The sequence below is a fragment of the Ascaphus truei genome, chromosome 14 (assembly GCF_040206685.1).
Source record: "Ascaphus truei isolate aAscTru1 chromosome 14, aAscTru1.hap1, whole genome shotgun sequence".
NCBI classification, from domain to species: Eukaryota; Metazoa; Chordata; class Amphibia; order Anura; family Ascaphidae; genus Ascaphus; species Ascaphus truei.
Window position 1 is genome coordinate 17,659,943 of NC_134496.1, and position 139,935 is coordinate 17,799,877.

Here is a 139,935-nt window from a genome sequence, read left to right on the forward strand (position 1 = left end):
GAGTACACTATGCTGTATAATGATGCCTAGTATCTCTATACACTGATAAGTAACACGCAGTGCAGAAGAGTACACTATGCTGTATAATGATGCCTAGTATCTCTATACACTGATAATTAACACGCAGTGCAGAAGAGTACACTATGCTGTATAATGATGCCTAGTATCTCTATACACCGATAATTAACACGCAGTGCAGAAGAGTACACTATGCTGTATAATGATGCCTAGTATCTCTATACACTGATAATTACCATGCAGTGCAGAAGAGTACACTATGCTGTATAATGATGCCTAGTATCACTATACACTGATAATTAACACGCAGTGCAGAAGAGTACACTATGCTGTATAATGATGCCTAGTATCTCTATACACTGATAAGTAACACGCAGTGCAGAAGAGTACACTATGCTGTATAATGATGCCTAGTATCTCTATACACTGATAATTACCATGCAGTGCAGAAGAGTACACTATGCTGTATAATGATGCCTAGTATCGCTATACACTGATAATTAACACGCAGTGCAGAAGAGTACACTATGCTGTATAATGATGCCTAGTATCTCTATACACTGATAAGTAACACGCAGTGCAGAAGAGTACACTATGCTGTATAATGATGCCTAGTATCTCTATACACTGATAATTACCATGCAGTGCAGAAGAGTACACTATGCTGTATAATGATGCCTAGTATCGCTATACACTGATAAGTAACACGCAGTGCAGAAGAGTACACTATGCTGTATAATGATGCCTAGTATCTCTATACACTGATAAGTAACACGCAGTGCAGAAGAGTACACTATGCTGTATAATGATGCCTAGTATCTCTATACACTGATAAGTAACACGCAGTGCAGAAGAGTACACTATGCTGTATAATGATGCCTAGTATCTCTATACACTGATAATTACCACGCAGTGCAGAAGAGTACACTATGCTGTATAATGATGCCTAGTATCTCTATACACTGATAATTACCACGCAATGCAGAAGAGTACACTATGCTGTATAATGATGCCTAGTATCTCTATACACTGATAATTACCACGCAATGCAGAAGAGTACACTATGCTGTATAATGATGCCTAGTATCTCTATACACTGATAATTAACAGGTAATGCAGAAGAGTACACTATGCTGTATAATGATGCCTAATATCTCTATACAGTGATAATTAACAGGTAATGCAGAAGAGTACACTATGCTGTATAATGATGCCTAGTATCTCTATACACTGATAATTAACAGGTAATGCAGAAGAGTACACTATGCTGTATAATGATGCCTAATATCTCTATACACTGATAATTAACAGGTAATGCAGAAGAGTACACTATGCTGTATAATGATGCCTAATATCTCTATACAGTGATAATTAACACGCGGTGCAGAAGAGTACACTATGCTGTATAATGATGCCTAGTATCTCTATACAGTGATAATTAACACGTAATGCAGAAGAGTACACTATGCTGTATAATGATGCCTAGTATCGCTATACACTGATAAGTAACACGCAGTGCAGAAGAGTACACTATGCTGTATAATGATGCCTAGTATCTCTATACACTGATAATTAACACGCAGTGCAGAAGAGTACACTATGCTGTATAATGATGCCTAGTATCTCTATACACTGATAAGTAACACGCAGTGCAGAAGAGTACACTATGCTGTATAATGATGCCTAGTATCTCTATACACTGATAAGTAACACGCAGTGCAGAAGAGTACACTATGCTGTATAATGATGCCTAGTATCTCTATACAGTGATAATTAACACGTAATGCAGAAGAGTACACTATGCTGTATAATGATGCCTAGTATCGCTATACACTGATAAGTAACACGCAGTGCAGAAGAGTACACTATGCTGTATAATGATGCCTAGTATCTCTATACACTGATAATTACCACGCAGTGCAGAAGAGTACACTATGCTGTATAATGATGCCTAGTATCTCTATACACTGATAAGTAACACGCAGTGCAGAAGAGTACACTATGCTGTATAATGATGCCTAGTATCTCTATACACTGATAAGTAACACGCAGTGCAGAAGAGTACACTATGCTGTATAATGATGCCTTGTATCTCTATACACCGATAATTAACACGCAGTGCAGAAGAGTACACTATGCTGTATAATGATGCCTAGTATCTCTATACACTGATAATTACCATGCAGTGCAGAAGAGTACACTATGCTGTATAATGATGCCTAGTATCACTATACACTGATAATTAACACGCAGTGCAGAAGAGTACACTATGCTGTATAATGATGCCTAGTATCTCTATACACTGATAAGTAACACGCAGTGCAGAAGAGTACACTATGCTGTATAATGATGCCTAGTATCTCTATACACTGATAATTACCATGCAGTGCAGAAGAGTACACTATGCTGTATAATGATGCCTAGTATCGCTATACACTGATAATTAACACGCAGTGCAGAAGAGTACACTATGCTGTATAATGATGCCTAGTATCTCTATACACTGATAAGTAACACGCAGTGCAGAAGAGTACACTATGCTGTATAATGATGCCTAGTATCTCTATACACTGATAATTACCATGCAGTGCAGAAGAGTACACTATGCTGTATAATGATGCCTAGTATCGCTATACACTGATAAGTAACACGCAGTGCAGAAGAGTACACTATGCTGTATAATGATGCCTAGTATCTCTATACACTGATAAGTAACACGCAGTGCAGAAGAGTACACTATGCTGTATAATGATGCCTAGTATCTCTATACACTGATAAGTAACACGCAGTGCAGAAGAGTACACTATGCTGTATAATGATGCCTAGTATCTCTATACACTGATAATTACCACGCAGTGCAGAAGAGTACACTATGCTGTATAATGATGCCTAGTATCTCTATACACTGATAATTACCACGCAATGCAGAAGAGTACACTATGCTGTATAATGATGCCTAGTATCTCTATACACTGATAATTACCACGCAATGCAGAAGAGTACACTATGCTGTATAATGATGCCTAGTATCTCTATACACTGATAAGTAACACGCAGTGCAGAAGAGTACACTATGCTGTATAATGATGCCTAGTATCTCTATACACTGATAATTAACACGCAGTGCAGAAGAGTACACTATGCTGTATAATGATGCCTAGTATCTCTATACACTGATAAGTAACACGCAGTGCAGAAGAGTACACTATGCTGTATAATGATGCCTAGTATCTCTATACACTGATAATTACCACGCAATGCAGAAGAGTACACTATGCTGTATAATGATGCCTAGTATCTCTATACACTGATAAGTAACACGCAGTGCAGAAGAGTACACTATGCTGTATAATGATGCCTAGTATCTCTATACACTGATAAGTAACACGCAGTGCAGAAGAGTACACTATGCTGTATAATGATGCCTAGTATCTCTATACACTGATAATTAACACGCAGTGCAGAAGAGTACACTGCTGTATAATGATGCCTAGTATCTCTATACACTGATAAGTAACACGCGGTGCAGAAGAGTACACTATGCTGTATAATGATGCCTAGTATCGCTATACACTGATAAGTAACACGCAGTGCAGAAGAGTACACTATGCTGTATAATGATGCCTAGTATCTCTATACACTGATAAGTAACACGCGGTGCAGAAGAGTACACTATGCTGTATAATGATGCCTAGTATCTCTATACACTGATAATTACCACGCAGTGCAGAAGAGTACACTATGCTGTATAATGATGCCTAGTATCTCTATACACTGATAAGTAACACGCAGTGCAGAAGAGTACACTATGCTGTATAATGATGCCTAGTATCTCTATACACTGATAAGTAACACGCAGTGCAGAAGAGTACACTATGCTGTATAATGATGCCTAGTATCTCTATACACTGATAAGTAACACGCAGTGCAGAAGAGTACACTATGCTGTATAATGATGCCTAGTATCTCTATAGACTGATAATTACCACGCAGTGCAGAAGAGTACACTATGCTGTATAATGATGCCTAGTATCTCTATACACTGATAATTACCACGCAATGCAGAAGAGTACACTATGCTGTATAATGATGCCTAGTATCTCTATACACTGATAATTACCACGCAATGCAGAAGAGTACACTATGCTGTATAATGATGCCTAGTATCTCTATACACTGATAAGTAACACGCAGTGCAGAAGAGTACACTATGCTGTATAATGATGCCTAGTATCTCTATACACTGATAATTAACACGCAGTGCAGAAGAGTACACTATGCTGTATAATGATGCCTAGTATCTCTATACACTGATAATTACCACGCAGTGCAGAAGAGTACACTATGCTGTATAATGATGCCTAGTATCTCTATACACTGATAATTAACACGCAGTGCAGAAGAGTACACTATGCTGTATAATGATGCCTAGTATCTCTATACACTGATAATTACCACGCAGTGCAGAAGAGTACACTATGCTGTATAATGATGCCTAGTATCGCTATACACTGATAAGTAACACGCAGTGCAGAAGAGTACACTATGCTGTATAATGATGCCTAGTATCTCTATACACTGATAATTAACAGGTAATGCAGAAGAGTACACTATGCTGTATAATGATGCCTAATATCTCTATACAGTGATAATTAACACGTAATGCAGAAGAGTACACTATGCTGTATAATGATGCCTAGTATCGCTATACAGTGATAAGTACACGCAGTGCAGAAGAGTACACTATGCTGTATAATGATGCCTAGTATCTCTATACACTGATAAGTAACACGCAGTGCAGAAGAGTACACTATGCTGTATAATGATGCCTAGTATCTCTATACACTGATAATTACCACGCAGTGCAGAAGAGTACACTATGCTGTATAATGATGCCTAGTATCTCTATACACTGATAAGTAACACGCAGTGCAGAAGAGTACACTATGCTGTATAATGATGCCTAGTATCTCTATACACTGATAATTACCACGCAATGCAGAAGAGTACACTATGCTGTATAATGATGCCTAGTATCTCTATACACTGATAATTACCACGCAATGCAGAAGAGTACACTATGCTGTATAATGATGCCTAGTATCTCTATACACTGATAAGTAACACGCAGTGCAGAAGAGTACACTATGCTGTATAATGATGCCTAGTATCTCTATACACTGATAATTAACACGCAGTGCAGAAGAGTACACTATGCTGTATAATGATGCCTAGTATCTCTATACACTGATAAGTAACACGCAGTGCAGAAGAGTACACTATGCTGTATAATGATGCCTAGTATCTCTATACACTGATAATTACCACGCAATGCAGAAGAGTACACTATGCTGTATAATGATGCCTAGTATCTCTATACACTGATAAGTAACACGCAGTGCAGAAGAGTACACTATGCTGTATAATGATGCCTAGTATCTCTATACACTGATAATTAACACGCAGTGCAGAAGAGTACACTGCTGTATAATGATGCCTAGTATCTCTATACACTGATAAGTAACACGCGGTGCAGAAGAGTACACTATGCTGTATAATGATGCCTAGTATCGCTATACACTGATAAGTAACACGCAGTGCAGAAGAGTACACTATGCTGTATAATGATGCCTAGTATCTCTATACACTGATAAGTAACACGCGGTGCAGAAGAGTACACTATGCTGTATAATGATGCCTAGTATCTCTATACACTGATAATTACCACGCAGTGCAGAAGAGTACACTATGCTGTATAATGATGCCTAGTATCTCTATACACTGATAAGTAACACGCAGTGCAGAAGAGTACACTATGCTGTATAATGATGCCTAGTATCTCTATACACTGATAAGTAACACGCAGTGCAGAAGAGTACACTATGCTGTATAATGATGCCTAGTATCTCTATACACTGATAAGTAACACGCAGTGCAGAAGAGTACACTATGCTGTATAATGATGCCTAGTATCTCTATACACTGATAATTACCACGCAGTGCAGAAGAGTACACTATGCTGTATAATGATGCCTAGTATCTCTATACACTGATAATTACCACGCAATGCAGAAGAGTACACTATGCTGTATAATGATGCCTAGTATCGCTATACACTGATAAGTAACACGCAGTGCAGAAGAGTACACTATGCTGTATAATGATGCCTAGTATCTCTATACACTGATAAGTAACACGCGGTGCAGAAGAGTACACTATGCTGTATAATGATGCCTAGTATCTCTATACACTGATAATTACCACGCAGTGCAGAAGAGTACACTATGCTGTATAATGATGCCTAGTATCTCTATACACTGATAAGTAACACGCAGTGCAGAAGAGTACACTATGCTGTATAATGATGCCTAGTATCTCTATACACTGATAAGTAACACGCAGTGCAGAAGAGTACACTATGCTGTATAATGATGCCTAGTATCTCTATACACTGATAAGTAACACGCAGTGCAGAAGAGTACACTATGCTGTATAATGATGCCTAGTATCTCTATACACTGATAATTACCACGCAGTGCAGAAGAGTACACTATGCTGTATAATGATGCCTAGTATCTCTATACACTGATAATTACCACGCAATGCAGAAGAGTACACTATGCTGTATAATGATGCCTAGTATCTCTATACACTGATAATTACCACACAATGCAGAAGAGTACACTATGCTGTATAATGATGCCTAGTATCTCTATACACTGATAAGTAACACGCAGTGCAGAAGAGTACACTATGCTGTATAATGATGCCTAGTATCTCTATACACTGATAATTAACACGCAGTGCAGAAGAGTACACTATGCTGTATAATGATGCCTAGTATCGCTATACACTGATAAGTAACACGCAGTGCAGAAGAGTACACTATGCTGTATAATGATGCCTAGTATCTCTATACACTGATAATTAACAGGTAATGCAGAAGAGTACACTATGCTGTATAATGATGCCTAATATCTCTATACAGTGATAATTAACACGTAATGCAGAAGAGTACACTATGCTGTATAATGATGCCTAGTATCGCTATACAGTGATAAGTACACGCAGTGCAGAAGAGTACACTATGCTGTATAATGATGCCTAGTATCTCTATACACTGATAAGTAACACGCAGTGCAGAAGAGTACACTATGCTGTATAATGATGCCTAGTATCTCTATACACTGATAAGTAACACGCAGTTCAGAAGAGTACACTATGCTGTATAATGATGCCTAGTATCTCTATACACTGATAAGTAACACGCAGTGCAGAAGAGTACACTATGCTGTATAATGATGCCTAGTATCTCTATACACTGATAAGTAACACGCAGTGCAGAAGAGTACACTATGCTGTATAATGATGCCTAGTATCTCTATACACTGATAATTACCACGCAGTGCAGAAGAGTACACTATGCTGTATAATGATGCCTAGTATCTCTATACACTGATAATTAACACGCAGTGCAGAAGAGTACACTATGCTGTATAATGATGCCTAGTATCGCTACACACTGATAAGTAACACGCAGTGCAGAAGAGTACACTATGCTGTATAATGATGCCTAATATCTCTATACACTGATAATTAACAGGTAATGCAGAAGAGTACACTATGCTGTATAATGATGCCTAGTATCGCTATACACTGATAAGTAACACGCAGTGCAGAAGAGTACACTATGCTGTATAATGATGCCTAGTATCGCTATACACTGATAAGTAACACGCAGTGCAGAAGAGTACACTATGCTGTATAATGATGCCTAGTATCGCTATACACTGATAAGTAACACGCAGTGCAGAAGAGTACACTATGCTGTATAATGATGCCTAATATCTCTATACACTGATAATTAACACGCAGTGCAGAAGAGTACACTATGCTGTATAATGATGCCTAGTATCTCTATACACTGATAAGTAACACGCAGTGCAGAAGAGTACACTATGCTGTATAATGATGCCTAGTATCTCTATACACTGATAAGTAACACGCAGTGCAGAAGAGTACACTATGCTGTATAATGATGCCTAATATCTCTATACAGTGATAATTAACACGTAATGCAGAAGAGTACACTATGCTGTATAATGATGCCTAATATCTCTATACACTGATAATTAACACGCAGTGCAGAAGAGTACACTATGCTGTATAATGATGCCTAATATCTCTATACAGTGATAATTAACACGTAATGCAGAAGAGTACACTATACTGTATAATGATGCCTAATATCTCTATACAGTGATAATTACCACGCAGTGCAGAAGAGTACACTATGCTGTATAATGATGCCTAATATCTCTATACACTGATAATTAACACGCAGTGCAGAAGAGTACACTATGCTGTATAATGATGCCTAGTATCGCTACACACTGATAAGTAACACGCAGTGCAGAAGAGTACACTATGCTGTATAATGATGCCTAATATCTCTATACACTGATAATTAACAGGTAATGCAGAAGAGTACACTATGCTGTATAATGATGCCTAGTATCGCTATACACTGATAAGTAACACGCAGTGCAGAAGAGTACACTATGCTGTATAATGATGCCTAGTATCGCTATACACTGATAAGTAACACGCAGTGCAGAAGAGTACACTATGCTGTATAATGATGCCTAGTATCGCTATACACTGATAAGTAACACGCAGTGCAGAAGAGTACACTATGCTGTATAATGATGCCTAATATCTCTATACACTGATAATTAACACGCAGTGCAGAAGAGTACACTATGCTGTATAATGATGCCTAGTATCTCTATACACTGATAAGTAACACGCAGTGCAGAAGAGTACACTATGCTGTATAATGATGCCTAGTATCTCTATACACTGATAAGTAACACGCAGTGCAGAAGAGTACACTATGCTGTATAATGATGCCTAGTATCTCTATACACTGATAAGTAACACGCAGTGCAGAAGAGTACACTATGCTGTATAATGATGCCTACTATCTCTATACACTGATAAGTAACACGCAATGCAGAAGAGTACACTATGCTGTATAATGATGCCTAGTATCGCTATACACTGATAAGTAACACGCAGTGCAGAAGAGTACACTGCTGTATAATGATGCCTAGTATCTCTATACACTGATAAGTAACACGCAATGCAGAAGAGTACACTATGCTGTATAATGATGCCTAGTATCTCTATACACTGATAAGTAACACGCAGTGCAGAAGAGTACACTATGCTGTATAATGATGCCTAGTATCTCTATACACTGATAAGTAACACGCAATGCAGAAGAGTACACTATGCTGTATAATGATGCCTAGTATCTCTATACACTGATAAGTAACACGCAGTGCAGAAGAGTACACTATGCTGTATAATGATGCCTAGTATCTCTATACACTGATAAGTAACACGCAATGCAGAAGAGTACACTATGCTGTATAATGATGCCTAGTATCTCTATACACTGATAAGTAACACGCAATGCAGAAGAGTACACTATGCTGTATAATGATGCCTAGTATCGCTATACACTGATAAGTAACACGCAGTGCAGAAGAGTACACTGCTGTATAATGATGCCTAGTATCTCTATACACTGATAATTACCACGTAATGCAGAAGAGTACACTATGCTGTATAATGATGCCTAGTATCTCTATACACTGATAATTAACACGCAGTGCAGAAGAGTACACTATGCTGTATAATGATGCCTAGTATCTCTATACACTGATAATTACCACGCGGTGCAGAAGAGTACACTATGCTGTATAATGATGCCTAGTATCTCTATACACTGATAAGTAACACGCAGTGCAGAAGAGTACACTATGCTGTATAATGATGCCTAGTATCTCTATACACTGATAATTAACACGCAGTGCAGAAGAGTACACTATGCTGTATAATGATGCCTAGTATCTCTATACACTGATAATTACCACGCGGTGCAGAAGAGTACACTATGCTGTATAATGATGCCTAGTATCTCTATACACTGATAATTACCACGCAGTGCAGAAGAGTACACTATGCTGTATAATGATGCCTAGTATCTCTATACACTGATAATTAACACGCAGTGCAGAAGAGTACACTATGCTGTATAATGATGCCTAGTATCTCTATACACTGATAATTAACACGCAGTGCAGAAGAGTACACTATGCTGTATAATGATGCCTAGTATCGCTATACACTGATAAGTAACACGCAGTGCAGAAGAGTACACTATGCTGTATAATGATGCCTAATATCTCTATAGACTGATAAGTAACACGCAGTGCAGAAGAGTACACTATGCTGTATAATGATGCCTAGTATCTCTATACACTGATAATTAACACGCGGTGCAGAAGAGTACACTATGCTGTATAATGATGCCTAGTATCTCTATACACTGATAAGTAACACGCGGTGCAGAAGAGTACACTATGCTGTATATTGATGCCTAATATCTCTATACACTGATAATTAACACGCAGTGCAGAAGAGTACACTATGCTGTATAATGATGCCTAGTATCTCTATACACTGATAATTACCACGCAGTGCAGAAGCGTACACTGCTGTATAATGATGCCTAGTATCGCTATACACTGATAATTAACACGCAGTGCAGAAGAGTACACTATGCTGTATAATGATGCCTAGTATCTCTATACACTGATAATTAACACGCAGTGCAGAAGAGTACACTATGCTGTATAATGATGCCTAATATCTCTATACGGTGATAATTAAGACGTTGTGCTGAATATCTATATGCTTATAATGAACATGCCACGCTCGATGGTAGTGCAGAGTACACTATGCTGTATAATGGTGCCGAGTATCTGAACTGATAATGAGCACACGCCACTGTATAAATACGCTGATAGGAAGCACACAACTCTGTACACTGATGCTGAGTATCTCTATACACTGTTAATGAACACGCCACGCTGTATAATGGTGATCAGTATCTCTATACACTGATAATGATCATAGTGCAGTATGGTGATGATGAATATTTCAATGCACTGATAACATGCTGCACTGTATAATGATGCTGAGTATCTCTATACATCTACAGTGAACACACCACAATGTAACAATGCCAGGCATTATATAAATGTACCTTGTTCTGCACACAACTCAATAACCTGGATTATTTTATACATATTTACATTCACTCTGTGTGGGGAATTGATTAAATGCCACATTGGTTATTCACAGCCCACAGCATCTCCTGCCTCTTGTGTCAGCACAATGGATTTCTAGCTTGGCTTTGCTGCGCCTGGAGGTCTATAATCTGAGCCAGTCAATAGTCTTCAATATGTGTTGGGGCAGATTTTCCACCCGTGTGTCCTGAGCTTTACTGAGCTCCGTTCTCTACGTCAGTGGGTTTTACTTCCCTCGTTGGTTCATAACCAGCTTCTCTAGAGGAGGGACAGTTCTGATCTCTGCTAGGTGCACAGTCGAAAAGAGAGAAGTCTGAGGTGTCCTTCCGAGATGAATGGTCAGAGAGAGGCTAGGAGAAACCGACTGTCGGAAGCAAGAGCCTCCTGGGAGGATCAGGGCGGTGAGGTGGCAGCTGGAAAATTGAAGGTCTTGGAGAAGTTCTTTACACCGTTGCCCCGTTCTGCCATCTGCGGATCTGTAAAGAGCAGAGGAAAGGAGGGAGGGAGTAGGGATGGAGCACGAGATCCATATTACACAGAGTCTTTCTCTTCTTCTTCCTCACCCTGGTCTTCGGAATCCAACTTCGGAGACCGGGCGGGTTCTTCAGAGTTCCACTCTCAGGTGCTTCACTCCCGCTCCTGCAACGACCTCTCGGCAGGGAGAGGGCGGGACGGTGAGAGAATGAGAGGGCTCGCGGGCAAGGAATGGGGGGCTCCGGGACCGAGGAGAGTGGAGTGCCGGAGCACGGAGAGAATCAATTTGGGGCGTTGTGGGGTCGGATCGGCCAAGCTGAAGAAGGACCCGGGACATGGCAAAGTCATGGGGCTCAAGGAGGGCAGTGGAAGAGTAAGAATGGGGATTAAAATGGATGGAGGCCGTAGAGCCAAGTCCATGGAGGCGCTGGCGGAAAAGGGAATGAGGAAGGGTCGGGAGGTGCCCAAGGGGAAGGTCTTAGAGGAAAAGCAGAGGTTCTCACAGTTCCTGAATGAAATAACCGTCCAGGTAATGAGCCCCTCCAACCTCAGCTCTCTGGGAGTGAAGGAGGGACAGTCTGTGGGCTCACGGGAACCAAGGAAAAACTCCAGCACGGATAGCTCAAGCTCCAGAGGGAAAAGGAGCCAGGGGGTCTCTGTTGTGGAACGTCAAGAGCTGAGGAGGAAGGGGAAGGGCAAGATTGAGCCCGGGCCGAAGTCGGAGCTGGATGCAAGGACGGGGAGTCCTGGGTCATGGAGAAGCAGGGAGATGAGTACCAGTCCTGACTCTGGCTCCTCATCGGCCCGGCAGAGGGGAGGACGAGTAGTCCCGAGATCTGGCTCTACCACAGGCAACAACCAAGCAACGAAGCCCAAAGCTTGCAGCCCACACGGAACATTGAAGGGGAGGGAGATGGCCAAAGGTGGAAGTCAGTTTGTGAAGATAGGAAGAGACAGGGAGGACGAGAGCGGGCGCAGGGGAAGAATTCTGCAAGGGAAGGTGAGGGAGGCCCAGCTCAAGTGCCTGTTCTTTCTCCTTCACACACACACAGTTACACATGACATGTATACACAGCACAGGTACAGTGCGGGCAGTGGCAGTGCCAGCCTCCCCACACACTACTACACCATGACATGTATAGACAGCACAGGTACAGCGCGGGCAGCAGCAGTGCCAGCCTCCCCCTCACACACACTACTACACCACGACATGTATACACAGCACAGGTACAGCACGGGCAGCACCAGCATCCCCCTCACACACAGTACTACACCATGACATGTATACACAGCACGGGCAGCACCAGCATCCCCCTCACACACACTACTACACCATAACATGTATAGACAGCACAGGTACAGCGCGGGCAGCAGCAGTTCCAGCCTCCCCCTCACACACACTACTACACCACGACATGTATACACAGCACAGGTACAGCGCGGGCAGCGGCAGTGCCAGCCTCCCCCTCACACACACTACTACACCACGACATGTATACACAGCGCATGTACAGTGGCAGTCTCCATTTCGATCTAGAATGAATGTGTTATATTCTAATAATCTATTTACTGAGATGTTGCTGTATTTTTCAGACTCAACATGTTGACAACATCCAAAACAGGTCAGTCAGTCAGTATGTATGTATATAGATATATATAGATATAGATATATATCTCTGTCTGTCTATATGTTTATCTATCTGACCCCGGATGACACAACCTTATATGCACACAGCCCTAGCCTCTCTGAGAAGTATTTCAATCTTATTTTTTGAGACTTTAAAAATGGATTTCCCAAAACAACTATTTTTAAACACTGACAAGACTGTAATAATGGTATTTGGGACCAAGGCTACATTTCTAAAGCTTCCAATGACTGAGCTCCAGATCAGAACCAACGCTAATACTGTCCTAGCCCCTTTTACTAGTTTACAATATCTGGGCATATGGTTTGACCCCATTTAACATTTGGGTTGCACATTGATACCCTGACATCCAAAACCTATGCCAAACTAGGTGTACTATATAGGAACAAACCCTCCCTAAGTCTCATGGTCAGGAAATGCATATGTATGTATATCTTTATTTATATAGCGCCATTAATGTACATCACGCTTCACAGCAGTAATACTCGTGACAATCATAGAAATACCAAATAATACAAATTACACATAATGGGAAGAGGTGCTACAGACATAAAAGTGAAATTTCGGAAAAGGAGTCCCTGCTCCGAGGAGCTTACAATCTAATTGGTAAGTAGGAGGAACATACAGAGACAATAGGAGGGCATTTTGGTAAGTGCATCTGCAAGGGGCCAAGCTTTATGTATGAGGTGTATATTATTAGCCACGGAGCTTCCCATATGCTTCTTTAAGGAGGTGAGTTTTAAGATGGGTCTTAAAGGTGGATAGAGAGGGTGCCAGTTGGATATTGAGGGAAAGGGCATTCCAGAGGTGCGGGGCAGTCAGTGAGAAAGGTTTAAGGCGGGAGAGGGCATTAGATACAAAAGGGGGTAGAGAGAAGACATCTTTGAGCGGAACGCAAGAGTCGGGACGGTGCAGAGAGAGAAATTAGGGCTGAGATGTAGGGAGGGGCAGAAGAGTGTAAAGCTTTAAAAGTGAGGCGGAGAATTGAGTGTGTGATGCGGGATTTGATAGGAACTCAGGAGAGGGATTTCAGCAGGGGAGATGCTGAGACAGATTTAGGTAAGAGTAGAGTGATTCTGGCAGCAGCGTTTAGGATAGATTGTAGGGGAGACAGGTGAGAGGCAGGAAGGCCGGACAGCAGGAGGTTACAGTAATCAAGACGGGAGAGAATGAGGGCCTGAGTCAGAGTTTTAGCAGCCAAGCAACAGAGGAAAGGGCGTATCTTTGTTATATTGAGGTTTTAGCTACATTTTGAATGTTAGATAAGAATGTGAGAGAGGACTCTGACTCCTAGGCAGCGTGCTTGTGCTACTGGGTGTATGATAGTACTTCCAACAGTAACGTGGAAGGAGGTAGTAGGGCCAGGATTGGGAGGAAATATGAGGAGAAGCAAAAAACCCGTCTATGAACTCTAAAGGGCCCACTGGCAACAAACGGCAAACACTGCCAGATCCACGATAATATAGGTTAAAAGCGGAACATATATGGGGTTGTAGTGTGCCTAGTAAGGAGGTAGGTGTGGGGGTGGAATGGGTGCAGACCCGCACTGTCCGACAATCCAGCCAGAGGAGAGACAATCATCCCCGGCAAATCCGCTGCAATTAGTACCCTATTCCTGAGGCTAACCGGTATGGAGTGTATCCTGTACTCACGATTGCTACCGTCCCCCTTCACTCCTGGCTTTGCGGTGCACCTGGCTAGGTGTTCAGTGTCCCTCCTTGGCGTCTCTCCGATCGATAAAGCACAGCAAAAATAGAATGATCAGAAGACCTGCCGCTCCTGACAAAAACTAAAACGCACCAGCAAAAATAGATAAAAAAAAACCTTTATTGAACTATATAAAACAGATACTATCCTCAAACAAAAAAGAGACATCCTCCCACGCGTTTCAACTAAAGAGCAGTTGTTGCTTGAAACGCGTGGGAGGATGTTTCTTTTTTGTTTGAGGATAGTATCTGGTTTATGTAGTTCAATAAAGGTTTTTTTTATCTATTTTTGCTGGTGCGTTTTAGTTTTTGTCAGGAGCGGCAGGTCTTCTGATCATTCTAATTTTGCTGGAAGTATGAGGAGCTCTGTTTTTGACATGTTACGTTTAAGTCGGCGGAGGGCCATCCAGGATGATATAGCAGAGAGACATTCAGAAACTTTGGTCTGTACAGCAGGTGTAAGGTCAAGGGTTGAAAAGTACATTTGTGTGTCATCAGCATAGAGGTGATATTTGAACCCAAGAGATGTGATTAGGTCACCTAAAGAGTGTGTGTAAAGAGATAAGAGAGGAGGTCCTAGGACAGAGCCCTGGGGTACCCCCACAGAGAGATCGATAGAGGAGGTGTTAGCAAAAGAGTCACTGAAAGTACGATGGGAGAGGTAAGAGGAGATACAGGATAGCATTTTGTTACGAATTCCAAGAGTATGGAGAATGCGAAGGAGAAGAGTAGCAAATGCTGCAGAGAGGTTGAGTAATATGAAGAGAGTGTAATGACCTTTATCTTTGGCAGCATGAAGGTCATTAGTTATTTTAGTGAGGGCTGTTTCAGTGGAGTGAGCAGTGCAGAAGCCAGATTGTAGAGGGTCTTGGAGAGAATAGGTGGTGAGAAAATGGAGCAAGCGAGAGAATACAAGACGTTCTAGTAGTTTAGAGGCAAAAGGCAGGAGGGAGACAGGACGATAGTTAGAAAGACAGGTAGGGTCAAGCTTGCTGTTTTTTAGTAATGGTATAACTTGCATGTTTGAAAGCGGAGGGAATTGTACCAGAGTAGAGGGAGGAGTTAAAAATGTGTGTGAGCATAGGGATTATAGTAGGAGCCAGAGGTTTAGGAGATGGGAAGGAATGGGGTCAAGAGGGCAAGTGGTAGAGGAAGAAAAGAAGATCAGCAACAATATATCCACCTCTGTGACAGCGGAAAAAGAGTCGATGAAGGCAGGAGGAGAGTTAGGAAGAGGTGTAGGATGGGAGGAGGATACAGAGGGGATGTGTTGCTGTGTGGATTCCACCTTTTCCTTTAAATAGTCAGCAAAGTCCTGAGGTGAGATGGGGAAGAAAAACAGGCCGCAGAGGGTGGTCTGAGTAGGGAGTCAAAGAGAGAGAAGAGTCAGCGTGGGTTAGACTTGTGCATGTTGATTAGTGAAGAAAAGTAGGTTTGTTTAGCTTGAGAGAGGGCAGAATTGAAACAGGATAGCATAAATTTGTAGTACAGGAAGTCTCCAGAGGCTTTCAGAGGAATGAGTGCAGGAACACAGCATGCGCATGTGGGAATTTAGCAGGGTCTGGGGTTAGAAGGGCAAGAACAGCAGAGAGAAAGCGGGACATGTAGATCAAGAGAGGAGGACAGGGCAAAGTTGTAGTTCCTGACCAGGTTGTCAGGGTCTGGAGCAGAGCAGAGAGAGGAGAGGGAGGAGCGTAAAGTGGAATCAAAAGCTGGTAGGTCAATAGAGCACAGGTCTCTGAAGAAATGAGGGGTAGATGGAGGTGGAGAAGGGGAGAAGTGAGAGAGAGAAAATAAGATGAGATAATGGTCAGAGAGAGGAAAGGGGAAAAGGAGAAATCGGAGAGAGAAGTTTTTAGTGAAAACCAGGTCTAGGTAGTGGCCATCCTTGTGGGTGCTGGCTGTAGTCCACTGTTGAATGCCAAAGAAGAGGTTTGAGAGCGAGAGCGTGAAGCCCAAGGGAGAGAGGGGTCATCAATATGGCAATATGGTCATCAATTGGCATATGCTAATTATATACTATGGGGACATAGTATATGGCACAGCATCCCAAATTCACCTTGGCAAACTAGACACCCTCTACAACCCAATATGCCACTTTGTCCTCCAATGTAACTACAACACACATCACTGCGAAATTCTCTAGGAATTAGATTGGCCGTCACTTGACTCAAGGAGCAAAGTCCATTTTTCCTCTCTTAACTTCAAATACTTTGTGGGCAAGTTTCCTGCCTATCTGAACAAGCTCCTCACCCCTACCACACGCAGCACTGATCGTCTCAGATCTGACTCCAAAAGACTGTTCACGGTCTCAAAGTTCAACAAAGTATCTGGCCGCTCCTCCTTCTCTTACCGTGCAGCCCACAGCTGGAAAAATCTACCGGAGACTCTCACAGCCGCCACCAGTCTAAGTTCTTTCAAAACTCAAGCGGTCTCTCGTTTTAATCTGGTCTGTAACTGTTACATACGCCAATAACTTTTTCTAACTGTTCATGAAATGTCTGTAAATATGGCGTGTAACACATAATGGGAAGAAGTTGTCATTATGTCTGTGCCCAGGACATACTTGAAAATGAGAGGTAACTCTCAATGAATTAATTCCTGGTAAAACATTTTAATATATAAAATAAAAACACACCTATTCTCTCTCCTCTCCCGTTCCACTGTTATCTATTAGACTTATTAGTAAGCACTCCCAAGACACGGCAGTCCCGGTACCCATCATACCTCCTCCTGACTGGTGGGGGGACCCTGAGTTCTCTCAGCCCTCAGAAAACAATATGGAGACCCTCACAGGCACATTCAGCAGGTAAGAAACCTGCAGAACTAGTGACGTGTTTAATGGGTTAAAGGGTCAGTCCCACGTAGGAGCAAAGTGACCCAATGACAGGGACGTGTTTAATGGGTTAAAGGGTCAGTCCCACGTAGGAGCAAAGTGAACCAATGACAGGGACGTGTTTAATGGGTTAAAAAAGGGTCAGTCCCACATAGGAGCAAAGTGACCTAATGACAGGGACGTGTTTAATGGGTTAAAAAAGGGTCAGTCCCACATAGGAGCAAAGTGACCTAATGACAGGGACGTGTTTAATGGGTTAAAGGGACAGTCCCATGTAGGAGCAGTGACCTAATGACAGGGACATGTGTAATGGGTTAAAGGGTCAGTCCCACGGAGGGGCAAACTGACCTAATAACAGAGACGTGTTTAATGGGTTTAACTGTCAGTCCTACGTAGGAGCAAAGTGACCTAATTACAGGGTTGTGTTTGATGGGATAAAGGGTCAGTCCCACGTAGGAGTAAAGTGACCTAATGACAGGGACGTGTTTAATGGGTTAAAGGGTCAGTCCCACGTAGGAGCGAAGCGACCTAATTACAGGGTTGTGTTTGATGGGATAAAGGGTCAGTCCCACGTAGGAGCGAAGCGACCTAATTACAGGGTTGTGTTTGATGGGATAAAGGGTCAGTCCCACGTAGGAGCAAAGCGACCTAATTACAGGGTTGTGTTTGATGGGATAAAGGGTCAGTGCTTCTCTGTCACTTTCTTCTTCTCAGGATTAAGGACAGTTTCCCTCAAACTCAAGCAACCAACGAGCTCCAAGAGAAGAATCTTCACTCCTGTGTATGTTTCTAACTTGTGGTGACCGTGACCCTCACTTTGTTGTAACTTCATGGGGGGCTGTCATTGTTTAAGACAGTACAAGATCACTTCCTGCTGTCGGCTATGTTAGTATTAGATCACTTCCTGCTATCAGCTATGTTAGTATTAGATCACTTCCTGCTGTCAGCTATGTTAGTATTAGATCACTTCCTGCTATCGGCTATGTTAGTATTAGATCACTTCCTGCTATTGGCTATGTTAGTATTAGATCACTTCCTGCTGTCGGCTATGTTAGTATTAGATCACTTCCTGCTATCGGCTATGTTAGTATTAGATCACTTCCTGCTATCGGCTATGTTAGTATTAGATCACTTCCTGCTATCGGCTATGTTAGTATTAGATCACTTCCTGCTATCGGCTATGTTAGTATTAGATCACTTCCTGCTGTCAGCTATGTTAGTATTAGAATACTTCCTGCTATCGGCTATGTTAGTATTAGATCACTTTCTGCTATCGGCTATGTTAGTATTAGATCACTTCCTGCTATTGGCTATGTTAGTATTAGATCACTTCCTGCTGTCAGATATGTTAGTATTATATCACTTCCTGCTGTCAGCTATGTTAGTATAGATCACTTCCTGATGTCAGCTATGTTAGTATTAGATCACTTCCTGCTGTCAGCTATGTTAGTATTAGATCACTTCCTGCTATCGGCTATGTTAGTATTAGATCACTTCCTGCTATCGGCTATGTTAGTATTAGATCACTTCCTGCTATCGGCTATGTTAGTATTAGATCACTTCCTGCTGTCAGCTATGTTAGTATTAGAATACTTCCTGCTATCGGCTATGTTAGTATTAGATCACTTTCTGCTATCGGCTATGTTAGTATTAGATCACTTCCTGCTATTGGCTATGTTAGTATTAGATCACTTCCTGCTGTCAGATATGTTAGTATTATATCACTTCCTGCTGTCAGCTATGTTAGTATAGATCACTTCCTGATGTCAGCTATGTTAGTATTAGATCACTTCCTGCTGTCAGCTATGTTAGTATTAGATCACTTCCTGTTGTCAGCAAAGTTAGTATTAGATCACTTCCTGCTGTCAGCTAGGTTAGTATTAGGTTACATTATGTCATCAGTTACCATATAAGGTCACTTCCTGTAATTGAACATGATAGTATTGGATCACTTCCTGTTATCAGTTATGTTTGTATTACGTCCCCTGTCATCAGTGACGATAGTTTGATATACCTGCCAACTACCTCCAGGGTTACAGTGTGATAATGATCCAGTCCTGGCTTTGGCTCCCCATTTGTTCTTGTGTCCGAATCATTAGTATAACGGAGTAAGCGTTAACGAATGTCTGGATTGGATCATTATGACAGGGAACCTGGACGTAATTGACAGGTATAGTATAAGGCCACTTCCTGTTATTGTTCATGATATTAGATAACTTCCTGGCATCATTTGATAGTATTAAGTCAGTTTCTGTAATTAATTATGATGGTATTAGGTCACTTCCTTTCCTGTGTATTTTTTTAAGTATTATGTCACTTTCTACCATTGTTTAACATGATGTCACTTCCTACCATTGTTTAACATGATGTCACTTCCTGCCATTGTTTAACATTATGTCACTTCCTACCATTGTTTAACATGATGTCACTTCCAGCCATTGTTTAACATTATGTCACTTCCTGCCATTGTTTAACATTATGTCACTTCCTGCCATTGTTTAAGATGATGCCACTTCTTGCCGTATGTATATCTTTATTACAACAAGACAAAGTGCCTGCAACAGACTAAGCAAATAATGACTACTTAAATTAGTAATATAATAACCACTAACGGTGCTAGGGACTAGAAGTAATATAACAACGAAAAGAAAAAGAAAAGTGTCCCAACTAAGTGTCCCAACTAAGCACTCAAGTATACTCCATGTATATCTTTATTTATATAGTGCTATCCATGTACGTAGCGCTTTACAGCAGTAACACACGTGGCATAATAGGAATAACAGCTTTAGACATTAAAGTAACATTAGGAAAAGGAGTCCCTGCTCCGAAGAGCTTATGAAGGCAGAAGATCGGGTGCGCCCTACATCCAGGTAGGTATATGTATTAGAAACAGAAAAAACACACAATAGTGCCATGGAGTACAAAAAGGGGGGAAAGTTCCACAATGATACAAGGAGTCAATCCTGGGTGGGCAATCCTCACACAACACCAATGCTCAGCACACCTCCTACATGTTTGGTGAGCCGCCCTACGAATTTCGTTCGTGAGAACTTCTTCAAGGGGTATATGTCTGTAGTCCCCCATCTCTCTCTCTCCTATTTGACGTCGCCCTGAGTCTTGGAAAAGTGCGAAAACTAAAGTACAAATAGGAGAGAGAGATGGAGGACTACAGACATATACCCAATTGAAGAAGTTCTCACGAACGAAACGCGTCGGGCGGCTCTCCACACATGTAGGAGGTGTGCTGAGCATTGGTGTTCCGTGAGGGATTGCCCACCCAGGATTGACTCCTTGTATCGGGGAACTGCTGTGGACGGCCGCCACAAGGTTTTCCTGAGAGAAAAGGAGCGTTGGACGTCCCCTCACTGTCTGACCCAGGGTGGTCCCACGGCTTAAAACCCATCTATGTTTGTGCGTGCTACAGATTTGTTAAATATTTATATTATTATAAAGCAATCTGCACTATATCTTGTGTCCTCTCTTCCATATTTTGGATATCTCCTCTACATCGTCTTGGCGAACTGTGACCTGAGTTGGTTGCTCCTAATAACCGCAAGGCTCTTACTACTCATAATAAATGTGAGTAGGATACTTCTGTGTATCATTGTGGAACTTCCCCCCTTCTTGTACTCCATGGCACTATTGTGTGGTTTTTCTGTTTCTAGTACATATACCTACCTGGATGTGAGTGCACACCCGATCTTCTGCCTTCACTGTCTCTATGGATCTCGATTGCATCCATCTCAGGAGCAGCACCCATTACAGGGCAGTATTTATCCTCATTTATTTGATATCTTCTTTAAATACGGTATTTGCGCTCGATCTTGGTTCACATATCCGAAGAGCTTACACTCTAAATGTATTTTAACATTGGCTCTTTTTAAAGGCGCAATCCCACCTGGTCTGCCAGTTAAATTTCTTCGGGGCTGCTGAATGCAGAAGTGTTTGTCAGTCAAGAGTTTTCTTTACCCTTATGTCACTGTCCTTATCAGAGACACAATAAAGATGTGGGGAGGGGGGGCTCTGGCTGTACGAGCGCTCGCTGATCACACAGTGACATCTAGGGCTGCCAGGTGGCATCTGCAAAAATACTGGACACAATGGTGAAAGGTGCGATGCGCTCGACACACACACACTCTCTCGGCTCCATGCTGTTTCCTCCTCTCCTTGGCCCCACCCCCTGGCTCCTAACACCGCCCCCCTGATTGGCTGCACTACCCAGCAGCAACCAATCAGGATGGAGGAAGCTGCCCAGCCCCCTAGCAACAGCCCTGCTCTCTCCCTGCTCAGAGAAATATATACCGGTATACACATACACACCCAGGGAGGTAATACTGGTATACACATATACACCGAGAGAGGTAATACCGGTATACACATATACACCGAGAGAGGTAATACCGGTATGCACATACACGCCCAGGGAGGTAATACCGGTATACACATACACTCCCAGAGAGGTAATACCAGTATACACATACACACCCAGAGAGGTAATACCGGTATACACATACATGTCCAAAGGGGTAATACCAGTTGTGACAAACGGCTTACTCCGGGGCTCCGTCGTTTGTCCGGGACTGTTTAGAACACGGTCTTTTAGGGTAGGTTAAATGATGAGGCGTCACGTACTGTTCCTTTAAACAGGCTATGCCTGGTTTATTCAGTCCCAGGCACTGAGACTGCCACAGTGCATACAACAGAAAACAGATCAAAACAAAAGCTGCTCACCTGAGCGATAACTTAACTTAGATATCCCTGACTCAGGGTTGGAAGTGGCTTTTCCACTTCCAACAACAAAACATGGTACTTTTGCAGTCTTACACAAATGAACAGAAAGATTGAACCTGTTTGGGGAAGAGGCTTCTCCCCTCTGTAGTTCAGCAGCCTTCCAGCCTCCTGGCTCTTGTGGGGAGACCAGAGCAAACAGGAAATCAGTCTTTCATACCTGATTCCTAATTAACATGACAGGTGACAGAAATCAGGCAGCAGACAAACTCTGGTCTGGATCTCTCATCCCTCAGTTCCAGCGCTTGCCAAACTGTGGGATGGAGTGTATGTATTATAAGGCTGCACTCCCAGGCCAAACAGGATAGAAACTGTCTAGTATCCTGGGAGCCCTATATACGGAATTTATTACCATCCCCTGGTTTCTGTCACATATCCTCCCCCCCAGCTCAGACCTCGAGGGATGAGCGACCATGGATATTAGGGAGTGCATCCTTGACAACCCGTCAGCATTGCCATGTTTGTGCCCTGACCTGTGTTCCACAGAAAATTTAAAGGGTTGTAGGCTTAGGAACCACCTGGTCACTCTAGCATTCTTTTCCCTGTTTTGACACATCCAGGTAAGGGGTGCATGATCTGTGACCAACCGGAATTTTCTCCCCAACAGGTAGTATTTGAGCGTCTCTACAGCCCACTTTATTGCGAGACACTCTTTCTCTACTATGGAGTAATTTTTCTCCTGGGGATTTAGTTTCCTACTTAAATAAAGGATGGGGTGCTCCTCACCTTGAGACTCCTGGGAGAGTACCGCCCCCAGCCCTACCTCAGATGCGTCGGTTTGGACTACGAACTCTTTGGAGAAGTCAGGTGTGACCAACACTGGTTGGGCACAGAGAGCTTCTTTCAGGCTTCTAAAGGCCTGTTCGGTTTCGGGGGACCACTTTACCATTAGCGGTCCTCTTGCTTTTGTGAGGTCAGTTAGTGGGGTTGCCTTAGTTGCAAAATTGGGAATAAACCTTCTATAGTACCCAATTAACCCCAAAAAGGTCCTTACTTGTTTTTTTGTAACTGGCCTTGGCCAATTTTGTATCGCCTCCACTTTGAGTGTTTGGGGTTTGAGTAAACCTCTGCCAATAGAATATCCCAGATACTTGGCCTCCTCCAGACCAATAGTGCATTTAGCGGGGTTAGCAGTTAGTCCAGCAGACCGGACTGCGTCAAGCACAGCTTGGACCTTTGGAAGGTGGGATTGCCAATCTTCACTATGGATTACCACATCATCCAGGTAGGCGGCAGCATACCGAGCATGTGGTTTTAAAATTTTATCCATCATTCTTTGGAATGTGGCGGGAGCTCCATGTAAGCCAAAAGGCAACACCTTATACTGAAAGAGGCCATCTGGGATTGAGAAGGCTGTCTTTTCTTTTGCCCTTTCTGTGAGGGGAACCTGCCAGTACCCTTTTGTTAGGTCTAGGGTTGTGAGATATCGGGCTTTGCCCAGTCTCTCTACAAGTTCATCTACCCTGGGCATAGGATAAGTATCAAATTTTGACACCGCGTTTAGTTTCCGGTAGTCATTACAAAACCTTGTTGTACCATCTGGCTTTGGGACTAAGACTATAGGGCTGTTCCACCCACTTTGGGATTCCTCAATTACACCTAGTTTTAGCATTTTTTTAACCTCTAAACTTATAGCCTTTCTTTTGGCCTCTGGGATTCGGTACGGTTTAAGGTTAACTCGAACCCCCGGTTCAGAGACTAGGTCATGTTCAATTACGCTAGTTCTACCTGGCCGTATAGAGAAGATTTCTTTGTTTCTTCTCACTAAATTCTGAACCTCTCGTTTCTGATGAACAGACAGGGTTTCAGCTATGCTAACCTCTGGGTCAGTTTCTTGATTCTCTGACGGACCTGGGGGTACTAGGGTTAACAAGACTTCTCTATCTTTCCAGGGCTTGTGTAGGTTTATATGGTAAATTTGCTCAGGTTTCCTCCTACCTGGCTGTCTTACCTTATAATTTACTTCTCCCACTCTTTCCAAGACCTCATATGGCCCATGCCATTTAGCAAGGAATTTACTCTCCACGGTGGGAACCAGAACTAGTACCCTATCACCTGGAAAAAAAATTCTGACCCTAGCACCCTTATTATACGTATTCCTCTGTGCTTCTTGAGCTTTCTCCATGTGTTCCCTCACTATGGGTAGGACTGCAGCAATGCGGTCCTGCATCTGGGCAACATGCTCTATTACACTTCTGTAAGGGGTAACCTCGTGTTCCCAAGTCTCTTTGGCTATATCCAGTAAGCCCCTTGGGTGTCGGCCATACAATAGTTCAAACGGGGAGAAGCCTGTGGATGATTGGGGAACTTCCCTAATGGCAAATAACAGGTACGGTAACAAACAATCCCAGTTTTTCCCATCTTTATCAACCGCCCGCCGTAACATGCTCTTTAAGGTTTTATTGAACCTTTCCACTAAACCATCTGTTTGTGGATGATAGACTGAGGTTCTGAGATGCTTGATTTTTAGGAGTTTACATAGCTCTTTTGTTACTTGGGACATAAATGGTGTTCCCTGGTCAGATAGAATCTCTTTAGGAATCCCGACCCGGGAAAACAGAACTACTAACTCTTTTGCTATGTTTTTAGCAGAGGTGCTACGTAGGGGAACTGCCTCCGGATATCGGGTGGCATAATCTAATATTACCAATATATGCTGATGTCCCCTAGCAGACTTTATTAGGGGTCCTACTAGATCCATAGCAATCCGGTCAAATGGTACCTCTATTATGGGAAGGGGTACCAATGGACTGCGGTACGCCTTGAACGGGGCGGTGATCTGACATTCTGGGCATGAGGAACAATAATTCGTAATTTCTGCCAGAACCCCAGGCCAATAGAAGCTTTGGAGAACCTTTTCTTTTGTCTTTTCCACCCCTAGGTGTCCCCCCAATGGATGACTATGTGCGAGGTGTAATACTACGTTACGGAATGTCCGTGGTACCAACAATTGTTTAGTTGTAACTGATTTCCTTTTATCAACCCGATATACTAGGTCGTTCTCTACCTCGAAGTAGGGGTAAGCAAGTGACCTATCTGGTTGGCCAGGAGTACTATTCTGGTCCCGTATATTTCCCCTTGCTACCGCTAATGTGGGGTCCTCCCACTGGGCCTTCTTAAAACTCCCAGGACTGACCTCTAGGTCAGCGAGGGTCTTATCCGGTTCTGGGGTGGTAAGTGTCTGCTCAACATCTTGATTTGGGGTATTCCCTACCAAAGTAGTGATGGGGAAGGGAATTTTACAGCACTCCTCCTTTTCCCCCTTCTTCTTTGGGCCCTCGTCAACCTCCATTTCTGAAAAAGGGAAAGGATTTGTTTCTTCTAATACTTCGTTATGGTCCGCTATTGAACTCTGGGCGCTATTCTGAGCGGGGGACCACATTTTTAGAAAATGGGGAAAGTCGGTCCCTATTAACACATCATGTGCCAGTTTGGGTACAATACCCACCTTGAAATCTAAAGAACCAAACTCTGTTTCAAAAAAAACATCAACAGTGGAATATTCATGATTATCCCCATGTATACAACAAATTGCCACTCTTTGTGAACTGTTTCCCTGTTTCTTCTTAATGGGCAAGAGGTATTCGGACACTAGTGTGACCATGCTCCCAGAGTCAAGAAGTGCCCGAACCCTCTTACCATTAACCTTTACAAATGCCCACAGATGGTTATTCAAGGGGTCCTCTGGGCTAGGGCCCATACATTGGGACAACAGCGAATAATGTTCCACGCTGTTGCATTGCATGGGCTCATCATTTAGTGGGCAGATTTTTGCTGTGTGGCCCCTCTCATGACAATTTACACATTTAGGTACATAGTCTGTGTCCCACTTAGAGCCTTTTCCCGGCTCCCCATGTTGGCTATTGCCCTTAGTGTGCGAACCACTGTTGCTGGTGCTGCGTGAAGGTGGTCGCCGCTCTTCAGCGCCCCTTAACCCCGGTACCCTTTTACCGTCTCTGGAAGAGTCCTGGAACCTCGGGTAGTGGGGTTGCTCCACGACTGTGGGTTGCGGGTGCTCTTCTGCTGCATTGTACCTTTCTACGAGGGCCACAAGCTCATCCGCATTGTGGGGGTCACTCCGACTGACCCAACGGCGTAAGGCAGAGGGAAGTTTCCTCAAGAACTGGTCCATGACCAACCGTTCCACGATGTGGCTGGCTGAGTTGATCTCGGGTTGTAGCCACTTCCGGGCGAGGTGGATGAGGTCATACATCTGGCTTCGGGTGGCTTTATCCATCGTGAAGGACCATGCGTGAAACCTTTGGGCGCGAACAGCCGTGGTTACGCCGAGGCGGGCGAGGATCTCGAACTTCAATTTTGCATAGACGTTAGCTTCGGCTGGCTCTAGATCAAAGTAAGCCTTCTGGGGTTCGCCGCTTAGGAAGGGTGCGATTAGACCAGCCCACTCAGCTTCTGGCCATCCCTCTCTCTGTGCCGTGCGTTCAAACGTGAGAAGATAGGCTTCCACATCATCCGAGGGTCCCATCTTCTGAAGGTAGTGGCTTGCCCTGGTCATTTTCGGAACTGGGGCTGCCGCTGCCAGTGGAAGGTTACTGATAGTCCCCCTCAGGATCTCGAGTTCCTGCTGTAAGCCCTGAGCGAACCGCTGTTGCTCCTCTCTCAGCAAGCGGTTTGTCTCTTGCTGGTTTGCATTCGCGTTTTGCAGGGCTTCATTCGTCTGTTGCTGGTTTGCATTCGCCTGTTGCTGGTTTGCATTCGCCTGTTGCTGGTTTGCATTAATCTCTTGCTGGGCTATTAGCAGCTGTTGCTGGGCTGCATTCGTCTGCTGCTGGTTTGCATTAGTTTCTTGCTGGGCTATTAACAGCTGTTGCTGGATTTCATTCGCGTCTTTCTGGGCAGCGACATTGCGCACCACGTCTTCCATCTTGTTTGCAGAGGATGAAAAAAACTTTTTTTTTTTTTTTTTTTTTTTCTTTCAAAGTTCTTCAACCCGCAGACCCCCTAGTGCTCTGCCCGCATTCTCCACCATATGTGACAAACGGCTTACTCCGGGGCTCCGTCGTTTGTCCGGGACTGTTTAGAACACGGTCTTTTAGGGTAGGTTAAATGATGAGGCGTCACGTACTGTTCCTTTAAACAGGCTATGCCTGGTTTATTCAGTCCCAGGCACTGAGACTGCCACAGTGCATACAACAGAAAACAGATCAAAACAAAAGCTGCTCACCTGAGCGATAACTTAACTTAGATATCCCTGACTCAGGGTTGGAAGTGGCTTTTCCACTTCCAACAACAAAACATGGTACTTTTGCAGTCTTACACAAATGAACAGAAAGATTGAACCTGTTTGGGGAAGAGGCTTCTCCCCTCTGTAGTTCAGCAGCCTTCCAGCCTCCTGGCTCTTGTGGGGAGACCAGAGCAAACAGGAAATCAGTCTTTCATACCTGATTCCTAATTAACATGACAGGTGACAGAAATCAGGCAGCAGACAAACTCTGGTCTGGATCTCTCATCCCTCAGTTCCAGCGCTTGCCAAACTGTGGGATGGAGTGTATGTATTATAAGGCTGCACTCCCAGGCCAAACAGGATAGAAACTGTCTAGTATCCTGGGAGCCCTATATACGGAATTTATTACCATCCCCTGGTTTCTGTCACACAGTATACACATACACGCCCAGAGAGGTAATACTGGTATACACATATACACCCAGGGAGGTAATACTGGTATACACATATACACCGAGAGAGGTAATACCGGTATGCACATACACGCCCAGGGAGGTAATACCGGTATACACATACACACCCAGAGAGGTAATACCGGTATACACATACACGCCCAGGGAGGTAATACCGGTATACACATACACGCCCAGAGAGGTAATACCGGTATACACATACACGCCCAGAGAGGTAATACCGGTATACACGTACACACCCAGGGAGGTAATACTGGTATACACATATACACCCAGAGAGGTAATACCGGTATACACATACATGCCCAGAGAGGTAATACCGGTATACACATACACGCCCAAAGGGGTAATACCGGTATACACATACACGCCCAGAGAGGTAATACCAGTATACACATACACGCCCAGAGAGGTAATACCGGTATACACGTACACACCCAGGGAGGTAATACTGGTATACACATATACACCCAGAGAGGTAATACCGGTATACACAGACACACCCAGAGAGGTAATACCGGTATACACATACATGCCCAGAGAGGTAATACCGGTATACACACACACGCCCAGAGAGGTAACACCGGTATACACATACACGCCCAGAGAGGTAATACCGGTATACACATACACGCCCAAAGGGGTAATACCGATATACACATAGATGGCCAGTATTACCTCTAATTTTTTTACTGGACAGAGTGTCCAAATACAGGACAGTCCGGTTCAATACTGGACACCTGGCAACCCTATGACATCACACAGTGACATCACACGAAGGGAGGAGGCAGAGGAAACTAAACCCCTCCCAAGTCGAACTTCAAAAAATAAATAAAAAATACTTATGGAACCAATCACCCAGATGACACCCTTTAAAATATCAATGGAATGAGTTCACTTGGTTCCAAAGAGGGATTTCCCCTTTGAAGCACTTATTCCCATGACCTATTATTTATATTATTTGTTATTTATATGATATGTATTACTACTGTGAAGCGCTATGTACATTTATGGCGCTATATAAATAAAGACATACAATACAATACAATGTATTGTGGCACTTCCTGTTTCCATTTATTTACTAACTAGGTCCCTTCCTGCTACTGAGCCCCCATCTGCCATCAGCTCACACAATGACCGATTTCCTTCCCTTCTCTTCCCTCCTCTTTCTTCCCTCCTCTTTCTTCTCTCTTCCTTCCTCTCTCTTCCTTCCTCTCTCTCTTCCTTCCTCTCTCTCTTCCTTCCTCTCTCTTCCTCTCTCTTCCTGTCTCGTTTCTTCAGGTACAAAACAAGAATTTGGTGCCTGATAGGGATTCTCTGAACCAGAAGATCACTGAACTTCTGGAACATCTTGTACGGGCCCAAAACACCATCTGTGCCCTGGAGAAGCTCAATGTAAGACCCGCTACTAATCTCCATCCCACCCTACCATTAACCTTCAAGGCTTAAAGCCACAGGTCTTCAAAGTGGGATTACCAGCTTGTAAATTCACTTCCATCATGTCCCTGCACCGCGGGTAGCGAAGATTGTAAAGTCTTCATCTTGAAAATAACAAGTTCTGTGTTTGACATTGAGAGATCTGAGGACCACATTTTAATGGGTGTCCTTTGGGGCAGTAAATCATTCCACTTATGGGTTATCCTACCCACACGGCCTTCAACATGTAAGAACAAAGTTGCCATTGTTAGTGATAAACCAGTTCCAGGGTATAAGCAAATCAGAATCCTTTAATGGCGTAGGGGGGGGGGGGTTACCCTCTTGTTTTCCCATGCGGAGACAGGTTACACATGTTTCAACCATGTCCGTAGCTAGTAACTTGCCTTAAATAACCTACCATCCAGTGGGGAAAGCCAGCATGATGTGGAGAGTACAAGAAAAGGCATTAGCAGCAGGAAGAGAGAGGTAGTGAGGTCACTTTATACTGCAGGTCATTGGTAAGACTATAGAGTACCATGTTCAGTTCTATCGACCAATGCCCATATGTACCAAGCAGCCTTCTGCATAAACCACCTTCGGGCGCTGAAAGAAAACGTACATTCTAGTGGTCTGTATGGTGTCTGCCAGTGGTGGAAGACTGCTTGGTAAATATGGCACATTTCTCTTGGACAGGGGCGGCCAACTCCAGTCCTCAAGAGCCACCAACAGGTCAGGTTTTAAGGTTGAAGTTTCCGTGCTTCAGCACGGGTGGCTCAGTCTTCGAATGAGCCACCGATTGCGCCACCTGTGCTGAAGCAGGGATATCTTTAAAACCTGGCTGGAGTTGGAAACCCCGGCTCTAGAAGATCAGCAGTAAATTAGAGATTGTACAAAGAATAACTACTAAAAAGGTGCGTGATCTACATCCTAAGACTTAGCAGGAAAGACTAACATACCTTGCCGTGTACAGTTGGGAAGAGAGAGGGAGGTGTAACTGGAAACCTTTAAATACATTGAGGGTTTCAGAAAAGTGCAGGACGGGCGCATGTTTCCAAGATTTGCTAGAACAAGATCCCAAGTTGGAGGGAGCCAGGTGCAGGGGGGGTGTGAGGAGGTGCTTCTTCACAGAAAGGATGGTGAAATCGTGCAACAACCACCGAGCAGAGGAGGTAGCAACAAAACAGTACATTACAGTACAGCAACTCAACCGGCTTGGGATAGACACAAGGGGGATCCTAAATATGAGAGGATCCCTAAGAACATAATTGTGGCTGAGATTTAAGAGCAGGTAGAAGAATGGGTAGACAGGAATGGGCAAAGTGGTCCTTATCTGCATCAATGTCTGTCGCTCCATTCCAGGTCTCCTCCTTGCTCAGTCACCCGTCACCCGTTGAGGTCTCCCACCCAACTCTCGATGCTGCCAGCCAATCAGAAGGCCCAAAAGACCTCAACATGTCAGCAGATGTCTCTCCAGAGGCCTATTGCAGAGACAGTGGTGTTAACGTAAATTGGACCGCAGAAGAGGTTTTGGTGGAGATTCCTGCAGGACCAAAGCTGACAGCCTTTTCTCCATGGAGTCCAAGACGGGAGAGGACCCTCCCCATTCTACACCAGCTCTACAACTCCACGGAGAGTGAGTGCAGCTTGGAAGGCATCCTTCCCACCTGCAAACTCCTGTCTCCTCGCTTTCCCTACCTGGGGGAGAGTTTCTCTGATGACAGAAAAGATGGAGGGAGTTCAGACGTAAGAATGCGTGGCTGCACAGAACGCTAGTGTTATGGGGACCTGTTTTATGGGGTAATAGGAGGAGTTATGGGGAGCGGTTATATGGGGCAATAGAAGGAATTATAGGGAGAGGTTATTTGGGGTAATAAGAGGAGTTATAGGGAGCAGTTTTATATGGGGTAATAGGAGGAGATATAGGGAGATTATATGGGGTAATAGGAGGAGTTATAGGGAGCGGTTATATGGGGTAATAGGAGGAGATATAGGGTGAGGTTGTATGGGGTAATAGGAGAAGTAATAGGGAGCAGTTATTTGGGGTTATAGGAAGCGGTTATATGGGGTAATAGGAGATTATAGGGAGAGGTTATATGGAGCAATAGGGGGAGTTATGGGGAGAAGTTATATGGGGCAATAGGAGGAGTTATAGGGAGAGGTTATGTGGAGCAATAGGAGGAGTTATAGAGAGTGCTTATATGGTGTTATAGGAGGAGTTATAGGAAGCGGTTATATGGGACAATAGGAGTTATAGGTTATGGTTATATGGGGCAATAGGAGGAGTTATAAGGAGAGGTTATATGGGGTTATAGGTCATGATTAGATGGGGTAATAGGAGGAGTTATATTTTGCAATTGTATGGGGTAATAGGACAGCTTATCCTTTCTCCCACCAGGGTAGTGACACCAGAGCTGAGCAGAGAGTATCCAGGGCCCTAAAGTGTGATCTGCCCCCTGCCAGCCTTCTCCCCGCCCACCGCTTCTTACCTCGTAGTCAGCGGACGAGGCCCAGCAGCTCTGAAAGTTCTGGGGATGACCTCCTCCTGTCCTGGGGCCATGGGCTATCTCAAGGGTCTGGAATGGACTACCTTTCTGCCCAGAAGATACTGGACACCCTACTGGGGTTGACCTCCTCTGGTAGGTCTCCGACTCCCCACCCCGAAAACTCAGACGTGTCTTCCCCTGCCGGTGTCCCACTGATGGGTGGATACCATACAAGAGCCGTCCTCGGACATACAAATCACCCAATGGGCACCGACCTGGTTTCCAGAGTGGATTCCGAGCATGGTTTCCATGCGGGGTACGCCAAAGGCTCCCCAAACCCTTCCGGCGGATCTCCACACCCTGAAAGTCTTCCTCGCGGCTTCCAAATCCCTTTGCGTCCTCCTAAAGATGATCCCGACTGCGGATCCCACCCTAGTGACTCCAAAGAGACACAGCTTCCATCCAGAAAGTCCCCACTTCCTAGAGGTGTTGCAAACACGGTGCCCCCTCCCAGCGGTGTAGACGAAACTGGTTTCCCCTCATTGGGGGTCTGGGAGGTTCCGTCCCGTTCCAGTATCCTCTCAGAGAGCCCACGCCCTCAAGCGTCAGTCTATTCCCCGGGGTGTTCCTTGGACCCTCACGGCCACCCCTCAGAAACCCATCGGGAGGTGGAAAGGTCAAACAGAGGGCGGGGGAAGAGTCCCAGAACCCCCGGCGGGATGGAGGCTAGGGAGTGTCAGGTCACCTCGAGGTCAAAGATCACCTCAAGGTCAAAGGTCACCTCCTCCAAGATGAGGGCTCAGGGGTTGGGTGATGATGCTTTAGTAGATTCGACCCTTCTTTGAAGAGTCCCCCCTCTGAAGGAACATGCTGCTTTGCAAAGCAGTGCCGAGTATAACTGCTCACTTCCCGAGTTCCCTATTGTTGTGGCAACCACGAGTATTATTGGAACCCTCTGATAATATGTGCTGATCTTTCTAAGTTAGTTATAGATTTGTAGAGATACTTAGCATCATTATTTAGCACAGTGTGTTCATTATCAGTGTATAGATACTCAACATCATTATGCTGCGCACCTCGTTCATTATCAGTGTATAGAGATACAGTGCAGTGTGTTCATCATCAATGTATAGATACTCATCATCATTATACAGCGCAGCATGCTCATTATCAGAGATACTCATCATCATTATACAGCGCAGCATGTCCATTATCACTGTTTAGAGATACTCAGTATCATTATATAGCGCAGAGTGTTCATTATCAGTGTGTAGAGATACTCAGCATTACAATGAGAATTATAGGCTGTGTTTATTGGAAGTAATAACTCCATTTACTGACTCTTAGATTGTAATTTCCATGGGGCAGCTGCCTCTCTCCCTCCCCCTCTCTCTCTCACTCTCCCCCTCCCTCTCCGTCTCTCCACCTCTCTCTCTCCACCCACTCCCCCCCTCCTCCCCCTCCCCCTCTCCTTTTCTCTCCCTCCCCCCTCTCTGCCCCTCCCTCTCTCCTTCCCCTCTCTACATCTCTCCCTTCCCCCCTCTTTCTCTCCCCCCACTCTCCCCCCTCCCTCTCTCCTTCCCCTCTCTCCATCTCTCCCGCCCCCTCTCCCCCTCTTTCTCTCCCCCCCACCCTCTCTCTCCCCCTCCCTCTCTCCCCCCTCCCTCTCTCCCCCTATCTCCCCCCCCCTCTTTCTCTCCCCTCTCTCCTTTCCTCCCCCTCCCTCTCCATCCCTCTCTCTCTCCCTCCCTCTCTCCCCCTCCCCCCTCTCTCCTTTCTTCCCTTCTCCCCCCCCCTCTCTCCCCCTCTTTCTCTCCTCCCTCCCTCTCTCTCTCCCTCCCCCCTCTTTCCCTCCCTCCCTCTCTCTGCCCCTGACTCCCTCCCTCTCTCTCCCCCCATCTCCCTCTCTCCCTCCCCTCTCTCCTTTCCTCCCCTTCTCTCCCTCTCCCTCTTTCTCTCCCCCCTCCCTCTCTCTCCCTCACTCCCTCCCTCTCTCTCCCCCTCCCTCTCTCTCTCCCTCCCTCTCTCCTTCCCCTCCCCCTCTCTCCCCCTCTTTCTCCCCCTCTTTCTCTCCCCCCTCCCTCTCTCTCCCCTCCCCTCCTCTCCCCCTCCCTGCTTTATGAATCCATGATATTTCTGTGCGGCTAAAAATAAAATTCACTCGCCAGGCCGTCTCTTTTCCTTCATTGTGGCGATCAGCCTCGGGTCTGCGGCATGATTTATATACTGAGCTCTGTCTCTCAGTCTATGCCTGTGGCTTTTGGTGACCCAGCGCACCCCTCCTCCTTCTCCGGCACTCTGCTCTCTGAAGGATACTGCTTAACTAGGGACCGCCTCTTTTTTCCAGGGTGGAAGATGAGACATTGCTCGCTGTCCTTTTGGGGGGGCTGGGGGAGAGTGGGTTAATAAATACAGCATTTGATTACCTTTAATGAAAACGAATTACCTAAACTGACTATCGATCTGTGAATATATCCTGATCGTGGGGCTAATTAAATGGCTGCCATTGAATCAATCCTTCTGTCAGTGAAATGCAACAGCTACAATATATCCTTCTATTACGAAGGGTAACATTGTCCATTGTTACAGCTTTCACCTCAGATACAGTCTCCTGCTGGGAACACTGCAACTCTTTGCTGTTTGTGACCATTTGTTGCAAAAGCTCTTTCACTGCCGGGGAGAGGGCAGGGCTCAAAAAGAGAGAGCCTGCTACAGGAGGCGCCGTACATTCAAAAACTCATTAAAAATGGCATTGACTTGAAAAAACATTATTATTATTATTATTATTATTTAATACTACAGAACTACATAGGATTTTCAAAATGTTGCTCTGTAACAGGGGAGTTATCCCTGTTCAGGTAATGTGCCTCTAATCCAGCAGTGTGGTGGTTAACTGCTGGTAGTCAATTAACAAACACCACCTGCCTGATTAGATTGCTTACAAAAGCCTGCCTTTTGGGACAGGAAGGAAGACTCCTTAGCTCACGTGTGAGCTGAACTTTGGAGACAGAGCAGAGGTTCTTGAGTCTCCCAGGAGAGACTGACCAAGAGAACACAGATCTCTGGAGCTGACAAATAAGACTTCTAAACCTGGATGCTGACATTTTCTGTGCACACACGGGTGCGGTTCCAGGAGAGCAGAGAAGCTTCCCCTACAGCAGCTAACAGATAAGACTTTTATTAACAAGACTTTTTATATCTGTTCATTTCATGCTATGTGTTTGGGGCTGGGAGACATGCTTAACTAAGGGAGTTGTGAATTGCATAGTATTTCACTAGAACCACTCCCAAGTGAATAGAAGCTTTGTTTCCCCCTTGTTTGGATGGTTTCCTGATGTTAAGGAAAAGGCACAATAAAGCCTCGTTATAATTTCACCTTATAAAAGTCTCCATTGTGTACCTCTGTGCTCCTTTTTTAATCTGTTACTTTTCTTTGCTCTTCGTCTCTGTAACTGTCCCAAACTTTCTCTGTCCCCTCTGCTCTTTCTGTCATTGTCCCGTTTTAACCGTTCTCTCTCTCCTATAATCCCTGCTCCCTGTAACTGTACCTGTTCCCTCCCTCCCCTATAATCCCCGCTCCCTGTAACTGTCCCTGTTCCCTCCCTCCCCTATAATCCCCGCTCCCTGTAACTGTCCCTGTTCCCTCCCTCCCCTATAATCCCCGCTCCCTGTAACTGTCCCTGTTCCCTCCCTCATCTATAATCTCCCCACCCTGTAACTGTCCTTGTTCCCTCCCTCCCCTATAATCCCGCTCCCTGTAACTGTCCCTGTTCTCTCTCCCCTATAATCCCCGCTCCCTGTAACTGTCCCTGTTCTCTCTCTCCCTATAATCCCCGCTCCCTGTAACTGTCCCTGTTCTCTCTCTCCCCTATAATCCCGCTCCCTGTAACTGTCCCTGTTCTCTCTCCCCTATAATCCCCGCTCCCTGTAACTGTCCCTGTTCTCTCTCTCCCCTATAATCCCGCTCCCTGTAACTGTCCCCTCCCTCCCCTATAATCCCCGCTCCCTGTAACTGTCCCTGTTCCCTCCCTCCCCTATAATCCCCGCTCCCTGTAACTGTCCCTGTTCTCTCTCTCCCCTATAATCCCCGCTCCCTGTAACTGTCCCTGTTCTCTCTCTCCCCTATAATCCCGCTCCCTGTAACTGTCCCTGTTCTCTCTCTCCCCTATAATCCCCACTCCCTGTAACTGTCCCTGTTCTCTCTCTCCCCTATAATCCCCGCTCCCTGTAACTGTCCCTGTTCTCTCTCCCCTATAATCCCGCTCCCTGTAACTGTCCCTGTTCCCTCCCTCCCCTATAATCCCCGCTCCCTGTAACTGTCCCTGTTCTCTCTCTCCCCTATAATCCCGCTCCCTGTAACTGTCCCCTCCCTCCCCTATAATCCCCGCTCCCTGTAACTGTCCCTGTTCCCTCCCTCCCCTATAATCCCTGCTCCCTGTAACTGTCCCTGTTCTCTCTCCCCCCTATAATCCCCGCTCCCTGTAACTGTCCCTGTTCTCTCTCTCCCCTATAATCCCCGCTCCCTGTAACTGTCCCTGTTCCCTCCCTCCCCTATAATCCCGCTCCCTGTAACTGTCCCTGTTCTCTCTCTCCCCTATAATCCCCGCTCCTTGTAACTGTCCCTGTTCTCTCTCACCCCTATAATCCCCACTCCCTGTAACTGTCCCTGTTCTCTCTCCCCTATAATCCCGCTCCCTGTAACTGTCCCTGTTCTCTCTCTCCCCTATAATCCCACTCCCTTTAACTGTCCCTGTTCTCTCTCCCCTATAATCCCCGCTCCCTGTAACTGTCCCTGTTCTCTCTCTCCCCTATAATCCCCGCTCCCTGTAACTGTCCCTGTTCCCTCCCTCCCCTATAATCCCGCTCCCTGTAACTGTCCCTGTTCTCTCTCCCCTATAATCCCCGCTCCCTGTAACTGTCCCTGTTCTCTCTCCCCTATAATCCCGCTCCCTGTAACTGTCCCTGTTCTCTCTCCCCTATAATCCCCGCTCCCTGTAACTGTCCCTGTTCTCTCTCCCTATAATCCCCGCTCCCTGTAACTGTCCCTGTTCTCTCTCTCCCCTATAATCCCGCTCCCTGTAACTGTCTCTGTTCTCTCTCCCCTATAATCCCCGCTCCCTGTAACTGTCCCTGTTCTCTCTCTCCCCTATAATCCCGCTCCCTGTAACTGTCCCCTCCCTCCCCTATAATCCCCGCTCCCTGTAACTGTCCCTGTTCCCTCCCTCCCCTATAATCCCCGCTCCCTGTAACTGTCCCTGTTCTCTCTCTCCCCTATAATCCCCGCTCCCTGTAACTGTCCCTGTTCTCTCTCTCCCCTATAATCCCGCTCCCTGTAACTGTCCCTGTTCTCTCTCTCCCCTATAATCCCCACTCCCTGTAACTGTCCCTGTTCTCTCTCTCCCCTATAATCCCCGCTCCCTGTAACTGTCCCTGTTCTCTCTCCCCTATAATCCCGCTCCCTGTAACTGTCCCTGTTCCCTCCCTCCCCTATAATCCCTGCTCCCTGTAACTGTCCCTGTTCCCTCCCTCCCCTATAATCCCTGCTCCCTGTAACTGTCCCTGTTCTCTCTCCCCTATAATCCCGCTCCCTGTAACTGTCCCTGTTCTCTCTCCCCCCTATAATCCCCGCTCCCTGTAACTGTCCCTGTTCTATCTCTCCCCTATAATCCCGCTCCCTGTAACTGTCCCTGTTCTATCTCTCCCCTATAATCCCCACTCCCTGTAACTGTCCTTGTTCTCTCTCCCCTATAATCCCCGCTCCCTGTAACTGTCCCTGTTCTCTCCCTCCCCTATAATCCCGCTCCCTGTAACTGTCTCTGTTCTCTCTCTCCCCTATAATCCCAGCTCCCTGTAACTGTCTCTGTTCTCTCTCCCCTATAATCCCGCTCCCTGTAACTGTCCCTGTTCTCCCTGTCCCCTATAGTCCCGCCTCCCTGTAACTGTCCCTGTTCTCTCTCCCCCCTATAATCCCCGCTCCCTGTAACTGTCCCTGTTCTCTCCCTCCCCTATAATCCCCGCTCCCTGTAACTGTCCCTGTTCTCTCTCTCTCTCCCTATAATCCCGCTCCCTGTAACTGTCCTTGTTCTCTCTCTCCCCTATAATCCCGCTCCCTGTAACTGTCCCTGTTCTCTCTCCCCTATAATCCCGCTCCCTGTAACTGTCCCTGTTCTCTCTCCCCTCTATAATCCCCGCTCCCTGTAACTGTCCCTGTTCTCTCTCCCCTATAATCCCGCTCCCTGTAACTGTCCCTGTTCTCTCTCCCCCCTATAATCCCCACTCCCTGTAACTGTCTCTGTTCTCTCTCTCCCCTATAATCCCGCTCCCTGTAACTGTCCCTGTTCTCTCCGTCCCCTATAATCCCTGCTCCCTGTAACTGTCCCTGTTCTCTCTCCCCCCTATAATCCCCGCACCCTGTAACTGTCCCTGTTCTCTCTCTCCCCTATAATCCCGCTCCCTGTAACTGTCCCTGTTCTCTCTCCCCCCTATAATCCCCGCTCCCTGTAACTGTCCCTGTTCCCTCTCTCCCCTATAATCCCCGCTCCCTGTAACTGTCTCTGTTCTCTCTCTCCCCTATAATCCCGCTCCCTGTAACTGTCCCTCTCCTCTCTCCCCTATAATCCCGCTCCCTGTAACTGTCCCTGTTCTCTCTCCCCCCTATAATCCCCGCTCCCTGTAACTGTCCCTGTTCTCTCTCCCCTATAATCCCGCTCCCTGTAACTGTCCCTGTTCTCTCTCCCCCCTATAATCCCCGCTCCCTGTAACTGTCCCTGTTCTCTCTCTCCCCTATAATCCCGCTCCCTGTAACTGTCCCTGTTCTCTCTCCCATATAATCCCCGCTCCCTGTAACTGTCTCTGTTCTCTCTCTCCCCTATAATCCCCGCTCCCTGTAACTGTCCCTATTCTCTCTCCCCTATAATCCCGCTCCCTGTAACTGTCCCTGTTCTCTCTCCCCCCTATAATCCCCGCTCCCTGTAACGGTCCCTGTTCTCTCTCCCCTATAATCCCGCTCCCTGTAACTGTCCCTGTTCTCTCTCCCCCCTATAATCCCCGCTCCCTGTAACTGTCCCTGTTCTCTCTCTCCCCTATAATCCCCGTTCCCTGTAACTGTCCCTGTTCCCTCCCTCCCCTATAATCCCAGCTCCCTGTAACTGTCTCTGTTCTCTCTCTCCCCTATAATCCCGCTCCCTGTAACTGTCCCTGTTCTCTCTCTCCCCTATAATCCCCACTCCCTGTAACTGTCCCTGTTCTCTTTCCCCTATAATCCCGCTCCCTGTAACTGTCCCTGTTCTCTCTCTCCCCTATAATCCCCGCTCCCTGTAACTGTCCCTGTTCTCTCTCCCCTATAATCCCAGCTCCCTGTAACTGTCCCTGTTCTCTCTCTCCCCTATAATCCCCGCTCCCTGTAACTGTCCCTGTTCCCTCCCTCCCCTATAATCCCGCTCCCTGTAACTGTCCCTGTTCTCTCTCCCCCCTATAATCCCCGCTCCCTGTAACTGTCCCTGTTCCCTCTCTCCCCTATAATCCCCGCTCCCTGTAACTGTCTCTGTTCTCTCTCTCCCCTATAATCCCGCTCCCTGTAACTGTCCCTGTTCTCCCCTATAATCCCGCTCCCTGTAACTGTCCCTGTTCTCTCTCCCCCCTATAATCCCTGCTCCCTGTAACTGTCCCTGTTCCCTCTCTCCCCTATAATCCCCGCTCCCTGTAACTGTCCCTGTTCTCTCTCTCCCCTATAATCCCGCTCCCTGTAACTGTCCCTGTTCTCTTTCCCCTATAATCCCGCTCCCTGTAACTGTCCCTGTTCTCTCTCTCCCCTATAATCCCCGCTCCCTGTAACTGTCCCTGTTCTCTCTCTCCCCTATAATCCCGCTCCCTGTAACTGTCCCTGTTCTCTCTCCCCTATAATCCCGCTCCCTGTAACTGTCCCTGTTCTCTCTCCCCTATAATCCCCGCTCCCTGTAACTGTCCCTGTTCTCTCTCTCCCCTATAATCCCCGCTCCCTGTAACTGTCCCTGTTCTCTCTCTCCCCTATAATCCCCGCTCCCTGTAACTGTCCCTGTTCTCTCTCCCCTATAATCCCAGCTCCCTGTAACTGTCCCTGTTCTCTCTCTCCCCTATAATCCCCGCTCCCTGTATCTGTCTCTGTTCTCTCTCTCCCCTATAATCCCCGCTCCCTGTAACTGTCCCTGTTCCCTCCCTCCCCTATAATCCCGCTCCCTGTAACTGTCCCTGTTCTCTCTCCCCCCTATAATCCCCGCTCCCTGTAACTGTCCCTGTTCCCTCTCTCCCCTATAATCCCCGCTCCCTGTAACTGTCTCTGTTCTCTCTCTCCCCCCTATAATCCCGCTCTCTGTAACTGTCCCTGTTCTCTCTCCCCTATAATCCCTGCTCCCTGTAACTGTCCCTGTTCTCTCTCCCCCCTATAATCCCTGCTCCCTGTAACTGTCCCTGTTCCCTCTCTCCCCTATAATCCCCGCTCCCTGTAACTGTCCCTGTTCTCTCTCTCCCCTATAATCCCGCTCCCTGTAACTGTCCCTGTTCTCTTTCCCCTATAATCCCGCTCCCTGTAACTGTCCCTGTTCTCTCTCTCCCCTATAATCCCCGCTCCCTGTAACTGTCCCTGTTCTCTCTCTCCCCTATAATCCCTCTCCCTGTAACTGTCCCTGTTCTCTCTCCCCTATAATCCCGCTCCCTGTAACTGTCCCTGTTCTCTCTCCCCTATAATCCCCGCTCCCTGTAACTGTCCCTGTTCTCTCCCTCCCCTATAATCCCGCTCCCTGTAACTGTCTCTGTTCTCTCTCTCCCATATAATCCCCGCTCCCTGTAACTGTCTCTGTTCTCTCTCTCCCCTATAATCCCCGCTCCATGTAACTGTCCCTATTCTCTCTCCCCTATAATCCCGCTCTCTGTAACTGTCCCTGTTCTCTCTCCCCTATAATCCCGCTCCCTGTAACTGTCCCGGTTCTCTCTCCCCTATAATCCCTCTCCCTGTAACTGTCCCTGTTCTCTCTCCCCTATAATCCCGCTCCCTGTAACTGTCCCTGTTCTCTCTCCCCTATAATCCCCGCTCCCTGTAACTGTCCCTGTTCTCTCCCTCCCCTATAATCCCGCTCCCTGTAACTGTCTCTGTTCTCTCTCTCCCATATAATCCCCGCTCCCTGTAACTGTCTCTGTTCTCTCTCTCCCCTATAATCCCCGCTCCATGTAACTGTCCCTATTCTCTCTCCCCTATAATCCCGCTCTCTGTAACTGTCCCTGTTCTCTCTCCCCTATAATCCCGATCCCTGTAACTGTCCCGGTTCTCTCTCCCCCCTATAATCCCCGCTCCCTGTAACTGTCCCTGTTCTCTCTCTCCCCTATAATCCCCGCTCCCTGTAACTGTCCCTGTTCCCTCCCTCCCCTATAATCCCCGCTCCCTGTAACTGTCCCTGTTCTCTCTCTCCCCTATAATCCCCGCTCCCTGTAACTGTCCCTGTTCTCTCTCTCCTCTATAATCCCACTCCCTGTAACTGTCCCTGTTCTCTCTCTCCCCTATAATCCCCGCTCCCTGTAACTGTCCCTGTTCTCTCTCTCCCCTATAATCCCCGCTCCCTGTAACTGTCCCTGTTCTCTCTCTCCCCTATAATCCCGCTCCCTGTAACTGTCCCTGTTCTCTCTCCCCCCTATAATCCCTGCTCCCTGTAACTGTCCCTGTTCCCTCTCTCCCCTATAATCCCCGCTCCATGTAACTGTCCCTGTTCTCTCTCTCCCCTATAATCCCGCTCCCTGTAACTGTCCCTGTTCTCTTTCCCCTATAATCCCGCTCCCTGTAACTGTCTCTGTTCTCTCTCTCCCCTATAATCCCGCTCCCTGTAACTGTCCCTGTTCTCTCTCTCCCCTATAATCCCCGCTCCCTGTAACTGTCCCTGTTCTCTTTCCCCTATAATCCCGCTCCCTGTAACTGTCCCTGTTCTCTCTCTCCCCTATAATCCCCGCTCCCTGTAACTGTCCCTGTTCTCTCTCCCCCCTATAATCCCCGCTCCCTGTAACTGTCCCTGTTCTCTCTCTCCCCTATAATCCCCGTTCCCTGTAACTGTCCCTGTTCCCTCCCTCCCCTATAATCCCAGCTCCCTGTAACTGTCTCTGTTCTCTCTCTCCCCTATAATCCCGCTCCCTGTAACTGTCCCTGTTCTCTCTCTCCCCTATAATCCCCGCTCCCTGTAACTGTCCCTGTTCTCTTTCCCCTATAATCCCGCTCCCTGTAACTGTCCCTGTTCTCTCTCTCCCCTATAATCCCCGCTCCCTGTAACTGTCCCTGTTCTCTCTCTCCCCTTTAATCCCCGCTCCCTGTAACTGTCCCTGTTCTCTCTCCCCTATAATCCCAGCTCCCTGTAACTGTCCCTGTTCTCTCTCTCCCCTATAATCCCCGCTCCCTGTATCTGTCCCTGTTCTCTCTCTCCCCTATAATCCCCGCTCCCTGTAACTGTCCCTGTTCCCTCCCTCCCCTATAATCCCGCTCCCTGTAACTGTCCCTGTTCTCTCTCCCCCCTATAATCCCGCTCCCTGTAATTGTCCCTGTTCCCTCTCTCCCCTATAATCCCCGCTCCCTGTAACTGTCTCTGTTCTCTCTCTCCCCTATAATCCTGCTCCCTGTAACTGTCCCTGTTCTCTCTCCCCTATAATCCCGCTCCCTGTAACTGTCCCTGTTCTCTCTCCCCTATAATCCCGCTCCCTGTAACTGTCCCTGTTCCCTCTCTCCCCTATAATCCCCGCTCCCTGTAACTGTCCCTGTTCTCTCTCTCCCCTATAATCCCGCTCCCTGTAACTGTCCCTGTTCTCTTTCCCCTATAATCCCGCTCCCTGTAACTGTCCCTGTTCTCTTTCCCCTATAATCCCGCTCCCTGTAACTGTCCCTGTTCCCTCTCTCCCCTATAATCCCACTCCCTGTAACTGTCCCTGTTCTCTTTCCCCTATAATCCCGCTCCCTGTAACTGTCCCTGTTCTCTCTCTCCCCTATAATCCCGCTCCCTGTAACTGTCCCTGTTCTCTTTCCCCTATAATCCCGCTCCCTGTAACTGTCCCTGTTCTCTTTCCCCTATAATCCCGCTCCCTGTAACTGTCCCTGTTCCCTCTCTCCCATATAATCCCCGCTCCCTGTAACTGTCCCTGTTCTCTCTCTCCCCTATAATCCCGCTCCCTGTAACTGTCCCTGTTCTCTTTCCCCTATAATCCCGCTCCCTGTAACTGTCCCTGTTCTCTCTCTCCCCTATAATCCCCGCTCCCTGTAACTGTCCCTGTTCTCTCTCTCCCCTATAATCCCGCTCCGTGTAACTTTCCCTGTTCTCTCTCCCCTATAATCCCGCTCCCTGTAACTGTCCCTGTTCTCTCTCCCCCCTATAATCCCTGCTCCCTGTAACTGTCCCTGTTCCCTCTCTCCCCTATAATCCCCGCTCCCTGTAACTGTCCCTGTTCTCTCTCTCCCCTATAATCCCGCTCCCTGTAACTGTCCCTGTTCTCTTTCCCCTATAATCCCCGCTCCCTGTAACTGTCCCTGTTCTCTCCCTCCCCTATAATCCCGCTCCCTGTAACTGTCTCTGTTCTCTCTCTCCCATATAATCCCCGCTCCCTGTAACTGTCTCTGTTCTCTCTCTCCCCTATAATCCCCGCTCCCTGTAACTGTCCCTATTCTCTCTCCCCTATAATCCCGCTCTCTGTAACTGTCCCTGTTCTCTCTACCCCCTATAATCCCCGCTCCCTGTAACGGTCCCTGTTCTCTCTCCCCTATAATCCCGCTCCCTGTAACTGTCCCTGTTCTCTCTCCCCCCTATAATCCCCGCTCCCTGTAACTGTCCCTGTTCTCTCTCTCCCCTATAATCCCCGCTCCCTGTAACTGTCCCTGTTCCCTCCCTCCCCTATAATCCCCGCTCCCTGTAACTGTCCCTGTTCTCTCTCTCCCCTATAATCCCCGCTCCCTGTAACTGTCCCTGTTCTCTCTCTCCCCTATAATCCCACTCCCTGTAACTGTCCCTGTTCTCTCTCTCCCCTATAATCCCCGCTCCCTGTAACTGTCCCTGTTCTCTCTCTCCCCTATAATCCCCGCTCCCTGTAACTGTCCCTGTTCTCTCTCTCCCCTATAATCCCGCTCCCTGTAACTGTCTCTGTTCTCTCTCCCCCCTATAATCCCTGCTCCCTGTAACTGTCCCTGTTCCCTCTCTCCCATATAATCCCCGCTCCCTGTAACTGTCCCTGTTCTCTCTCTCCCCTATAATCCCGCTCCCTGTAACTGTCCCTGTTCTCTTTCCCCTATAATCCCGCTCCCTGTAACTGTCTCTGTTCTCTCTCTCCCCTATAATCCCGCTCCCTGTAACTGTCCCTGTTCTCTCTCTCCCCTATAATCCCCGCTCCCTGTAACTGTCCCTGTTCTCTTTCCCCTATAATCCCGCTCCCTGTAACTGTCCCTGTTCTCTCTCTCCCCTATAATCCCCGCTCCCTGTAACTGTCCCTGTTCTCTCCCTCCCCTATAATCCCGCTCCCTGTAACTGTCCCTGTTCTCTCTCTCCCCTATAATCCCCGCTCCCTGTAACTGTCCTTGTTCTCTCTCTCCCCTATAATCCCACTCCCTGTAACTGTCCCTGTTCTCTCTCTCCCCTATAATCCCCGCTCCCTTTAACTGTCCCTGTTCTCTCTCTCCCCTATAATCCCCGCTCCCTGTAACTGTCCCTGTTCTCTCTCTCCCCTATAATCCCTGCTCCCTCTAACTGTCCCTGTTCTCTCTCTCCCCTATAATCCCGCTCCCTGTAACTGTCCCTGTTCTCTCTCTCCCCTATAATCCCGCTCCCTGTAACTGTCCCTGTTCTCTCTCCCCCTATAATCCCTGCTCCCTGTAACTGTCCCTGTTCCCTCTCTCCCCTATAATCCCCGCTCCCTCTAACTCTCCCTGTTCTCTCTCTCCCCTATAATCCCGCTCCCTGTAACTGTCCCTGTTCTCTCTCTCCCCTATAATCTCGCTCCCTGTAACTGTCCCTGTTCTCTTTCCCCTATAATCCCGCTCCCTGTAACTGTCCCTGTTCTCTCTCTCCCCTATAATCCCCGCTCCCTGTAACTGTCCCTGTTCTCTCTCTCCCCTATAACCCTGCTCCCTGTAACTGTCCCTGTTCTCTCTCTCCCCTATAATCCCAGCTCCCTGTAACTGTCCCTGTTCTCTCTCTCCCCTATAATCCCTGCTCCCTGTATCTGTCCCTGTTCTCTCTCTCCCCTATAATCCCTGCTCCCTGTAACTGTCCCTGTTCTCTCTCCCCTATAATCCCCGCTCCCTGTAACTGTCCCTGTTCCCTCCCTCCCCTATAATCCCGCTCCCTGTAACTGTCCCTGTTCTCTCTCTCCCCTATAATCCCGCTCCCTGTAACTGTCCCTGTTTTCTCTCTCCCCTATAATCCCCGCTCCCTGTAACTGTCCCTGTTCTCTCTCTCCCCTATAATCCCACGCCCTGTAACTGTCCCTGTTCTCTCTCTCCCCTATAATCCCCGCTCCCTGTAACTGTCCCTGTTCTCTCTCTCCCCTATAATCCCCGCTCCCTGTAACTGTCCCTGTTCTCTCTCTCCCCTATAATCCCCGCTCCCTGTAACTGTCCCTGTTCTCTCTCTCCCCTATAATCCCCGCTCCCTGTAACTGTCCCTGTTCTCTCTCTCCCCTATAATCCCGCTCCCTGTAACTGTCCCTGTTCTCTCTCTCCCCTATAATCCCCGCTCCCTGTAACTGTCCCTGTTCTCTCTCTCCCCTATAATCCCACTCCCTGTAACTGTCCCTGTTCTCTCTCTCCCCTATAATCCCGCTCCCTGTAACTGTCCCTGTTCTCTCTCCCTATAATCCCCGCTCCCTGTAACTGTCCCTGTTCCCTCCCTCCCCTATAATCCCCGCTCCCTCTAACTGTCCCTGTTCTCTCTCTCCCCTATAATCCCGCTCCCTGTAACTGTCCCTGTTCTCTCTCTCCCCTATAATCCCCGCTCCCTGTAACTGTCCCTATTCTCTCTCCCCTATAATCCCACTCCCTGTAACTGTCCCTGTTCTCTCTCTCCCCTATAATCCCCGCTCCCTGTAACTGTCCCTGTTCTCTCTCCCCTATAATCCCACTCCCTGTAACTGTCCCTGTTCTCTCTCTCCCCTATAATCCCCGCTCCCTGTAACTGTCCCTGTTCCCTCCCTCCCCTATAATCCCTGCTCCCGGTAACTGTCCCTGTTCTGTCTCTCCCCTATAATCCCGCTCCCTGTAACTGTCCCTGTTCTCTCTCTCCCCTATAATCCCGCTCCCTGTAACTGTTCCTGTTCTCTCTCCCCCCTATAATCCCCGCTTCCCTGTAACTGTCCCTGTTCTCTCTCTCCCTATAATCTCCGCTCCCTGTAACTGTCCCTGTTCTCTCTCTCCCTATAATCCCCGCTCCCTGTAACTGTCCCTGTTCTCTCGCCCCTATAATCCCCGCTCCCTGTAACTGTCCCTGTTCCCTCTCTCCCCTATAATCCCCGCTCCCTGTAACTGTCCCTGTTCTCTCTCCCTATAATCCCTGCTCCCTGTAACTGTCCCTGTTCTCTCTCTCCCCTATAATCCCCGCTCCCTGTAACTGTCCCTGTTCTCTCTCCCCTATAATCCCTGCTCCCTGTAACTGTCCCTGTTCTCTCTCCCTATAATCCCCGCTCCCTGTAACTGTCCCTGTTCTCTCTCTCCCCTATAATCCCTGCTCCCTGTAACTGTCCCTGTTCTCTCTCTCCCTATAATCCCCGCTCCCTGTAACTGTCTGTTCCCTCCCTCCCCTATAATCCCCGCTCCCTGTAACTGTCCCTGTTCTCTCTCTCCCCTATAATCCCTGCTCCCTCTAACTGTCCCTGTTCTCTCTCTCCCCTCTAATCCCACTCCCTGCAACTGTCCCTGTTCTCTCTCTCCCCTATAATCCCGCTCCCTGTAACTGTCCCTGTTCTCTCTCCCCCCTATAATCCCTGCTCCCTGTAACTGTCCCTGTTCCCTCTCTCCCCTATAATCCCCGCTCCCTGTAACTGTCCCTGTTGTCTCTCTCCCCTATAATCCCGCTCCCTGTAACTGTCCCTGTTCTCTTTCCCCTATAATCCCGCTCCCTGTAACTGTCCCTGTTCTCTCTCTCCCCTATAATCCCACTCCCTGTAACTGTCCCTGTTCTCTCTCTCCCCTATAATCCCGCTCCCTGTTACTGTCCTATGTTCTCTCTCCCTATAATCCCCGCTCCCTGTAACTGTCCCTGTTCCCTCCCTCCCCTATAATCCCCGCTCCCTCTAACTGTCCCTGTTCTCTCTCTCCCCTATAATCCCCGCTCCCTGTAACTGTCCCTATTCTCTCTCCCCTATAATCCCACTCCCTGTAACTGTCCCTGTTCTCTCTCTCCCCTATAATCCCCGCTCCCTGTAACTGTCCCTGTTCTCTCTCCCCTATAATCCCACTCCCTGTAACTGTCCCTGTTCTCTCTCTCCCCTATAATCCCCGCTCCCTGTAACTGTCCCTGTTCCCTCCCTCCCCTATAATCCCTGCTCCCGGTAACTGTCCCTGTTCTGTCTCTCCCCTATATTCCCGCTCCCTGTAACTGTCCCTGTTCTCTCTCTCCCCTATAATCCCGCTCCCTGTAACTGTCCCTGTTCTCTCTCCCCCCTATAATCCCCGCTCCCTGTAACTGTCCCTGTTCTCTCTCTCCCTATAATCTCCGCTCCCTGTAACTGTCCCTGTTCTCTCTCTCCCTATAATCCCCGCTCCCTGTAACTGTCCCTGTTCTCTCGCCCCTATAATCCCCGCTCCCTGTAACTGTCCCTGTTCCCTCTCTCCCCTATAATCCCCGCTCCCTGTAACTGTCCCTGTTCTCTCTCCCTATAATCCCTGCTCCCTGTAACTGTCCCTGTTCTCTCTCTCCCCTATAATCCCCGCTCCCTGTAACTGTCCCTGTTCTCTCTCCCCTATAATCCCTGCTCCCTGTAACTGTCCCTGTTCTCTCTCCCTATAATCCCCGCTCCCTGTAACTGTCCCTGTTCTCTCTCTCCCCTATAATCCCTGCTCCCTGTAACTGTCCCTGTTCTCTCTCTCCCTATAATCCCCGCTCCCTGTAACTGTCTGTTCCCTCCCTCCCCTATAATCCCCGCTCCCTGTAACTGTCCCTGTTCTCTCTCTCCCCTATAATCCCTGCTCCCTCTAACTGTCCCTGTTCTCTCTCTCCCCTCTAATCCCACTCCCTGCAACTGTCCCTGTTCTCTCTCTCCCCTATAATCCCGCTCCCTGTAACTGTCCCTGTTCTCTCTCCCCCCTATAATCCCTGCTCCCTGTAACTGTCCCTGTTCCCTCTCTCCCCTATAATCCCCGCTCCCTGTAACTGTCCCTGTTGTCTCTCTCCCCTATAATCCCGCTCCCTGTAACTGTCCCTGTTCTCTTTCCCCTATAATCCCGCTCCCTGTAACTGTCCCTGTTCTCTCTCTCCCCTATAATCCCACTCCCTGTAACTGTCCCTGTTCTCTCTCTCCCCTATAATCCCGCTCCCTGTTACTGTCCTATGTTCTCTCTCCCTATAATCCCCGCTCCCTGTAACTGTCCCTGTTCCCTCCCTCCCCTATAATCCCCGCTCCCTCTAACTGTCCCTGTTCTCTCTCTCCCCTATAATCCCCGCTCCCTGTAACTGTCCCTATTCTCTCTCCCCTATAATCCCACTCCCTGTAACTGTCCCTGTTCTCTCTCTCCCCTATAATCCCCGCTCCCTGTAACTGTCCCTGTTCTCTCTCCCCTATAATCCCACTCCCTGTAACTGTCCCTGTTCTCTCTCTCCCCTATAATCCCCGCTCCCTGTAACTGTCCCTGTTCCCTCCCTCCCCTATAATCCCTGCTCCCGGTAACTGTCCCTGTTCTGTCTCTCCCCTATATTCCCGCTCCCTGTAACTGTCCCTGTTCTCTCTCTCCCCTATAATCCCGCTCCCTGTAACTGTCCCTGTTCTCTCTCCCCCCTATAATCCCCGCTCCCTGTAACTGTCCCTGTTCTCTCTCTCCCTATAATCTCTGCTCCCTGTAACTGTCCCTGTTCTCTCTCTCCCTATAATCCCTGCTCCCTGTAACTGTCCCTGTTCTCTCGCCCCTATAATCCCCGCTCCCTGTAACTGTCCCTGTTCCCTCTCTCCCCTATAATCCCCGCTCCCTGTAACTGTCCCTGTTCTCTCTCCCTATAATCCCCGCTCCCTGTAACTGTCCCTGTTCTCTCTCTCCCCTATAATCCCCGCTCCCTGTAACTGTCCCTGTTCTCTCTCCCCTATAATCCCCGCTCCCTGTAACTGTCCCTGTTCTCTCTCCCTATAATCCCCGCTCCCTGTAACTGTCCCTGTTCTCTCTCTCCCCTATAATCCCTGCTCCCTGTAACTGTCCCTGTTCTCTCTCTCCCTATAATCCCCGCTCCCTGTAACTGTCTGTTCCCTCCCTCCCCTATAAGCCCCGCTCCCTGTAACTGTCCCTGTTCTCTCTCTCCCCTATAATCCCTGCTCCCTCTAACTGTCCCTGTTCTCTCTCTCCCCTATAATCCCGCTCCCTGTAACTGTCCCTGTTCTCTCTCTCCCCTATAATCCCGCTCCCTGTAACTGTCCCTGTTCTCTCTCCCCCCTATAATCCCTGCTCCCTGTAACTGTCCCTGTTCCCTCTCTCCCCTATAATCCCCGCTCCCTGTAACTGTCCCTGTTCTCTCTCTTCCCTATAATCCCAGCTCCCTGTAACTGTCCCTGTTCTCTCTCCCCTATAATCCCCGCTCCCTGTATCTGTCCCTGTTCTCTCTCTCCCCTATAATCCCCGCTCCCTGTAACTGTCCCTGTTCCCTCCCTCCCCTATAATCCCCGCTCCCTGTAACTGTCCCTGTTCTGTGTTACTCTCTCCCCTATAATCCCCGCTCCCTGTTCTCTCTCTCTCCTTTTCCCATACAAACAAAGCTTGTGATTATCATCTCTTATCAGTGCAAATAACTATTTATTTCCATTTTTACAGCCTAAAGTTAAAACATGATCGTACGGATCAAAGGTGGGTGATCTCATAAACGATAAACAGGTGATGAACTCCTCGCCCTGCTGAGGGTATCATCCAATTGGCAAACAACACTTAGTGACTCTGGCAGCATCATTATACAGCGCTGTGTGTTCCTTATCAGTGTAGAGATACTCAGTATAATTATACAGTGCAGTGTGTACATTATCAGTGAATAGATACTCACCATCATTATACAGCGCTGCATGTTTATTATTAGTGTATCGATATACTTCATATCATTATACAGCGCAGCGTGTTCATTTTTAGTGAATGGAGATACTCAGGATCATTATACAGGGCGGCGCTGCATGTTCATTGTCAGTGTATGGAGATACTCAATATCATTGTCACGGGAGACCAGGACAATTACACCACGGATCAGTACACGAGACAGAACTGCAGAGTGGGACAAAAGGGAAAAAGTGAATTTATTGGAAAAAGTTTCCAAAAACTTCCAGTACATAAAACTCACCCAACTGGGGGGAACTGGGGGAACAATCTAAAGTCCTAGGTGTGGGGACTTCCGTCCATAAGTAAGCTTACCCCCGATATGCATTCTCAAAATGTGCGGCTGTTCTCTATAGTATGGGCAGCACTGCCTTGCTCTCCGCTGGCTAGCAGTTTTAAATTCCCCGCCATTGCTTCACTCCAAACAGCTCCTGCCAATGCTGTACACAAAGACCGCAGCAAAACCGGATGCTCCAGACCCCTGCACTGGGTCTCCTCAGTTCCCTTCTGCTGACTCCCTGTCAGCTCTTCCATTACAGGGTTTTCTACCCGTCCCCTGTCAGCACACAGCCTTCACAAAGAATATCCAGTCCAGTATTTTGTGATGGGCCGAGGTGGGGATTGTGAAGACACCAACCTCCAGGCGCTAGAGCGCGTCCGGAGTGTAGATTGGTAGTGGGTAGCCGGGTTGGGGTTGGAGAAGTCGGGATTGTCGTAGGTTCTTGCCGTGGTCGGTGTTGGAGAGGTGCGGATCATCGTAGGTAATGCCGGGGTCAGGAGCGGAGAAGTAAGAAGTCCAGATGCTAGCCAAGGTCAGGCGTGGAGAAACACAGGAAATAGGATGCAAGGTACATGACAAGGAGGCAGGGATTGCAGTAAGCACTTCGCACGGAATGAAGTCTCATGGTCAGCCATCTTGCCAAGGGGCTGACTGAGCATATATATCACCAGGAGCCAATAGGAAGCCGGCAGGGAGGAGGTCTCAGCAGTAAGTAGTTCTGTGATAGGTGGGGGAGGAGTCTGCAGCGGCCGTGGTGTGATGCAGAGAAGACAGGTTCTGTTTACATGCGTGTGCACGCCTCCCACGCGCCGTCCATGCGCACAGCGCGCCCCCGAATCATCACAGGGCAGAGACCAGAGGTGGGAACCAGTGGCGCCAGTTTCTCCAGCTGCGCAGCGCCCGCACGTGGGGCAAGACCGCCGGGCGAGATCTGCGACGCCGTGGGACGTGCCAGGGAGCCAGGGCTCGGCGAGGCACTTGATCGCGGGTTGTGGTAGGCTTGCCCTGCGAGGTGTGCGACCCCGACCACATGGATCCTTACATATTTATACCCCTGTCCCAATCAGGGAGATGCCAGCCAGTCTGGGTAGGAACAATAATCCTGGACCTGGCCCCTGCACACGGCCCGAGACCCAGTTGATGAGATTACTGGAGTTGAAGGTGGGCCACGACAATGCTGATACAGGCAAACCATACAGACAGAGCCCCAGGGCATACAGCTTTCCTGAAGAACAAGTCCCCTCAGCAGGTGTTCGACCTCTCCCATGGTCCTCAACAATGGGCCTAATCCCATCACGGTGTGCAGGCCTACAATACCAAACTCTGATGTGATTAGCACTCCGTGTGCAAGAGAGAGTTAACCCGTACCGGTCCCCACTCTTGCACCGAGCCGTACATCACTGTCTCACATACTTTCAGAGGAACATATATAGGATGGCTACAATAAACTGTACATGCATAAATAACGACATCGTATCATGGACAGGTAGGGGTAATGGCGGCGTAACCTTTATTTACAAGCAGCTAAATCTACCCCGACCGTCACAATCATTATACAGCGCAGAGTGTTCATTATCAGTGTATGGAGATACTCGGCATAATTATACGGAGCAGCGTGTTCATTATCAGTGTATAGAGACACTCATTATCACTAGGCGATCCCATATAGATTTCACACTTAATTACCTCCTCGGCCTCTTTCCGGGTTCAATCTCTTGGATAAACATTAATTGCTCCCCCCAATAAATGTGACGCCTGCAGGTTATTTCACCGCCTGCCCCATGGGGTAAAGGGCATCACTCAGAGCAACAAGGAGCAGAGACAGAGCAGAGAGAGAGGTAGAGGGAGAGAGAGAGAGCAGAGAGGGAGAGCATAGAGAGAGCAGCAAGAGAGCAGAGAGAGAGAAGGCAGACAGGGAGGAGAGAGAAGAGAGCAGAGAGAGGGGGAGCAGAGAGAAAGAGAGAGAGGACAGACAGAAAGCAGAGAGAGGGCGAGAGATCAGAGAGACAAGAGGAGTTTGGAGTTTCAGAATTAACCTGGGGCATCATCTGTTGAGTGTCTGAAGACCTCACACATCTGGAAAAAGATCTATGCCCAAGGTCTTTTCTCGGGATAGGACGGGTATATAGACAGAGTACAGATCGAGGGACGTTCTCTCCCGTGTCCTCAGAGCGTTCCGGAAAGGATGAACTGGTGGAAGGTAGTGGGAGCCGTGTTTGGAGGAGTGGTGATACTGGCCATAGGCTTGATCATAGGCCACTTTGGCATCTCCAAAACATCCGAGCCGGCATGGGTGAGGGAAACTTCCAAAGATGTTGACGAAGGTTTCATCCAGGAGTTCATGAAGGAGGTGGACAATAAGAAAATTGAAGAGAATTTGAGGTGAGAGTGAGAGGAGACACAGTGACACAGACAGAAGGGAGCTATGTGTCTGTCCCTCCCCCCGCAGGGTGACACAGTGACACAGACAGAAGGGAGCTATGAGCCTGTCCCTCCCCCCGCAGGGTGACACAGTGACACAGACAGAAGGGAGCTATGGGTCTGTCCCTCCCCCCGAAGGGTGACACAGTGACACAGACAGAAGGGAGCTATGAGTCTGTCCCTCCCCCCGCAGGGTGACACAGTGACACAGACAGAAGGTAGCTATGTGTCTGTCCCTCCCCCCCGCAGGGTGACACAGTGACACAGACAGAAGGGAGCTATGAGTCTGTCCCTCGCCCCGCAGAGTGACACAGTGACACAGACAGAAGGGAGCTATGAGTCTGCCCCCCCCCCCCCCCGCAGGGTGACACAGACAGAAGGGAGCTATGAGTCTGTCCCTCTCCCTGCAGGGTGACACAGACAGAAGGGAGCTATGAGCCTGTCCCTCCCCCTGCAGGGTGATACAGACAGAAGGGAGCTATGAGCCTGTCCCTCCCCCCGCAGGGTGACAGTGACACAGAGAAGGGAGCTATGAGCCTGTCCCTCCCCCTGCAGGGTGACACAGACAGAAGGGAGCTATAAGTCTGTCCCTCCCCCCGCAGGGTGACACAGTGACACAGACAGAAGGGAGCTATGTGTCTGTCCCTCGCCCTGCAGGGTGACACAGTGACACAGACAGAAGGGAGCTATGAGCCTGTCCCTCCCCCTGCAGGGTGACACAGACAGAAGGGAGCTATAAGTCTGTCCCTCCCCCCGCAGGGTGACACAGTGACACAGACAGAAGGGAGCTATGTGTCTGTCCCTCGCTCCGCAGGGTGACACAGTGACACAGACAGAAGGGAGCTATGAGTCTGTCCCCCCCCCCCCCACAGGGTGACACAGACAAAAGGGATCTATGAGTCTGTCCCTCTCCCTGCAGGGTGACACAGACAGAAGGGAGCTATGAGTCTGTCCCTCCCCCCGCAGGGTGACAGTGACACAGAGAAGGGAGCTATGAGCCTGTCCCTCCCCCTGCAGGGTGACACAGTGACACAGACAGAAGGGAGCTATGAGTCTGTGTCCCCCTCTCCCCCCCCCCCCCAGGGTGACACAGTGACACAGACAGATTGGGGATTCTAGACAAAGAAATGGTTTTCAGAGTGTATATTAAGTGGTGAGAAATTTTCGGATGCTGATGTCAACAATAACCAAGATTGACCCCCAATTAGTTGGAGTCAAATTATAACCAATGTACTGTAGAGGGAAACATTATCCTTATGGAGGCAAGTGCACCGTGGGAAATAAATTCATTAACCCCCTTACCTCGGTCTCCCCATCTCTCTGTCTCTCTCCGTCTCCCTTCCTCTCTCTGTCTCCTTGTCCACCATCTCTCTCTGTCTCCCTGTCATCTCCCCATCTCCCTGTCTTCCCCCCCATCTCTCTGTCTCCCCTGTCTCCCCCCCAGCTCCTTCTCTCTGTCCACCTCTCCGCCCCCCCCCCCCTCTCTACGTCTTTCCATCTCCCTGTCGTCTCTCCATCTCCCATCTCTCGGTCTTCCTTTCTCTGTCCGTCTCTTCATCTCCCACTCTTTCTGTCTCTCCATCTCCCCATCTCTCCGTCTCCCTCGTCTCTCTCTTTCCGTCTCCCTATCTCTTCGTCTCCCCCTCTCTTCCCCAACTCTGTCCCTCCATCTCCCCGTATCTTCTCTCCGACTCTTCGTCTCTCCACCGTCTCCCCATCCCCCTTTCTCCGTTTTTACGTCTCTCTCTTTCCATCTCCCCGTCTCCCCCCATCCCCCCTCTCTCCGTCTTTCCATCTCCCGTCTCTCTCTTTCCATCTCCTCGTCTCCCACTCTCTCCCCCATCTCCCCCTCTCTCCCGTCTCTTTCTCTCCTTCTCCTTCCCCCCCTCTCTCCATCTTTCCATCTAACCGTCTCTTTGTCTCTATCTCCCTGTCTCCCCGCAGTCTCACGTCTCCCCATCTCTCCCCATCTCCCTGTCTCTCGCAGGCTGCGTCCATAGAGGGGGGGAGCAGTGCTGAACAGCGCTGACGCTGAGGCACGAGCCAGCGGGCGCGATCGGGAGGCAGGGGGAGGCTGAGGGAGGCGGGGCAGTGACGTCGCTGGGCCAATCGCCCGCGACGCACCGACGTCAACGTCACGGCGCCGTGACGCTGCTTCGCGCTGATTGGATGTTTTCAGCTGATAGCGCGCTGAAAAACAGCTTGGCTGTCGGCTGAAAAATCCAACTCCTCCGCACGCCTGCGTACGCTCGCGTGAGCCCCCTCTCAAGGCATCCTCATTGAGGATGCCGGGGCTCAGCACGGAGCGTCCACACGGCACAGCGCTGCTTGTCCTTCTATGGACGCGGCCTTACCATCTCCCCATTTCTCTATCTCCTCGTCTCTTTCTGTCTCTCCCCCATCTTCCTGTCTCACCCTGTCTCTGTCTCCTAGTCCCCCATCTCCTTCTCTCCATCTCCCGTCGTCTCCCCGTCTCTCTCTGTCTCTCTCCATCTCCCTGTCTCTCCCCTGTCTCCCTCTCTCTGCCCATCTCTTTGCCCGCCCCCTCTCTGTCTTTCCATCTCCTGTCATCTCTCCATCTCCTGTCTTTCCGTCTCCCTCTCTCTGTCCGTCTCTTCGTCTCCCCACTCTCTCCATCTCTGTCTCTTTCTTTCCATCTCCCCCTCTCCAATCGTCTCCCCGCCACCCTCTCTCTGTCTTTCCATCTACCCGCCATCTGTCTGTCTCTTCCCCTCTTCGTCTCCCCCTCTCTCTGTCTCTCCGTCTCCCCAATCACCCTATCTCCGCACTTATAGTCCTTGCTACGGTGACGTGACAGCGTCACCTGTCGCCGTTGTAGTTCACTTATAGTGTTAGAGACAAGAGATGTTGACCGGGGGTCATGGGGGCGTGTGGGGCGTGGCCGCCCTCATTGGCTGAACCGCTCACGTGGCTGCTGACGTCACGCTGCGGTCTCTGAAATTTTCATTGACTTCCAGCGATCGCGACCAAGCCGTTGCTCCATCGCACCATCACGTCGCTCCTACTATAGGCGCACGAAACGGATTCAATACACTTGTTTTGACGCAACATCACGACGCCAGCACTATAAGCGCAGCCTTTTTCTCTCGGTCTCTTCCCCATCCCCCATCTCTCTCCGTCTCTCTCTTTCTGTCTCCCCGTCTCTTCCCCATCCCACCCTCTCTCCATCTTATGGTCTCTCTTTCCGTCTCCCCCTCTTTCCCTCGTCTATCTCTCCTTCTCCCTGCCTCCCTCTCTTCATCTTTCCAGCTACCCGTCATTTGTCCATCTCTCTGTCTCCCAGTCTCCCCATCTCTTCTTCTCTCTCCCCGTCTCCCCGTTACTTCGTCTCTAACCCTAGTCTCTCCGTCGTCTCTCTCTCTGTCTCTCCGTCTCTCTCTCTCTCCGTCTTACTGTCTCTGCCGCGCTTATAGTCCCGGCGACGCTGATGTCACGCTACGGTCACTGAAAAAATCAAATTGAATTGATTCCAGCGATCACGACCAAGCCGTTGTGCCACTCCTATAAGTGCACGCGATGGATTCAATACATTTGTTTTGACGCGATGTCGCGTCGGCGGGACTATAAGCGTGGTGTCAGTCTCTCCGCCTCTGTCTCCCCGCCTCTGTCTCCCCGCCTCTGTCTCCCCGCCTCTGTCTCCCTGTCTCCCTGCCTCTCTGTCTCCCCGCCTCTGTCTCCCTGTCTCCCTGCCTCTCTGTCTCCCCGCCTCTGCCTCTCCGCCTCTGTCTCCCTGTCTCCCTGCCTCTCTGTCTCCCCGCCTCTGTCTCCCTGTCTCCCTGCCTCTCTGTCTCCCCGCCTCTGTCTCCCTGTCTCCCTGCCTCTCTGTCTCCCCGCCTCTGTCTCCCTGTCTCCCTGCCTCTCTGTCTCCCCGCCTCTGTCTCCCTGTCTCCCTGCCTCTCTGTCTCCCCGCCTCTGTCCCTCCGCCTCTGTCTCCCTGTCTCCCTGCCTCTCTGTCTCCCCGCCTCTGCCTCTCCGCCTCTGTCTCCCTGTCTCCCTGCCTCTCTGTCTCCCCGCCTCTGTCCCTCCGCCTCTGTCTCCCTGTCTCCCTGCCTCTCTGTCTCCCCGCCTCTGCCTCTCCGCCTCTGTCTCCCTGTCTCCCTGCCTCTCTGTCTCCCCGCCTCTGTCTCCCTGTCTCCCTGCCTCTCTGTCTCCCCGCCTCTGTCTCCCTGTCTCCCTGCCTCTCTGTCTCCCCGCCTCTGTCCCTCCGCCTCTGTCTCCCTGTCTCCCTGCCTCTCTGTCCCCCCGCCTCTGTCTCTCTGCCTCTGTCTCCCCCCGCCTCTGTCTCCCCGCCTCCGTCTCCCCGCCTCTGTCTCCCCGCCTTTGTCTCTCTGCCTCTGTCTCCCCCCGCCTCTGTCTCTCTGCCTCTGTCTCCCCCCGCCTCTGTCTCCCCCCGCCTCTGTCTCTCTGCCTCCGTCTCCCCGCCTCCGTCTCCCCGCCTCCGTCTCTCCGCCTCCGTCTCTCCGCCTCCGTCTCTCCGCCTCCGTCTCCCCGCCTCCGTCTCCCCGCCTCCGTCTCTCCGCCTCCGTCTCCCCGCCTCCGTCTCCCCGCCTCCGTCTCCCCGTCTCCGTCTCTCCGCCTCCGTCTCTCCGCCTTCGTCTCTCCGCCTCCGTCTCTCCGCCTCTGTCTCTCCGTCTCCGTCTCTTTGCCTCCGTCTCTCCGCCTCCGTCTCCCCGCCTCCGTCTCTCCGCCTCCGTCTCTCCGCCTCTGTCTCTCCGTCTCCGTCTCTTTGCCTCCGTCTCTCCGCCTCCGTCTCCCCGCCTCCGTCTCTCCGCCTCCGTCTCTCCGCCTCCGTCTCCCTGCCTCTCTGTCTCCCCGCCTCCGTCTCCCCGCCTCCGTCTCCCCGTCTCCGCCTCCCCGCCTCCGTCTCCCTGCCTCTCCGTCTCCCCGCCTCCGTCTCTCCGCCTCCGTCTCCCCGCCTCTTTCTCCCCGCCTCCGTCTCCCCGCCTCCGTCTCTCCGCCTCCGTCTCTCCGCCTCCGTCTCCCCGCCTCCGTCTCTCCGCCTCTGTCTCCGTCTCTCCGCCTCTGTCTCCCCGTCTCTCTGTGACGAGTGCTCACCACAAACAAGGCGGGACCGCGAGGCTGAGGTGGGGATGTTGGTAGCCACCGACCTACAACCGAGCAGCCACGTCCGGAGTGCAGAGTGGTAGTCGTGTAGCTGGGTCAGGGTAGGAGAAGTCAGATTGGTCGAGGTACTTGCCGTGGGCTAGGAGTGGAGAGATCGGATTGTTGTTGTGCGGTGCCGGGGTCCAGGGGTATAGAAGGTAGAATAGTTGTGTCCGTAGCCGTGGTCCAGGGGTCCGAAAAGACAGGAATCTGGGTGCAAGCTGAGGTCAAAATACAGGGAGCAAGACAAGGCAAAGGCAGGACTGCAAGAAGCTAGAGGTAAGCACAAGTCACAAGAACAGAGTTTATGCTCAGCCAGTTTGTAGGAGGACTGGCTGAGCATTTAAAGGGCAGGCAGCCAATGGAAAGGCAGCACACAGGTGCAAGGTAACAAATGCTGGACAGCCCACAGCTGCAGGGTAATGAGCAATCAGACATAGGCTGTCCACTGATAGGCAGGGGCAGGGTGCACAGCAGCTGAGGAATAATTGAGGGAATTAACCCCTTGTTTGCCTGTGTCCGCGCGGCGTCTGTGCGTAGCTAGCGTGTGCGGTAGGTTGGCCGTGTCCTCACGGAGGCGGAGCCTGGAGATGGTCCCTGTGGTGTTTTCCTTCCTGGCAGCGCGACGCCTGCGCACAGGTTGCAGCTGACGCGTGTCACTCGTGATGTCTCGAGATGCGTCATGGGGCGGGGCCTAAGCCCGATCCTGACACTCTCTGTCTCGCTGCCTTTGTCTCCCCGTCTCTGTCTCCCCATCTCTGTTTCCCTGTCTCTCTGTCTCTCTGTCTCTCTGTCTCTCTGTCTCTCTGTCTCCCTGTCTCCCTGTCTCTCTGTCTCCCTGTCTCTGTCTCTGTCTCCCTGTCTCTCTGTCTCCCTGTCTCCCTGTCTCTCTGTCTCTCTGTCTCCCTGTCTCTCTGTCTCTCTGTCTCTGTCTCCCTGACTCTCTGTCTCCCCGTTTCTGTCTCCCCGTTTCTGTCTCCACGTCTCTGTCTCCCCATCTCTGTTTCCCTGTCTCTCTGTCTCTCTGTCTCCCTGTCTCTCTGTCTCCCTGTCTCTGTCTCTGTCTCCCCGTTTCTGTCTCCCTGTCTCTCTGTCTCCCTGTCTCTGTCTCCCTGTCTCTGTCTCCCTGTCTCTGTCTCCCCGTCTCTGTCTCCCTGACTCTCTGTCTCCCTGACTCTCTGTCTCCCTGACTCTCTGTCTCTCTGTCTTCCTGTTTCTGTCTCCCTGTCTCTCTGTCTTTGTCTCTCCGTCTCTGTCTCCCTGTCTTCCTGTTTCTGTCTCTGTCTCTCTGTCTCCCTCTCCCTGTCTCACTGTCTCCCTATCTCCCTGCCTCTGTCTCCCTGCCTCTGTCTCCCTGTCTCTGTCTCCCTGTCACTGTCTCCCTGTCTCTGTCTCCCTGTCTCTGTCTCCCTGTCTCACTGTCTCTGTCTCCCTCTCCCTGTCTCACTGTCTCACTGTCTCCCTGTCTCCCTGTCTCCCTGTCTCACTGTCTCCCTGCCTCTGTCTCCCTGCCTCTGTCTCGCTGTCTCTGTCTCCCTGTCTCTGTCTCCCTGTCACTGTCTCCCTGTCTCTGTCTCCCTGTCTCACTGTCTCCCTGTCTCACTGTCTCACTGTCTCTGTCTCCCTGTCTCTGTCTCCCTGTCTCTGTCTCTCTGTCTCCCTGTCTCTGTCTCCCTGTCTCACTGTCTTCCTCTCTCTCCCTCTATAGGGAACTCACCAGGAAGCCTCACATGGCCACAACTTCAGGAGACGAGGCGTTAGTGAGTCTGATCCTCTTACGTTGGAAGGACCCTAAATTCGGTCTTGATGACGCTAAGGAGGAACGATATAACGTTTATCTGTCCTTCCCCGACGACAAGAATCCAAACAATGTCAAAGTGTGTAAGTCTGTCTGTGTCACTGTGTCACCCTGCGGGACGAGGGACAGACTCATAGCTCCCTTCTGTCTGTGTCACCCTGCGGGGGGAGGGACAGACTCATAGCTCCCTTCTGTCTGTGTCACTGTGTCACCCTGCGGGGGGTGGGGGAGGGACAGACTCATAGCTCCCTTCTGTCTGTGTCACTGTGTCACCCTGCGGGAGGAGGGACAGACTCATAGCTCCCTTCTGTCTTTGTCACTGTGTCATCTCTTTCTCCTTCGCAGTGACACCCGAGGGTCACCTGAAATTTACATCCCGTCTCACAGAGAACAATGAGACTACGGACCAAGAAGACCCAGAAATAGTTAAACCATACGCTGCATACGCACCACCCGGGAACCCCCAGGTATATAGCAGGATGGAAGTGGCCATGGGACCAGGTTTAAGTGGAGGAACAGGGATACAGATCCTGGAACCTCTAGGGCTTGTAGATACAACATGTACCCCAAAGGTTAAAACAAGGCCCCTAATTGACTGCACTCTCTAAGGAATGGGGGTAAGATAATATTTTTCATGGGGTATCAATATCCCCTACAAGGCCATCGCAAATGAGGGATACCCTGAAGGTGGATGCTGTGACGTTCCTCGGTGAGGTCGCGCGACCTCGAGCGCCAGGATCCAAACGGCGTATCTCTGTCTTTTCTACCTATCACTCACAACTGAATATTAGTTCTGACTATATGAGTGCATGATATTCCCTGTTACTCTATAGATTTTGATTTATGGAGGAGACAGATATGACGCCTATGGGACTGTATACATATATATCGTAGGGTTGCCAGGTGTCCAGTATTGAACCGGACAGTCCTGTATTCGGACACTCTGTCCAGTAAAAACTTAGAGGTAATACTGGACGTGTATGTGTCCGGTATTTCCTCTCTGACCGGCTTGGGGGGCCGCGGGATTTCCCCGAGCAAGACTACTGCTAGGGGGCTGGGCAGCTTCCTCCATCCTGATTGGCTGCTGCTGCTGGGTAATGCAGCCTATCAGGAGGAGGTGTGATGAGCCTGGGGGTGAGGCCAAGGAGAGGAAACAGCTGGGCGCGGAGAGAGGTGAGAGGGGTGTGTGTGTGTGTATGTGTGTGTATGTGTGTGTATGTGTGTGTCTCTCGAGCGCGTCGCACCTTTCACCATTGTGTCCAGTATTTTTGGATAAGCCGCCTGGCAACCCTACATATATGTGTATTTTTAAAGGGCAAACCTTTTACAGGGGTGCGCACACTGGGGGGCGCAGCGGTTGCAGAGTCCCCCGCGCTCTCCGCCTCTGCAACCTCAACTTACCGGGATTCCGTAGGCTTCTGGACGCGTCGCCATGGCAACGCGGCGTCATTTTCATGCGACGTGCGTGTCGCCATGGTAACGCACGGCAAATGACGCTGCGAGGTCACGTGACGTCAAGTCACATGACCCGCTACGCCGGGTCACAGGAAAGGTGGGGGGGGGGGGCACCAGCTCCGAAACTTAGCGCACCCCTGATCTAGGATGCGCTGTGTGGTCTGTACTAAACTGAGAACATCTGCCCCCGTTATGTGTACATTTGATTTCGTGGCAAGGCCACTTTACTTGGGATTGCCAAAGAATAATGTATATATCCCTGAGAGGGCTCCGGTCCATCTCATGTTAATGGCTAACGATATAACACGTTATGCTATCAGATACCTATCTGAGATATAGCTTAGGAACACCATTATATTGAGACCCTATTCACCTTTATATGCGCGTGATAGATATATTTTGGTCCAGCCTTTATGACAAGGTTTTCATCTCACCTACATATATTGAGATATACATATATCCAGGGGCGCCCAATATACTTAGAATTGGGCGCATATATTCCCCGCCTGTTGGGGTTGCATGCAATATGACTGCGTCCCTAGTCATACGGTGAGAAGGGCATAGGACTATTGTGGTGTCATTTTAAGAACATTTGATACAAGAGTTACGCTCAACTTCTGAGTCGGCACGCTGCCTCACCAGTGGGGATTGTACAACATTGTCACTGTATAGAGATAGTCACTGTATATAGATAGTCATTGTATAGAGATAGTCATTGTATAGAGATAGTCATTGTATATAGATAGTCATTGTATAGAGATAGTCACTGTATAGAGATAGTCATTGTATAGAGATAGTCACTATTGTGTTCTATTGATGTAATAAATACTTTTTATTTTTCATTTTTCAACTGTGACTCAGCAGTATCCGCCTTCGGGGTGTCCCTCATTTGTGATGGCCTTATAGGGGATATTGATACCCCATGACAAATATAGTCTTACCCCCATTCCTAGAGAGTGCAGTCAATTAGGGGCCTTTTTTGACCCTTCAGGGTTTGTTTTGTATCTATGATATATATTTTCCTATATGCACCTCATTACTATCTCTTTACTGTATCTATTGTGAAGTATTAAGGCTGAGCAGTTACACATAATACTCTTCTGGTCTGACTAAGTTTATGGGGCACCTCTAGGGCTGGACACAGGGATACAGAGCCTGGCACCTCTAGGGCTTGCACAGGGATACAGAGCCTGACCTCTAGGGCTGGGCACAGGAATATAGAGCCTGACCTCTAGGGCTGGCACAAGGATACAGAGCCTGGTACCTCTAGGGCTGGGCACAGGGATACAGAGCCTGGTACCTCTAGGGCTGGGTACAGGGATACAGAGCCTGGTACCTCTAGGGCTGACACAGGGATACAGAGCCTGGCACCTCTAGGGCTTGCACAGGGATACAGAGCCTGACCTCTAGGGCTGGGCACAGGGATATAGAGCCTGACCTCTAGGGCTGGCACAAGGATACAGAGCCTGGTACCTCTAGGGCTGGGCACAGGGATACAGAGCCTGGTACCTCTAGGGCTGGGTACAGGGATACAGAGCCTGGTACCTCTAGGGCTGGCACAAGGATACAAACACTGAAACCTCCAGGGCTGTTACACGGATGCATAGCCCGGAACCTCCAGGCTTTCATAGCTTAATGGATGTGTCTGGTAATGGTTAACCCCCCTCTCTCTCCCCCCCCTCTCTCATGCTCATCCCCCCCCTCTCTCCCCCCCCCCTCTCTCTCTCTCTCTCATGCTCATCACCCCCCCTCTCTCTCCCCCCCCCTCTCTCTCTCATGCTCATCACTCCCCTCTATCTCTCCCCCACCCCTCTCTCTCTCTCATGCTCATCACCCCCCTCTATCTCTCCCCCACCCCTCTCTCTCTCCCCCACCCCTCTCTCTCATGCTCATCACCCCCCCCTCTCTCCTCAACTCTCTCTCTCTCATGCTCATCACCCACCCTCTCTCTCCCCCCCCCCTCTCTTTCCCCCCCTCTCTCTCCCCCCTCTCTCTCTCTCTCTCATGCTCACCCCCCCCCCCCCCCCTCTTCTTATATCAGGGAAAGTTGGTTTATGCCAATCAAGGTAAGCTGAGTGATTTCCAATACCTGGTGGATGAATTGGTAAATCTGACTGGTACCATCGCTATCGTGCGCTATGGAGGAGCGGGCAGGTCTGCTAAGGTGCGTCTCTATATCAGGATTGAGTATAACACATGCATCTAACTAGTCCCCTGTGTGCTGGTTAAAACTAACTAGTCCTCTGTATGCTAGAAACTGTAACTAGTTCCTATGTGTGATTGTGACTATAACTAGTCCGCAGTATACTGGTAATTTTAATTTGTTTCCCTGTGTAATTGTAACTGTAACTAGTCCTCTGTGTGTTGGTAACAATACCTAGTTCCCTGTGTGCTGGTAACTATCCCTAGTCCCCTGTGTGCTGTTTAACTATACCGTGTCCCTTGTGTGCTGGTAACTATACCCAGTACCCTGTCTGCTGGTAACTATCCCTAGTCCCCTGTCTGCTGGTAACCTTACATAGTCCCCTGTGTGTCTGTAACTATACCTAGTCCCCTGTATGCTGGTAACTATCTCTAGTTCCCTGTGTGCCGGAAACTATAACTAGTCCCATGTGTGCTGGTAACTATACCTAGTCCCCTGTGTGCTGGTAACTATCCCTAGTCCCCAGTGTGCTGTTTATCTATACCTTGTCCCCTTTGTGCTGATAACTATACTCAGTACCCTGTTTGCTGGTAACTATATACCTAGTCCCCTGTGTGATGGTAACTCTACCTAGTCCCCTGTGTGATGGTAACTCTACCTAGTCCCCTGTGTGCTGGTAACTATAACTAGTCCCCTGTGAGCTGGTAACTATAACTAGTCCCCTGTGAGCTGGTAACTAAAACTTGTGTGTGCATCTTTCAGGCGATTAACGCGGCACGTTTTGGGGTGGCCGGTATAATCGTGTATACAGACCCCAAAGATATCAATGATGGGAATGCACAGCCCAACCAGACATACCCCTACTCGTGGTATCTGCCCCCCTCAGGGGTAGAACGAGGCGGATACTCTGAGGACTTCGGAGACTTGCTCACTCCGTATTATCCGGCTAAAAGTAATGGCCTGCCTCCCCCCGTCTTTTTTATCTCCTTTTCTCTTCCTTCCCCCTTTCTCTCTCTCCCCTCCTTTATTTCCACCTTCCCTCTTTTTCTCACCCCCATTTCTTTCTCTCTCCTCTATTCCCCTTTATGTCCCCCTCTGTCCCACCTTTTACCCTTCACCTTTTCTATCTAGGAAAATGGTGGGTAGAGCGATGCTCAAATACCGTGTGTGCACACATACATCTTTGTAATTGAGAAAGATAATCCAGAAAAAGGAACAATGTATTTAGTCCTTAGGCTCATATATATAGCTTCATCCTATACGGGGAGGCAAAAATAAAGACCTAGCGGTCAGTCTGCAGGACTACCGCAAATATGGTCAATAATGCACATCCCACCTTAATGGCATAAGCATCCCCATAGATATAACAGGTAATAAGATAAGGGCTAATGCCCATTACCTGCCCTGGGGGTATGCTGGAATCCGGGGCGCCAAAGCCGAATGAAGGTTCCTCTGCGTGCAATCCTGAAGTCGTTGCAGTGCATCCTTTGCTTCCCTTCATTACCTTTTCTATCTATCCCTCACCCCTCTCTCCTTCTCTCCCTCCGTTCACCTCCTTCACCCCCTCCTCTCCTCCCCCCCTCTCATTCTAAAATATTCAATTGCAGATTTCACCTATAGAATCAATGAGTCCCAGATTACAGGGCTTCCTCCAATCCCCACACAACCAATTGGATTTGAGGACGCCAAGACCCTAATATGGTGAGACACATACTTTTAAGACCTGTAACCCATTAAACACGTCCCTGTCATTAGGTCACTTTATTCCTACATGGGACTGACCCTTTAACCCATTAAACACGTCGCTGTCATTAGGTCACTTTGCCCCTACGTGGGACTGACCCTTTAACCCATTAAACACGTCCCTGTCATTAGGTCACTTTGCTCCTATGTGGGACGGACCCTTTAACCCATTAAACACGCCCCTGTCATTAGGTCACTTTGCTCCTACGTGGGACTGACCCTTTAACCCATTAAACACGCGCCTGTCATTATGTCACTTTGCTCCTACGTGGGACTGACCCTTTAACCCATTAAACACGCCCCTGTCATTAGGTCACTTTGCTCCTACGTGGGACTGACCCTTTAACCCATTAAACACGCGCCTGTCATTATGTCACTTTGCTCCTACGTGGGACTGACCCTTTAACCCATTAAACACGTCCGTGTCATTAGGTCACTTTGCTCCTACGTGGGACTGACCCTTTAACCCATCAAACACGTCCGTGTCATTAGGTCATTTTGCGCCTAAGTGAGACTGACCCTTTAACCCAGCGGTTCCCAAACTGGGGGGCACTAGATTTTCTGGGGGGGGCGGCAGATATAGAGGTCCCGCGCTCTCCCCCAGGCCTTTAAATTAAATGCCGGAAGACCGCGCGAAGCCTCTATAATACACTTACCTTCCCGCGACGCGTCATCCTGGTAACCCGACGTCAAATGACCTTGCGGGGTCACGTGATGTAACGTTACCCTGGCGACGTGCCATCACATGACCCCACGCGTCATTTGACGCCGGGGTTGAGCAGGGGGGATTAGGGGTGCGAGGCGCCGAGAAGACCAGACAGGGGTGCGCATGGGGAAAAGTTTGCGAACCCCTGCTTTAACCCATTAAACACGTCCCTGTCATTAGGTCACTTTGCCCCTACGTGGGACTGACCCTTTAACCCATTAAACACGTCCCTGTCATTAGGTCACTTTGCTCCTAGGGGTGACTAACCCTTTAACCCATTAAACACATCCCTGTCATTAGGTCACTTTGCTCCTACGTGGGACTGACCCTTTAACCCATTAAACACGTCCCTGTCATTAGGTCACTTTGCTCCTACGTGGGACTGACCCTTTAACCCATTAAACACGTCCCTGTCATTAGGTCACTTTGCTCCTAGGTGTGACTAACCCTTTAACCCATTAAACACATCCCTGTCATTAGGTCACTTTGCTCCTACGTGGGACTGACCCTTTAACCCATTAAACACGTCCCTGTCATTAGGTCACTTTGCCCCTACGTGGGACTGACCCTTTAACCCATTAAACACGTCCCTGTCATTAGGTCACTTGGCTCCTACGTGGGACTGACCCTTTAACCCATTAAACACATCCCTGTCATTAGGTCACTTTGCTCCTACGTGGGACTGACCCTTTAACCCATTAAACACATCCCTGTCATTAGGTCACTTTGCTCCTACGTGGGACTGACCCTTTAACCCATTACACACGTCCCTGTCATTAGGTCACTTTGCTCCTACGTGGGACTGACCCTTTAACCCATTACACACGTCCCTGTCTCTCCGTTCCTTTGCTCCTCTCTCAGTGAGCTGGGAGGTGCTGACGCCCCGGATTCCTGGCAGGGTTCTCTGGAATGTACCTATAGGATCGGACCTGGGTTCCCCCAAAACAGCGACTTCAATGGCAGGTATGACAATGACAGCATCTCGTGAGGTCATTTATATCCACCCTGTGCGTCAGCATAGCGGCTAGATACAGAGAATGGCACAGGTATATAACAGTATATAAACATGTGTAAATCATTCTGCCTGTGCGTGTCAGTGTATTTGCACATGTATCAGTGTGTCTGCGCGTGTATCAGTGTGGCTGTGTCTGTGTGTATCACAGTGTGTCTGTGTGTATCACTGTGTATATCAGTGTGTCCGTGTGTGTATCAGCGGGTTAATAAAGGTCAGGGTGTGTATCACAGTGTATGTGTGTGTGTGTATCACAGTGTGTCTGTGTGTATCACTGTGTATATCAGTGTGTCCGTGTGTGTATCAGCGGGTTAATAAAGGTCAGGGTGTGTATCCGTTTATCTGTACGTGTTGTAAATGCTGTAAAAATGTTACAACAAAGATTCAGTTATCAAATGAGTTTATTCAGAGTGCACACAGTGGAGACAGTTTCAAAACAAAAAGCGCTCCCCCAGATAACACGGTATGCCATATATTTATACCCTAAAACCTAAAGCTCCACCCCTTTATGGGGGGCTTGCACGTCACTAAATATTACCTCATTTTGTAATACATAACAATACTAAAACTGTATGTAAGCTAAAAATCATTATGGGGTAAAATGTGATGTCAGCTCTGCCACTTGGCACATTGTGTGAGAAACTGAGCTTATCTTACAGGCTTCTCATAATTTCTGGCCTGTTTACACCTTCATTTGGAAGCTGATTGGATGAGGAAAGATCAATAAAGTCAGCTAGGAGCGAAAACATTCCATTCTCTGCTTCATACAGATTTCTTCACATAGAAAGATGACATTAAAACTCACAAAGACAAGACGGCGGACTAAAAATAGTTAAACAAAATGGCTGCTTTGACCCTAAATAACACTTGAACAAGTGGCCACCAGGGGTCACTATAAGCCCTAAAAATTGCACTCTGAGTCACCATATACTGATATGTACATAGTATGAAAGGAAAATATGTATAGTAACTAGGACCATAAGTTGGGTTCATATGTTTGAATCAAGTGTCCTCTTCCATCTGTGGACGTAGCTCAGAAGTGGTTCTGGTTTATGTATTATACATTTGTAATAGATTTGCTATGTGTAGATGGTCAGTCTGATACACACCAAGAGTCTCTATTTACACATTATAAATATCTAGCTGATAGGATATGATACCCTTTATCCCACAGTACGATATGTCTGCTCAAACCCATCAGTCACATTGACACAAATAAACTCCCTGTATATAATTGTCCGATCCATCGTGGTTATCCCTGCCTATTGAGAGGCTTGGCCAGTTATTTACTTACTATTGGCCGATATCACGGCTCCTCCCAGGCATCAGACCTTAAAATGCGGCATCCACTACTCTGGTGTGTGACTCCTCCCCCTGAAGAAGCGTGCCAAGCACGTGAAACGTACGTCGGGGTATGGTGACGTCAGACGTATGACGCACACCAGGAGAGACGTCTTGTTTCTGTATGTGATACGAAGAGAAGGTAGTATAGCGGCTGACACAGTGATACTCCTTTGTTTCCCCTGCAAAGGAGTGTATACAGGCGCCGGGAAGCGGTATCTAGCCCTAGTGACGTATGTACCTATTGAAGGATATATTTATACACCTGAGATCTTATCTTTATGCATGTGTGAGCCACGGTAATACTCTTTATTATTTGACTATGAGTTACCAATATTTTGGGCTCATGGAAATTACTCCGATACGTGTCTTATTTTGCCCTATTTTGATGGTAATCACAACTCATCCGGTAACTTTAAGGAATTGTTAGTTGTTGATTAAAGGACACATATTGTCATATCACCATATACCTTCTACCCGTTCTGGACATTGTATACTCCTAATAGCTAAGTATCTGTATACTAGCTTATTCCCATACCCGAGCCGTCTCTCCCACCGAGGATTTTAATATCCTGTGTATTTGTGTTTCCCTACATGTTGATTCGTCCTTGTTTGTCACAGTTAGATTTAATAAAATGTTGTTATTTTGGTTTTAATTACATTTTGGGTTTTTTGCCTGGGGTTTAAGGACCCTCTTATGGTCCTAGTTACTATACATATTTTCCTCTCTTACTATGTACATATTAGTATATGGTGACTCAGAGTGCAATTTTTAGGCCTTATAGTGACCCCTGGTGGCCACTTGTTCAAGTGTTATTTATTGTAATTTTTCCCTATGCACCAAGTTTTTATCCCCACACTACTAGGTGAGCGACCAGTCACTATGTTTATGCTTTGACCCTAATGCTGTTACGTCAGACCTCCTAATGTCTCAACTTTGTCAGTGTGTGCGCACCAGCGGATCTGTACTGTATGTGCCTCACTGTTCCTGTGTGTGTATGTGATTTTCAGGTCACTGTGTGTGACAATCAGTGCCAGTGTGTGTGTGTCAGTGTCAGTGTGTGTGTGTCAATCAGTGTGTGTGTGTGTGTGTGTGTGTGTGTGTGTGTGTGTGTGTGTGTGTGTGTGTGTGTGTGTGTGTGTGTGTGTGTGTGTGTGTGTGTGTGTGTGTGTTAGTCTTTGTGTCAGTGTGTGTGTGTGTGTGTGTGTGTGTGTGTGTGTGTGTGTGTGTGTCAGTGTGTCAGTGTGTGTGTGTGTGTCTCAGTGTGTGTGTGTGTGTCAGTGTCTCAGTGTGTGTGTGTGTGTGTCTCAGTGTGTGTGTGTGTCTCAGTGTGTGTGTGTCAGTGTGTGTGTGTGTCAGTGTGTGTCAGTGTGTGTGTGTGTGTGTGTGTGTGTGTGTGTGTGTGTGTGTGTGTGTGTGTGTGTGTGTGTGTGTGTGTGTGTGTGTGTGTGTGTGTGTGTGTGTGTGTGTGTGTTAGTCTTTGTGTCAGTGTGTGTGTGTGTGTGTGTGTCAGTGTCTCAGTGTGTGTGTGTGTGTGTCAGTGTCTCAGTGTGTGTGTGTCTCAGTGTGTGTGTGTGTCAGTGTGTGTGTGTGTGTGTGTGTGTGTGTGTGTGTGTGTGTGTGTGTGTGTGTGTGTGTGTGTGTGTGTGTGTGTGTGTGTGTGTGTGTGTGTGTGTGTGTGTCAGTGTAACACACAGTATCCTCTGCCTCCCCAGTGATGTTCAAGTCAGTGTGTGTGTGGGTGTGTGTGTGTGTGTGTGTGTGGGGGGGGGTGTGTGTGGGTGTGTGTGTGTATCAGTGTAACACACAGTATCCTCTGCCTCCCCAGTGATGTTCAGGTCAGTGTGTGGGTGGGTGTGTGTGTGTGGGTGTGTGGGTGTGTGGGTGTGTGTGTGTATCATTGTAACACACAGTATCCTCTGCCTCCCCAGTGATGTTCAGGTCAATGTGTATAACTCCGGAAGCATTAAATCCTCTGCGAACGTGATGGGAATTATCCGAGGGAGCGCGGAGCCGGGTGAGAGAAAACAGCATAGGATTCATTCCTGCACCAGGATTAGCATGGCTAAAATCAGCATCAATGTGTTTTATGCCATTATTATAGCGTATACCTTCATTATCACTACTGTTATCATCCTTATTATTCTTACCAGCATTATTAGTACTCTGTTATTAGTATCCGTATTATTTCATTATTAGTATTTAACTATGATTACTAGTATTATTTTTAGCGTGTATTACTAATATTATTAGCAGCACTCAATATACATACTGTTGGTATTATTATTATACATTATTAGTATCATCATTAATTATTATTCCTATCACCATTACATAATAATGAATTATTATTATTATATGATCATTATATACTATTATTATTCAAATATATATTATATAATTAGCATAATTAATTATTATAATTGCCACTAGAAGTTATTATATTATTTTGTTTGGATTTACAATTCTTACTGAAATCAGTGTCGCCCAAGCCTGCCGCTCTGCCCTGATTTCCATGAGAAGATTTCAGTCCCTAGTTATCAAATCAAGATTGAAATCTCCAAATCAGTTAGATGGGATTGACAACCCCTCCTCTTAAATCATCATTTAACCCAGGGGGGGGAGTCAACTCCAGTCCTCAAGCCCCCCTCCCCAACCCCCCCCCCCCCAACTGGTCAATCAGTCCCTGCTTCAGCACAGGTGGCTTAATCAGTCCCTGCTTCAGCACAGGTGACTTAATCAGTCCCTGCTTCAAGCACTGTGACTGGTGGCTCAGTTGATTGAGCCACCTGTGCTGAAGCAGGGATATCCTTAAAACCTAACCTGTTGGGGGGGGGGGGGGTCTTGAGGACTAGAGTTGAGAACTCCTAATGTAACCCCATTCAGAGCCCAAATAAAAAGTGCCAGCCCAGGGTCTCCGAAGAGTGGTCACATGATGTGGAAGGAAGTGCTAGAGGGGACCGTGGCCCCCCCCTCCCTGAGGAGGTCCCCCAGTATTACATCCTGGTTTATAAAGGGGATTTTAAATGGCCGCCCAAAAGGAAGCCACAACCAATGAAGTAGCAGTTTCTTACTTGACCGAAATTTGGCGGCCATTTTCTTTCCCCTGAGATTTTAAACCCGGCCATTTCTCCAGTAAGTATCTCAGGATCTCAATCACTCATTTTAAAATCATGATTTAAATCACCAGTCGTGACTTGGATTACGGATATTAAAATGGGTATTTCAACTGGCCAATCAGAAACCTAGAATTGTAATAAAACAGATTTCAATCCCAGAGATCTTCTAACGAACTGGTAAAATCCCCTTGTATTGACACGGTCCCTATATACAGACAGGTATGTGATGTATGGGAATCACAGAGACAGCTGGGTGCACGGAGCAATAGATCCCAGCAGTGGCACTGCCGTGATGCTGGAGATTACCAGGATACTTGGGACCAAAATCAAACAAGGTAATATCCCTTAATCCAGAGTATCAGGGACAGGATCACACAGTCCTGGGTTTATATGTAATGTAGGATAGTTTTATTATTATTTTTTTTTTTACAAACATATCAATACAAAAGCAACAAACCTAAATTAAAATATAAAAGGTTACATCTTATTTACACTGTATACAGGAAATGTTTACACACTTATATCTGAACCCCCGCCCATCTTCTCTCCCAGGACTTTGTATCCCACCTGTCTCTCTTCCCCTGCTTTATCTGCTCTATATCCTGTCCCACTGCACAGGTTACAGCCACGAGAACCCGCTCTGTGGGGAGAAGACTGCGGGTGATCCACAGCCTGTATTCCACAAGTGCATTGATTAACACCACTGTGCTACCGCTGTAACCCTGCAAGTGATCCCTAAACACACCATATACTATATCACAATAGTTTTGACCCTTTAAATCTGGCATCCGTAATGAGGCGGCCATGCTTTCCCACATCTCCACTGCGAAGGGGCACTCCAGGAGGAGGTGCTCCATCGTCTCCAGGATCCCGGCACAGGAACCTCGGGGTCAGTTCCTGTCCGCTATGTTTTTATATTTTAAATTTGCTCTTACATAAAGACGCCCAGGGAAAGTCAGCCAGACGGTATCCTGAACCCCAAGAGGGATCCTCGGGTCTAATAGATTCTGTAAGGCCTCTTTCTGGTCCTCTATATCACAGTGTTTCAGATCTAATTGTGGGACACATTCTACCCAATACTGCCCAGTACCATTTTGATCCTGGGAACAGAAGTAATTTCCAGAGCAGTTATTTTACATCTATTTAAGAATTTGTACATAATCCTCATATATTCTGGCATGTATACACCTCTTACAATAATTATTTTAACATGTTTTCCATCTAGCCAGTTTGAAGGGGAGACACCCACTTCCTAAAATATATATACGCCCAAACTGGTCGTCTCTGTTGAGAAAATTCTGCAAATTAAAACATACAAAAATAAGAGAAAAAAATAATACCGGGTTCACCATTCCCAAACCGCCTTTCTCTCTCGGCAAATAAGTGATGTCTCGCTTTAACACGTTCAAACGATTTCCCCAGAGTAATTGGAAAAAAAGGCTATATAAAGTAACAGTAATTTCCGCAGGGGAAGGAAATACAAAACTTAAATACACAAACATAGGTAACAAAATAACCTTAATCATTTTAACTTTTTCTCTAAAAGAGAATTTCCACTTCTTCCACCGTTCTACCTTTACCTTACAGATGTTCAGTTTCTCCTTCCAGTTGTGAACACCGGAATTCTCTTTTCCAAAATAAATCCCTAAAACTTTAAAAGAGGCATTGTCTATCTGAATATCCTCAGGTAGACTAAAGGGGGTTTCCTCTTTTCCTAACCAGCAGGCCACAGACTTATCCTGATTCACCAGGGAGTTGGAAACATTTGAGTATTTATTTATTTCCTGGTTAATACCTTCAAATGAGCTTTTTGAGGCAACATAAATACAAACGTCGCCTGCATACGCCTGGCACCTAACATCCCCTTGGTGTTGGGAACCCTCACAGGGTACGGCTTGGATAAGACTATTCTGCTCTAGGTGCCTTAAAAAGGGGTCTATGGAGAAGATTTATAACAGGGGGCTCAGCGGGCAGCCCTGTCTAACACCCGACTTTATGGGAAAAGATTCCCCTACCCAGCCATTAGTGACCGGTCTTCCATAAGCTCCTTCATACAGCAGAGCCAGTTTCTCCACAAATGTATCTGGGAAACCAAATCTTTCCAGAGTTTTAAAAAGATAGACATGATCCACCCTATCGAAGGCTTTGGCCTGGTCAAGATGTAACACACACACCCTGAGCATCTTTTAGGCCACATATAACCTTCTTTTTAGTTCTGGTTTTACCATTTTCAAAGGGATCTGGAGAATAAATCCCACAGCCACCAAAATCTTTCCCGTTTGTTAAAGAGGATAACCGTTCATATTGTAATAACCTCCTACTTTCCTTAACACACCTATACTGCTCAGAATTCACTTCTTGACCATTCTGCATTCTCGTATATAATTGCAGCAATTTAGAACGGAGGGCCAAATATTTCTTATATCTCATCTGGTTTGTTGGACATGAGGTTTTCTTAAAAAAATCTTATGTCTTTTTTAGTGACCTCCCACCAATGCACTATATTGGGATACAGAACTTGTGTGGATACGCAGTCCTTGAAGAACTGAAGGAAATTTTCTCTTACAGTCTCCTCCTGTAACATTGAGGAGTTCAGCTTCCAAACACTGCGGCCTAGAATCCCAGAGGAGTCTAAGTGTAGGGTTATCTGTAGAATAGCATGGTCAGAATATTCTACTGGTGATAATCTGCAGCTGGCAGTATTTACATTGCTCCTAACATATAACCTGTCTATTCTGGTTTTTCTCTCCCCACATACATATGTGTATCCTGGAGTATTTGGGTTGTGAAATCTATAAACATCACTTAAATTAGCCTGTTTACACATATCATTTAGGAAAACAATATCATATTCCAATACTTCTCTACCGCTGCCACGGTCTAGATTCGAGGTCACACAATTAAAATCACCTCCGAGAATGAGACATTTGTATGTAAATAAAAAAGGTTTAACCAAACCAAACAAATCCCTTCTTTGTTTTTTCGTTTGGTAGCCATACACATTAATTAATCTGTGCTTGACATTCTGGAATGACACATCTAGAATAAGACATCGGCCCGGGCTCAACTCAATCACTTTTTCACACTGAAAGTCATATCCCTTGAATAGAAACCCCACCCCATCACTCAGGTCAGGGCCAGAGGACCAAAAAGATGCACCGCTTGTCCATTCCGCGGAAACTGCTGAAATTTCCCTAAGGGACGAGAGTCTGGTTTCCTGCAGGAATAAAATGTCAACGTCCAGGTCCTTGAAAGCGCTATATGCCAGCGGTCTCCTTTTCCTGGTTTTTATGGAGTTAAGATTTAAAGACCCTACTTTAAGAGGGGTGAGGGAGGGATGCGTCATTCTGACTTGATGTTGTTACACTCCACATTCCATTTGTGCTTTTTCCCCTTAGTTCTTCTCCCTTTGCCAGGCGATGACCCTCTTTTGTTTGAAGGTGGCCTCATCCCCACGTCCGGCAAAGCTATAGTTTTTTCACTTTACCATCTGTCTTTGGGGTAATGGTTGTACCTCTGACAGTGGATTCTGTGGGTTGTTCCATTTCCCTCCTGCTGATGTTTTGAGGAGATGGTGCCTTCTGGGAATTCCTCGTTGCTTCTGCATGTGGGCTTCATGGGTACTCAGGTTCCTCAGTTTCCTGCTGTTCCGCTTCTTCTTCTTCCTGATCTTCCACCCTATCAGCCCAGGACTTTTGTAGTGGCTGTTTCGTATCTTTAGGCGGTCAATCACTGCATTAAGGTAACTTTTTAAAAAAAAAAAATCTTGGACAAGCTCAGCTGCACGAGGGTTGTCTTTATTTGCCGACTTTGCAGCTGTGGGAATTTTCTTCCGGAACATTTGAACCTCCCATGTGGATCCTCCTGCTTCCTCACCATCAGCCGCTGCTTCTAGATGTTCTGGAGCAGGGAGAGCCTTCTGGCTTTGTTCTATTGTGCTCTCAAGAGGCAGTTCCATCTCATGCCTCTCCTGTGTACTGGTCCCTCTTGGGAGTCTTTGTTCTGTCGGGTCTGAGAAGGGAAGAGATTATGTGTTGTGTCCTCTCTACTGTGATTGGACTGCAAATTTCCTTTAAAACCTCCTCAATTGGGCGCTAGCCCACGGAGTCCTTCCTCTCCGCAGCTGGCATCTGGGCCTTGGAGTGCAAGTCTCAATCCACCTCTGCTGCAGAGCGCTGCAGAACATACTCTTGTGCTTGATTGTGTTGGGCATGGGGACAGATATTGTATGAATGCTCACTTTTTGAGCACAAGTTACACAAAATGTTGTTCTTACATTCATTTTGGTGGTGCCCCAAATCTTTGCATAGGCTGCATCTGATCTTGTTACATCCTGATGAGAAGTGTGATCTTGATCCGCACTTAAAGCAGCATTTGGGCTGTCCATGGTAGAAACACCTTCCTCATTAATTTCCAATGTATTGGAAGTTTGGTAAGTGTGTCACAGTGTTGTCTGCACACACCAGTTTCACCTCAAACTGAGATCCTCCATTCCAGTATTGTAGAGTTTCCTTGGTCCTTTGAGGATGTCACACTGGCGCTTCAGCCAGAACTCAATGTCAGCCACTGGGATAGATTCGTGGTCAAAGATGATATTCACTATCACAGTCTCAGGCTTAGATATCGCTGTGGCCTCAAAAGACTTCCACTCAGGGCTGCTACTCACTGCTTTGTATCTCTCCCAGAATTTCTCAAGGTGGGTGGAGGTCTTGAAACTGATATCGTAGTATGATGAATAAGGGCCATGCAGGAGGGCGTAAATATCCTCTGGGTCAAAGCGCAAACATTTCTTTATGAGTGTTTTCCCCACATAATCAAAACCTGGATCTTCCTCTCTTGGTCCTAGAAATGTCAGTCTCACCACATTCCTTCTTATGGTTGCCAGGTGTCCAATATTGAACCGGACTGTCCTGTATTTGGACACTCTGTCCAGTAAATAATGAGAGGTAATACCGGACATGTATGTGTATACCAGTATTACCTCTCTGGGCGTGTATGTTGATACCGGTATTACCTATCTGGGCGTGTATGTGGATACCGGTATTACCTCTCTGGGCGTGTATGTGTATACCGGTATTACCTCTCTGGGCGTGTATGTGTATACCGGTATTACCTCTCTGGACGTGTATGTGTATACCGGTATTACCTCTCTGGGTGTGTATGTGTATCCCGGTATTACCTCTCTGGGCGTGTATGTGTATACCGGTATTACCTCTATGGGCATGTATGTGTATACCGGTATTACCTCTCTGGGCATGTATGTGTATACCGGTATTACCTCTATGGGCGTGTATCTGTATACCGGTATTACCTCTCTGGGTGTGTATGTGGATACCAGTATTACCTCTCTGGACGTGTATGTGCATACCGGTATTACCTCTCTGGGCGTGTATGTGTATACCGGTATTACCTCTCTTTGCGTGTATGTGTATACCGGTATTACCTCTCTGGGCGTGTATGTGTATACCGGTATTACCTCTCTGGGTGTGTATGTGTATACCGGTATTACCTCTCTGGGCGTGTATGTGGATACCAGTATTACCTCTCTGGACGTGTATGTGCATACCGGTAATACCTCTCTGGACGTGTATGTGTATACCGGTATTTCCTCTCTGGACGTGTATGTGTATACCGGTATTACCTCTCTGGGTGTGTATGTGTATACCGGTATTACCTCTCTGGGCATGTATGTGTATACCGGTATTACCTCTCTGGGCGTGTGTATACCGGTATTACCTCTCTGGACGTGTATGTGTATACCTGTATTACCTCTCTGGGCGTGTATGTGGATACCGGTATTACCTCTCTGGGCGTGTATGTGTATACCGGTATTACCTCTCAGGGCGTGTATGTGTATACCGGTATTACCTCTCTGGACGTGTATGTGTATACCTGTATTACCTCTCTGGACGTGTATGTGTATACCTGTATTACCTCTCTGAGCGTGTATGTGTATACCTGTATTACCTCTCTGGGCGTGTATGTGGATACCGGTATTACCTCTCTGGGCGTGTATGTGTATACCGGTATTACCCCTCTGGGCGTGTATGTGTATACCGGTATTACCTCTCTGGGCGTGTATGTGTATACCGGTATTACCTCTCTGAGCGTGTATGTGTATACCGGTATTACCTCTCTGGGTGTGTATGTGTATACCGGTATTACCTCTCTGGGCGTGTATGTGTATACCGGTATTACCTCTCTGGACGTGTATGTGTATACCGGTATTACCTCTCTGGGCGTGTATGTGTATAGCGGTATTACCTCTCTGGGCGTGTATGTGTATACCGGTATTACCTCTCTGAGCGTGTATGTGTATACCGGTATTACCTCTCTGGGTGTGTATGTGTATAGCGGTATTACCTCTCTGGGCGTGTATGTGTATACCGGTATTACCTCTCTGAGCGTGTATGTGTATAGCGGTATTACCTCTCTGGGCGTGTATGTGTATACCGGTATTACCTCTCTGAGCGTGTATGTGTATACCGGTATTACCCCTCTGGGCGTGTATGTGGATACCGGTATTTCCTCTCTGGACGTGTATGTGTATACCGGTATTACCTCTCTGGGTGTGTATGTGTATACCGGTATTACCTCTCTGGGCATGTATGTGTATACCGGTATTACCTCTCTTTGCGTGTATGTGTATACCGGTATTACCTCTCTGGGCGTGTATGTGTATACCGGTATTACCTCTCTGGGTGTGTATGTGTATACCGGTATTACCTCTCTGGGCGTGTATGTGGATACCAGTATTACCTCTCTGGACGTGTATGTGCATACCGGTAATACCTCTCTGGACGTGTATGTGTATACCGGTATTTCCTCTCTGGACGTGTATGTGTATACCGGTATTACCTCTCTGGGTGTGTATGTGTATACCGGTATTACCTCTCTGGGCATGTATGTGTATACCGGTATTACCTCTCTGGGCGTGTGTATACCGGTATTACCTCTCTGGACGTGTATGTGTATACCTGTATTACCTCTCTGGGCGTGTATGTGGATACCGGTATTACCTCTCTGGGCGTGTATGTGTATACCGGTATTACCTCTCAGGGCGTGTATGTGTATACCGGTATTACCTCTCTGGACGTGTATGTGTATACCTGTATTACCTCTCTGGACGTGTATGTGTATACCTGTATTACCTCTCTGAGCGTGTATGTGTATACCTGTATTACCTCTCTGGGCGTGTATGTGGATACCGGTATTACCTCTCTGGGCGTGTATGTGTATACCGGTATTACCCCTCTGGGCGTGTATGTGTATACCGGTATTACCTCTCTGGGCGTGTATGTGTATACCGGTATTACCTCTCTGAGCGTGTATGTGTATACCGGTATTACCTCTCTGGGTGTGTATGTGTATACCGGTATTACCTCTCTGGGCGTGTATGTGTATACCGGTATTACCTCTCTGGACGTGTATGTGTATACCGGTATTACCTCTCTGGGCGTGTATGTGTATAGCGGTATTACCTCTCTGGGCGTGTATGTGTATACCGGTATTACCTCTCTGAGCGTGTATGTGTATACCGGTATTACCTCTCTGGGTGTGTATGTGTATAGCGGTATTACCTCTCTGGGCGTGTATGTGTATACCGGTATTACCTCTCTGAGCGTGTATGTGTATAGCGGTATTACCTCTCTGGGCGTGTATGTGGATACCGGTATTTCCTCTCTGGACGTGTATGTGTATACCGGTATTACCTCTCTGGGTGTGTATGTGTATACCGGTATTACCTCTCTGGGCATGTATGTGTATACCGGTATTACCTCTCTGGGCGTGTGTATACCGGTATTACCTCTCTGGACGTGTATGTGTATACCTGTATTACCTCTCTGGGCGTGTATGTGGATACCGGTATTACCTCTCTGGGCGTGTATGTGTATACCGGTATTACCTCTCAGGGCGTGTATGTGTATACCGGTATTACCTCTCTGGACGTGTATGTGTATACCTGTATTACCTCTCTGGACGTGTATGTGTATACCTGTATTACCTCTCTGAGCGTGTATGTGTATACCTGTATTACCTCTCTGGGCGTGTATGTGGATACCGGTATTACCTCTCTGGGCGTGTATGTGTATACCGGTATTACCCCTCTGGGCGTGTATGTGTATACCGGTATTACCTCTCTGGGCGTGTATGTGTATACCGGTATTACCTCTCTGAGCGTGTATGTGTATACCGGTATTACCTCTCTGGGTGTGTATGTGTATACCGGTATTACCTCTCTGGGCGTGTATGTGTATACCGGTATTACCTCTCTGGACGTGTATGTGTATACCGGTATTACCTCTCTGGGCGTGTATGTGTATAGCGGTATTACCTCTCTGGGCGTGTATGTGTATACCGGTATTACCTCTCTGAGCGTGTATGTGTATACCGGTATTACCTCTCTGGGTGTGTATGTGTATAGCGGTATTACCTCTCTGGGCGTGTATGTGTATACCGGTATTACCTCTCTGAGCGTGTATGTGTATAGCGGTATTACCTCTCTGAGCGTGTATGTGTATACCGGTATTACCTCTCTGGGCGTGTATGTGTATACCGGTATTATCTCTCTGGGCGTGTATGTGTATACTGGTGTTACCTCTCTGGGTGTGTATGTGTATACCGGTATTACCTCTCTGGGCGTGTATGTGTATACCGGTATTACCTCTCTGGGCGTGTATGTGGATACCGGTATTACCTCTCTGGGCGTGTATGTGTATACCGGTATTACCTCTCTGGGCGTGTATGTGTATACCGGTATTACCTCTCTGGGCGTGTATGTGTATACCGGCATTACCTCTCTGGACAGTGACCTGACCGGCTTGGGGGCCGCAGGATTTCCCTGAGCAGGGAGAGAGCAGGGCTGTTGCTAGGGGCAGGGCAGCTTCTACCATCCTGATTGGCTGCATTACCCAGCATCAGCCAATCAGGAGGAGGTGTCAGGAGCCTGGGGGTGGGGCCAAGGAGAGGAGGAAACAGCATGGAGCAGAGGTGAGAGGGGTGTGTGTGTGTCCCGAAGCGTTGCACCTTTCACCATTGTGTCCAGTATTTTTGGTGAAGCCACCTGGCAACCCTATTCCATCTTCTTAAAGGGTTTCTTATGGGAATAGTGGGAAAGAATCTCAAACCTTTCAGTGATTTCCATGCGTTTTGCTGTGAATCACTGGGTTTTGCTGGTTCTGTATTTTCCTGGCAATCTGGGCCCCCAGCAGCTGAAACCTGATCCAGACTATCAGTGCTGATTGCAGGCACTTGGTACAGCTGATTTTCCTCTCTCAGTGAGATTTCCCCTCTGGCAATCTGATTCCCCTGCAGCCTCTGTGTGTCTCCCTGCAGCATCTGTGTGTGTCTCCCTGCAGCCTCTGTGTGTGTCTCCCTGCAGCCTCTGTGTGTGTCTGCCTGCAGCCTCTGTGTGTCTCCCTGCAGCCTCTGTGTGTGTCTGCCTGCAGCCTCTGTGTGTCTCCCTGCAGCCTCTGTGTGTGTCTGCCTGCAGCCTCTGTGTGTCTCCCTGCAGCCTCTGTGTGTGTCTCCCTGCAGCCTCTGTGTGTGTCTCCCTGCAGCCTCTGTGTGTGTCTGCCTGCAGCCTCTGTGTGTGTCTCCCTGCAGCCTCTGTGTGTCTCCCTGCAGCCCCTGTGCGTGTCTCCCTGCAGCCTTTGTGTGTCTCCCTGCAGCCTCTGTGTCTCCCTGCTGCCTCTGTGTGTGTCTCCCTGCAGCCTCTGTGTGTGTCTCCCTGCAGCCTCTGTGTGTGTCTCAGCAGCTGAGAGTTGTTCCAGGTTAGCAGTGCTGGTTTCAGGTACCTGTGTAACCTGTGTTTCTCTCAGGGAGTTAACCCTTTCTGGCTCACAGTTTAGCTGCATTGCCTCTTCAGAGTTTATAGCAATGGTCTCTGAGTGAGAAGGAAGTTTCTCAGGGTCTCTTTCCATTGTTTCTGCCTCTGCTGCTGTTTGCAATGTACCTGTGTTTGCCTCCTGACTGACTCCTGCTGCAATCCCCTCATGTAGGCGGCTATCAGCCTCAGTTTCCATGTGCTGAGGACTCTCAGCCTCTCTTCCCTTGGCACATTCAGCCTCTGCATTGGGTTTGGGCACTTTGCTATAAGGCTTGTTTGTCTGCCTGCAATCTCTTGCCGCCGCCTCCTCCTCTTTTCCAGCTCAGCCTCTCTTTTCTCAGTTATAACATTAGGCCAGGGCCATGGTTAAAAAGACCGCGCTGACCCGCGCTGAGGGGAAACATTATCCCTAATGAGCACGGCTTTAGATGGCGCTTCCGCAGGCGTGCGGAGTCGTGTGGAATTGCAGCCGACATAAAATTTTATGTTTTCCCGCTGAGGGAAGCGCAGGGCCGGTCACGTGACCGCCAAAAGCCAATGGCAGTCCGTGACGTCGGCGCCGTGTCATGCTAGCCCCGCCTCCCGCCCAGCGCTCATGCAGGGACACAAAAAATCTCCTGCTTGAGCAGGAGAGTCAGGGCTGCTCAGCGTTGTGAATGTCACCATGTCCGAGGCCTTACTTTGCTGCTGGGATTTACTGCTCTGGGTTTGTATGTTACTTTCCCCGGACAGAACCAGCACCTCCCCCGTTCCCTGTGTCTCTTCCTCCATTCCTTCCTGCTCAGCAATCTCTTTCTCTCTCGGATTTTCTCTCTGAATTCTCCTCAATTCTCTTTCCGTTTGCAAAAGATCCTCAGTGTCAGTAACATCCAGGCCACAGCCCCTGGGGTTCCCAGGTTCACCTGCCCCAGCACCACCACCCCCTCCTGGGCCTGAGGCCACGCTGAGCCCCTAGTGGGAGCTCAAACAGACACAGCCTCTCTCTGCAAGGGTGGCCTCCTGACTGCAGAGTATCAGGGACAGGATCAGCCAGTCCTGGGGTTATATGTAATGTAGACGGACCTCCTGACTGCAGAGTATCAGGGACAGGCCCAGACAGTCCCGGGGTTATATGTAATGTATAGAGACCTCCTGGCTGCAGAGTATCAGGGACAGGCCCAGACAGTCCCGGGGTTATATGTAATGTATAGAGACCTCCTGGCTGCAGAGTATCAGGGACAGGTTAACAGTTCTGAATTTTGGAACTAACATATAGGGGTTTTTTTTAATAGGTAAATGGCGTCCACGAAGATCCATCATTTTCGGTAGCTGGGGAGCAGAAGAATTTGGTCTGATTGGCTCCACGGAGTTTGCCGAGGTAACTTTGGGATGAACCAGAATACTGTAATTGGACCCCCAGGGAAGCGAGTGGGTTATTATATAGGATTTCCCATGGGGCCAAACAAGACGCAGAGAAGATTCAAAAGTAGTTTATGGGCGCTCAAAATAGCAATAGGACTGAGAAAGTCAATAATGAAGAATAACTGAATCAGAAGATAGACGTATTCTTACATGGAATGGAGTGGCATATACACATATTATCCAAGAAGGATATAAAGAATTCCTCTATATGCACTCTCTATGTTATTAAATATATATGTATTTCACATTATAAGGCTTTTAGATCAGTGAAAACTGTTAAAACCAAAAAATAATAAAGTTTTATTGCATCTGATAAATCAAGTGACTCAGTGAAAATAAAATAAAAAGGTTTAAAAAGTCCTATTCACAAAGGGAGTGAGTGGTAGGAGACGCTGTATATTTTTTTCAGACTATAAGTCACATTAATATGTGTGTCTGTATATTTGGAACCACTCTGACATCACAGTGTAATGTATTGATCAGATATAAATATCAAACAGCTCAGTATATTGTGTTTATAAAATATATGATTGCATGCACATCTGTCTCCAATAACATATGTGTCTATATAGTATACTTCTTTATGGCACAGGTAGAATGGTACCCATAAAACACATATAGTTTGGTTCTAATATCAATAGTAGTACTGGTGTTAAACAAGGAGCAGTTAAACCACTAGTATTACAGCGGTCCCAAGCGGTGTGCAATAAATCAATATATTTATAAGTCACGGCGGACCAACGGACATAATAGCCCCCAAACAATTCCCTTAGAATGGTCACGGTGGACCAAGAATCACAGTTTCAAAGGGTTTGCTGTGTCTGCGACATGGTATACAGATTCCCTGGGAAATGCGGTGTCTATGCACCAAAATACTGGCCGTGTATCCTGTACTGAGGTGTCGCCCCTCTGTGACGTCAGGACTCAACGTATGACGCGTTTCGCGTGATTGGACACGCTTCTTCTTCTGACACGGCAAACCCTTTGAAACTGTGATTCTTGGTCCGCCGTGACCATTCTAAGGGAATTGTTTGGAGGCTATTATGTCCGTTGGTCTGCCGTGACCTTATAAATATATTTCAAAAAATTGTGATACTTCTCCAAATCTGGCTCCATTTCGGCTGTGTGCGGCTTTTATCTCTTTATTCATTTTTAAGTGAATAATTCTGTTTACGACAATAAAGTAATATTATTTTCTCCCATATAGGAATATTACAGCAAATTGAGGGATAGAACTGCAGCGTATATCAATGTGGATATCTCGGTGTTTGGTGAGCCCTGCATTAAATCAATCTATTGGGAGGGGTATAAAGGCAGGGAGGGGACAGCCGGGTGTTGGGGTGTATAGGAAGGGGTATTATGGCAGTGAGGAGGGCAGCAGGGTGTTGGGGACTATGGAAAGGGATATAACAAGGCAGTGAGCATGGTGACAGGACATTGGGGTGTATAGCGAGGGGTATTCAGTGAGGATGACAGCAGAATATTGGGGTGTATACGGAGGGGTACTAAGGATTTTAAAGCCATGTAATTCAATACAGCCTTTGAGTTGGTCATGTTGCTTTGGGAGGTCATCTTAGGCCCGGGCCATGGTGCCAACGCCCATGCGGAGGCTGTGGGAAAGCGGGTACTTTCTGGGGGCGTCACGGAGCTGGTTCGCCCTCACTGGGTGACCCGCTCATGTGATCGGCCTGTCGCGCCAAGTTTGAACTGATTTCTTGCGCAACGCGCACCCTCTCCCCCACGCACGCCGCATGGACGCGAACACTGCGCACGGTCTGCGGCAGCATGGCCCCAGTCTTAGCTGACGATAGACACATTAGGATGAGTTGATCGCATCCAAGATGACCATTTGGATTCAGTACATCTGATACGCTGATTTCTAGTCCCCTCTCTCTCTCTCTCTCTCTCTAGCCAATGCCACATTGAGGGCTCAGGGGACGCCTCCCGCACAAGGCGTCATATTCACAGCCTCCAAACAGGTACCTCATGGGGTCCATAAGCCACAATTGCTCAACAGGAGTCAAATACAAAATGGCCGATAAGCTCCGCCTATTACACAGTAGGCCTCAGTTTCTCTTTCATGTGACAAATGACGCAAAGTAACATGAGTACAAAAGAAAAGTCTCTCAGTGGTGGACATTTTATCTCAGGTGGCCATCTTGGTTTGGCTGTTTATCTCTTTATCGGGTATTCATCATGGTTGGAGGCAATCTTGTTTTTTGCTTCGACATAACCATATCAGGTGGCAATTTGTTCCAGACGGCCATGTCTTGTTTGTTCATGCAACACAGGTCGATGTCTTGATTCATGCCTCTCAGAAGCAGCCATTTTGTTTTGATCCGACCATCTTGGTTTCAAGCAGTCATATTATCGTGAACATTTGTGAGGTGGCCATATTGTTCTAGACAGCCATCTTTATATATTAGACTGGTTTCACTAAAAGCCTTGACCTGTCTTTCCCTGAGACACCCAGTTTGTCTCAGATAGCCATCTTAATTTAAGAAGGCTATATTAGTTCAGGTTGACCAACGTGGCAGCCATTTTGTCCCCATCTTTTTCTGTGTTGGTCATATCCATTTAGAGGCCTTGAGCCATTAAACTCGGAGACAGCCATTTTGTATCTGGCAGCCATTTAGGTATGAGAAGTTGACAGTGACTGAACAACGTATGACTTTTCACACCATCTCTTCCCGCAGGTGAAGACCCCCATGAGCTCCTCCCTCACTGTGTACGACAACTGGCTCCGTCACTCCAACCGAACAAGCTCCCTCCATGGAGTCATACCCCAGTGAGAGCCCAAGTTCCTGGATCTCAGTGCACACACACACTCACACACACTCACACACACTCACACACACTCACACACACTCACACACTCACACACTCACACACTCACACACTCACACACTCACACACTCACACACTCACACACTCACACACTCACACACACATAAACACACTCACACACTCACACAAACACACACAAACACACACAAACACACACAAACACACACCAAAACCATTAAACACCCCACATATTTCCATGTCTTGTTGGTAGGTTGGGCACGCTTGGCGCGGGCAGCGATTACGCCCCTTTCCTGCATTACCTGGGCATCACCTGTATGGATATCGCGTATACTTATGACAGGGTAACTACTATAGTAAATAAAATGACATTTCCCTGTGAAATGGCCTATTTATGCCACAGGAAAGTTGGCTGGGTGGTTTGCGTGGCGGGGACGAGGCTGTTGGTGGTTTGCGTGGCGGGGACGAGGCTGTTGGTGGTTTGCGTGGCGGGACGAGGCTGTTGGTGGTTCGCATGGCGGGGACGAGGCTGTTGGTGGTTTGCGTGGTGGGGACGAGGCTGTTGGTGGTTTGGTGGCGGGGACGAGGCTGTTGGTGGTTCGCGTGGCGGGGACGAGGCTGTTGGTGGTTCGCGTGGCGGGGACGAGGCTGTTGGTGGTTCGCGTGGCGAGGACGAGACTGTTGGTGGTTTGCGTGGCGGGGACGAGGCTGTTGGTGGTTTGCGTGGCGGGGACGAGGCTGTTGGTGGTTTGCGTGGCGGGGACGAGGCTGTTGGTTGTTTGTGTGGCGGGACGAGGCTGTTGATGGTTCGCATGGCGGGGACGAGGCTGTTGGTGGTTTGCGTGGCGGGACGAGGCTGTTGGTGGTTCGCATGGCGGGGACGAGGCTGTTGGTGGGTCGCGTGGCGAGGACGAGACTGTTGGTGGTTTGCGTGGCGAGGACGAGACTGTTGGTGGTTTGCGTGGCGAGGACGAGACTGTTGGTGGTTTGCGTGGCGGGGACGAGGCTGTTGGTGGTTTGCGTGGCGGGGACGAGGCTGTTGGTGGTTTGCGTGGCGGGGACGAGGCTGTTGGTGGTTTGCGTGGCGGGGACGAGGCTGTTGGTGGTTTGCGTGGCGGGGACGAGGCTGTTGGTGGTTTGCGTGGCGGGGACGAGGCTGTTGGTGGTTTGCGTGGCGGGGACGAGGCTGTTGGTGGTTTGCGTGGCGGGGACGAGGCTGTTGGTGGTTTGCGTGGCGGGGACGAGGCTGTTGGTGGTTTGCGTGGCGGGGACGAGGCTGTTGGTGGTCCTATTAAAGTCTATAGGGGCAGCTGGTGTGTGTAGGATGGGGACCTTACTCTGTCTCCTTTGTTTACCCTACAGAGCAAAACTTCTGCCCGTATATACCCCGCGTATCACACAGCGTATGACACCTTCGATTACGCAGCTAAGTTTATTGACCCAGGTAACAGCGGCAGTGCCAGCCTCCCCCTCACACACACTGATACACCATGCCATGTATACACGGCACAGGTACAGCGCGGGCAGCGGCAGTGCCATCCTCCCCCTCACACACACTGATACACCATGCCATGTATACACAGAACAGGTACAGCGCGGGCAGCGGCAGTGCCATCCTCCCCCTCACACACACTGATACACCATGCCATGTATACACGGCACAGGTACAGCGCGGGCAGCGGCAGTGCCATCCTCCCCCTCACACACACTGATACACCATGCCATGTATACACGGCACAGGTACAGCGCGGGCAGTGGCAGTGCCAGCCTCTCCCTCATACACTACTACACCATGACATGTATACACAGCACAGGTACAGTGCAGGCAGCGGCAGTGCCAGCCTCCCCCTCACACACACTGATACACCATGCCATGTATACACGGCACAGGTACAGCGCGGGCAGTGGCAGTGCCAGCCTCCCCCTCATACACACACTACTACACCATGACATGTATACACAGCACAGGTACAGTGCAGGCAGCGGCAGTGCCAGCCTCCCCCTCTCACACACTGATACACCATGACATGTATACACAGCACAAGTACAGCATGGACAGTGGCAGCCTCCTCCTCACACACTACTACACCATGTATACACAGCGTGGGCAGCGGCAGTGCCAGTCTCCTCAACACACACACACTACTACATCATGACATGTATACATAGCACAGGTACAGTGCGGGCAGCGGCAGTGCCAACCTCCTCCTCTCACACACACACCACGATGGCATGTATACACAGCACAGGTACAGCGCGGGCAGTGGCAGTGCCAGCCTCCCCCACACACACTACTACACCATGACATGTATGCACAGCACAGGTACAGCGCGGGCAGCGGCAGTGCCAGCCTCCCCCACACACTACTACACCATGCCATTTATACACAGCACAGTTACAGCGCAGGCAGCGGCAGTGCCAGCCTCCCCCTCACACACTACTACACCATGCCATGTATACACAGCAGTTACAGCGCGGGCAGTGCCAGCTTCCCCCACACACTACTACACCATGCCATGTATACACAGCACAGTTACAGCGCGGGCAGTGCCAGCTTCCCCCTTACACACCGATACACCATGCATACACAGCACAAGTACAGCGCGGGCAGCGGCAGTGCCAGCCTCCCCCACACACACACTACACCATAGCATGTATGGAGAGCGGCAGAGCCAGCCAGCTTATAACCCTAGTGTATTCCCTGCAGGTTTCACCAGTCACCAGGCCGTGGCACGCACCGTGGGGAACGTCCTTCTCCGCCTTTCCGACAGCCGGATCCTCCCCCTGGGAGCGAGGGAATATGGAGAGACGCTGGATGAATATTACAACAGGGCCGACATGAACTTCCGGGAAAACCTCATTGCCAGGGGCATCTCTTTGGGTAGGGGGGTGTATGGGGAGGTATGGGGGTGTATGGGGTGGTATGGGGGTGTATGGGGAGGCAGCACGTCTTCTCTTATCTCACCGGGAATCAGGGCGCGGCCAACGGCTGCACAGAGTATATCCCGCACTCTTAAGCAATAAATAGTGTTCCACAGCGTAAATACATAGCAGGACGAATATATACGCAGCAGGCCTGATATATACACAGGAGGGCTATATACGTGGCAGGACTGTTATCCACGCGGCACGAGGGATATATAAGCGGCATGAGGGATATATATATATTGGAGAAACAAACCCGGACGTTGTAATCTCCATACAAAATCATCAACTTTTTTTGTGGAAAACACATATATATTTTTTTTTTAGTTAATTTATTACACGTTTTTTTTTATTTTTTAACATTTTCATTTTTTGGTTAATACATTTCACCTAATCATATTATATTTTTATAATCATATTTTTCAGTGTTTTTTGCAATAATAGTTCATCATTCATCATTTTTTATTCAATTTATTTTTTAACACACAACAATTATACAGATACAATTTTTACATTTTTTTCATATTTTACACACACTCACCATCAATACTTATGACCACCATCTGAGTTCCTATATATATTTTATAATACATTTTTACAATTGTTTTATACGGGTCATCTGTGCTAACATTTGTTGCGGTCTGTTTGTTGTCAGGAGTCTACTGTGGGGCTAGTACACACCCAGGCGCTGTTGAATCTTTCAATTAATATATATATATATATATATATATATATACATATATATATACACACAAATACACACACAGCAGGGCGGACACATTCTCGGCATGACGGATATATACAGGACAGGTGTATACAGTATATAACTGGGCACGACACACACGCGCACACACACACACACACACACACACACACACACTTTCCAGAAGAAGTGTCTTTGTTCGTGACAACCAACGAGCATTCAAAATGGCCACTCTCTCACTAACAGGCCACAAACGGTGAAATTCAAAATGGCCACCAATGGCTTGCACACTCATTTTCGTTTCCTTCTGGGTTTCAGAGCCTTTGAAGAGAGCTGTGGACAGATACAAGATGGCGGCCGAAACCTTGAGCACTGCAATTACAAACCTCAAGGACGAAGTGGAGACGTGAGTTGGATTTGAACCTGCAACCCCAAAGTTGTCTACATAATATGATTTATAGGGTCTATCCCACCTCATCCTTAATTAATAGGGCCACAGAAAAGCCCTCTATCCTAGAATATCTAACTTTTTGAGTAGGCCCCAAAGGCTGAAGGCGTCACCATGGTTACTACCAGGCCCATTCTATGTAAAGAGTTCAAATATAGGTGTGCTGGTGGCATAAATTAAACAAGAGCAGCCATCTTAAATGTGTCCCACAGAAAAAAAGCATGTGTGTTCTCAGAGACTATTTATCGTTAACTTACAAACACGGCACCGTCTACTAATATATTAAGGGTATGATTATTTAATGTATATTGGTTGAAAATGTTGTTTTTAACCCTAAATATAAGTTATTTCATGTATTTGACAGTGAGTCTCTCCACAGGCCACTTAAGGTCCGGATGATTAACGATCAATTAATGCTCCTGGAACGTGCCTTCATAAATCATTACGCTTTCCCGGATAAACGATACTACAGGTATATAAGTACCCCAGTAGCTCATGATTATACAACAGTACTGGGACACTAAAAATGAGGATTATGTGGTTTGTTGGGGTGCGCACTTTTCTATCTCATCTTGGTGGCCATTTTGAATTTTCCCATCAGCTGTGTTCTGTGGCAGCACAAGGAAGTTCAAACAGACCGCTCTCATACCACTAGGGAAAGGCCATTGTCATATTAATATGACAACCATTGAATGGCCAACTCCAGCCTTTGTTTATTATCATGACAACCCTGAAAAATCCAACAGCCGTTCACACTCCAATGGGAGACGCCATGTCTTATTACCATGGCAACCCCAGAACGTTTAAAATGACCAACCCCACTTTGAGACTGCCTTTTATTGCCATGGCAATGCTGGAAAATGTAATCTGGCCGCCACAACAGCAATTGGAAAGACCCCGATTCATTTTCATGGTGGCCTAGAAAAATTCAAAATGGTCACCACACGTAATTGGGAGAGGCCCGCCTCCAGATTGGTCAAAGGTCCCTCACGTTTTAAATTTGCGTGAGATCTTCTCACCTCCGGGGCCAAAGATCCAGCATCTGCCAAGATGGGGTTATGACGCGAGGGGGGGAGGGGGAGGAGATTTAGAACTGTCTCAGGGTCTCCAGTCAGTGACATTGTGAGACGGAGCCCTAATGGGTGATGGGAAATGGACAATGACATAACTGCATTGTCACCAACAGTCAAGGCCCTGTTATATTGCCACAGCAACCCCCGACGTGTGTATAATGGTCACCTCCACGCTGTTACCACCCCCCTCTTGTCCTCTGTTGCAGTCACGTGATCTGGGCCTCGCGCAGCTCCACGGTGGCGACCTTTCCAGGCCTCGCCGACGCCTATGGTAAAGCCAACGCCACAAAACTGGAGGAGGACTGGAACCTCGTGCACCATCAGCTGACCGTGGCTGTGCAGGCCGTGGAGAATGCCGCGTCCACGCTGGAGACCGCGGCGTCCATTTAACACAATAAATAAGAAATATTTTTTATTCTTTTATTTATTGCTCCAGTGACTTATTGCACAGTGACCCGTACAGCGGCAGTGCCAGCCTCCCCCTCACACACACTCCTACACCATGTATACACAGATAGCAGCACAGCTACAGCGGCAGTGCCAGCCTCCCCCTCACACACTACTACACCATGACACAGATAGCAGCACAGGTACAGCGGCAGTGCCAGCCTCCCCCTCACACACACTACTACACCATGTATACACAGATAGCAACACAGATACAGCGGCAGTGCCAGCCTCCCCCTCACACACTACTACACCATGTATACACAGATAGCAGCACAGATACAGCGGCAGTGCCAGCCTCCCCCTCACACACTACTACACCATGTATACACAGATAGCAGCACAGATACAGCGGCAGTGCCAGCCTCCCCCTCACACACTACTACACCATGACACAGATAGCAGCACAGGTACAGCGGCAGTGCCAGCCTCCCCCTCACACACACTACTACACCATGTATACACAGATAGCAGCACAGATACAGCGGCAGTGCCAGCCTCCCCCTCACACACTACTACACCATGACACAGATAGCAGCACAGGTACAGCGGCAGTGCCAGCCTCCCCCTCACACACACTCCTACACCATGTATACACAGATAGCAGCACAGCTACAGCGGCAGTGCCAGCCTCCCCCTCACACACTACTACACCATGACACAGATAGCAGCACAGGTACAGCGGCAGTGCCAGCCTCCCCCTCACACACACTACTACACCATGTATACACAGATAGCAACACAGATACAGCGGCAGTGCCAGCCTCCCCCTCACACACTACTACACCATGTATACACAGATAGCAGCACAGATACAGCGGCAGTGCCAGCCTCCCCCTCACACACTACTACACCATGTATACACAGATAGCAGCACAGATACAGCGGCAGTGCCAGCCTCCCCCTCACACACTACTACACCATGACACAGATAGCAGCACAGGTACAGCGGCAGTGCCAGCCTCCCCCTCACACACACTACTACACCATGTATACACAGATAGCAGCACAGATACAGCGGCAGTGCCAGCCTCCCCCTCACACACTACTACACCATGACACAGATAGCAGCACAGGTACAGCGGCAGTGCCAGCCTCCCCCTCACACACACTACTACACCATGACACAGACAGCAGCACAGGTACAGCGGCAGTGCCAGGCACAGGGGCAGTGCCCCCCCCCCCCTGTAAAAAAGGAGGAACACCATCTATAATACTATGATGTGTATAATACGGGATTTTAAGTTCTATGCAAGTTTCTCACACCTTCAAGGCGGGAGGGGTTAAGAGCAGCTCTGGCTGAAGAGGGGTTAAATCCGGGCACTGGCAGGAGAGGGGGGTTAAGTGACGCTCAGCAGGGCTTTGGTATGGGAGAGGTTAAGCACCAATAGTTATACTAGCCATCATTATGTAATGAACGAATTCCTAACTCATTATAAAAACAGGGGAGGTGCTTGGGAGCCCCAAATAACAGCAAATAAAAAGGAGAGCACTCAGCCATTTAACAAATCATCCACTTTCAGAACATCACTTCTGGAATGGAAGGGGTTAAACACACGAATGATCAAGCATTTCTTACAAAATCTGTGTTTATAGGGCCCTGCAAAAAAAACAAACAAAACAAAAAACACAACCACATTTTATATATTATACATAATATACATACACATAATACTTCAAAGGACATAAAAAATGCAACGACTAATATCCAGTCCTGTTTATCATGGGTGGTCTGTAACCCTTCCAACGATCACCCCACCACCTCCTCCTCCTCTCCCATCATGACCTCGGCCCAGGTCCGGCCTCCTCTTTTTTCCTCAACCAAGAGGACCTCCCTCCCCGGGCGCTCAGGTCCCATGTCCTTAAACGAGGCCCTCAGAAACACCACAGTCTTGTGTTCCCCAGGAGCGAGGGCCAGGCCCCGTGTCCTGCACATCTCGGCGACTCTCCCCGGGTCGTCAGCAGCCACGAGCCTGGCAAGAAGCCCCAGTGGGAAACGGCAGTGTTTGTTGCTGTAGGCGTGGGTCAGAGTGCGCAGCGCCCAGTCACGAGAGGCGGAAAGATGGCGATAGAATGCGCAGGCCTGCAAGCAGTCGAGCCGGCGCAGAAGGCGGAAAAGTCGTACCCAGTTGCCCTCCAGGTGGGCCCGGCTCACAGCCAGTGCCAGGCGCACCTGAGGGGAGTCCCCTACCCGGCAGGGGAGCAGCAGTGTCCGTCTCATGGCATCCAGGTTACCTGGGGGAAATACGAGGCAGCATTGACTAATCACTTCTTTCACTATTGCTCAGGAACCATTTCATCATGCTAAGACAGATGCGAGGTAGGCTGCCAGAGCCTGTCAAAGCCCTTAGAGACCACCATGCTAGTGGTAACAAAACATTCCCCCTTTCCCTTTAGGTCTAAGCCCGACAAGCGGAGCAACTCCCCTGAGGCTCAATCAGCCTGCCAGTGCACAACAAACTGAGGCATAGTGGGCTTTTGAAGCCTAGATAAATTCCCAGTGGCCTGGTCATGCCACTAAGAGCTACTTATTTAATGAAGGCTGAAGGACTAAGTTGAAGTAGCCAGATTAAAGACCCATTTGAAGCCTACCGAATCCTAGTAACCCCACTTGAGGCCTAGCAAGACAGTTTGAAGGTCTAAAGGCATATGGGGGGGGGGGGGGGCAAATCTAGTCCTCAAGGGCCACCAGCAGGTCTGGTTTTAAGGATATCTCTGCTTCAGCACAGGTGGCTCAATCAGTGGCTCAGTCTTCAACCGAGTTACCTTTGCTGAAGCAGGGTTTCCTTAAAACCTGACCTGTTCGTGGCCCTTGAGGACTGGAGTTGGCCACTCCTGGTTCTAGGCCTAGGAACCCTATTTGATGTCTAAGTGGCCCCTCTTGAGACCTAGCCCATCCCTTCTGATACCCAGGCCTCACCCAAATCGTACAGCAGCAGCAGGGCCTGGAACTCTGCCTCCCTGGGGTGTCTCCCACCCAGTTTGTAACACTCCATCAGCTCTGCAAAGCTCTCCCGCACTTGAGTAGCGTGCAGTACCTCGTCATAGCTCCCCGCAGGCAGTTCCCTCGCCATATAAGGGGCGCACAGCAGGAAACCCAGGCTCCCCTCAAGCACACGGGCCCCCGACTGGTCCCGGGCCCTCTGTACCGTCAGGTCCTGTCTCACTGCCCGCAGGCGGTCAAAAGTAAAGGAGTAGACCTCCGCCAGCCCCATGTCATTGGTGTGACCCCACAGTGCCATCAACAGGTAGCGGATGGTATTCAGGAGAACGGCAGGGGGTCGGAGATCCTTGGGGGAGCACAGCTCCTTCCCCGCGGCGGGGCGGCTGTATTCTTTCACAGTCTTGGCGGGGTCAGCAAGGGGGTGGCCTCTCCCTCTCCGCCCCCTGCTTGTCCTCTCCGCATTTAGTGTCTCGTAGCGGTTCAGACGCCCCTGTAGCTCTCGCTCCCTCCTCTCTCGTTCGGGACACATGTCTGGGCAGATGCCAACTGGAGGAGAGAGGTTCATGGTTCTGGCCAGTGGTGTCCCCCTTTGAAAGACAAGAGGGTCAGAGTGACTTGATGAGTGACACATTTAATGGGTTAAAGGGTCTCTCCCACATAGATGCAAAGTGACCGAATGATCGTGACATGTTAATGGGTTAAATCTTAGTGGTCCCCACACCTGGCTTATTAACCCCTTGGTCACACATCCTGTAGCAGTTACAATGCCGGGGAGGATTCTGGGTAGTGACATGCAAATGCGTAACCATGGGGGGTATTACTTTTAGTTGTCACAAACCAAAGAACAGAAGAAACGGTCCCTCAAGGTCTGCACTTACATTCCCTGTGTATAACTAAAACATAACTTGTAAGAAGTCAAACTTAAATCAACACAAACACCAATAAGAACTCTACTGATTTGTATCAGTTATTTATAGTTACAATTATTAAAATATTAATAATGTAATTAAAATAATTATTAAAGTATTTTGAACATTGTGATCTATGTTGTATCAAAACTAATGTTCAGGTATATGTACAAATGCTGCGTCCATCCCTCTTCCCCTAATTCCCCCCCCCCCCACTTGTGCTTTTACCAGATTATATGTATCAATGTACCCTCTCCCCCATCCCTTTTTGTATTTCCCCTGCCCCCCCCCCCTCATAATTTTGAAAAAGGATTGATAAAACCTTTAAGAAATTATTATTAAAATATGAAAAATGACAGTACAGGTATTATTAAATTCATATTTGAATAATTGTAACTAAATAACTGATACAAATCAGTCGAGTTCTTGTTGCTGTTAGAGTTGATTTATGTTTTAGTTATACACAGGGAATGTAAGTGCAGACTTTGCGGGACCATTTCTTCTGTTCTTTGGTCAGTAATAGTTATATTAATGCCCAGGCCTTTATTTTTTGTGTGACGGTATGCGCCAGTACGTTGTACCGGCACCTACCTTCGCATCTCCGGCGGCATCTTCATGTAACGACGCGTCGCCATGACAATGTGACGCCACGCAGTGCTGCATTGCCATGGCAACATAACGCCGCAACGGAAATGAGGAGCAGGCGAAGGTAAGAAGCTCCCAATGCCCTTTCTGGCTCCTATCCCACTAACTGGCAGAGCGGGGGTCATACCTTAATTTGGGAGGCTGATTACTTGTACTTTCCTATTCATTTTAAACATGGATGTTTCCCTCAATACAAAGGCTGCAGAGACACAATGGGAGCAGGGGAGGGGTGACAATGAGAACTCTGCATCCCCCACAAGAGGCGATCCACAGGAGAGGCACCAAGATATACATGCACCAAAGCCACATGAGGTGCCACATATGGCAGCTAAGTACCTCTAGGTAAGCAGCCCCTTAAAAGCACTCACCACTTCTCCTGCCAAATGCAGGCACTACTCTCTCTAGTCAGTAGTTTTTAAATGATCATTTCCGGGTTCTCAGCCTCCCAGCATGCTGTTTTCTGTAGTCACTTCCTGCTTCTTTTCTACCAGCATGCAGTGTTCTGTAGTTTTTAATGGTCCCTTCCAGGTTCTCCTCGTCCCAGCATGCACTGTTCTGTGGTTTTACCTCCCTTCCTGCTTCTCCTCCCAGCATGCAGTTCTGTAGTTTTTGCTCACTTCCTGCTTCTCCTCCTCCCAGCATGCACTGTTCTGTAGTTTTGATAGTTACTTCCTGATTTCCTAAAAACTATCTTTATTCTTTATCATGGCCTCTCTCTCTCTAACTCAAGCTCCCAGAGCCGGCTTGAGATTTAACGGGCAGAGCTCAGGGCCTTTTACCTGCAACGGCATCTCAGCATGTCGCGGTGTCCCGTTGTCATGGCAACGTGATGTCGCAGGGCCGAGAAGCCGGATGGCAGGCAAGAGGCCCCGCGCTATCCCCCAGTATGCAGTTTAGCTGTTGTGGGAAAGAATGCGGGGCCGCTATAGGCACGGGGCTTGGTGCGATGGCACAGGCACCACCGCCACCCAGCCAGCCCCTCCCACCCACCGTTCTGCTCTTTCAATATAAAGATTGTCTGAGACATGTGAATGTGTTCACAAGTGATATTTGTATCTGCTACACAAGATAAAAGATTCGAACGGGACCATAATGTTGCCTTAATTGAATAAATCAAAATGCACTAATGGCAGTGACATGTTTAAGGTTCAGTCCCTCATAGGGGGCAAAGTGCAATTAATGGTAGGGACAGGTTTAACCCTTTAAATGCCCCACGTTTTAGGGGTCTGCATTCTAGAAATGCTCGTTTGCGAGGCAGAGATGGTGACAGGAAAGTAAGGGGGAGAATGGTCACCCTACTGTTGAGGCGGATCTTGAGGACTGGAGTTAAGAACCCCTGGGTTAAGGGATCACTCCCTCCGAGGACCAATGTTTACTAATACCAGTGACATGTTTAACGAATCAGCCCCTCCTAGGAGCAAAGTGATACCCCTGTACTGTGCCCCAATAGGATTCTGGGTAAGAAGAGCGATTGTGTGTCCGAAACCGGGCCAATGTGAACCAGCAAGAGATGGGTTAATATATTTATTTATATAGCGTCCTTATTTTACTCGTAAATGATGCTGTGTTCATAATAAACCATTTTGACTCCGTGTGGCTGTTATGGATATCATTTTAATATAGCAAAGAAAGCGAAGTGGAAATAAGAGGGAAAAAAAAATGTTCGATCGCTTGGTGTAAAAAAATAAAAACCCAGGCGTGGTTTTGCACTGGAAGGAGCTAGTGCTGTGGCTCCTCCCCTTTGGTGACATCACTGCGCATTGAGCAGGGGCTGCTTTCTGGACACAAGGAGAAACCCTCCATGTAGAAACGCAGACCGTTCCCACCATGCGACGCTGCCTTTAACAAAGTGGAAGGTTCCATTTATAAACACGAAACCACAGAACGTGGCTTTATCAAAGCGGAACGTACCATTTCTAGACCCGGAACAATCCACACGCACGGCACAGCCCCTTTCAGCAATGGGGAATGATCCATTTATCAACACAGAATCTTCCATTCCAGAAACCATCCATTTGTAAAAGAGGACCGTTCCATGTCACTCACACGGGGGAGTACCTACATTTTACCATGGAATCCAATCGACTCTTTCCGTAGCCCGGATTAAAATAATTAATATAATTAATATTTACACACGTACGCGCCCCCCCAGCCCCCACGGTTAGCAGTCACGCTGTGCTCCCCGTCACGTGTTCCTGGAATATCCTCTCTGCGTGACGCAGATATTCCGCTGTCCTGCGTGTAACGCCATCACGTCTAACTGCGCAGGGGTCATCTGTGTGAGGGGACATTATACAGTGAGACGGAGCATCGCTAGACACTGAAACGCTGTATGATATAGAGTATCTCTATACAATGATAATGATGAGGCGGAGCACTATACAATAAACATGTTCCTCAGCATAAAAAGAGGCAGAGTATTTCTATACACAGATAATGAACATGCCGCTCTGTATAACAATACTGAGCATCTCCATATGCCGATAATGTTCATGCCACGCTGTATAATGGTGCAGAGTATCCCTCCCACCTTTCACTCCTCTTAATAAGGTATCCACAGCATTGCGGTACAGCCTGAAGGCTTCTGGGTAATCTCCGGCTGTCTCCCTCTCCATTGCTCTCTGGATTTCCTCTGTGGCTAGCTCCAGGTATGCCCCGCCCCCTCCTGTGTCCTGAGGGGGGTCAGAGGTCAGTCCCTCCCCTTCACCCACAAGAGAGAGAAGACCTAAATCTGCTTCCGATTCCACTGGGACGCCGTCTGAAAGAGAAGAACATTAACACGCGGCACTGTATAATGACGCTGGGTACCATTCTATGCGGACAATGACCACACTGAGCTGTATAAATGATGCTGGGTACCTCTATATCAGGGGTAACCAACTGCAGTCCTCAAGGGCTACCAAGAGGTCAGCTTTCCAGGATATCCCTGCTTCAGCACAGGTGGTGCAGTCTTCAACTGAGCAACTGATTGAGCCACCTGTGCTGAAGCAGGGATATCCTGAAAAGCTGACCTGTTGGTGGCCCTTGAAGACTGGGAGTTGGCCCTCCTTGCTCTATACGCGGACACGGACAATGCTATATAATGATACTGAGTAAGTATCTATACACGGACAATGAACATGTCGTGCTATATAATAATGCAGAGTATCCTCACCTTCAGAAAAGCAGGGATCAAACAGCGCGAGGTCGTTGAGTGTCAGAGGCTGGCGGGGAGCACATGGGAGCGGCCTCTGTGCCCCCCCGTCTTCCTCTCCCAGGCCTTGCTCCTCATTCAGGTCGAACAGCAAATCTAATGCAGAGAGGTCTGCAGAGGGAGGAACACGCACAGCTCTGTCACTGCACGCACAGCTCTGTCACTGCACGCACGCACAGCTCTGTCACTGCACGCACGCACAGCTCTATCACTGCACGCACGCACAGCTCTGTCACTGCACGCACGCACAGCTCTGTCACTGCACGCACGCACAGCTGTCACTGCACGCACGCACAGCTCTGTCACTGCACGCACGCACAGCTGTCACTGCACACACACAGCTCTGTCACTACACACGCACAGCTGTCACTGCACGCACGCACAGCTCTGTCACTCACGCACGCACAGCTCTGTCACTGCACGCACGCACAGCTCTGTCACTGCACGCACGCACAGCTCTGTCACTACACACGCACAGCTGTCACTGCACACGCACAGCTGTCACTGCACACACGCACAGATCTGTCACTACATTCGCAGACACGCACCTGTCACTGCACCTCCTCCCACACGCACGTCACTACACCTCCATCCCTCACTACTATTCTTATAGTAACCATTACACACAGGACTGTCCCTCTGCTATTCCTGTACTGACCCTATTACACAGCTGTCACCACCTCCATCCTGCCCTCTTCAGGAGTTGTATAATATTTGAGAGTTCCTTAACGCACCATCCGCTGCTGCAGTGTCCTCAATTAGTCCTATCACCTCCTGTGACTCAGGGACCTCCACTCTGTCAGTGACACCTTCATTGATTTCTAGAGAAGGGCGGCTTGCTGGCTCCGGGGTTAGAGGTGGGGGCAGCACAAGGACATCTGCTGAATCCGGAGTGTTCGATCGTGTGACAACTTCTCCCCCCTGCAGGTGACAGTGACAGACGGGAGCTATGAGCCTGTCCCTCCCACCGCAGGGTGACACAGTGACACAGACAGAAGGGAGCTATGAGCCTGTCCCTCCCCCCGCAGGGTGACACAGTGACACAGAGAAGGGAGCTATGAGTCTGTCCCTCCCCCGCAGGGTGACACAGAGAAGGGAGCTATGAGTCTTTCCCACCCTCGCAGACAGAAAGGAGCTAGAAGTCTCTCTCCCCCCGCAGGATGACACAGACAGAAGGGAGCTATGAGTCTGTCCCTCCCCTCGCAGGGTGACACAGTGACACAGACAGAAGGGAGCTATGAGTCTGTCCCTCCCCCCGCAGGGTGACACAGACGGAAGGGAGCTGAGAGTCTGTCCCTCCCCCCGCAGGGTGACCCAGTGACACAGACAGAAGGGAGCTATGAGTCTGTCCCTCCCCCCGCAGGGTGACACAGGGACACAGACAGAAGGGAGCTATGAGTCTGTCCCTCCCCCCGCAGGGTGACACAGTGACACAGACAGAAGGGAGCTGTGAGTCTGTCCCTCCCCCGCAGGGTGACACAGTGACACAGACAGAAGGGAGCTATGAGTCTGTCCCTCCCCCCGCAGGGTGACACAGGGACACAGACAGAAGGGAGCTATGAGTCTGTCCCTCCCCCCACAGGGTGACACAGTGACACAGACAGAAGGGAGCTATGAGTCTGTCCCTCCCCCCGCAGGGTGACAGTGACACAGACAGAAGGGAGCTATGAGTCTGTCCCTCCCCCCGCAGGGTGACACAGTGACACAGACAGAAGGGAGCTATAAGTCTGTCCCTCCCCCCGCAGGGTGACACACTGACACAGACAGAAGGGAGCTATGAGTCTGTCCCTCCCCCCGCAGGGTGACACAGGGACACAGACAGAAGGGAGCTATGAGTCTGTCCCTCCCCCCGCAGGGTGACAGTCTGTCTCTTACCCTAAAGAATTCCTTTAGCTGGGGGCTGTTACTCAGAGCTGGGATGCTCACAGTGAATCTCAGCATATTCTCCGCAGCATTTCTGCGCTCCTCTATCACAGCGGCTTCAAAACGCCCTGCCGGAGAGAGAGTCACCGGAGAAAAAAAACAAAGGCAGAGACACAGACCCAGGCAGGCTGCTAAATATTCAGCAGCAGGGAATAATATTCAGGTGCAGCTAATCAAAAGTAATGACAATAATAAATCAATTAATTAGGATCTTGCCAATTAATATTCACAATCATGCTTTTTAGTATTAAGGCGCCTCGTAATTAAGATTTACCATTATCCTCATTATTAGACACTTACGAATAAATATGCAGAGTGGGGGGTTATTAATATTAACGAGCCTACTAATCAGTGCTCACAACCACTCATTAGCATTAAAAATAATCAATGTATTTTATAAGGCAATAATCAAGATTAACAAGCGTTCCAATTCCGATTCCTAAGCATGCGCTTTAATATTATGTAACACACCTGTACTTCCCATCTTAATATTAAAAAGAGTCGTCTCTAACCAACTCATTAATATTAGATCTTATAACAATACCGATTACCCAATACAATCTTTTGGCTTTCAGTATCTGTCTTCCGCCCTCTTCAACTGTCTCTCCGTAATCTCCTCCTGGGTGTGCCGATACCCGACGCTTAACATGTCCAAAGCAGAACTAAAACTCTTCCAAACCCGTCCGCTGCCACCCCTACACCCACACTCTCCCTCACTGCCACCCCTACACCCACACTCTCCCTCACTGCCACCCCTACACCCACACTCTCCCTCACTGCCACCCCTACACCCACACTCTCCCTCACTGCCACCCCTACACCCACACTCTCCCTCACTGCCACCCCTACACCCACACTCTCCCTCACTGCCACCCCTACACCCACACTCTCCCTCACTGCCACCCCTACACTCTCCCTCACTGTCACCCCTACACCCACACTCTCCCTCACTGCCACCCCTACACCCACACTCTCCCTTACTGCCACCCCTACACCCACACTCTCCCTCACTGCCACCCCTACACCCACACTCTCCCTCACTGCCACCCCTACACCCACACTCTCCCTCACTGCCACCCCTACACCCACACTCTCCCTCACTGCCACCCCTACACCCACACTCTCCCTCACTGCCACCCCTACACCCACACACTCCCTCACTGCCACCCCTACACCCACTCTCCCTCACTGCCACCCCTACACCCACACTCTCCCTCACTGCCACCCCTACACCCACACTCTCCCTCACTGCCACCCCTACATCCACACTCTCCCTCACTGCCACCCCTACAGCCACACTCTCCCTCACTGTCACCCCTACAGCCACACTCTCCCTCACTGTCACCCCTACACCCACACTCTCCCTCACTGCCACCCCTACACCCACACTCTCCCTCACTGCCACCCCTACACTCTCCCTCACTGTCACCCCTACACCCACACTCTCCCTCACTGCCACCCCTACACCCACTCTCCCTCACTGCCACCCCTACACCCACACTCTCCCTTACTGCCACCCCTACACCCACACTCTCCCTCACTGCCACCCCTACACCCACACTCTCCCTCACTGCCACCCCAACACCCACACTCTCCCTCACTGCCACCCCTACACCCACACTCTCCCTCACTGCCACCCCTACACCAACACTCTCCCTCACTGCCACCCCTACACCCACACTCTCCCTCACTGTCACCCCTACACCCACACACTCTCCCTCACTGCCACCCCTACACCCACACTCTCCCTCACTTCCACCCCTACACCCACACTGTCCCTCACTGCCACCCCTACACCCACACTGTCCCTCACTGCCACCCCTACACCCACACTCTCCCTCACTGCCACCCCTACCCCCACACTCTCCCTCACTGCCACCCCTACACCCACACTCTCCCTTACTGCCACCCCTACACACACACTGTCCCTCACTGCCACCCCTACACCCACACTCTCCCTCACTGCCACCCCTACACCCACTCTCCCTCACTGCCACCCCTACACCCACTCTCCCTCACTGCCACCCCTACACCCACACTCTCCCTTACTGCCATCCCTACACCCACACTCTCCCTCACTGCCACCCCTACAGCCACACTCTCCCTCACTGCCACCCCTACACCCACACTCTCCCTCACTGCCACCCCTACACCCACACTCTCCCTCACTGTCACCCCTACACTGTCCCTCACTGCCACCCCTACACTCTCCCTCACTGCCACCCCTACACCCACACCCTCCCCTCACTGCCACCCCTACACTCTCCCTCACTGCCACCCCTACACTCTCCCTCACTGCCACCCCTACACCCACACTCTCCCTCACTGCCACCCCTACACCCACACTCTCCCTCACTGCCACCCCTACACCCACTCTCCCTCACTGCCACCCCTACACTCTCCCTCACTGTCACCCCTACACCCACACTCTCCCTCACTGCCACCCCTACACCCACACTCTCCCTCACTGCCACCCCTACACCCACACTCTCCCTTACTGCCACCCCTACACCCACTCTCCCTCACTGCCACCCCTACACCCACACTCTCCCTCACTGCCACCCCAACACCCACACTCTCCCTCACTGCCACCCCTACACCCACACTCTCCCTTACTGCCACCCCTACACCCACACTCTCCCTCACTGCCACCCCTACACCCACACTCTCCCTCACTGTCACCCCTACACCCACACTCTCCCTCACTGCCACCTCTACACCCACACTCTCCCTCACTGCCACCCCTACACCCACACCGTCCCTCACTGCCACCCCTACACCCACACTGTCCCTCACTGCCACCCCTACACCCACACTCTCCCTCACTGCCACCCCTACACCCACACTCTCCCTCACTGCCACCCCTACACCCACACTCTCCCTTACTGCCACCCCTACACCCACACTGTCCCTCACTGCCACCCCTACACCCACACTCTCCCTCACTGGCACCCCAACACCCACACTCTCCTTCACTGCCACCACTACACCCACTCTCCCTCACTGCCACCCCTACACCCACACTCTCCCTCACTGCCACCCCTACACCCACACTCCCCCTTACTGCCACCCCTACACCCACACTCTCCCTCACTGCCACCCCTACAGCCACACTCTCCCTCACTGCCACCCCTACACCCACACTCTCCTTTACTGCCACCCCTACACCCACACTCTCCCTCACTGCCACCCCTACACCCACACTCTCCCTCACTGCCACCCCTACACCCACACTCTCCCTCACTGCCACCCCTACACCCACACTCTCCCTCACTGCCACCCCTACACCCACACTCTCCCTCACTGTCACCCCTACACTGTCCCTCACTGCCACCCCTACACTCTCCCTCACTGCCACCCCTACACCCACACTCTCCCTCACTGCCACCCCTACACTCTCCCTCACTGCCACCCCTACACTCTCCCTCACTGCCACCCCTACAGCCACACCCTCCCCTCACGGTCAATAACATCCCAATCTCATTAACACCTCAAGCTCGCTGCCTAGGAGGGGTCATCTTGGACTCTGCCTTCTCCTTCATCCTCACATGGAGTCCCTCACCAAGTCCTGCCGTCTCAACCTCCAAACTTTCGCCAGGATATGCCCTTTTCCCACGCATGATGCAACTAAACTGCCACCTTCTCCTAGTTGACATCCCCCTTGTCCGCCTGTCCCAACTCCAATCCATCCAAAACGCTGCTGCCAGACTCCTCTACCTCACTCACAGCTCCACTGTGCAAATCCCCACACTGGCTTCCCAGATCCTCCAGAATAAAATGTAAACCCCTGAGCTCTGACTTACAAGCGGTCTCAGCGACGCTGCCCCCCTTACATCTCCTTCCTCATCCCAAAATATATCCCTCAATGCCCCTTACGTTCTGCCCACGGTATCCCCCTTTCCTCCTGCCTTATTACCCCCTCTCACTCCCACACATGTATGTATGTCTTTATTTATGTAGCGCCATTAATGTACATAGCGCTTCACAGCAGTAATACACGTGACAATCATATAAATAACAAATAACACAATGAGAAGAAGCGCTTCAAAACATAAAAGTAACATTAAGGAAGAGGAGTCCCTGCTCCGAGGAGCTTACAGTCTAATTGGTAGGTAGGAAGAACGTACAGCGACAGTAGGAGGGCGTTCTGGTAAGTGCGTCTGCAGGGGGCCAAGCTTTATGTATGAGGTTTATAGTATTAGCCGCGGAGCTACTTATATGCTTCTTTAAGAAAGTGTGTTTTAAGATGGAGAGAGAGGGTGCTAGTCGGGTATTGAGGGGAAGGCCATTCCAGAGGTGCGGGGCAGTCAGTGAGAAAGGTTTAAGGCGGGAGAGGGCTTTAGATACAAAGGGGGTAGAAAGAAGACATCCTTGAGCAGAACGCAAGAGTCGGGATGGTGCATAGCGAGAAATTAGGGCTGAGATGTAAGGAGGGGCAGAAGAGTGTAAAGCTTTAAAAGTGAGGAGGGGAATTCTCCCGAGCTGCTCCCTCTCTCTGGGATTCCCCAACACCCAGAATGAAAAACGCCCTGAAAACCTCACATTTTCAATGAAGACCACCTGGCATACCTCGAACATCCAACTTCACCGCACCCCATTGGGACCAGCCGTGTGACTGGACCAATCTCCACCATGCTATATAACACACCCCAACATCCCCACCCTGAAACCTTAAAGGGATCAGCCGTGTGACTGGACCATACTCCATCCTGATGTATACTGTCCCACAATAAGCAGGCGCTTTTTGTTTCAACATTGTCCCTCAGCGTGTAAACTCTCAGGATCAGGGCTCTCGCTACTTTCTGTATCGGGTTTGCCCTCACTTGTATGTTATTCTGTGTATGTAATATACATACCTCTAATGGGTGGTCTTGTGACTATAACAAGCTTGTGGGCATTTGTGAGGAGTGGAGGCGATCCCCGGTCAGCCTTTCCCCTGTCATTATCGCTTGGGAAAGTGGTTTGGCTACGCGCTGTAATTACAGTGAGTGATCGGGGCCTTCAGGGCCCGTGCGCACGCGAGTGACATCACCCGGATGCGACGTGACCAGCGGGTCTGCTAACAGAGCAACAGGCAGGTGTGACGCGGCATCCCAGCCCTGGGAACACATTGTGGAGCCCCCAGACTAGGGTACAGCACGAAGGGGCCCATTATAAGTGGCATGTCTACTGAACAACTGAAGTTTAAAAGGAAGTTCAAAAGAAGTGAGGAAGAAGTGGACACCCCATCTGGCCCTGATTCCTGCATTTGAACTACGCTGGAAAGGAGGATATCATCAATACCAGACTGCATCATTACTGCTGTGATGCTGCCTTTACCATTTATATTTGCTGTGACTTCACTTCTTCTCAAATTATGCACTTCTTTTTACCAGCCTCAGTATGTCTCAAACTCTATTCAAATATCTCCATCTCTCCTTCCTTCCCCACTTCTCAGCTCACATGAACTCCTTTCTTACCTGCGTCCTCTCACACCACACAGCTATATCCCCTACACTAAAAAACACCCTTACAAATCATCCTCACACATCCTCTTTCTTTCCATGCTTCTCCTCCTTGCTTCTGGGGATATCTCTCCCAATCCTGGTCCCTGCCTTATTTCTACATGCGCTCGTCCTCGTCTGCCAATTGCAACCTCTACTCCTTCTGGTGTCAACCCCTCTAACCTCATACCCATCCCGCCACCCTCCCTCCTCTCTCCCTTTCTCATGTGCCCTTTGGAATGCTCGCTCACTCTCTAACAAGTTCCTCTCTGTGCATGACTTCTTTCTCTCTCACTCCCTGCTTCTCTTTGCTATAACTGAGACCTGGCTCACTCAGACTGACTCTGCTCTGGAAGCTGCCCTCTCCTATGGTGGCCTTTCCTTCTCCCACACTCCGCGCCCTGATGGCAGGGGTGGAGGCGTGGGGCTCCTGCTCTCCTCTCTCTGTCGTTACCGAACCCTTCCTATTCCTCCCTCTCTTGCTTTTCCCTCCTTTGAGGCTCACACTGTCCAGATTTTCTCTCCTCTCCCTGTTCATGTGGCGGTCATCTATCGCCCACCTACCTCTACTCATCCCCCTTCTGCCTTTCTCTCTCACTTTGAATCCTGGCTCTCTTTCTTCCTCTCCTCAGACTCCCCTGTTCTTCTCCTTGGGGACTTCAATTGCCACATTGATGACCCCTCTCTCACTTGGGCTTCCCGCTTTCTTTCTCTAACCTCTTCTTTTGGCCTTCAACAGTGGACTGCAGCCAGCACACACAAGGATGGCCACTATTTAGACCTGGTTTTCACTAAGAACTTCACTCTCTCCGATTTCTCCATTTCCCCTTTTCCTCTCTCTGACCATCATCTCATCTCATTCTCTTTATCTCGCTTCTCCCCTTCTCCACATCCATCTACCCCCCGGTTCTGCAGAAACCTGCGCTCTATTCACTTACCTGACTTTGAGTCCACTTTACGCTTCTCCCTCTCCTCTCTCAGCTCTGCTACAGACCCCGACAACCTGGTCAGGAACTACAACTCTGTCTTGTCCTCCTCTCTTGATCTACATGCCCCACTTTCTCTCTGCCGCACTCGCCCTTCTAACCCTAGACCCTGGCTAAATTCCCACACGCGCATGCTGCGTTCCTCCACTCGTTCCTCTGAACGCCTCTGGAGGAAGTCTCACACTCTCGCAGACTTCCTTCACTACAAATTTATGCTATCTTGTTTCAACTCTGCCCTCTCGCAAGCTAAACAAGCCTACTTTTCTGCACTAATCAACATGCACAAGTCTAACCCACACCGAATGTTCTCTGTCTTTGATACTCTACTCAAACCACCCTCTGCTGCCTCTCCTTCCTCCATCTCCGCTCAGGACTTTGCTGACTATTTTAAGGAAAAGGTGGAATCCATACGTCAGAACATCCCCTCTGTTTCTTCTTCCCATCCTACACCTCTTCCTAACTCTCCTTCTGCCTTCCTTGACTCTTTTTCCACTGTCTCAGAGGAGGATGTGTCGCTGTTTATCGCCTCTTCTCCCTCTACCACTTGCCCTCTTGACCCCATTCCCTCCCATCTCCTAAAATCTCTTGCTCCTACTATAATCCCTACGCTCACACACATTTTTAACTCCTCCCTCTGCTCTGGAACCTTTCCATCCTCCTTCAAACATGCAACCGTTATACCATTACTGAAAAACAGCAAGCTTGACCCTACCTGTCTTTCTAACTATCGACCTGTCTCCCTCCTGCCTTTTGCCTCTAAACTCCTTGAACATCTTGTATTCTCTCGCTTGCTCCATTTTCTCAACACCTATTCTCTCCTAGACCCTCTACAATCTGGCTTCCGCACTGCTCACTCCACCGAAACAGCCCTCACTAAAATAACTGACGACCTCCATGCTGCCAAAGACAGAGGTCATTACACTCTGCTCATATTACTCGACCTCTCTGCAGCATTTGATACTGTGGATCACCCTCTTCTCCTTCACATTCCCCACACTCTTGGTATTCGGAACAAAGCTCTATCCTGGATCTCATCCTACCTCTCCCATCGTACTTTCAGTGTCTCTTCTGCTAACACCTCCTCCTCCTCTATTGATCTCTCTGTGGGGGTACCCCAGGGCTCTGTCCTGGGACCTCTTCTCTTTTCTCTGTACACACTCTCTCTAGGTGACCTAATAACATCTTTTGGGTTTAAATATCACCTCTATGCTGACGACACACAAATATACTTTTCAACACCCGACCTTACACCTGCTATACAGACCAAAGTTTCTGAATGTCTCTCTGCTATATCATCCTGGATGGCCCTCCGTCGCCTTAAACTCAACATGGCTAAAACAGAGCTCCTCATACTTCCTCCCAAACCTGGCCCTACTACCTCCTTCTACATTACTGTTGGAACTACGATCATTCACCCAGTAGCCCAAGCACGCTGCCTAGGGGTCACACTCGACTCCTCTCTCACATTCGCCCCTCACATTCAAAACATTTCTAAAAATTGTCGCTTTTTCCTCCGCAATATAACAAAGATACGCCCTTTCCTCTGTTGCTCGACTGCTAAAACTCTGACTCAGGCCCTCATTCTCTCCCGTCTTGATTACTGTAACCTCCTGCTGTCCGGCCTTCCTGCCTCTCACCTGTCTCCCCTACAATCTATCCTAAATGCTGCTGCCAGAATCACTCTACTCTTTCCTAGATCTGTCTCAGCGTCTCCCCTCCTGAAATCCCTCTCCTGGCTTCCGATCAAATCCCGCATCTCACACTCCATTCTTCTCCTCACTTTTAAAGCTTTACACTCTTCTGCCCCTCCTTACATCTCAGCCCTAATTTCTCGCTATGCACCATCCCGACTCTTGCGTTCTGCTCAAGGATGTCTTCTTTCTACCCCCTTTTTATCTAAAGCCCTCTCCCGCCTTAAACCTTTTTCACTGACTGCCCCACACCTCTGGAATGCCCTTCCCCTCAGTACCCGACTAGCACCCTCTCTATCCACCTTTAAGACCCACCTTAAGACACACTTGCTTAAAGAAGCATACGAATAGCACTGTGAACATTCTGAACACATGATACATAAAGCTTGGCCCCCTGCAGACGCACTTACCAGAACTCCCTCCTACTGTCTCTGTACGTTCTCCCTACCTCCCAATTAGATTGTAAGCTCCTCGTGGCAGGGACTCCTCTTCCTTAATGTTATGTTTATGTCTAAAGCACTTATTCCCATGATCTGTTATTTATATTATCTGTTATTTATTCGATTACCACATGTATTACTACTGTGAAGCGCTATGTACATTAATGGCGCTATATAAATAAAGACATACAATACAATACAATAAAGCCATTTGGAGACTGCCCTTTCGCAAGTAGGATTCCAATTTTACACCACTGGATGGAATCTCCACAGTTCATGTTCCTTATGTCCTTTAGGCCTCGTTCAGGGTGCTGGCTTCGGAGGGAGGGCGTGCTGCCGTGCGAGCTGCCGTGGGACACAATGTATTCAAATTGAATACTGGTTGTCAGGGTAGCAGCTGTCCTGTCTCCGAAGTACGGAATTGACGCTGGCTACAGTTTCACTAAACAACCCAAGTCGTTTTTTGAAGCTGCAGCAGCGTCACTGGGACCTCGGCAGCCAATGAAATCATTCTTGAGAATGATTTCAAGACTGCAACATGGATCCCTAACCTCAGGTCTGTAGACCCCTCCCCGCCTCCTCAACTCCTGAAAAAGTCTGCTGCGGAAGATGAACACACATCACCCAGCAGACTGCCGCCCTCCCTCCCGAACGCCCGCCCTCCAACTCCTGCCTCTGGCACCCTGAACGAGGCCTTAGACATCTGATTTGTCTTTGCAATTGTTTTTAGTATTAAATAGTATTAATTTTCAGTCATTCTGTGAATGCGAGTGTGTGGATGTATTTGTTGTGTCATTTTGTTTTATACTAGTGTTGCACTATGATTTTCCTTTTTGTTTATCTCCACATGTCAGGAGATATCTATCAAGAATCATCAGATATTGATTGGACACCAAGGACTGGTTAACCAATTCATTTGGAATCATTCTGGGTGCTGTATGGTAAATCAGGGCGCCAGTGATTTTGTGTTTCTATACATTAGTCTGTACTCCCCCCATTGTACCGCGCTGCAGAATATGTTGGCACTTTCACAAATAAACGTTAATAATAATTAAGGAGCATACCAATTAATATTCATGAGCAAGGATGTGCATGAATATTCAAGGACATACTAATTAATAGACAAAGAATACCATGTCATACAAATTGTGCTTCCCAAACAAGGGGCCATTTTAGGAACCCGTCCCTTCACTTACCGAACACCTGGGCGCGGGGAAAGGGTGGGAATTCGTCGGTGCGCTGGAAGAGATTGCGATGAGTGTAGGAGAGCTCGCCGTGGAGTTTCTTAAAGTCACTGTAACGTTTCCATACAACAACCTGAAATATGAGGGCAGCAGCAGTGTGAGTGAGTGTGAGAGTGAGTGAGTGAAAGTAGGCACTCAAGGACTTGGAAAAAAATTAAAAAACTATCAACGCTTCAGCTCATTGCAGGAGTTTTTTTTCCCTCCGAAGACTCCTGTAGGGAGTCCAAACACGGATTCTTTCCAAGTCCTGGAGAGTCTGCCTCCATCACAGTTTCCAGCGCTTTTTGCACTCAGGCGGGACGCCATTATCAGTGTGTTGCCGCTGTCTGTGATTCTATACATACACACGTCTCTGGGGAGGGGGGGGCTGGCATATTACCTCTTTGACATCCTGAGGGTTCTTCTTAGATATAAACTGAAGGGGAGAGAAAAAGGATATATTTTCACAATTGTATACTTATTGATGGGTGCCGATATTGTGAATGTGTTCACAGGTGGTATTTTTATTTGCTGTATACTAGTGATGTACCGGGTACCCAGAAATTACCCGATACTATTTACAGTACTCGGACCCGGCGGGCTGACTCCCGTTTCCGGATAATTTCCGCTCTGCTCCCTCGTGCCTCCGCTTGGAGAAGGCTGAAGAACGATGCCACCGCCGGAAGGATATCTGCCGTTGCTGCCACCAGGATGGCTGCCGCTGCTCCCACCGCCACCAGGGTGTCACCCTCTGCCACGGTCCGCCGCCGGTAAGTGAAAACTACCCGGCAGGGTACCCAGATACCCGGCCAGGGTCATGTCTATTTTTCCCCCCAGGTACCCGGCACTTTTTAGGATCCGGTAAAACACTACTGTATACTTATTGATACAAAACGTGTGTGGATGTGTTACACACACACACACACACACACACACACACACACACACACACACACACAGTGTATGTGATTGTGTATACACACACGCACACAGTGTACACACACACGCAGTGTGTATGTGTCATTATGTCAGTGTGTATATCTATAATAGATAGCTATACAGTTATTAAACATATAGATAGGAATATTATAGATCTACACACACTGACACATACACACACTGACACATACGTACAGAAGGATCCACACTGACACATACACACACAGGTAGTATACATATACATATCGATATATATATATATATTCATAGACACAAACAAACACACTAACCTCAGCTGTCACCTTGTACTCGGTGAAGCCCTTTGGGTGGGTCCGGTTGCTGGTTACATGGTACCTCCTCTCGTGCTGCTCCCGGAGACCCCTGGACATATTTTCGCTGTGGGGTTGTGCTGCGGCCCCTTTAAGAGAGTGCCCGCCCCGGGTCTGGCATTGCGCATGCACAATAGACACGTGATGCCAGCCAGGCCTGGCAGGGAGAGACAAGGCACGCGTGCGTAGGAAGCACACGGCGTGCCAGCCAAGGGGCGGAGCGTCTGCGCGGAGAAACGCCGCGCTTTGCTAGCCACTGAGCATGCGCGGAGGACGGGAAGCCAAAGCTTTCCGCATGCGCAGTGGAACGGGGACGCCAGTGTGCCAACCAATACGTAAGCAACAGTGCTGCTGTGCCAATCAGCCCATGTCATTAAGATTTCATATATAATTAGACATGTAGGATCCAATTACACCATAAAAAAACCACAGAGGACGTAATGTAGGAGACTTTCATTTTATTGTATCTTCAAAACAGCAGATTGAAAATCTAAGAGTAATCTAGCCCTACAGGTGCTAGGCTCTGTATCTCCTCCTGTGCCCAGGCCTAAAAGCACCAGTCTGTGTATCCCGAGCCCAACCATAGAGGCGCTAGTTTGTGTATCCCCCTGTGCCCAGCCCTAAAGGGCACCAGTCTGCATATCCCCTGTGCCCAGCCCTAAAGGGCACCAGTCTGTATCCCCTGTGCAAAGGCCTAAAGGCGCCACTCTGTATCCCTTGTGCCCAGGCATATATGCGCCAGACTTTTCAAAAAAATAAATAAAAGATGCTCCAAAAAGAGAGGTAGTGCTCCCGCACCGCATGCCCCTCTCCCTGTTTTCCATGCCTCCCTTCCTCTGTCCTCCATCCCTCCCTCGGCCAGTCTTCGTTGCCTTGCTTCCTCCTTGCAGTATTGGTCAGTCGGCCGTAAAGATGCGACTGGAAATATCATCTAATAACCAGTCTATCCCAGTTAGGAGATTCTCCCCAGTTACAGCACTGCAGCCTTGTATACACCAGTGATGAGTCTTAATATTATCCAATTCCAGTGCCTGCAGAGAGAGGGGAAGAAAGAGAGAGCAGTGAGGGCAGTGCCAGCCTCTCCCACACCATGACATGTATACACAGCAGATAGCAGTAGACACACACACACACACACCCCATAACATGACTACACAGCACAGCCAGCAGTGCCAGCCTTCTTCCCCCCACTCCCAACATGCAAGATATATACATAGAACCTGTACACTGCAGGCAACAGCCATGTCAGCGACACACACACACACACACTTCCCCCTCAGGTACAGCACTGGCAGTTCTCACCTCTCGTATGGCATCTTTAGAAAGGGCTCCGGGCAAATCTTGTTTGTTGGCAAATACCAGCAAAGTTGCTCCAGACAATCGCTGTGGAGAAAAAGGGATATGGTCTGATGGCATCATCACAGACATAGGATGATGACTTCATATTAGCAGAAGGCAACATGTGATAACATTAAGGATGAAATATCGTAAGCAGGCAGAGGCCTTTGACATCACAATTGCAGGACCAAAAGGTGCATTGACATCTCAAGCTTTGAAAGCATGAGACATCATACGCAAGGAGGGATCCATTTTTATGGCATCATAAGCAGACAGACAGGGACAAAGCAAAAGCAGGTCTTAATGATGACAGAAGCCGAGGCCAATTATATTATTGTAGGAGGAGCCAGGATGTAATGACATCACAAATACAAAGAGAACACTGACAACACAGACAGACTTTTTGATGACATCATATCACAACAGTAGCAGCTATTCGCATTGCAGGCAGCCAAAATTCCTTGTGACATCAGAGGAAGATGGAACATAATGACCTCCCGCCCAGGAAAGCGTGACATCACAAGCAGAGCCAGGAAGGTGCCCGGAGCAGGTACCCACCTCTTCCAACAGCAGCCCCGCCAGCTCCTGCCCGCAGTCTTGCAGCCGTGTACGGTCAGCGCTGTCCACCACCCAGATGAGACCGTCGGTGCTCTCAAAGTAATTCCTCCAGTATGAGCGCAGGGACTTCTGGCCTCCCACATCCCACATATTCAACTTGAACCTGCAGAGAGGAGGGAGATGTTGGAGAGGGTATTAGGGGGAGAGGGTAATAGGGGGGGTGGGGGGGAGAGGGTAATAGGGGGGGTGGGGGGGAGAGGGTAATAGGGGGGTGGGGGGGAGAGGGTAATAGGGGGGGTGGGGGGGAGAGGGTAATAGGGGGGGTGGGGGGGAGAGGGTAATAGGGGGGGTGGGGGGGAGAGGGTAATAGGGGGGGGTGGGGGGGAGAGGGTAATAGGGGGGGTGGGGGGGAGAGGGTAACAGGAGGGGTGGTGGGGGGGAGAGGGTAACAGGAGGGGTGGTGGGGGGGAGAGGGTAACAGGAGGGGTGGTGGGGAGAGGGCAACAGAAGGGGTGGTGGGGAGAGGGCAACAGGAGGGGTGGTGGGGAGAGGGCAACAGGAGGGGTGGTGGGGAGAGGGCAACAGGAGGGGTGGTGGGGAGAGGGCAATAGGGGGTGGTGCTGGGGAGAGGGCAATAGGGGGTGGTGGTGGGGAGAGGGCAATAGGGGGTGGTGGTGGGGAGAGGGCAATAGGGGGTGGTGGTGGGGAGAGGGCAATAGGGGGTGGGGAGAGGGCAATGGGCGGTGGTGGTAGGGAGAGGGCAATAGGAGGTGGTGGTAGGGAGAGGGCAATAGGGGGTGGTGGTAGGGAGAGGGCAATAGGGGGTGGTGGTAGGGAGAGGGCAATAGGGGTTGGTGGTAGGGAGAGGGCAATAGGGGGTGGTGGTAGGGAGAGGGCAATAGGGGGTGGTGGTAGGGAGAGGGCAATAGGGGGTGGTGGTAGAGAGAGGGCAATAGGGGGTGGTGGTAGGGAGAGGGCAATAGGGGGTGGTGGTAGGGAGAGGGCAATAGGGGGTGGTGGTAGGGAGAGGGCAATAGGGGGTGGTGGTAGGGAGAGGGCAATAGGGGGTGGTGGTAGGGAGAGGGCAATAGGGGGTGGTGGTAGGGAGAGGGCAATAGGGGGTGGTGGTAGGGAGAGGGCAATAGGGGGTGGTGGTAGGGAGAGGGCAATAGGGGGTGGTGGTAGGGAGAGGGCAATAGGGGGTGGTGGTAGGGAGAGGGCAATAGGGGGTGGTGGTAGGGAGAGGGCAATAGGGGGTGGTGGTAGGGAGAGGGCAATAGGGGGTGGTGGTAGGGAGAGGGCAATAGGGGGTGGTGGTAGGGAGAGGGCAATAGGGGGTGGTGGTAGGGAGAGGGCAATAGGGGGTGGTGGTAGGGAGAGGGCAATAGGGGGTGGTGGTAGGGAGAGGGCAATAGGGGGTGGTGGTAGGGAGAGGGCAATAGGGGGGGTGGTAGGGAGAGGGCAATAGGGGGGTGGAAGTGAGAGGGCAATAGGAGGGTAATGATAGAGCTAAAAAAAAAATACAGTGAAATTGAAACATGGGGAGACAGGGAGGGGCTGCTGGAAAGGGGAGTATAGTCACCCCCTGTGCTCCAAGGTCTTGATGTTGAAGCCCAGTGTGGGGGATATGGTGTTGATGTCCTCACCGTTAAATTTCTTCAGGATGGTGGTTTTGCCAGCGTTATCTAAACCTCTGTCACCGAAGGGTTAAGGAAGGGGCGCTATGGGTAATATAGACCACAGCTTCCAGCACCTGGGCACAGCATTTTATATTATAAATATATGGACTACTGGTCCCAGCATGCACCAGAGCCCAAACCCTTGTACTGTAATAGAAAGAACTACTGAGATGTGCGCACACACACACATTATTTCTTTCTTTTTAAAGCCCACAGTTCCCAGCATTCACTGGAAGGAATCTATGACAGTTCCCAGAATGCACAAGAACAGAATCTTTCGACTATATTAGGAGTACTTCAGTTAGGTGATACTATCATTATGAACTACATATCTCAGAATGCACTACAGCATACATTTGATCTCTGTATATTAAGGATTACAACTCCCACCATGCATTAGGACTCCTTATTTTAAAGACTACAGCTCCCAGAATGCACTAGAGCCCCTTAATTACACACTAGTTCCCAGAATGCACGAGAACCCCTTAATTACGCACTACAGCTCCCAGAATGCACGAGGACCCCTTAATTACGCACTACATCTCCCAGAATGCACAAGGACCCCTTAATTACGCACTACAGCTCCCAGAATGGAGGCTTATCGCATTAAAACCTATAATAACAAGAACTACAACTCCCAGCATGCACCAGGGAAGAGACACTCACTTTAACAATAAGCACTACAACCCCCGGAATGCACCGCAGCGTCCTCAGGCCCACTACTACAGGCGTCACGCGTACGGAATGCTGGGAGTTGTAGTGCCCACGATCTTCCCCATTAGGATACAGCATGAGGAGCCGAACTTCCCGCTCCTTCTGTTTCATTTTCTTCAGGATGGTGAGGAGCCCCATGTTACCGCCGAGACCGACTTTCCCAGCGTTCTCTCGGCTGTGCCAGCCAATAACAGCACACTCCTCCGCCACGAAATCCGCCTACACTGTCATCCCGCTGTGCCAACCAATCAAAGCCCTTTTCCGCCTACCCTGTCACCCTGCCTGTGCCAGCCAACCACAGTCCGCCTCCCCTCATCTCCTAACCGCCCTCCGGGGGTGGGGTCTTGAGAACGCATATTTTAGCCAGCCAATAGCGTGCGCGGTAGGGGTGTGTCGCCATGGAGACCGAGGCGTGACCAATCCTGACAAAAAAATGAGCATTATTGTAACAACTTTATTAACATCACGTAAATGTGACATTTAACGCATTTCTTGAGTCTTTAGCAGAGACTAGTCATCTAGGGTTGCCAGGTGTCCAGTATTGAACTGGACTGTTCTGTATTTGGACACTCTGTCCAGTAAAAAATGAGAGTTAATACTGGACGTGTATGTGTCCGGTATTACCTCTCTGGACGTGTATGTGTATACCGGTATTACCTCTCTGGGCGTGTATGTGTATACCGGTATTACCTCTCTGGACGTGTATGTGTATACCGGTATTACCTCTCTGGGCGTGTATGTGTATACCGGTATTACCTCTCTGGGCGTGTATGTGGATACCGGTATTACCTCTCTGGGCGTGTATGTGTATACCGGTATTACCTCTCTGGGCGTGTATGTGTATACCGGTATTACCTCTCTGGGCGTGTATGTGTATACCGGTATTACCTCTCTGGGCGTGTATGTGTATACCGGTATTACCTCTCTGGGCGTGTATGTGTATACCGGTATTACCTCTCTGGGCGTGTATGTGTATACCGGTATTACCTCTCTGGGCGTGTATGTGTATACCGGTATTACCTCTCTGGACGTGTATGTGTATACCGGTATTACCTCTCTGGGCGTGTATGTGTATACCGGTATTACCTCTCTGGGCGTGTATGTGTATACCGGTATTACCTCTCTGGGCGTGTATGTGGATACCGGTATTACCTCTCTGGGCGTGTATGTGGATACCGGTATTACCTCTCTGGGCGTGTATGTGTATACCGGTATTACCTCTCTGGGCGTGTATGTGTATACCGGTATTACCTCTCTGGGCGTGTATGTGTATACCGGTATTACCTCTCTGGGCGTGTATGTGTATACCGGTATTACCTCTCTGGGCGTGTATGTGTATACCGGTATTACCTCTCTGGGCGTGTATGTGTATACCGGTATTACCTCTCTGGGCGTGTATGTGTATACCGGTATTACCTCTCTGGGCGTGTATGTGTATACCGGTATTACCTCTCTGGGCGTGTATGTGGATACCTGTATTACTTCTCTGGGCGTGTATGTGCATACCGGTATTACCTCTCTGGGCGTGTATGTGGATACCGGTATTACCTCTCTGGGCGTGTATGTGGATACCGGTATTACCTCTCTGAGCGTGTATGTGTATACTGGAATTACCTCTCTGGACGTGTATGTGTATACCGGTATTCCCTCTCTGGGCGTGTATGTGTATACTGGAATTACCTCTCTGGACGTGTATGTGTATACCGGTATTACCTCTCTGGGCGTGTATGTGTATACCGGTATTACCTCACTGGGTGTGTACTGTATGTGTATTATATGTGTATACCGGTATTACTCCTCTGGGCGTGTATGTGTATACCGGTATTACCTTACTGGGTGTGTACTGTATGTGTATTATATGTGTATACCGGTATTACCTCTCTGAGCGTGTATGTGTATACCGGTATTACCTCTCTGGGCGTGTATGTGGATACCGGTATTACCTCTCTGGGCGTGTATGTGTATACCGGCATTACCTCTCTGGGCGTGTATGTGTATACTGGCATTACCTCTCTGGGCGTGTATGTGGGTACCGGTATTACCTCTCTGGACATAGTGACCTGACCGGCTTGGGGGGCCGCGGGATTTCCCTGAGCAGGGCTCCTGCTAAGGGGCTGGGCAGCTTCCTCCATCCTGATTGGCTGATACTGGGTAATGCAGCCAATCAGGAGGAGGTGGCAGGAGCCTGAGGGTGGGGTCATGAAGAGGAGGAAACAGCATGGAGTAGAGGTGTGTTTGTGTCTCTCTACCGCCACGCTCACCCCCCCTCACACTCACATACACACCGCACGCGCCCCCCTCACACACACAAATCCAAAGCATGCGCCCTTCTAACCCACCGCACGTGCCCTCTCACACGCACAAACCGACCGCACGTGCCCCCTCACACGCACAAACCCACCGCAAGCGCCCCTCACACACACAAACCCACCGCACTCAACCCCTCACACACACACCGCACTCACCCCCCTCACACACACAAACCCACCGCACTCACCCCCCTCACACGCACAAACCCACCGCACTCACCCCCCTCACACACAAACCCACCGCACTCACCCCTTCTCACACGCACAAACCCACCACACTCACCCCCTCACACACAAACCCACCGCACTCACCCCCTCACACACACAAAACCACCGCACTCAACCCCTCACACACACCGCACTCTCCCCCCTCACACACACAAACCCACCGCACTCACCCCCTCTCACACACCGCACTCTCCCCCCTCACACACCGCACTCTCCCCCCTCACACACACAAACCCACCGCACTCAACCCCTCACTCACACCGCACTCTCCCCCCTCACACACACAAACCCACCGCACTCACCCCCTCACACACCGCACTCTCCCCCCTCACACGCACAAACCCACCGCACTCACCCACTCACACACACAAACCCACCACACTCAACCCCTCACACACACCGCACTCTCCCCCCTCACACACACAAATCCACCGCACTCACCCCCCTCACGCACAAACCCACTGTACTCACCCACTCACACACACCGCACTCTCCCCCCTCACACACACAAATCCACCGCACTCTCCCCCCCTCACACAAACCCACCGCACTCACCCCCCTCACACACAAACCCACCACACTCACCCCCTCACACACAAACTCACCGCACTCACCCATTCACACACACAAACCCTCACACACACCGCACTCTCCCCCTCACACACACAAATCCACCGCACTCTCCCCCCTCACACACACAAATCCACCGCACTCTCCCCCCTCACACACACAAATCCACCGCACTCTCCCCCCTCACACACACAAACCCACCGCACTCACCCCCCTCACGCACAAACCCACCACACTCACCCCATCACACGCACAAACTCACCCCCTCTCACATGTACAAACCCACCGCACTCACCCACTCACCCACTCACATACACAAACCCACCACACTCAACCCCTCACACACACCGCACTCTCCCCCCTCACACACAAATCCACCGCACTCTCCCCCCTCACACACACAAATCCACCGCACTCTCCCCCCTCACACACACAAATCCACCGCACTCTCCCCCCTCACACACACAAACCCACCGCACTCACCCCCCTCACGCACAAACCCACCACACTCACCCCATCACACGCACAAACTCACCCCCTCTCACATGTACAAACCCACCGCACTCACCCACTCACATACACAAACCCACCGCACTCACCCACTCACCCACTCACATACACAAACCCACCACACTCAACCCCTCACACACACACCGCACTCTCCCCTCACACACAAACCCACCACACTCTCCCCCCTCACACAGAAACCCACCACACTCACACGCACAAACCCCCTGCACTCACCCCCCTCTCACATGCCCAAACCCAGCGCACTCACCCCCCTCTCACACGCACACACCCACTGCACTCACCCCCCTCTCGCATGCCCAAACCCAGCGCACTCACCCCCCTCTCACACGCGAAAACCCACCGCACTCACACGCACACACCCAGAGCACTCACCCCGTCACACGCACAAACTCACCCCCCTCTTACACGCACAAACCACCGCACTCACCCCCCTCTCACACGCACACACCTGAAAACCTGACCTGTTGGGGAGTGGGGGAGGAGGGGGGTTTGAGGACTGGAGTTGCGAACCATGGGTTTATAGATTAGGGTTAATAGATTTACCCCTGAAGAAGCTGAAAGCGAAACACATTGGGTGGGACTGCTGACAAAGGAGTGGACCGCTACGATCCAAAGAGAGGCCCGGGAACGAGAGACGCGGTGATCCTCCAAGTCAGCGCGGGGGTGACGCCCAAAGCTTCCACGTCCGTGAGACCCGCGTCTCTGTTTGAACAACCCCTCCAGTGTCACCTCGATTTATCTTTTTTTCATGTTTGATTTCTTTTATGTTTCCTTCGTTACGAGGCTCCCAGTGAGCTGATCTGAATGACGGAGGTATGGGTGTCCATACTGTATGTTATCTCTGACTAGTGTACAAGTTTCTCATTGGGGAGGGCCTCCAATATCATTCTTACCATACCTGATTCATATAAACATATTACACTATATTCGCTTTTCTTTCACACCCCAATTTCGCGCCCGAAGAACGCGATTTCTGAGATTTTGAAGAAGGAAACGGAATGTTTATGTGTATTCATTAAAGAGGCGATGCAAGCGGGCGGTTTTATTTGAATTTTTTTTTAAAGCTAGGATTGAAGCATGGGGACTTTAGAGCTGAACCCCATTCATTTCAGCTCCGGGGACCCCTTGCCTCCCGGAGACACCTCCGTAGGGAGAGCCGATAACTGCACGGCTAGCAGGGATCATGTTTCAAAGTTACTGCGGCCAATAGGAAGCCATGATGTCATGTGGTGCAACATGTGTCAGCGTGTTGATGATGTCAGTCCCCTTCATGGGGTTGTTTTAATACAGTACTTGTCAGCCGTTCATTAGATTAGCCATATATATAAAAATTAGGGCAGTGGCCAGGCAGGATTTGCTGCATTAGGTTGAGACCTGATTAGGAGGCCATACTAATAGCCCCCATGATGTGTACTATCTATCAGGCTCATCAGTGAAGTAGTGGGCTCGTTTGCTCACTCTGGCTGTGTGCACCCTAGCAGCCTCCTATCTTCCAGTTTTAATAATATACTGGAACATTCAAACATTAGAGACTGCTTATCTGCACTAGTTACTTTATTTAATTTATTTTTAAACGTTATCACATTTTCAAATTGGTAATATATGTTTTAAGTAGTAGCTATTAAAGGTTAAATTTTAAATTTAGGTAGTGTGCATTTGAGTGAATTTCTTTTGGAGTACAAACCACTGTACCCCTCACTTTTTCCTATTATTAGAGTACATACATTTATTAGGTATAATAATGTAGCAGAATATTAATTATATTAAAGTGTATACATTTGTTAGGCAAAATAATAGATCAGGATATTAATTTTAATAATATATGAAGCCAGTAGGGTACAGCATTAAGCCTACACTAGATCCCTATCAAGCTGCACTCTGGATGTAGAAATATTATCTGACTTTCATAGTCATAGAATCCCAATATTCATAATGTAGCAATATTATGCCAGTAATTGTTAGCCAAATATTGATCGGAAAAACTTACACAGTGATTAGAGTACTAGGATCATCCGTTACATAATATGAAAAACAATAAAATTTTATTAATGATACTAATGGACAATGACGCATGTGATTTTATATATATATATATATATATATATATATATATATATATATATATATATATATATAATCACTTGCTTTTAGGAACCTTTTGACACCTCCAGCCATAAAAGACATCCACACCGTGGGAAGGACCAGCACAGATAACATTCCAATAGACATTGTTTATAGTATAGCTTTTGCTTGCTTCATTCATTGTAACATCGCCGGAAGAAGAGATCAGTGTATCTCGAAAGCTCGCACAAATAAAAGCATTTCGTTAGCCACAGAACGGTATCATCTATTTATTTTTTGATTTTATATATATATATATATATATATATATTGATTGATTGATTGATTAAAAATCCCTAAGGTAAGGTGACTCAGATATATACAGTATTGGATAACCCCCGGGAAGGTAATTATAATTCCAATAGGTATCTCAACAGTAGTATCTCAGATAGGGTACTCCAAGATACATCCAATCGGAAGCAAAATTACTGTATGAGTTTGCAATATAATACACAATTCAGTATACGACCATGTGTATAGTCACACAATTAATGCTCTGTATTATAACACTGTTCCTGCCTGTAAAAGAAGCATCACACCATCTGTTTAGGTCAAGATGGATCTATCGGTAAGGTCTCAATAGATGTATCAAGTGTAAATTACAAGGTATACTACTGTAACGCTTGCGCGAGCCCACAAACAAGACCTGACCCCGGGACTGAGGTGGGAAGGACTGTGCCACACACACACAGTAGCGGAGGCGAGCCCAGAAGGTGGTTTGTAGCGTTGCTGGGTCTGGGTATGTAGAAAGGGTTAATCCAATACTTGCCGGGGTCCGTGGGTTGGAGAGATACACGTAGTTGGAGTCCGTAAGCCTGTGGTCTGGGGTTGGAGAGGTACTCGTCGTCGTTATCCGTAAGCCAGGGGTCAGGAGCCAGAGAGTATCCAAAAGTAAAGCCAGGTCGGTACACGAGAGGTTAACTGCAGAGAACAAGACAAGACTGGGCTGGACAAGACAGGCACACGCAAAGGCTACATAAGGTTATGTTCAGCAAGGTATGACAGGAAGAGGAAGCTTCTTATAGGAGACAGGAACCAGTAGGAGAGGAGGCGGAGTGGGGGCGGAGCCTCTGCAGATGCAAAGGATAGGCTGCAGGAGACAAGGGCTCACAGCAATCTTGACTCGCAGCTGGGGCTCGTTGCGCGACGTCACGCGTGCACGCCGCGCGCAGCGGAGGTGCGGCGTGACTGAGGGGGCGGAGCTAAGGTCTGTGACCTGGTAGAAGAGGCGCGGGTGCGCACGCGCTCTGTAAGCAGAGCGGGGGTGCGCACACCAGCGGGGGGCAGATCGGAGGCAGCAGCCGCTGCGGTACTATTACATAAAGAGGAGGAACCGCGCCGCAAGGGACGCAATCCCCGAATCCTCACAGTACCCCCCCCTTGAGGATCGAACTCCGGACGATCCATAAATGGCTTGTCTGGGTACCTGGCGTGGAAGCGTCTGAGCAAGCCGGGAGCGTGAATCTGGTCACCGGAGACCCAAGAACGTTCTTCAGGGCCGAAACCCTTCCAGTGTACAAGGAACTGCACCTTCCCTCTGGAGATTCTTGAATCAATGACAGAGCGGATCTCGAATTCCTCTTGACCATGCACCAACACAGGAGGAGGAGGGGAAACAACATCAGGATACCTGGAACTCTGTTTGACAGATTTCAGAAGAGAGACATGGAACACCGATGGTATCTTCATAGAGGGAGGTAAGTCCAGGCGGTACGCCACAGGATTAACTTGTTCCAGGATCTTGAATGGTCCCAAGAATCTGGGAGCCAATTTTAAGGTAGGTGTCTTTAATCTGATGTTCTTTGATGAGAGCCATACCTTGTCTCCTGTCTTAAACCTGGGCGCCTCTAGACGAAATCGATCCGCCTGGGTCTTTTGTCTCCGAACGGATTCCTGGAGAGTTCTCCGAATCTTATTCCATGATTCTTGAAGAGCATTGATTCTGGCATCAGCAGCAGGGACTCCAGAGGTATTAGAAGAAATGGGCAGAGAGTTAGGGTGGTAGCCGTAATTGATGAAGAAGGGCGACTCTTGGGTGGATTCGTTTCTAAGGGAGTTATGTGCGAACTCAGCCCACGGTAAGAGCTCAGCCCAATTATCCTGTGTATCCGAAACAAAACATCTTAGATATTGTTCTAATGATTGATTTACCCTTTCAGTCTGTCCATTGGTTTGCGGGTGATACCCGGAAGAAAAAAGAAGCGAGATATTGAGTCTTTGAGAAAACGCTCGCCAAAACTTGGATACAAATTGAGATCCACGGTCGGATACAATTGAAACAGGAACCCCATGTATACGAAAGATTTCCTTGACGTAGATATCAGCTAGAGTTGCAGAGTTAGGGAGGCCCTTGAGGGGTATGAAATGGGCCTGCTTGGAGAACCTATCAACAATGACCAAGATGGTATTCATGCCATTGGAAATGGGCAGCTCCACAATAAAATCCATTGATAAATGGGACCAGGGGCGTTCAGGAATGGGGAGCGGGCGTAGCAGACCAGAAGGCTTTTTTCGAACGGACTTATTCCGAGCACAGATGGAACAAGATGAAACAAATTCCTTAATGTCGTTCAACATCTCTGGCCACCAGAAAGTACATCTGATTAAGTCGGTGGTTCTTCTGATCCCAGGGTGACCGGCCGACCTGGAAGCATGACCCCAAACAAGAATCTTTTGACGGAATTTGGTTGCCGCATATAGGCAGCCCTCAGGTACCTCCAGACCCTCTGGAATCCGGGTTTGAGAGTCCAGAATTTTGTCCAAAATATCGATGGAATTAGCTGCAATGATCAATCTTGAAGGAAGAATAGTCTCTGGAAGGTCGTCGGATCGGTCTCCGGGGATGAATTGACGGGACAAAGCATCAGCCTTCAAATTCTTTGTACCAGGAATGTAAGAGATTACATAGTTGAATCTTGAGAAAAAAAGAGCCCAGCGAGCTTGACGGGAACCAAGGCGTCGAGCACCTTCAATATACAATAAATTCTTATGGTCAGTAAGAATAAGGATTGGTTTCTCGGTACCCTCAAGAAGGTGTCTCCACTCTTGGAGTGCAAGTTTGATAGCCAAAAGTTCTCTATTCCCTACATCATAGTTGATCTCTGCGGGGGAGAATTTCTTGGAAAAGTAGCCGCATGGATGCAGGTGATCTTGAGGAGAACTTCTTTGGGAGAGCACTGCCCCGGCTCCAATATCCGAAGCATCGACCTCCAACGTGAAGGGAAGGGAGGGATCGGGGTGATGCAAAATAGGAGCGGTGGTGAAGGCCTTCTTTAAAGACTTGAAAGCAAGATCAGCCTCCGGAGGCCAGGAGGAAGGATCAGCATCTTTCTTGGTCAAAGCGGTGATAGGAGCAACCAGTGTGGAGAATTTATGGATGAACCTACGATAATAATTGGCAAATCCAAGGAATCGCTGTATGGCTTTAAGCGATGTGGGCTGGGGCCAATCTAATACCGCCCTTAGTTTCTCAGGATCCATGGAAAATCCCTTCTCGGAGATTATATAACCCAGGAAGGAAGTAGAATTTTTGTGAAAAATACACTTCTCCATCTTAGCATACAGACGATTCTGGCGAAGCCGAGAGAGTACTAGCTTGGTATGCTGGATATGTTCAGGCAAGGATTTAGAAAAAATTAGTATATCATCCAGGTATACAATGACGAATAAATTGAGAACATCACGGAAAATCTCGTTAACAAACTCCTGAAAGACCGCAGGGGAGTTGCAGAGTCCAAACGGCATTACTAGGTACTCATAATGGCCGTCGCGGGTGTTAAAGGCCGTTTTCCATTCGTCTCCTTCCCTTATGCGTATCAGGTTGTAGGCACCCCGGAGATCCAGTTTGGAGAAAATGGAGGCACCTTGGAGACGGTCAAACAGTTCAGATATGAGTGGTAACGGGTAACGGTTCTTCTGTGTTATTTTATTCAAGCCTCTATAATCAATGCACGGGCGAAGAGATCCGTCCTTTTTCTTTACAAAGAAGAACCCTGCCCCAGCAGGAGAGGTGGAGTTCTTAATAAAACCTTTCTTTAAGTTCTCCTGGATATACTCGGACATGGCTCGGGATTCAGGAAGGGACAGAGGGTAAGACTTGCCTTTAGGCAGAACGGCACCAGGAATCAGATCAATGGGACAATCGAAGGGACGATGAGGAGGAAGAATCTCTGAACGGACTTTGTCGAAAACATCAAAAAATTCATGGTAGACTTCTGGAAGTAACCCCTTGGAAGGATCCGCAGTCTCTAAATCGGCAAGAGAGAGTGAAGTGAGAGCACAAGGAATGACACATGGGGTAACCCAACGTATGGGTTGTTTATCAGTCCAGTCAATCACGGGATTGTGCAGTTGTAACCAGGGGAGGCCCAAGATTACCTGTACAGATGGTGAATGAATGACGTCCAACGAGATTTGTTCCTTGTGTCCATCCTTGGTGGAAAGGGTGAAGATCACGGTCTCCAGGGTGATAAAGGCAGGCTGGAGTGGACGGCCGTCTATCGCTTCGAGTCCTAAGGGAGTGGACTTCGTAAGCAGTGGGATCCGGTGTTTTATTGCAAAATTCTGGTCCACGAAATTTCCTCCAGACCCAGAGTCGATGAAGGCAAGTGCAGATGTATGAAAGTCCGTACCCTCCATTAAGATAGGTAGAAGGATCCTTTTTGGCAGATTCTTCTTGGAAGAGGAAGAAGAAGATATGGTATCCAAAGCAACTCCGTCATACCTTATAGACCGCTGGCGTTCTCCCGGACGCGTAGGACAGCGATACGCCAAATGACCAGCTAGACCACAATACAGACATAGCCCCTCGCTTCTCCGGCGCTGTTTTTCCATAAAAGACAAATGGTGAGTTTCCAGTGGCATGGGGTCTGGTGCTTCAGGAACTGGAACAAAAGAAGGAGAGAGAGTAGGAGAGATAGGTATAGGTACCGGCGTATGTGTAATCCGGCGTTCACTTCGTCTCTCTTGGAGGCGTTGATCCACCCGTATACATGTAGAGATCAGATCCTCCAGGGCAGTGGGTCTTTCACGTACAGCCAATGGATCCTTCACGGAGTCAGAGAGGCCATGCCAGAAGGCTGCAGTTAAAGCCTCGTCGTTCCAACCGGTCTCCGCTGCAATAATCCGAAACTCAAGAGCGTACTTTGCGACGGTCCGGTGGCCCTGGGTGATATGGAAAAGAGAAGAGACCGCAGTAGCCTTGCGGCCAGGAGTGTCAAAAACCTGTAGAAACCTTCTTTTGAAAGAAATAAAGTTATGCGTGAGTTCAGGCATTGACTCCCAGATAGGAGTTACCCAGGCCAGTGCATCTCCGGTTAACAATGAAAAAATAAAAGCCACTTTAGATCTATCGGTAGAGAAGCGAGAAGGGGTTAATTCAAAGTGGACGTCACATTGGTTCAGGAAGCCTCGGCATCCTAGGGGTTCACCCGCATACTGATTAGGTATCGGAAGACGTGGTTCCTGGGGTATGTTTCCCACTAGAGTAGCAACAGTTGTGGTTCGGCCCACCTCAGGGGGGTCAATGTTTGTTGGGCTGAACATACTGTAACGCTTGCGCGAGCCCACAAACAAGACCTGACCCCGGGACTGAGGTGGGAAGGACTGTGCCACACACACACAGTAGCGGAGGCGAGCCCAGAAGGTGGTTTGTAGCGTTGCTGGGTCTGGGTATGTAGAAAGGGTTAATCCAATACTTGCCGGGGTCCGTGGGTTGGAGAGATACACGTAGTTGGAGTCCGTAAGCCTGTGGTCTGGGGTTGGAGAGGTACTCGTCGTCGTTATCCGTAAGCCAGGGGTCAGGAGCCAGAGAGTATCCAAAAGTAAAGCCAGGTCGGTACACGAGAGGTTAACTGCAGAGAACAAGACAAGACTGGGCTGGACAAGACAGGCACACGCAAAGGCTACATAAGGTTATGTTCAGCAAGGTATGACAGGAAGAGGAAGCTTCTTATAGGAGACAGGAACCAGTAGGAGAGGAGGCGGAGTGGGGGCGGAGCCTCTGCAGATGCAAAGGATAGGCTGCAGGAGACAAGGGCTCACAGCAATCTTGACTCGCAGCTGGGGCTCGTTGCGCGACGTCACGCGTGCACGCCGCGCGCAGCGGAGGTGCGGCGTGACTGAGGGGGCGGAGCTAAGGTCTGTGACCTGGTAGAAGAGGCGCGGGTGCGCACGCGCTCTGTAAGCAGAGCGGGGGTGCGCACACCAGCGGGGGGCAGATCGGAGGCAGCAGCCGCTGCGGTACTATTACATAAAGAGGAGGAACCGCGCCGCAAGGGACGCAATCCCCGAATCCTCACAACTACCAGCAGTCACTAGAATGAGCGCTGAAGGTATAGGATTTAAAATGCAAGGAGAAATATATAACTCTAAGGCCAATATGATAATGTATATTGGTGAGGATCATAACTCAAAGACCATCAAAAAGATAATATAATCCCATTAGGTGTCAATAATGGGTATCAGTATATACTATCAGTAGCCAATCTTGTACATACCCTGTTGGGGGTGATCAGATAATATAAGACCTTAATTGATCAGGATATACTGACTGAAACAGGAGTACTATTAGAATATATATATATATATATATGTAACGGATTTTCTGGCCTAGCCTGACCCACCCAATCTCACATTGGCCCATGTGGTCTAACTAGTCCCCATTACAGTGTAGTGTCTGGTGGTGCACCTGTTGGCAACAGGACTCCTGAGTCTCCCGCATGATGTTGTGTGGGGATTGCCAACCCAGACAGGCAGCTGAGGTAGTGTGCTTAAGTCCTACCTATATCCAGTGCAGCGCCTCCACCTCATCAGGATCCCAGCGTCCGCTTGTGGATGGTCCTGGTGAGGAACTCCTCTGTGGTGCACTCCTCTGTGTAATCACTCCACACTTACACACGAGGGTGTGTTAACAGGATCATCTTTATTGACTTGTGGCGGGCTAGCTGCCCCTCACAGTGGGTGTACTTAGCCTCTCATGTTCACCGCACTTCCCTTTGAAAGGTGTCCTTCCCCCAAATTGGTGGATTCCCTATCTCCCCTCAGAGAGATAGTCCCTGTGCCAGGTCCCTGGTCACAGTCTCATGAGCTGTCTCCTCCCAAGTCTGTACTCAGACTTGCTCCTTGTCTCATATTTACTACTAACTCCACTGATGATCTCTGAACACACACTAACTTTTGGCAGTGCTGTGCCTTATGTATCCTCTGGGCGCTGGCACCACTCTGACATCACTAATCATGGATTCAGAGCATGTGACCACTCCCATCCATACATAGGGCACCTCACCAGGGAATGAGGGCAAACCTCCATAATTACTGCTGGCATGCCCATAACTTACCAGGCCTTACTGTCAGCAGGAGAGATGACTGCAGCCATTTTACAGCATGCTTACATTCTCCCCCTGGTGAATCCCACTGTCCCCGGCTGGGACCTAAATTTGAAGTACCTTTCTTCAGGAAGCACTGTAAAATGAATGACACACATAATTAGTACAATAACCTTAGCACTCTATTTTGCGCCAAGTAAGCCCTGACCAGCAGCCACTAGCTTACGCAATAGCCATCCTGTTCCCCCCTAATAATAGTGGCGAGGATCAGGTTTCTTGACTTCCTGACCCCCCATGTCCAGGACGGTCACGCTATAATCAAGCGACGACCCCCTTTCAGGCCGGTACACTACTTTGTGTTTATAGACACTCCTGCCTATGCTCCACACCCGCATAAGGTGCGCTATCCTCTCTTCAGCTCTGCTGCCCTTAATGGCACCCCCTTAATTGATCATATATTCCTCTATGGTCTCTCGCAACCATCTGTCCCTATTGTCCTCAATCTCCTGCATGAGGGGTTCTGGGACATACGGATATTCCAAACCATGGGAATATTTGTACTGGGCGGTAATAGCCCTTTCAGCCCGGCTACACCTGGTTAAGTTAGCATTCCCTGCTCTCCCTGGTAACACCCAAGACAGGGGCTCATCTGGGTCTACGGGGTCGGCCAGGATACTGGGACCCTTGGGCTTGATACTGCCGTGGCAGATTTGGAACCACCGCTCCTGCATCTCCTTCTGGTGTTTCTCCGGTGTAAATTCCCCCTTAGCCCACCAGTAGTCCACTACATCTCCCCTTTGCAGAAGGAACCGAGTGCGGTCCATCCACCCCACATAACCCTCAAATAATGGGGCCCACCACCGGGTCTCCCTAACCTTCTCGGGCTCGGATTCCAAGGATTCTCCCTCCTCCGTGTCCCCCCAGGAAGACACCCCCGATGTCCCAGTAGATCGGGACTTAGGCCACCTCTCACTCTTTGTAGTGCTGGTTACGGGAGACACCTTGCACAGTGGTCTCTCCTGTTCACCAGCTCCTCGCAACTGTGGGACAGGAAGCTCACATCCAGCTCCTCCCTCAGACAACTCGGGTCTCGCTTGGCAGAGGTAGAGACCCCTCCCCCTGGTGAATATTTGGGGAGGGTCCCACAGATTCACGTTATGGCCCATAATTGGCTCTGAGCCTGTCACAGTCCTGGAGGGCGCGGCCTCTGATTTCGTGCCACTACCCTCAACAGGGCGGGGTTCTCTCTTTGGTGCCAATCCCGGCCAACTGTCTGCAACTTTTGCATTTGCAGCATTTTCTGCACTCGGCCCACGCGGTCTCCCAGGGAAGCGGGAACCGCCATTTTGGATCGCTCTGCAATCCATATTAGCAGCAATTGTAACTTGAGTAGTAATCACCGCCTGGCAATCAGATACTCCCTCAGCATTCTCACACGTAATCGCAATGTCCTTACAGCTATCCTCCAGGGTTGCACCCCGGGAATTTAGGCAGGACAAGAAAGGCGCGGCTACAGCTTTCGCGCCACTCCACAGCAGGCTGACAAAAGGCATTTCCGTAGCATGCTCTTCACCCGCACACACGCCATGTGCGCTCTCTCCATTATCCTACATCCGCCATCTTGGACCTTCCGCACCGCGCGGATCCTCCATTCTAGCGGTCACCATTCTTTCACTGTACTTAGGATTATTGTACATGGAGCTCCTCTCTGCGGGGCAGCTACCACACCAGTACAATAAAGATTACCTTGATGCACCACCTTGTGTACCTAATGTAGGCTGGACTCGTGTTTGCACTACCTCAGGCTAGGCTCACTCTATCTGTCTCTGCTGTATCTCCTTCCTCCCAGTCTGTGCTCCCTTCGGTAAGTGGTCTGGAATGGGCTAGAGTACTCTGGCTCTTCCATGCAGTACTTGGGCGTCTACCTACTGTTGGCTAGCCTAGCGCAGACCCTCTCCAGGATTCCTGACCATGTTAACAGGCTATCCCTTTAGGCATCCTACCAACTAGCACTGCCTCAAGGTGACTAGGACAGCTATAGCCCGGCTCCAAACCCCCAACTCCTTTCAGGCCCCTAGGTCGTCCCTGCGAACTGACAATACTCCATCAGCCCCCTGACTATCCCTAGGTCCGTCCCAACGCAGCACAAAGTGGCAGCAGACACTCTCCCTGTTTCCCAGTGTGCCTAGCAAAAGCCTGTCCTGTTGACAGGTATCTCAGCAGCGCCTCCACTTGTAACGGATTTTCTGGCCTAGCCTGACCCACCCAATCTCACATTGGCCCCTGTGGTCTAACCAGTCCCCATTACAGTGTAGTGTCTGGTGGTGCACCTATTGGCAACAGGACTCCTGAGTATCCCGCATGATGTTGTGTGGGGATTGCCAACCCAGACAGGCAGCTGAGGTAGTGTGCTTGAGTCCTACCTATATCCAGTGCAGCGCCTCCACCTCATCAGGATCCCAGCGTCCGCTTGTGGATGGTCCTGGTGAGGAACTCCTCTGTGGTGCACTCCTCTGTGTAATCACTCCACACTTACACACGAGGGTATGGTTTAATAGGATCATCTTTATTGACTTGCGGCGGGCCAGCTGCCCCTCACAGTGGGTGTACTTAGCCTCTCATGTTCACCGCACTTCCCTTTGAAAGGTGTCATTCCCCCAAATTGGTGGATTCCCTATCTCCCCTCAGAGAGATAGGGCCTCATGCAGTAAGCGACGATTATGTGAAATCGGCAAGCTTACCGATTAGTCATGTTCTTGGCGATTTTTCCTCTCCGTATGCAGTAAGTGCCGAATACATTCAAAATCAAGCCGAAAACAAATCCGCCCACTCTCACGATGATTAGCCGATCACACACAGGTGTATTGGCGTGCGTGGCGGGGTGCTGTTAGGTTGCCCAATCACAAATCTTGCTGAATCAGGCGAAACAAGCATGTATTGGATAGCGCGCCATATTTAAAGGCAACGTGTACTGCTAATCATTCTCTGTGTTGTTGGGAGTGAGAGAGAGACGCACAGAGCTTGGTGATTGAAGATTTGCATATTGACTGAGAGACTTGTTGTGTATTGGGAAAGCTTTGTCCTTTGTTGTTTTGTTTACATCTTTGTCTTGTTTTATATGTGGAAGTGTTTCGTGTGATTGCCTGTACATTTGTTGTCTGTTTTTTGTGAGTGCTGTAAGTATGCCAGCAAAGCGTGGGAAGAGTGATGCTGGTGGGAGTGGGAGTGCTACTCGTGCGAGTACGCGTCGGAGTGAACGTACTGTTCAGGGGAGTGATGTTGCTGGTGCTGCGAGTGGTGTTGCTGGGAGTGGGAGTGCTGGTGCTGGGAGTGGGAGTGCTGGTGCTGGGAGTGGGAGTGCTGTTGCTGGGAGTGGGAGTGCTGTTGCTGGGAGTGGGAGTGCTGTTGCTGGGAGTGGGAGTGCTGTTGCTGGGAGTGGGAGTGCTGTTGCTGGGAGTGCTGGTGCTGGGAGTGGGAGTGCTGGTGCTAGGAGTGTGAGTGCTGGTGCTAGGAGTGGGAGTGCTGGTGCTAGGAGTGGGAGTGCTGGTGCTGTGAGTGCTGCTGGTGGCGCAGTTGCTGATGGGGTGTCTGGTGGTGGCGTGCTTGCTGCTGGGCAGCTTCTGGAGGCTCTTCCATTGGAAGAAGGAGAGTCCAGTCAGCACCAGCCAAGCTCTGACCCTAAACCTGCTCGGAAGAAACGTGTGGAGAAGCCACGTAATTCTCGCTTCAATGACCAGGAAAATAGAGCTCTTGTCACTGGGATTCTGGAGCACTATGACAGTATATATGGACATTTACTAGGTAAGTGTACCTTTACATTTATTATTCAAATACATGTGATCCTAGGTCATCTGAGTTTTGTTCATATGCAAATATGGGTTCACAATATCTTTCTATGTTAATTAGTGTGGAAACACAGCTTTTTATCATGCGTTACAAGGACAACTAAACACAGGCGGTCAATTTGCCATAACTGCATACAATATGAATGCAAGCTTGCTTACATGTATAGGTTTAGTAGTGAATGCTCATGTGCTTCACATATTACACCTAAAACAGCATGTGTGCTATCTCTTGGAACAGCTAGCAGTGTAGGAAACTGGTGCTTGTATTATGATTAATTAACCTCATATATTTGATATGTTTTTCAAGGGCGGACAAGTTCATCAAGCAGAAAAGAAATGTGGGACACAATAGTCATTGGTGTCAATGCGTGTGGGAATACTGTCAGGGACAAGTATCATTGTCGGAAAAGATTTGATGATATTAGGTCAAACTTGAAAAAGAAAATACAAGACCAACGCGTGCATGCTACTGGCACTGGAGGTGGGCCCACACCACAACGTCTGATATTAACTCCATTGGAGGAGCTGCTTCGGGCAAAATTACTTCCCGTCGTCGTGGAGGGATTGCCTGGTGACCGTGATATTGGAATTTATCCCTCACAATTTCCACCAGGTGAGAAATATTACTGTACTAGGCGTGTCGTTGTTTACAGTTATTTTGCATATTTACGCAGCTTTTTATAGTGTCTTCCCAATATAAACATACCTACATCTATATATGTATATGTCTGTTTCTCTCTGTCTCTCATATATATATATATATATATATATATATATATATATATATATGTGTGTGTGTGTGTCTAATTAGACATATCTGTTTAGTCCTACTAAAAGCAGTAACTAATATACCACGTTGCATTGCGTGCTCATTTGCATGTGAATTCCCACAGTGCTTTGCTGCATTGGAAGCAATTTATGGTGGGCGAAGATGGGGAACAACAGGGTAGCACACATGTGTAACACATGATAATGAGAAATTATTACTACCTACAGGTACAGAACATAAATATGTATAATATTATTGTGTATTTTATTTATTTTACTCCTACAAACACGACATTACTGCCTATTTTAAACATGCATCAAATATATTGCATGCAACGGCCTACAAACATCACTTGCACTAACACATCTATAGTTGTTTATGAAAAGGTCCATTTTTGCTTTATGTCATATACAGACAGCATAATGAGGCACACGTAGAATATGGTATGTCATTCTGTTCATAACTTAAACACTGCAGACGACTATTTAGCTCCTCTACCATTGTGTTAAAGCAGCTGCAATTAATATCTCATCACAGCATACACTTCAACAGAGGGGGTGGGGTTCCGCACACACACAAATTACAGGCTCATTTGAGGGTCAACTTAGTTCACACCATTTTCACCTGTTTGAAGTAATTGAAAGGTGTGGCTCATTAGTCTTTTTGGGGAAGGAAATACCGTTCTTACAACCTGACTAGCACAACTGAAGTTAATCACACTCATTTGAAAGCTTAACTCTAGCTACTAAATGCCCCAACAACTCATTAGTTATCAAACCGTACGTCACACATTAGTTCACTCATATCTATAGTTGAACTACTATCAACGACACATTATTACACACTGCATGTGTTGTCTTGTTGAGTGACAGCCACATTCAGGTGTGCCACATATTCTATTAATGTACCACACATATCCTGTACCAAAAACAACACTTTTTGCAATATGACCACCTTCATGATAACCATTGTGAATGGTCATCTCATGATAGTTATGTACATTATGATACTGATATCACTACACAACATATGATTTTTATGTACAAATTTAATTTATTTATCCTCACGCATTAGTGCAGCAACATAGTATGTTGTATGTTAGGGAACTCAAAAGTTCTAAGTACACAGGTATGTACAGTGTTATTACAACTATTTATGTTCACTTTCACACACACATTTTCGGTTAAGGAACTGATGTTGTTAGGTAATCATAAATACAGAACATACAATAAGTGTTTGTTCAATATTTACACATGTAAATGTAAAACTAATGTTATTGTTATATATAGTTGCCCCTGGAGGACATGTGTCACCTGAGATGGAGCAAGTGTCTTCACCTGTGTCATGCAGCTCAACACACGTAGAAGGTGAGTGTATCAGTTGGTGGCCATATAATATGTGCACTTCTATATGTTATTTTGTCATGTTCATTATTTGTTTTGCACATCTTCTTTAAATAGGATTACTTAGTGTCAGTGAAAATGAAGTGTAAGGCAACATGTATTGTGTTAGTGATGTGAACTATCATGTAGGAGTTCTGAGTTTAGAGCAAGTTTTCATTCATTCATATTTCATACTGAGTCCAAACATTATTCGTAAGTCAAGGTAGTTTTTAATGCGAGGTTATAAAACTTATGGAAACATGTTAGGTGTTACTTATGACACAGTACAATTACATAGTAACACAGCAGACATTAACATGCCATTTAATAATGTGTACATTTATTTGTAGAACATGATGATGAGGATTATGATGATGATGATGCCGCCATAGACACACAAATACAAGCAAGTGACCATGAAGAGGTTCCAATTGAAACTGTTTTACCGCCAAATCGTCCAGCAACTACCACATATGATGCAATTGTAGCTTCTGAGGGAAAAATTGTGGAAGCAGAAAATCGTCGCCATTCTGACCTGATGACAGTGCTGGAAAGGATGATTGCACTGCAGGAAGAAACAGTATCACAATTGGCACATCTCCACAGAGTCTTCATTGAAGTGCCTAAACAGTTGCAAAAAATCAACACCTCATTCGAAGCATTAGTTGTTCAGCAAACCCAAGCAAATTACTTGAGAATGACTAATGTACCACAATTCAACTTGAACACTTCACAGGCAGGATCTGTACATGCTGCTCAGTTTTCACCACATGCATCTGATCTTCATTCACCAGGTCCAAATGTTACCGGTCAAGTAGCAGACATTGCTGTGCAGGTTCCTGATGACATCCTACCGCTGCCATCTGTACAAAATCAGCAGATGACACCTACAAAGGAGGCGACAAAAAAAATACAGCACAAGCAGTTTGTAAGGAATCCGCTCCACGGTTTACTGGTTACCTTACCTTGCAGACCGGTGCAGTTCTGGAACAGCTTTCCTGAGGTTTGCTGCAGCCTGGATTCACTCAAAGCAATACACACTCCCTCTGGTATCTACTGCAGCTGTGCAGCCTTTCATTGCAAACTATACTTGCATTCACTCATTAGGGGCAGTACCTTCACACCCCCGCCGGGGATTGGCCCGCTGGCCTTTAAGTATTGCTTGCCCATAATGCTCCTGGCCGAGCATAGTCCTAACTGGATGTCAACTGTTTTGCCACAAGCTCTCGCTTGTTCTCCTTTGCTGATACCAGGTTCCGCCCTGCGTCCTTCAGCTTCCTTCAAGCCGCTTGTTCTCCAATGCTGATTCCAGGTTACGTCCTGCATCCTTCAGCTCCCTTCAAGCCGCTTGTTCCCTTATGCTGATACGGAGGTATTCCCTGCGTCCTTCAGCTTCTGTTCCCCTGTGCTGAAGCAGAGGTTTCGTCCCTGCGTCCTTCAGCCTCCTGGATTCCTGCACTAAAGTAGAGGTTTCGTCCCTGCGTTCTGCAGTCTCCTGGATTCCTGCACTGAAGCGGAGGTTTCCCTGTATCTACAGCTTCCTGGTTCCTGGGGCCTACTCTTTCCCTAATATAGAGAGGCCGTGTCCTGGTTCCTGCGCTGAAACAGTGGATTCCCTTGCCCGCTCAGGACTTTTGCGTTGTAGCACTGGTGCACCCGTGCAGCAAGACGGTGTGCTATTCTGGTCTGCCTACCATCTCCTGTGACCAGCACCATGGGCCATGGTCGTCGCTCGCGCAAAGGCCAACCCCGCGCTCCTAAGCTGAAGCGGGTCTCTCCTATCTCCTTATTGCCGAACTCCTGCATGGACAATGTTTATCCTGACGTCTCCTGTTCTGACCCTGGCTTGTACAACGACGACGCTGTCTTCTCCAATCCTGATCCTGCGACATATGACTACGAACTGCGCAATCCGGATCAGCCTGCGCGGTCTCAGGTCGGTGCTTTTACAACCCCACCTCAGCCTCGCGGTCCGGTCCTGGTTTGTGGCGAGCAGAACCCTGACAGTATGCTCGGCCATACAAACTCGGACCCCGCTGAGGTGTGGGTTGGTAAGTTTTTTCCTAAAAACCTGTCCCAGCCTGTAGACCAGTCCCAGTTTGAGAATAATTATTTGTGCGATATAATACCTCTGATGGAAGATCCGTTTATGTTGGAGGGCTTGACTCCCTTGCAAAAGAAATGCCGTAATAATCTGGTTTATAAGGCTTACTGCCTCAGAGACTTAAAACAGTATCTGGCCAGTGTTTTGGTCATTGCTAACATTGCTTGCTCCCCTGATTTCCCTTTAACTGGGGAGGAGCTGAGTCCTGTGGAACTGGTCAACGCCTGTAGTACACTCAATGCCCTGGCTTTATCTTTGGACATTCCTGTAGTACTCCCGGAACCTTCCGTCATGGTGGCTCTCGCTCACGAGACGCTGCATTTACTTTCCCGTGCATTGGATGATTGCTTGTTAAAACAGGATCGTCTCTTAGCCGCTCACGCCGTCGTTTGGCGGTATCCCTCGGCTACCAGTCCTGTTGCTAAACCGGGGGACGTATCTCTCTCTCCGGGAGAGGACCAAACGGAACTATTACCAATATCTCCCAACGTAGTAACTGCCACAGTCCCAAGCTCTGATTGTATGCCCGGGTTTCCTGACACTAATGATATGTCTACATTAACCCCTGCCGATCAGTCCTGTGAGGTTCCCTTGGAGAACACATATGTGTCACTAACTAACACTAAGGTTCTTGTATCAGAGAATAAGTCCCTTAGTTCTCCTATTTCTAGCTTTGAATCCCTCTCTCTAGGTCTTGAGGGTTTTCCAGCTTTAAACTCTGCTAGACAGTCCTGTGCGCTTTCCCCGTCAGAGAAAGAATCCCTAAGTTCTGTTCCCAGGGTTATTTCTGTATTAACCTCTGTGGGGCAGCTCTCTGAGTTTCCTTTGGTAAATCCCTGTTCTCTGTCAGCCACGGTCACGCCCCTAGCTTCAGACGAGAGATTCCTGCGCTCTTCTAATACAGAGAAAAGGTTACCTATGTATTACTCTCAGGCATTGTCTGCATTAACCCCTGTAAATTCTTGCTGCCTCCAAGTTAATGCCTTCGTTGTAGCCTCAGAGAATGAGTCCACAAGTCAGACAGCAGAGGTTGCATTGAGGGATTCCCATAACCGTACGGAGTCTCTAGATATTCTTTGCTATAAATCCCCTGCTTCAGCTCAAGTTTCCGCAGTTTCGTCTCCGGAGACTTCGGCTAAAGTTCTGGTTCCTGTTAAATGTATTCAGGAGTCAGGTTTTTCCCTAAGCTTAGTCGCAGAGTTCCTTCTCCCGGGTATTTCACTGAACCAGCCTGTCGCCCACATAGCGGTGATCCCTGCTTCAGCGCATAGTTCCCACATTATGGAGTCTGCAGTAAGTTCTGGTTTCCCAGACATTCCTTACCAAATACCTACTTCAGAGACCAGTACAGTTATGATTAACCCCCATGTACTGTCTGAGTTCTCCTCCTCTTTAAGCTTAGGGTTAAAGGCATACAGTAGTCTGTATGTCTCTCCTGGGGTTCATATTGTGTTCCCAGGAATGTTTGCGGACGCACGGTTTTCTCCCAAAAGTGACGCTTTTTCATATAGATCAGTAAAAAGCTTGCACACTGTTTCCCTTTTCGCTGAATTGTGTCTTACTAGTTTTGAGACTCTGAGAGGTAATGATTCTCCTTCTGATTCTGAGGCTCTTTCTATAAGGGGTATCCTGTCTGGGGGCTCTCCTGATTTCTCTCTCCAGGCTAATCCTTTGGGGATCAGCATATCTGCGGTCACTCCATTAGTACTGTCTGAGGACACCATGCACATATTACAAGTCCTGGGGTTTAAATCTGAGCTTTTTAGCTGTCCTGCCTTTGCTGAAACCCAGTCCCTCAGTACTGTGTCTAAATATGTCCCAGCAAACATGGGGTTACTCGGGGGGGAGATTAAAGCTCCTGTCTTAAAGGGTATTTTTTCTCACATGTCCAGCAAATTTAGAATCTCAGTAAGTGTTTCTATGTCACTTATCAATACATCTGATTTTTTCTCTAATCAAACCCAGATACCCTCACTATCGGTTAGGAGTCCTGTGATCAGAGATTTTGCACTAGAAAACACACCAATTCATGTTTTTGTCAGGTTAGGTACCCCTGTGGTTAGGGCCATTGCAGTTTTAGAGAAGACTCTTTGTACTCCTAAGGTGCATGTCATTAAGAGTTTTCATAGTTCATACTTGCTGCTTGTTGATTCTCAGGGCCCTGTCACTGAGGTACAGACTTCAGCTTCTGATGTTAGCTTCCCTCCCACCACTACCCTGGCTCTGCCTTTTTCTCAAGCTACTGATTTGAAGATCCCAAGGACTATTCCTGATTCACTGACAATATTATCTCCCAATGAAGATTTCCCACTATTGGAGAGCTCTACTGTTGTTTGCTTCTCTGCTCCTGCTAAACCATGGTTTTGTCCCTCGGAATTTTCGGTTGCCCCTGTTATTTCCTCTCAGTTGGAAATACTCTGTACGTATCCCAAGATTTCGGTCCCTATGCCTGGTTTACTGCTTGCCTTGTCACCTTCCATACCAATACCGGGAGATGCTTCTAACCAGCCTATACCCTTACTAACCATTACCTGGGAG

General features: G+C 48.8%; 5 protein-coding genes across 12 annotated transcripts; 2 read left to right on the forward strand and 3 right to left on the reverse strand.

Annotated features, from left to right (window-relative positions):
* The first annotated feature begins 11,415 nt into the window (after positions 1-11,415).
* Positions 11,416-33,805, forward strand: LOC142465694 (uncharacterized). Of its 3 annotated transcripts, none has more exons than XM_075569893.1 (7): positions 11,416-12,654; positions 13,248-13,276; positions 17,684-17,815; positions 18,557-18,623; positions 29,570-29,683; positions 31,064-31,447; positions 32,100-33,804. In XM_075569893.1, the coding sequence occupies exons 1-7, from the start codon at positions 11,512-11,514 to the stop codon at positions 33,030-33,032; spliced, it is 2,802 nt and encodes a 933-aa protein (XP_075426008.1). In that variant the 5' UTR covers positions 11,416-11,511; the 3' UTR covers positions 33,033-33,804. The 3 variants fall into 3 exon arrangements, with proteins under 3 accessions (XP_075426008.1, XP_075426010.1, XP_075426009.1); XM_075569895.1 differs by having other exon boundaries at positions 31,064-31,337; positions 32,100-32,201; XM_075569894.1 differs by lacking the exon at positions 29,570-29,683 and having other exon boundaries at positions 32,100-33,805.
* Positions 33,806-52,523: 18,718 nt separating this feature from the next.
* NAALADL1 (N-acetylated alpha-linked acidic dipeptidase like 1) lies at positions 52,524-91,196 on the forward strand. Its single transcript, XM_075569896.1, has 19 exons — positions 52,524-53,108; positions 59,980-60,152; positions 60,415-60,536; positions 63,566-63,688; positions 64,430-64,619; positions 65,275-65,368; positions 66,978-67,079; positions 70,402-70,487; positions 71,805-71,924; positions 82,690-82,775; positions 84,027-84,090; positions 84,731-84,798; positions 85,516-85,607; positions 85,878-85,968; positions 86,987-87,068; positions 88,332-88,505; positions 89,571-89,658; positions 90,080-90,172; positions 90,980-91,196. Exons 1-19 carry the CDS (start codon positions 52,912-52,914, stop codon positions 91,161-91,163), a joined length of 2,229 nt encoding a protein of 742 aa, XP_075426011.1. The 5' UTR covers positions 52,524-52,911; the 3' UTR covers positions 91,164-91,196.
* A 1,595-nt stretch (positions 91,197-92,791) lies between these two features.
* SAC3D1 (SAC3 domain containing 1) lies at positions 92,792-96,294 on the reverse strand. 4 transcript variants are annotated; one of them, XM_075569898.1, is made up of 3 exons: positions 96,086-96,294; positions 94,141-94,751; positions 92,792-93,455 (listed from the first exon to the last, which is right to left on the reverse strand). In XM_075569898.1, exons 2-3 carry the CDS (start codon positions 94,727-94,729, stop codon positions 92,971-92,973), a joined length of 1,074 nt encoding a protein of 357 aa, XP_075426013.1. In that variant the 5' UTR covers positions 94,730-94,751; positions 96,086-96,294; the 3' UTR covers positions 92,792-92,970. The 4 variants fall into 4 exon arrangements, with proteins under 4 accessions (XP_075426013.1, XP_075426014.1, XP_075426016.1 ...); XM_075569899.1 differs by having other exon boundaries at positions 96,054-96,294; XM_075569901.1 differs by lacking the exon at positions 96,086-96,294 and adding an exon at positions 95,845-96,041.
* A 1,017-nt stretch (positions 96,295-97,311) lies between these two features.
* SNX15 (sorting nexin 15) lies at positions 97,312-112,086 on the reverse strand. 3 transcript variants are annotated; one of them, XM_075569903.1, is made up of 8 exons: positions 111,886-112,086; positions 111,057-111,092; positions 110,630-110,750; positions 100,786-100,889; positions 99,645-99,831; positions 98,872-99,021; positions 98,248-98,475; positions 97,312-97,992 (listed from the first exon to the last, which is right to left on the reverse strand). In XM_075569903.1, exons 1-8 carry the CDS (start codon positions 111,982-111,984, stop codon positions 97,886-97,888), a joined length of 1,032 nt encoding a protein of 343 aa, XP_075426018.1. In that variant the 5' UTR covers positions 111,985-112,086; the 3' UTR covers positions 97,312-97,885. The 3 variants fall into 3 exon arrangements, with proteins under 3 accessions (XP_075426018.1, XP_075426019.1, XP_075426017.1); XM_075569904.1 differs by having other exon boundaries at positions 100,786-100,901; positions 111,898-112,085; XM_075569902.1 differs by having other exon boundaries at positions 100,786-100,901; positions 111,886-112,081.
* Positions 112,087-112,365: 279 nt separating this feature from the next.
* Positions 112,366-116,490, reverse strand: ARL2 (ARF like GTPase 2). The gene is made up of 5 exons (XM_075569905.1): positions 116,287-116,490; positions 115,403-115,513; positions 113,821-113,983; positions 113,227-113,307; positions 112,366-112,955 (listed from the first exon to the last, which is right to left on the reverse strand). Exons 1-5 carry the CDS (start codon positions 116,349-116,351, stop codon positions 112,821-112,823), a joined length of 555 nt encoding a protein of 184 aa, XP_075426020.1. The 5' UTR covers positions 116,352-116,490; the 3' UTR covers positions 112,366-112,820.
* Between the last annotated feature and the right edge of the window lie 23,445 nt (positions 116,491-139,935).

Excerpts from the sequence above, each read along its gene's own strand:
- ARL2 (XM_075569905.1), bottom strand. The coding sequence starts at position 116,351 with ATGGGGCTCCTCACCATCCTGAAGAAAATGAAACAGAAGGAGCGGGAA. Across the intron at positions 115,514-116,286 it reads GAAGTTCGGCTCCTCATGCT|AGGTTTAGATAACGCTGGCA; the intron begins GTATCCTAATGG and ends CTTCGGTGACAG. Across the intron at positions 113,308-113,820 it reads CGGGGCTGCTGTTGGAAGAG|CGATTGTCTGGAGCAACTTT; the intron begins GTGGGTACCTGC and ends TTTTCTCCACAG.
- SNX15 (XM_075569902.1), bottom strand. The coding sequence starts at position 111,984 with ATGTCCAGGGGTCTCCGGGAGCAGCACGAGAGGAGGTACCATGTAACC. Across the intron at positions 99,022-99,644 it reads GGACACTGCAGCAGCGGATG|ACCTCTCTGCATTAGATTTG; the intron begins GTGCGTTAAGGA and ends CTCCCTCTGCAG. Across the intron at positions 97,993-98,247 it reads CTTATTAAGAGGAGTGAAAG|ATGACCCCTGCGCAGTTAGA; the intron begins GTGGGAGGGATA and ends CCCCTCACACAG.
- NAALADL1 (XM_075569896.1), top strand. The coding sequence starts at position 52,912 with ATGAACTGGTGGAAGGTAGTGGGAGCCGTGTTTGGAGGAGTGGTGATA. Across the intron at positions 67,080-70,401 it reads AACAGCGACTTCAATGGCAG|TGATGTTCAGGTCAATGTGT; the intron begins GTATGACAATGA and ends CTGCCTCCCCAG. Across the intron at positions 90,173-90,979 it reads CCGGATAAACGATACTACAG|TCACGTGATCTGGGCCTCGC; the intron begins GTATATAAGTAC and ends CCTCTGTTGCAG.
- LOC142465694 (XM_075569893.1), top strand. The coding sequence starts at position 11,512 with ATGAATGGTCAGAGAGAGGCTAGGAGAAACCGACTGTCGGAAGCAAGA. Across the intron at positions 13,277-17,683 it reads GTTGACAACATCCAAAACAG|ACTTATTAGTAAGCACTCCC; the intron begins GTCAGTCAGTCA and ends GTTATCTATTAG. Across the intron at positions 17,816-18,556 it reads CTCACAGGCACATTCAGCAG|GATTAAGGACAGTTTCCCTC; the intron begins GTAAGAAACCTG and ends TCTTCTTCTCAG.
- SAC3D1 (XM_075569897.1), bottom strand. The coding sequence starts at position 95,749 with ATGTTGCCATGGCAATGCAGCACTGCGTGGCGTCACATTGTCATGGCG. Across the intron at positions 94,752-95,663 it reads ATGCCGCCGGAGATGCGAAG|GGGGACACCACTGGCCAGAA; the intron begins GTAGGTGCCGGT and ends TGTCTTTCAAAG. Across the intron at positions 93,456-94,140 it reads GCTGCTGCTGTACGATTTGG|GTAACCTGGATGCCATGAGA; the intron begins GTGAGGCCTGGG and ends TATTTCCCCCAG.